The sequence below is a fragment of the Chlorocebus sabaeus genome, chromosome 25, assembly GCF_047675955.1.
Source record: "Chlorocebus sabaeus isolate Y175 chromosome 25, mChlSab1.0.hap1, whole genome shotgun sequence".
Taxonomy (NCBI): Eukaryota; Metazoa; Chordata; class Mammalia; order Primates; family Cercopithecidae; genus Chlorocebus; species Chlorocebus sabaeus.
The window spans coordinates 73,956,669-74,100,847 of NC_132928.1; the positions used below are offsets into that span (position 1 = coordinate 73,956,669).

The following is a 144,179-nucleotide window of genomic DNA, read 5'->3' on the forward strand; positions in this document are numbered from 1 at the left end:
CCTCAGCCTCGCAGATTCAAACAATCCTCCCACCTCAGCCTCCTGAGTATCTGTGACGACAGGTGTGTGCCACCATGCCCAGCTAATTTTTTTTTTTTTTTTTTTTTTTTTTTGATGTTTTGTAGAGATGGAGTCTCCCTGTATTGCCCAAACTGGTCTCAAACTCCTGGCCTCAAGTGATCCACCCACCTTGGCCTCCCAAAGTGTTGGGATTACACGTGTGAGACACTGCACCCAGCCTACTCATTTTAAAGTAAATTACAACCCTTAAGTTTTTTTGTGGTTGAGAAACATACTAGCTCTCATAATACTGAGATAAGAGTTTCTGGGTTCCACAGGTTTTGCAGATTATTAAGTGGTTGTCTGTCTGTCTATCGTGAATCAGCCTCCCAACATTAAATATCTTCATTCAAAAAAGATAGAGGAAGATTTTCTTTTTAACAAAAAAAATTTATTTTCCACACTATTTATACAGCTGTAAACTCAAGGAATCTTCCAATACTTGTACAAATCTGGGAGAACAGTTAATAAGCACCTTTAGTGGTTTCCACAGTTTAAGAATTTACCATTTAAAAATTTTAGAATAAATCTAATAAAATGAATAAAATAGTTATAAAAATCATATAAAATCATGATGAACATTTGATATAGAGGGTTTAATATGAAACGATAAATACAAAAAGAAAGTGAGACTGATTTATGGAGTTGGGCTATGTGTAAAAGACCTACATGGTCCTTGAATCTTGTGATTCTTGGGGCTACACTTGCCTCTCAAGATAAACTCCAATTATTCAAGGGAAGACTTTATTTCAATTCAGGTTCCAATGTACTGCAGAAGCAAGTGAGGACAAAGTCAGGAGAAGGTGGGGTGGAGAGGCTGAGGGTACCAGGGTTTGAGGAAAAGAGGAGAGACTCTCTTCCCCAAAGAGAGGATCAGGCAAATTCTTCCATGTTCTCAAGTATAAGTGGTCTTTGGCAAAATGTACCATTTTCTTTCTGGAGTTACTTAAGAGTTTTACTTATTGCTGTTCTTAAATTCCTTCCCCTCCCACTTCCTCTTGGGCTTTTTTATTTCTCTTGTTGATCAAAATCTTTTTTGTGATACTTTTCATTGAATCTTCTTGACTTCTTTATCCCATCCTTTACTCACTCAAACTCCTTATGCTGAATTTTTCAATCCAAAATTTCTATTGTTTTAGGACTCTGGGAAGCAGTTGATAAAAAGATAACACCAGCTACTGATATGGTCAGGAGATGTTTTCTAAACAAATTGTAGAAATATAAATATGAAATGTGGCAATGATCCTTTTAATTAGATCATTGAGCAATAAAGGATATGAACCACTAGTATAAATATTCAATTCAGTCTTTCCGGATTGTGGTGTTAGATGAGAATACATCCAACAATGGCCACAGATCGAGGGAGAAACCAAGGAGGGGTGAGGTCATTGTTGAGTGTAAATTGGTTCTCTAGTGTGGAGGCCAGAGGTGAGGGACTGTGGTGGGAAATCATCTGGTGCCAGCCCCATCCTGTGCCTCAAATAGGTCTCCACGAAAAGGAGGGACATTGGTGCCAGCAGTGGGGCTGAAGACCAACACAGCAACAGAGACTGGAACCTTGGATGCAAGTATTTTGGGCAAAGAGGAATAATTAGTAATCTTTGGTATAATTTAAGGCACATCAAAACAATCCCCTATTCTCAAATATCTGACTACACCTTGAAATTCCTACCATTGGACATTCTTTTGATTTAAGCCTTTAACTAACAAATGCCAATATCCTACTGCTCAAATATTGACATTCCATCTGGGAGGGACTCTTCATTATCATCCACCAAATGCCCATATATCTCTAGGACAGGGTAGGTTTTGATCAAAAAGCAGAGTGTGAACATTATAATGGGGGTCTTAGATAAGATGATGATGGTGAGGAACTGAGGAGTAAAAATATAGGACTGTAATAAAGAAGAAATTCAGAGCACCAAAACAAAATATTAAGGAATGCTAATTCCCTCCTTAACTCCCAACTTTTCCTAGTCAGGCCCTGGCTCATATGTCAAGGAGCTGACAGGATGGTGGGTACCTCAAAGCGAGGCTGAGCTCATAAGGCCACAGGGAAGGGTGCAACTCAAATTTGGGACGTTCTGTTCACCACTGGGGGCTAGTATTGGGAAAAGGTCCTAGGACACTGAGATGGGCATGTAATCCTCACTCAGGGATGTATAAGTCTGTCTGAGAGTTGGGGGAGGGGTGGAAGGTTCTGTCCTTGTGTAGGGGTGGAGACTTTTCTATTAGAGAAGTCCAGGGTGCATGTTTTGGGGAACAATGAGGGAAAAGTTGTTGGGGCTCAGGCTGGGCTGGGTCTGGGCCTAGAGGCCACCCAGCCAGAGGACACTTTTCAATCTGGACCAAGTTGCTTCAAGTAGAGTGTTGCTGTGAAATACTTGGAAAGGAAATAAGGCACTCTTGTCTTCATTTCCGTTCGATACAGTCAACTCCCAGGGTGTTGTCAGGGCAACGGCAGGTCCTGCTCCCTGGGGTGGCCAAGCAGAGGTGGGTGCAGCCGCCATTATTCACTGAGCAGTAGTTATGGCCTGGAAAAGGCAGAAATCAGTTCAGTAGCCCTCTCTCTGACCTGACTCCATAGCCAGTTAAGACAGTGGGCTCCTTCTTGTGTGTGATCCCAATTTTGGTTTCCTTGAAGCCATGCTAGGAAGACTTCAGGAGATTGGGGACACTGTGCTAGGCAATCAGCTGAGCTGATCCATTGTTTGTTTTATCAGTATTAAACCAGACAGACACAAACACTGATTCCCAACTTGGGGGTTATGCAGATTTTCTACTAAGGCTATTAAACAGATCTCAGGGGAAGTTCTCCAGCTCTGATTATAACATGGAGTTGGAATTTTAAAGTGAGAAGTTCTTTTTATGTAGCTTGCACTCCCAGCTTCACACTGACAGGAGAAGATGAGGGAAGCTAAGAAGGAAAGTGGGTGAGGGGAGAGGCCTTCAAGAGGCAGCATAGCACAGACTCCAGGGCCAGGCTGCCTGGACTCACCTCTGTGAGCTGCATGACTTGGAGCAAGTTGCTTCAGTTTGCTTATTTATGAAATGAACATAATAATAGTACCTACCTCATAGGGTTGCTATGAGGATTACATGAACTAATGAATACAAAATATTTAGAACTCTAAGTGAATTGGTATACGTGAAGTTCATAGCTCACAGTAAGTGCCGCACATATGTTTGCAATTCTTATTATTAATTATTGTTATTGCTGTTAGGCCAAATGGATGGACTTTTAAAGCAGCAGAGATCCTAACATTGTAATATCCTAACCTGACTATTTGGAACCTGAAGACCCTATACTTTTATATCCAGCCCAAAACTCAATGCTTTTCCTCATCCTGACAACTTCATGACCTAATATTTTCTGTTTATTTAACTGGTCCACCTTCTAATGAAGACCCTGGATGCAAAGGACTGGATCTCTCTTACGGCATAAACAAGGCTACTAGTGGCCATACGGGTAGCAGCCAGAGTGTGGGCTCTGAGCCTCCAGGTGCCCCCAGTACCCCAACAGTAACGGCACAGGAGAGTTACCTTGGGGACACTGAGACAGGGCCGTGGTGATGCCATACAGCCGGGTCTGCTTGTGGGGTTGGAAAGCATCCGTCTCCTTGGAAATTGCAAGATCGAGAGCAACCACGGAATTCCTACAAAGTACCAAAGGGCAGAAGGTGAAAACACATCTGATGGCTTGCACTTGTATCTACAAGGCAGCCTCTTGTCATTTTAAGGATAAACTGGAGGCCATAAACAGACACGATGGGCTTGCTTCCTAGACATCCCTTCCTTCTCCTGGGGTGGCCCAAGCCTGCATTTCTCTGGCTTTTTACAAAAGGATAAAGACCAGCTAGGTCTTCCCTCCACTCTAAATCCCAGGCAGGAAATGAGCTTTCTAGACAGACGCCTCTGGCCAGTTGTCTTCTTAGTTGAATCCCTCCTTTGGCAGGAAGGGGTAGTCAAGAAGAGGCCGTGGGAATACTGCAGTTTGACAACTATAATGAAGGGGGGACATGAAGTGGACATGGAGCGCACTGGCCATGTGACCCTGGGCCAGCTCCTGGGGAAAGAGCAGGCGTGCTGAGGAAGTCCAGGTTTAAAGATTTGAAACCACACTGTCAGGAGCATCTGGATGATAAATGGCACCTCCTGTACCCTAGGGCCTTGTCCTCCCTCCTTCTTCACGCTCCTCTCTTGGCTCCTCACAACCAGAAGGATGAGGGAGAGGAGACATCTCTAGAGGGGACATTTCTGAAGGCTCAAAAGTCAAGCCAAGAGGCCAGATGGGAAGGGCTTGGCCTCCCAGAGACAGTGGGTGGAGGGGCAGGCCCACGCAGCCCCCACGGCTACAGCTGACGTACATCTTCCAGTCTGTGTAATACAGATTTTTCCCGTAGCTCGTCACAGCGAAAGGATACTGGAGCCCCTCGAGAACCTTGCGACTGCTGGGCTGACTGGGGTTCAGGCATTCCGCCCGATTGGTGCCTGTGTGGAGTGGAAACAAGTCATTCATTGTTCACGCAAGAAATGGCCCCTTTGTGCCGAAAAAACAAGAATAATAAGGGCAAGAGTGGGAGAAATTAAGCATTACAATGACAAATCCCAGAGAACACATGGGGCTTGCTCTTAAAAACTGGCAAGTTGTGTCTTCCTCCTGCGTTGCTTCTGCTGGGGAGGCACGAGCCAGGGCAGAATAATGTAAGTCGCGAATTGCTTATCAGTATCAGGGTGACTCCAGGCTCTGTGCAGTGCCACTTACAACATGAGGGTGGCCAACTTTTTCTCAAAGCACCAGATAGTAAATTATTTCAGGTTTTGCAGGCCAAGAGGGAAAACCAAGGACAGTTCACAGGTATCTATACAATTTTGTACCAGTATACATTTAATGTACCAGTTCAAAATGTAAAACCCATTCATAGCTTCTGGGTTATATAAAAACAGGTGGCTGGTTAGACTTGGCCTCAGAGCCCTAGTTTGCCCACCCCTGACAGGAGATTGAGACCCGCCCTGGACAGTGTCCAGCTTTCCATCACCTGCATCCACCCAGCAGAGCTGAGATGAGAACACATCGAAGGTCAGTCCATTGGGCAAGCCCAGGTCATCCTGCACCAGGATCCTCCGGTTCGTGCCATCCATGTAGGAAGTTTCAATCTTGGGGTTATCTCTGTTCCAGTCTGTCCAGTAAAGGTTCCTGGAGGAGGAAAAGCAGGGGAAAGAGGAAAAGAAATAATAAGGATGCATGAGAAAAAGTTTATGAAAAGCACTTGAAAAGAATTACAATGAAGTGATTGGCAGACATGAAAACAGAACGCCTGAAAGGATCGAGAGGTGATAAAACACATTTTCTTTTGCAAGGACACTTGGATTTGGTTCCTCACTTCAGTTTGGTGATTCTGTCAGTAACAAATTTGGTTCCCTTTAACGTAACTGACATATTATATTTCAATGAAGCTGTCAGCAAAAGAAAACAAAGTAAAAGGTTACAGCTGGCATACATACATGGAATTCCCTGTATGGGGCCCACATGGAGGAGAGCACAGCAGACCCAGGGGACCAGACTAGGGCATGAAGCAGATGTTGGCAGGGGCTGTGGTCAGAGCACCTGCCTTCAAGGAGGTGGCTGAGTGGCCACAGAATAAGAGATGTGGTCTCAAAGGGAAAGAATCAGTGTCGAGGAGCTAAGAGCCTGTTGTGTAACAGGTAGACCTTGCAATAAGTAGGAAGAGAAAGCATGGATGTGCCGAAGAAACCCACAGGAAGGGGTCTCCAGGGTGTTCAGGCTGGGTCTGCCCCAGGAAGCAGCCTCAGGGGTCCATCTATGCCGCCCTGCTACTCTTCTGGAGTTGATATAACCTGAGTGTTGATCCACATTGAAGCCATATGGAAAATATCCAATTTCTGAGCATGCCAACTTATAAAGTCTCTTAGCAAAAGATTTGAAAGTGGGACATGGTATCAAGTCCACACTGTAATACATGTTCTGGCATTGTACCATGGATATCTACAAGTCACCAACCGTAGACTCTTTCGTCCTGTACTCATTGATTTCAGGAGAGCAACGCTGGAGTTAAAGCCTCACATCTGAGAATCTCTAAAGGGGCAGATGCAAATCAAAGAGATGCACACACATATTTACACAAAGATACCCTCTCACGGAATCCGTTACAATGCCTCTGGGATTCACCAGGTCGGTCTCAAAGAGTACCCGGCGCTGCGTGCCATCCAGCTTCGCCACTTCTATTCGATCCAGGTTAGAGTCTGTCCAGAAGATGTTGCGGCCAAGGTGATCAACAGCAATGCCTTCTGGACTTCCAAGATCTAGAAGTAAACACAGAGCTCCTCTAATTTTTGTTTTGTTTTGTTTTCTAAGCAGGTGAGATAAGGTTTTTCTGAATACTCAATGTTACTTCACGTGGTGTCCAATCCCTGCACTTTGAGAAACCAAATGAGAATGTGAAATGCTTGTTGTTTATAAGATAAACAACACTCAAAGTGACAAATTCAAAAATGCCATTTACTCACTCTGTGGATATCCATCACGCAGCACACTGGGAACCAGGACAGTAACAATGACCAAGCCGAGGCCCAGTTTTCCATAAGCCCACAGCCAACCACAGTTGAGACTGAGTTCCAGGTCCCGTGGGAGCCTGGAGGAGGAACCCCAGCCTGGGGAGACCAGGGAGGGGTTCCTAGGGGAGGTGACATTGCTGGAAGCTGGCACCTGAAGGGCCAATAGCAGTTGGTCAGACAAAGATCCTGGATGAGAGCTTTTTAGGCAGCCGGACTGGCACATAGGTATAAAGGAAGGCTGGACGGTGGCTTGAAGTGAACAGGATGTCATTATATGTGGTTGGAGACCATGAGGGTGGGGGAGCGGTCAGAGATGAAGGTAGGATGACATGTTAATGAACTTAGAGCTTAGGCAGAGGGGAGGCAGTGGAAGATCTTAAGATGGGGAATGGAAAAATAGTTCTATCTTGTTCATTAATTATGGGAGATAAAGGTCATTTCACAGAAATAATACTTTCAAGAAACCATAACTGTTATTACTTTCATACAAGTATGAGGGATACAAAGAAGGGCTGTCAGTGATTACAAATAACACCCCAGTCTTCACTGGGTTATAGCAACTGATTTTCAAGCCAGGAGTTGCCACCGGGTAACATGAACCTTCCCTGCAAACCCTCAGCACCCATCTAACTTTACTGGAAGCTCAAGATTGCATTGGTGTTTTATTATACAGTTTATAAAAATTAATAATAGCAATTTGTGCTTTATTGATATCACTTAGGATATCTTTCCCTTCTACTGATTGAAGGAGTGAAGGTCACTTAGTATGACTGGAGTATAAGCAGGAAGGAGAAGGGGCTACCCTACCTGAGGGATCTGGGCTATGAGGAAACCATTCCAATACTGTGTTCTTTTTTTGTTTTGTTTTGTTTTGTTTTGAGACAGAGTCTCATTCTGTTGCCCAAGCTGAAGTGCAGTGGCACGATCTCGGCTCACTGCAAACCTCTACCTCCCGGGTTCAAATGATTCTTCTACCTCAGCCTCCCGAGTAGCCGGGATTACAGGTGCGCACCACCATGCCCGGCTAATTTTTGTATTTTTAGTAGAGATAGGGTTTCACCATGTTGGCCAGGCTGGTCTCAAACTCCTGACCTCAAGTGATCCACCGCCTCGGCCTCCCAAAGTGTTGGGATTACAGGTGTGAGCCACCGCGCCTGGCTCCAATACTGGGTTCTTTTGTCAATATACAAGCAATGCAGACCCTCAGCCCCCTTTGCATTAGCCTTCGCCAGAGCCCTAATATGATGGTGACCTTGGATGCTGAACACATCAGAGCCCCCAGAAAGAAAGCCCACCAGAGGAAGTTTATTAAAAATTAGAAAACCCACTTAAACAAAGTCTTTATTATCTAAATCCAAAGTAGAGATTTATAAAGTACTAAAATATTTCCCATGTCCCTAGACGAACAGGGACAGTGACACTGACCTCCAAAGGTCCCTTCTGGCTTTCAGATAGAACCAGAATAAGTTATTCTGGAGTATATTTGGAATGAGAACATCCTGTGTGAGAGACAAGAGCCACTCAGATATACGCAAAGAAAACAGGCTGCTCTGTGAGAGTATCTCTGCCAGGCACCTGGAGGAAGTTCCATGCATATCATCTCCTTAGAACCAGCCCTGGTCCCAATCTTAAACCCAAAAGCAACCAATCCCCCTTTCCCTCAACTCAAAATACTTCTTTATGAGCTGCTCTTTCAAGGGAAAGGTCTGGAAAATCTTATCCTTCAATGTGCAGTCTGAGGAAGTATTCCTTACTGCTTACCTCAAAGATATGATACTTTTTAAAGATACTTGGTTAGGACTACAACTTAAGGAAAGAAATAAAAACCTGGGATCCAGGCTGTTATGAAATAAGGAAGAAAAGAAAATGATACCTAACTGTCATTCTTACTCACTAGGGAAGCACCAACCTGTACCATGCTAAGGAGGTAACTGGAAGCTTCTTTCTCTCTTAAAAAAAAAAAGAAAATTATTCCCAGTGATCTTTCTTCTACAAAGATCACTTTTGGTTGAATTCTGTGTTTTCACAGTAAGTAGGCTTTTGCTTGGAATGTTTCTTACTGTGCTTACAGCGTTCTTGGATGACTATGAGCTCCAAAAGCAACAGGAAATAGCAAACAATGACCTATTCCCCTCTTCCACTGGGTTTTCAAATGAAATCGTAGAGAATAACAAAAACATGTTTAACACAGGGAGATAGGCTTTTTCAAACTGTTTTTCACTAAACCAAAGTGTGAAAACTAGAAGATATGATTTAAATAGCCTGTTGGCTTCCAGAAAAGGATTCAGGGCCTATGTCCAAAGCCAGACATAGTTAATTCAACCTCAGCTTCATTCCTGCTGCATCATCTCTACTGAAGGCAACAAAGAAGGGAAAAAAATGCTTCAGGAGTTATTCCACGGGCACAGGAAATCGTCTAGAATATCAATTGTTAGGGAAACATTCCATTGAAAATAGAAAAAACTACATTCAGTGCCAAGTAAAAAGAAATACAAAATGAGGCTGCTCTATTTTAAAGATGTATCTTTGATGTGAATATTTTGCAGAGAATGCAAGATGACTCCACAGAACAAATATCATCAGCATGACAATGTCATATGAGCAAAACTATTCCCAAGTCAGTTGATGAGTCACTGAATCAAGCAATGTGTAATACTTGGCCATTTCAGCACAGTGGAATTTTTAGAGGTCCTTGGGTTTTTGTCGTAATGGTCGTTGAACTAGATAAATCATACCCATGTAAAATAGTCTTGATTTGTTGAATGTAGGCATGAAAAACAATGCACAGAGTCGTTGGTTGAAATTGGCATCCTTAATGAGGAATTTGCTCAGTTGAGGAATTGAGGTTGAACACTGAAAAGCAGGTTGTGCCTAAACTTTATGTACTTTATCACAGTAATGCAACAACAGACTGAGAAATGTTTGTGAAAGTTCAGCTTCATTTGCTGTTCTTCTCTGGCATACGTGGCCACTGGGCTGCTAGAAGTAAAACCAAAAAGGAAAAATGATGTTTGCTTGCTTACCTTGCCTAACGATGGTGGTTGGCTCTCCGCCATGCAGACTGGCTCTCCCGATGGAAGGCTCAGTGATGTCCGTCCAGTAAACCATCTTGTCCACACAGTCAAAGGCCAGTCCAATGATGACTTTAGCCTGGAAGTGAAGACCAGTGGTTAGAATGGTCCATCTACAAGCATCTGATAGTGAGAATGTTTTTGCATGCCTACAGGCATTTGGATAGCTTTTGTTATGAAGTGCCAACTGTTTTTATCATTGAGTTGTAGGAGTTGTTCATGTATTTCAGATAAAACTCTTGTCATATACATATATGCACATCTATATGTGTAGGAATTTGTGTGTGTGTGTGTGTGTGTGTACATGCATAAATATGTATTCTTTGAGACAGGGTCTCTGTTGCCCAGGCTGGAGTGTAGTGGCGTGATTACTGCTCACTGCAGCCTCAACCTCCTGAACTCAAGTGATCCTCGCCCTCAGTCTCTCCAGTAGCTGGGACTACAGGCATGTGCCACCATGCCTCGCTAATTTCTTAAATTTTTTTGTAGAAACAGAGTCTCGCTGTCTTGTCCACTCTGGTCTCAAACTCCTGGCTCAAGCAAGCCATCTGACTCAGCCTCCCAAAGTACTGGGATCACCGGCACCAGCCACTGCACCCACCTATTATTTCTTCTCAGTATGTAGCTTGCTCTTTCATTTTCGTAATAGTGTTTGGAAGAGCAAAAGTTTTTAATGTTTAGTAAGTCTAATTTATTATTTTTTCCTTTTATGGCTAATGCTTTTTGAATACTAAGAAATCTTTGCCTACTTGAAGGTGACAAAGAAAAAGAAATAAAGGCATACATATTAAAGGAGTAAAATTACTCTATTCTAAGATAATATGGTTATTTATGTAGAAAGTCATGCGGAATCTAAAAAACTACTATAACCAACAAGTGAATCTAGCAAGGGTGCAAGATACAAAGTCGATACAAAATTGTTTTTCTATATAGTAGCAAAATATAGAAAATGAACCTTAATAATTGTGACAGCATCAAAAAAACAGAAAATATGTAAGGATAAACATTTTTAAATAGGCAAGATTCCACACTGAATACTATACAATATTGCAGCATGAAACTATAAAAGATCCAAATAAATGAAGGGATAGATAAGGTTAAATGTAAACAATTTACATTTAAATTTTAGCTGGGACTACAGACATGTGCCACCACACCTAGTTAATTTTTCTATTTTTTGTAGAGAAAAGGTCTCACTATGTTGCCCAGGCTGGTCTCGAACTCCTGAGCTCAACTGATCCACCCGCCTGGGCCTCCCAAAGTCCTGAGATTACAGACGTAGGCCAGTGTGCCCAGACAATGCTGTGCACTTTTAAGATATTCACTCTCTTAAACCATCGCAACCAAATGCTCAGGCCCCAACTATGGGTACCTCCTTCACAGCATCCCAGGCCCATCAACTTCTCTGGCCCTCCGTGGTACTAAGGAAAGAGAACATTTCCTTCAGCAAACATGCTCATCAACTTCTCTGGCCCTCCACAGCATTAAGTAAAGAAAACATTTCCTTCAGCAAACATGCCCAGAGTCCTTTTCCACACATTGGTTCTTACAAAAGTGAGACAGAAAAGGACCAGAGGAAGTGAAGTTGAGTAACGTTTTACATGTGATTTGAGTTTCATGAAAACCTACTGGGCTATATTTTGGTTTGAAAAGCCACTGACAGTTAGCTCTGAGTAAGCCAGCCTCTCCTCAGAAGAGGCAAATCAGTTACCTGCCAGTAACTCATTAACGAGTATTTATTAGGTGCTCATTATGTATGAAGAACTATGGTGATATTTAGACAAGATTCCAACCTAGAAAGAACACTGAGTTACTTAAATTATTTAAAACAAGTCATCTGCCTATAGGTTGATTTGGCAAAGCCTTGTCGAGATCTTTTGCAAATTAAAATATTTTAAAACCATAGGCATTCATACTTCTGTAAAATTTAGCCATTGGGCGAAACCAGGTGAAAGGTACATAGGACCTCTCTGTATACCTTTCCAACTTCCTGTGGCTCTGATTACTTCAAAATAAAAACTCAAAAACAAAACAGAAGCACAAACTTTTCCCTTGATCAGACAGTGAGGAGTTCCTTTCTTTGGATGCTGCCCATGAGAGGCTCAGGAAGAAGCTGCCAGGCTGTATGATCTCAGCATGTGGTGAGGTTTGATTCTGTCAATAGCCTGGAAACACTGAATTGTTCAGTTACAAGAAACACTGGGAGTGAGTGCTTGGTTGTGGTCACAATACTAGGCATTATGAAGCCAGGGAAGGACTCAGCAGGGAAGGTCTCAGGAACAAGAAAGTGGTGGACCAGGATGATCTTTTACTGGGAAAATCAGGAGGATGAGCACTTACTTTCTCCTCAAGGGATCAAGTCAAAAAGGACAGTGACCCTTACCTCACACCACATACAAAAATTAACTCAAAATGAATCAAAGACCTAAATGTAAGAGCAAACTTATAAAACTCTTAGACGAAAACCAGGGGGAAAGCCTCATGACATTGGATTTGGCAATAATTTCTTGGATATGATACCAAAAGCACAGGCAACAAAAGAAAAAATAGGTAAATTGGACTACATCAAAATTAAAAATTTCTGTGCATCATAGGACACAATCAAGACACTGAAAAGACAACCATGGATTGTGAGAAAATATTGCAAATCATGTATCTTTTAAAGAGTTAATATCCAGAATATATAAAGAATTCCCACAACTCAACAACAACAAAAGAACAAATCAAAAAACAGACAAAAGGACTTAAGTAGACATTTCTCCAAAGAAAATATACAACTGGCCATTAAGTACGTGAAAAGATGTGCAATGTTATAAATTATTAGGAAAATGCAAATCAAAACCACTTCACACCCGTTACAACGGCTATCATTAAAAAACAAAAACAGCCAACAAGTTTTGGTAAGGATATGGAGGAATTTAAACCCTTGTGCTCTGCTGGTGGGTATGTTAAATGGTACAACCACTGTGGAAAACAGTATGGTGGTTCCTCAAAATATTAAATATAGAATTACCGTATGATCCAGCAATTCCACTTTGGTATATATATCGAAAAGAAGTTAAAGCAGGGACTTGAACAGATATTTGTATACCTGTGTTCATAGCAGCATTATTTGCAAAAGTCAGAAGGTGGAAGCAACTGCTGATAGATGAATAAATAAACAAAATATGGCATCCATACAATGCGATGTTTTTCAGTCTTAAAAAAGAAAGAAATTCTGACACATGCTACGGTATGGATGAACCTGAGGACATCGTGCTAAGTGAAATATGCCAGACACAAATGACAAATACTGTATGATTCTGCTTCTAGAAGGTACTCAGAAAAGTCAAATGTATAGGGATAGTAAGTAGAATGGTGGCTGCCAGGGGCTAGGACATGGGTGGAGGGAGAATGGGAGGTATTGTTTAATAGCTTCAGTTTGGGATGATGAGAACGTTCTGCAGATGAATGGAGGTGATAGTTGCATAACATTGTTTATATACTTAATACCACTTTAAACAGTTTTCCAAAAGATGGTGAATGTTTATCCTGTTATTTCAGCATTCCCCCTTCCACCTATCCCACTTAAATAATTATCTGGGTGTTTTTTTTGTTTTTTTTTTTTTGGAGACAAGAATCTCATTCTGTCGCCCAGGATCTCAGCTCACTGCAACCTCTGCCTCCCAGGTTCAAGCAATTCTTTTGCCTCAGCCTCCCAAGTAGCTGGAATTACAGGCATGCACCACCATGCCCAGGTAATTTTTGTATTTTTAGTAGAGATGGGGTTTCTCCCTGTTGCCCAGGCTGTAAATTATCTGCTTTTTATTGCCTCACATGACATTTAGCCTCTCCCCTTGGTCTTGGGAAAGAATGTCTTTCACAGGGAATTTAACCCATTCCTATTACCTGAGAGCATATGCTGGAGATGGAAACGACACAGATGATCTTCAAGGGGTTTACATGTTCAGCAAGGCAATAGATGAATACAATGATCATGTATGCATTTGTTTGGCAAATATTTTTTTGAGTGCTTCCTATATGCCAAGCACAGTTTTGAGTCTAGAAATACTACATGAAACCAACACCTCCATGAAAGAAATGAACAGTTCCTCTCCTGTGGTGCTGATATTTTAATAGAAAGATACATGTCATATACACAACACAAATATGGGTATTTAATGCATCACATAATGCCAAGAGCTCTGATGAAACACAAAGCAGCATAAAGAGCTAGAGAGCAGTGGTGGCTGCTGTGTGGACAGGGGAATCAGGACAGGCCTCTCTGAGAGATGATGCTTTGGCACAAATTTGCATGAAGTAAGGCAGTGAACTGTGCAATTGTCAGGCAGGGGGAACTGCAAGTGCAAAGGCCCTGAGACAGAAATGTGCCTGGTGTGTTCAAAGACCAGCCAGAGGGCCAGAGGGTTGAAGTCGGTGAGTGAGGTGAGAGTGGTAGGGAACAGGGTGGGAGAGAGAGCAAGAGGCCAGATCCTATACGGCTTTGAGGGTCATGCAAAGGACTGGATTTTATTCTGAGTGAAGAGGGAACCCATCTGAGGGCTTTGTGCAGGAAAAGGACATGAATCTCATAAAGACTTCTTTGCAAGAGGCTTTTGAAAAGTATTTTTATTTTGGATACTTTTTTGCTGATGTTTCCTCCCTGGTCCCAAAGAAGGGATATGGCTATGTGTGGCATCTATGAAATGGAGATCAATTCAGGAAGAGTAAATAGAAAAAGAAGAAAACACAATGGGTAGAGAAAGGAGGAAGAGAAGAAAAACTGGAAGCTGGGCCTGTGGCAGACAAGATGGCCCAAGTAGCATCTTTACCAAGAATTTTCAAGCAGACTTTGTGCCCCCAGTGAGGAATGATAGGGCTTTCTGCTGGACTTTCTTTTATAAGCGCCAATGATCTCAGACCCTCCCTCTCCTTCACTCCTCATGGGACCCTCATAGCCCCTCCCACTGCTCCAGCAACTCTGACTCAGCCTTGTAGTGGAAGCCTGCAGGTCTCAGGTTGGGTTTCTTGGCAGGAGTCAGGATCAGATAAAACAGAATGACTTTTCTGAATTGCCCAACCTCTATCTAATGGGAAAAGAAGTCCCTAAATCACAAAATGCATCCTGAAGCTTTGAAAGCCTCTAAAAACTCCAATGCTTGTTGCTACCTCAGGACAGACATGAGGCTCCCGAATTGAGCAGCTGCTGAAAGATGAATCACCATGAATTTGGCAGGAATGGAAAGATCAAGCCAGCAGATGCACACGAACAAGGTATGAAATTAGCATGAAGCCACCATCAAGGGGTAACTCTGGAAGGCCTTCCCACATCTGTGCCCATCTTACTGTGAGCCTCATGGGCAGCTCAGCAACACAGTGGCCCCATCTAGAGATGGTCACCTGGGCCGACATGGAATGAGCACCTGTGGTACCAGGGGTTGAGCCTGGGGTTCTGGTCTGACCTCGTCCTGCTTGTTTCTCCAGGTCACTGAAGCAGGAGCTGTTACCAGATGCAATCAGCCAGCACTCACCGGGACATGAAGGAATGCCTTTGCTTCTGTCTTCCTCATGGTATTTCCCTCCAGGGGCAGGCGCTCAATCTTCCCGGTCTGGGCAAAGAGTAAATGGGTCCCGGGGGGCAAGGGGATCACAGCGGTAGGCACTGCGGGTCCTTGGTGAATCGGGGGAGCCACTGTACTCAGGCCTGCATGGCAGAGGGGGTCAGTGAGCGAGGCCCGTGTGCACCAGAAACCCACAAATGCACACACACCCCCACACATATGCAGCATGCACACACATACACACACCCACACATCAGGTCATATCACCTTCATGGCACCACAAACTGCCACAGCCACACATTGCCCATTTTATAGCTGAAAGCACCAGAAGAAAGCCCTCAGTCAAAGGGCACTGATGAAGAAGATAACACAAAGCGTTAAAGGTCATGTGAAAAAAAAGGCTTGGCCTCCCTCTTTTTTTTTTTTTTTTTTTTTTGAGATGGAGTCTTGCTCTGTCACTCAGGCTGGAGTGCAGTGGTGCGATCTCAGCTCACTGCAACCTCTGCCTGCCTGATTCAAGCGATTCTTGTGCCTCAGCCTCCTGAGTAGCTGGGATTACAGCCACGCACCACCATACCCAGTTAATTTTTGTGTTTTTAGTGGAGACAGGGTTTCACCATGTTGGCCAGGCTGGTCTCAAACTCCTGACCTCAAGTGATCTGCCCACCTAGGTCTCCCAAAGTGCTGGGATCACAGGTGTGAGCCACCGTGCCCGGCTAGCCTCCCTCGTAATAGAAAAGCTTAGCTACTTATGCTCTGCTTTGGGCACTGGTGCTAGAGGAGTGAAGCAAGTAAGAGCAGCACCAGCAGCACGGGCAGCACCAGTGATAGCACAACAGCAACAACAGCATCCCTGAACTCCCTGCCCACAGGGAGCCATGCTCTAGTGCAAGCTATTGAGCTTTTTCATGCTGGAGGAGCCTATCAGAATGAGCTTGCCCCATGCAGTACACTCTGTCCCGGTGCCACAGGGATGGACAGACTGGGGCCTGACAAGCAAGAGCATGACGTTTATGGGCTTTCAAGAACAAAATCACGGCCAGGGGCTCCTTTTCCCTCAGAGTCAGGCTTGCCTTTTCATCTGCTGACCTCAAACCCTGGCTGGCTCCTTGATTCACTTGATAAGACAATGTCCCAGGAAGGACACACAGCTGTGCTGCAGAGTAAGGAGGGCTAAGAGGGCTGATCGGGTGTCTGGAGACCTGAGCCCTATCCTGGCCCTGCCCACTCACTCGCTGTGTGCACAGGGCATGCATCTTCCAGGGCCTGGTCTCCTGCTCTCTATAGTGAGAGCTGGACAAGGTTGTCCCCAAGGTCACTTTCTCTTGTCTGTCTTGCCTATTGCACCCAATCGGTGACATAAACCAATCTGGTTGACCTCTTTATTATCTCTGAAATCCATCCGTTTCTCACCTGGATTCATCATTAGTGCAACAGCCTTCACCTCCCCGCTGCCAGGGACTGTCATGCCTGCCTCTCAGCTTCTACCCCCAGCCAGTGATATTCTAAACCTAAACCCTGCTTCACATGGGCACCTGCTCCAAACCCATCCCAGGCTCCTCGTTGCCCTCATGACCAATACGCAGGCTTAGAAACATGGCTCACGTGGTGTTGCTTCTGGAAAGCCTCACCCATGAGCCCATTGCCCCACACAAGCCAGGATTCCTCCTCAGCTCCCTGGTCGCTGTCTGTTGTCTCCTAAAGCTCATCTCTCTACACTCTTTCTGTTTATTTACCATCCTGTCCGCTTCCTGGGGGCCCAGCACCGTGACTTTCCTCTGGATATCCTAGCACCCACCACAGCACTGCCCCTCAGTGAATGTTGGCTGCATGAATGAGTGAAGTTTCTGAGTAATTGTTTTACTGTTTCTTAGCAGCTTTGGGGAAATATTTGATAGGAGATCAATCTATGATTTTTAGCTAAATTGTGAGTGGAGATTCAAAGATTCATTATATTGGCTTTTGGTAATTTGCGACAATAACCAGTTTCTACATTTGCAACAGAAGCAGAATTTTAGAGCTGGGAATCACTCTCAGGGTTTATCTGCCTCATGTCTTAGGTTGAGACTGAGGACGCTGAGGCTGGGGAAGGTGTCTGTCTAGAGTCACACAGCCACCAGGCTGGGCCTCACACAGGGCCCCTGGCCCCTAGGACAGCAACTTCCCACTGCCTCCAGTGATGGTCTTAAAACCAGCTCACGCAGAAAGTTTTGTGGCTGTTTGCTCCTTGGATTGAAAAATCAACCCAAGTAACTAAAGGCCCTAGGGCACGATTGAAGGAGGCAAGGGTTGCAAGGGTCTGAAACAGGTCCCACTGCCTAGGACACAGAGCCCTGGGGAAGGGTTCAGGTTGGTCCCCACCCTCCCTGCCATATCCCAGAGCAGGAACATTCCACCTCCAGCCACCCTCGGCAGAGAGTTCTTCTGGGAGGCCCGGAGCACACACAGCCGCTCAGCTACCATTAAGGGTACTGCTGTGGCAGGCCCCACTGGGTATTTACACCCTACACATGTGTGTGTGTTGGATGGGGAAAGAGAAAGAAGAGGGTAAGAGGACAGAGAGGGTGAGGAGGAGAGGAAGCATGGGGAGGAACGGGGTGAGAGGGAAGAGGGGTGCAGAGGGAGGGGGTGGGGCTGGAGTCAGTGGAACAGTTCAAGCTTTAGCGCAGCAGAAGAGCCAAGTGCGTGTTCAGCAATTCCGGTCCCCGAGGTCCTTCTCAGGCACACGCCCAAGCACGGCCTGCACCCACTTACACGGGGGCGTCATCCCGGGCCTGGTCCTGGTGCCCTCCACCTCGCGGCCGTCGCGATCCACGCACCAGCAGTAGCCGGTGCTGCCGTGGCACTGGGTGGGCGCGTAGTGCCCGTGCGCATCGCACTCAGGAACGAACAGCCCAGGAGGAATGGGTCGCTGTGGGTCCGCTGCCCCCGCTGCCCCGAGAATGTGTTCTCGCTCATGCTGGCACCGGGTTTTCTCCACCTCTATCAGAGAAACAGACAGGAAAGCTGTCAGGTGCGTCATCCGTCAGTGCTCCCTGGCGGGGCTGCAGGAGTCCCCGCAGCTCGCTCAGAACCACGAGGGCTGCCTGTGTATCACTGGGTTTTGTTTCATCAGTTTTTCAAAATGCAAAAACATCATTATTATTGAATAGGTTTAACTGTCAACAAAATTATATTTACATCTCCTTACTCCTAGGTAGTTCCTTTTAAAACATTTTTTTTTAACTGAGGCAAAAAGAATAGAAGCAAATTGATAGAACATAAAGTGAACCTTTTTTTGTCTTTTTGAGATGGAGTTTCTCTCCTGTTACCCAGGCTGGAGTGCAGCGGCACGATCTCTGCTCACTCAAACCTCCACCTCCCAGGTTCAAGTGATTATCCTGCCTCAGCCTCCTGAGTAGCTGGGATTACAGGCCCCTGCCACCACGTCCAGCTAATTTTGTATTATTAGTAGAGACAGGGTTTCACCATGTTGCCAGGCTGGTCTTGAACTCCTGGCCTCAGGTGATCCGCCCGCCTTGGCCTCCCAAAATGTTGGGATTACAGGCATGAGCCACTGCACCCTGCTGAGTAAACCATTTTTAAGTAAACAATTCAATGGTATTTAGTGCATTCACCATGCTGAGTAACCACCAACCTCTACCTAGTTCTGAAACATTTTCATCACCCCAAAAGGAAGCCGATATGCATTAAGCAGTTGATCCCCGTTTCCCCCTTCTTCCCAGCCCCTGGCAACCATCAATCTACAGTCTGTCTCTGCAGATTTACCTATCCTGGGTATTTCGTATACACAGAATCATACAATATGTGACATTTGTGTCTGGCGTCTTTCACTTAGCAGAATGTTCTCAAGCTTTATCCAAGTGGTAGCATGTATTAGAACCTGCTTCATATTCATGGCTGAATAATATTGCATTGTAGGGACAGATCATATTTTGCTTACCCAGTGATGAATATCACTGGGTTTTATTTTAAGAAATTTTTTTGTTCTGTTTTTTCTAAATGTGTCATTTTTATCATCTCGTTTCTTTTTTTTTTTTTTTTGAGATGGAGTCTCGCTCTGTTGCCCAGGCTGGAGTGCAGTGGCGTGATCTCGACTCACTGCAACCTATGCCTCACAGGTTCAAGCGATTGCCCTGCCCTAGGCTCCTGCATAGCTGGGATTACAGGCAAGCGCCACCACAGCTGGCTGATTTTTATATTTTTAGTAGAGACGGGGTTTCACCATGTTGGCCATGCTGGCATCTCAAGCTTCTTGATAACTGACAAGTCAAGGCCAAAGATTTCAGGGACCAGATACCACCAAGTGCGTTTACCAACACTTGTATGCTTTCCTTTATTTATGTCCTGCTTTTTGGCATGAAAATTGACCTCTAAACTGTACAACTCAGGAAACACAGTGAATACTCCATATCCATGGGTTCCACATTTGTGGATTCAACCAACCACAGATTGAAAATATTTGGAAAAATAAAAAGGATGGTTGCATTTGTACTGAACATGAACAGATTTCTTTTTTGTCATCATTTCCTAAACAATACAATATAACAACTTCTTACATGGCATTCACATTGTATTAGGAATTATAAATAATCTAGAGATGATTTAAAGTATATGGGAGGGTGTGCATAGGTTATATGCAAATACTATACCATTTTATATCAGGGACTTGAGTACCTGTGGATTTGTATCTTCAGGAACCAATGCCCAATGGATACTGAGGGACAGCTGTACTTCTGAAGCTGTGGAATTGCTAATAAGCAGCTGTGGCCTGGAATAAACAACTTCCAAGTCATAATGCGTTCCACACTGATTAGAGTTCAGTCACCAGTCCAGAGTTGTAACCTCTGCAGTATTGACCACACAAAGCAACGTCCAGACACTGGCAGGAGGTACCCATTCTCCACATCACTGACTGCTAAGAGCTATACTTCATCCATGTCTTGTTGCCTCTCCCTCCCAGGCCTTTCCACGTGATATTCTTTTTGTGACTCTCCTTCTCCCTGTCTGGTTAATCCTTCAGAAATCAGCTTAGGCACTTAACTCCCTTCAGGAAGCCTGTTCAACTCCCCAAGGCTGAGTCCAGTCCCCTCTATGACCTCCCAGGGTGATCGGGGCTTCCCCGCACCATACCTGTATCTCACTGACTCTAAAGAGCTGTTCCTTGTCTATCTCCCTCACAAAAATCTCCTTAACATTTAGTCAAGAAGCATCTACTCTGTCAGGCACAGTGGCTCACACCTGTAATTCTAGCACTTTTGGAGGCCAAGGAGAGAGGACCACTTGAGCCCAGGAGTTCAAGACTAGCCTGGGCAACACAGCAAGACCCATCTCTACAAAAAATAAAAAAACTTATCTGGGTGTGGTGGCATGCACCTGTGGTCCCAGCTACCTGGGAGGGTGAGGCAGGAGGATCTGTAGAGCCCAGGAGTTTGAGGCTGCAATGAGCCATGTTCATGCCACTACACTCCAGCCTGGGTGACAGAGCAAGACCCTGTCTCCCAAAAAACAAAAACCCAAAAAACCAAGAAGTACCTACTTGACTGTGCTGGGGGAATGCACACAGGAATAACCCATAGCGCCTGCCTTCAAGGAGCTCACAGTCTGGAGGGAAGTCAACAACTGAACACACATTTGCAATTCAATGAGTGGCTGCCTTGACAGAGGAGACCAGGAGACAGCAGACACACAGAAGAGATCGTCCACAAGGCATGGAGAGCCAAGGAATGCCCAGGTGCTTTTTCTTTAAATATATAATTTGTATTTCTCCTTTTAATTCTGTCCATTTTCACTGCACGGTTTTTTTGTTTTGTTTTGTTTTTTGTTTTTTTTTTTTTCTTTTTTGAGACAGGATTTCACTCTGTCACCCAGGCTGGAGTGTGGTAGTGTAATCTCAGCTTATTGCAACCTTCACCTCCCAGGCTCAAGCAATCCTCCCACCTCAGCCTCCCGAGTAGGTGGAACTACAGGCATGTATCACCACACTTGGCTAATTTTTTGTAATTTTAGTAGAGATGGGGTCTCACTAGGTTGCCCAGACTGGTCTCGAACTACTGAGCTCAAGTGATCCACCCATCTTGACGTCCCAAAGTGCTGGGATTACAGGTGTGAGCCACCACGCCTGGCCACTTTATGTATTTTTTTAAGTGGCAGGGTCTTGCTATGTTGCCCAGGCTGGCCTCCAACTCCTGGACTCAAGTCATCTTCCTGTCTCAGTCTTCTGTGCTTTTTTTTTTTTTTTTTTTTGAGATGGAGTTTTGCTCTTGTTGCCCAAGCTACAGTGTAGTGGCGCGATCTCAGCTCACTGCAACCTCTGCTTCCTGGGTTCAAGCAATTCTCCTACCTCAGCCTCCTGAGTAGCTGAGATTACAGAAGCTTGCCACCATGCCCAGCTAATTTTGTATTTTTAGTAGAGAAGGGGTTTCACCATGTTGGTCAGGCTGGTCTTGAACTCCTGACCTCAGGTGATCTGCCCGCCTCAGCCTCCCAAAGTGCTGGGACTACAGGCATTAGCCACCATGCCTACCCTCCTCTGTACTTTTTTTGATGGGTAGAAGATAGTGGTTGAGTAGGTCTAGGGTAGGGCTCAACTGACTTTTCCTGTTAAGAGGAAGAATAAATATTTTTGGCTTTGTGGTCCATGAGGTCTCTGTCACAACTAGGCAACTCTGTGGTTGTAGCATGAAAGCAATCATGTCTCATACGTCAATGAATGAGTGTGGCTTTCCCAATAAAACTTTATTTACAAAACAAACAGTGGGCCAGATTTGGCCTATGGGGACTGTAGTTGCCAACCCCTGCTCTAGGGCATTACTAGTTATGTTAAGGGGAAATATGTACTTATTTGTATATATGTTTATGTATGTATGCATTAATTAATATATGCTAAAATGTTAATTAATAATAAAAACATGCTGTAATCACATAGACTAGAATATTATATATTTCTCAGAATTTTGCACCTGGGAATGTTTTTGATCCTCAGTTCCATTACTTTTTTTTTTTTTTTTTAAAGTTACAGTCTCGCTCTGTCTTATACAGGCTGGAGTGAAATGCTCACTGCAACCTTTGCCTCCTGGGCTCAAGAGCTTCTCCTGTTTCAGTCTCCCGAATAACTGAGACTACAGGTGCCCACCACCACATCCAGCTAATTTTGTATTTTTCTGGTAGAGACGGGGTCTCACTATGTTGGCCAGGCTGGTCTAGAACTCCTGACCTCAGATGATCCACCCACCTCGGCCTCCCAAAGTGCTGGGATTACAGGTATGAGCCACCACACCTGACCTCAGTTCCATGACTTCTGGTGTCACCTTGCACGTGTCAATGATACAGATTAAGCTGTGCTTCCTGCAGCTGGGGAACAGGGATGGCAGTAATAACAGATCGCACAGGACTGTTTGAGGAGTCAGTGGGAGGTGACAAGACAGGTGCACAGAGATATTTCGAGCTCTGCACCCAGATGTTCATTTGCGACTGGATCCCCGAAAGGCAGACACGGTGACATTCCACGTGTGCGTTGCCAGCGAATGTGTGAAGGACCTTTGTGTGTGTTGCCAGTTCTCATGTTGGCTTGCTTATTGTGGTTGCTCCCATGGTGACAAGCAGTTAGCATGCCAGGAAAGTATTTGTTGAACCCGGCAAGAGAAAACCATGCAAGCTTTTCTTTTGTCCCAGAGGCTAATTAATATAAAAAACAAAACAAAACATTTGATGTAGGAAGCACCAAACAAAGATAGAAGCAAGCCATCTGGTTGGAATAAAACATGTCTGGCCAGGTGTGGTAGCTCACGCCTGCAGTCCCAGCACTTTGGGAGGCTGAGGAAGGTGGATCACCTGAGGTCAGGAGTTTGAGACCAGCCTGGCCAACATGGAGAAACCCCTTCTGTACTAAAAATACAAATATTAGCTGGGTGTGGTGGTGGCTGCCTGTAATCCCAGCTACTCCAGAGGCTGAGGCTGGAGAATCCCTTGAACCCGGGAGGCAGAGGTTGCAGTGAGCCGAGATCTTGCCATTGTACTCTAGTCTGGGTGACAAGAGCAAAACTCTGTCCCAAAAAAAAAAAAAAAAAAAAGACTTCTGGTTCTGTTCACTCTTGAATGTAAAAGGTGTTTACTTGCACAAAATTTTATGTTGGCATAGGGTTTTAGAGTTTTCATATAAGCTGTTTCCATTCACAGATATATTTCATTTGATTCTCATAGTAATCCTACGTGATAAGCAACTGCAGTTTTTACACCAAATGAGAAAACTGAAACTCAGAGAAGTTGAGACTCCTTCAGGCCACAGCACTGGTTGGTGGCTCAGTTCTAACAAGAACCTAGGTCTCTGGGTTTCTGGTCTAGCCCCCGCCATTCTGGTCTGGCATCTGGCGTCCACATTGCCAGTGCTCAGGACAGCTCCCACACACTGAACCTGTTACAAGAACAACGATGTATGCACATTACCTTAGCACATTCACCAAAATTATCCGTGTAGCCACAGACCCATTTTCCTACCAATCACATCTGCATATGGTGGTGCTTTTCCAGTTGGAAAACAAAACTGGTATTCCGTAGGCTGTCAACCAAACAAACCTTTTCAGGCAGTAAGGGTTGTTCCACTTTATGTGGCCGACAGAGTTGTGCTAACAAAGTATTTGGCCAGCATACAAAATCTCAAGGGATCTAGAATTTACAGTGGAACTTCGAAGTACTGTATCTTGAACTTGTAAAAAGGAGGGGGAACCTTGACTGTACTCAGGAAATAGAATCTCAAGTGTGTTTATAAAAAGCTGTGATCTCGGTGGACTTCCTGGGCCAGCAGACAGTGGGAGCAGCCCAGGGCCTCTAGGGAGAGCCCCCTGCTGAGTCTCCCAGGCCCCCATGGGAAACTTTCCATGAAAGGCCTGGTAGATGGGGTGGGGGTAGTGGGGATGCCAAAGACGCATTTCCTGAGCTTGTTTCTGGTTGATAAATTGATGACTCAGACAAGCTGCTTCTTACTCATCTAGTTCGAGCTGCTAGGGAAGAAAACATTCAAGACCTGATACTTATCTGCGGAATGGCAGGAAGTCTGGGGTGACTTTTCTCAAGGTGGGGGGACAAAGAGAATGACAGGAAAATGAAATAGAGTGTAAACCAAAACTAAAATTCCAAATCCCCCAACCATCTGAATGGACCCCTCCTCTCAGCCAAGGGCATCCCAAAGTAAACCTATGAAACTACTTCAGGCCATGAGAGGAGGGGGAGGGTTGGCCATGTCTCATTACCATTAACGTCAACATGGACCTTAAGACTGAAAGAACAGGCCAGACGCAGTGGCTCTCGCCTGTAATCCCAGCACTTTGGGAGGCCAAGGTGGGTGGATCACTTGAGGTCAGGAGTTCGAGACCAGCCTGGCCAACATGGTGAGACCCCATCTCTACTAAAAATACAAAAATTAGCTGGGCATGGTGACGGGCGCCTGTAATCCTAGCTACTTGGGAGGCTGAGGCATGAGAATCGCTTGAACCCAGAGGGTGGAGTTTGCAGTGAGTAGAGATTGCGCCACTGCACTCTAGCCTGGGTGACAGAGCAAGACTCTGTCTCAATAAAAAAAAATAATAATAATAAAAACCCTGACAGAACAGACTCTTTAAGTCTGATAAGAAACATCTACAATCTGTTCTGTCTGAAGCCAGCTACCTGGAGGCCTCATCTGCATGATTAAACCTTGGTCTCCACAAGCCCTTATCATGACCCAGACATTCCTTTCTATTGGTTCCAGGTTTTTAGATAACAACTCAACCAATTGCCAATCAGAAAATCTTTGAATCTGCCTATGACCTGGAAGCTCTCCACCCTATGCTCGGCTCCCAGTTGTCCCACCTTTCTGGACCAAACCAATATACATCTTACCGTATTGATTGATGTCTTATGTCTCCCTGAGATCTATAAAACCAAGCTGTAGCCTGACCACCTTGGGCACGTGACATCAGGACCTCCTGAGGCTGTGTCACAGGCATGTCCTTAACTTGGGCAAAATAAATTGTTAAATTGATTGAAATCTGTCTCAGATACTTTTTGGTTTACAAGGAGAACTAAGAAGCAGCTACATTCTTGACCTTGGATTTGCATTCCATTCCCTTGCTTGATTAAATTGATTTCTCTCTGTTCATTCAAATAAATGACCATTGTAGCCGCTCATATACTCAATAGAGTGGAGGGAGGGGAGGTGCTCACAGATGTCAAGACTCTCTGGGAAGAGATGACATGTAACCACGGGAGAACCCATGGGCTACTGAGAATGGAACTTGTTAGGGAAGGTGCTGTTTATTCAGCATCTTCCTGCACAGAGTCTATGCCCCGCTGCAGGGGCAGCTACTCCCAGGGCCTGCACAGACTCTGAGCATGCACTTCGGGGACACACATCACTGGACAAGGTCACTCAGGTGCAGTGAACAGTCCCTGGTCTCTGCGGCTTTGAGTTTTTTGTTTTTCTGTTTTTTTTTTTTTTTTGAGACAGAATCTCACTGTCGCCCAGCCTGGAGTGAAGTGGTGCAATCTCGGCTCACTGCAACCTCCACCTCCTGGGTTCAAGCGATTCTCCTGCCTCAGCCTCCCAAATAGCTGGGATTACAGGTGCCTGCCACTGTGCCCAGCTAATTTTCTGTATTTTTAGTAAAGACAGGGTTTCACCATGTTGGCCAGGCTGGTCTCGAACTCCTGATTCACCTGCCTTGGCCTCCCAAAGTGCTGGGATTACAAGTATGAGCCATCACACCCAGCCTGACTTTGAGATTTTGCTGGCTTATAGCCCCATCTCATTCGCTGCCCAATAGATACTTGTTATTCCAAGCAAGACTGCCAAATTTCCAAGAAAGGGAATTTACAAGTCAAGGCGGCAATGTCCATCTGACATGGTCTTCATCCTCATGTTCCTAGGGCTACTGAGAACAACACTACTAATAATAGTGATAGCAATAACAATAATGATGATGACAGCCTTCTTTACTTATGAACTCTCTTCATGTCCCTTCTCAACATTTACCCCCATTCTCACCGGGCTGGAGAGGAAGACGAATGGCCAGGGGGGCACTGAACTCACAGTTAGGAAAAGGCAAACAAAGAAGGGAAAACAGAAAGGTCGTAAACCAGCACCAGAAGAGAACTCGCACTGCTCCTCTGTGTGCAGTCTCTTCTGTCGTGGTGTAAAACTGCATTGTTGAGTTTTGTCACACCTGTTCCTGGAGTAGCTCTTGGCTCCCGGCTGCCTCCCTCTCCTGAAATTCTACCACTGCAGGCTTTTAAAATCACTGTAGTCATCATACTCTTCAGGTCAAGAGTCCCATGGACATGTGAAGCACTTACTCACTAGTGTTATAAGCATTTAGTGAAAGCCGCCATCAGCCAGGCGCCCTGCAAGGGCTACTTAGGAGAGTCCTTGACTGTACAGGCTAGGGCGAAAGATGAGGGCCCTGGTCAGTGGCACAGTGAGAGAAGTGGCTGGCCGTGGTCTGGACAGGCTGCTATGTGACAGAGAGGAAGAGCACCACACCTGCCTTGGTTAAGGGCTTGGCTGACATTAAAGACGGTAGATCAGGCTGGGCGCAGTGGTTCATGCCTGTAATCCCAGCACTCTGGGAAGCTGAGGCAGGCAGATCACCTGAGGCAGGGCATTCGAGAACAGCCTGGCTAACATGGTGAGACCCTGTATCTACTAAAAATACAAAAATCAGCTGGGCGCAGTGGCATGTGCCTGTAGTCCCAGCTACTTGGGAGGCTGAGGCGGGAGAATCACTTGAACCCGGGAGGCGTAGGTTGCAGTGAGCTGAGATGGTACCACTGCACTCCAGTCTGAGCGACAGAGTGAGGCTCTAAAAAAACAAACAACAACAAAAAAAACAAGGCAATACATCTGCAGTGTCTCCAATACACCCAGTCACAGCAGCCTATGCACAGTGGCTGAACTGACTTAAGGCAAGAGCTTTGCAGCCTGAGAGTGCAGAGGGATAAGAAGTCAAGAAATTCCAGGCATTAGTGAGGACGGTTGACTTCATGCTCCCTGGGGTTAGGTTAGAGAGGACTTCAAGAAAAAGAAAGGATGGAGGAACCACAGACTCAACGATGACTCCGTGGATTTGGAAATGAGACCATGTGAGACTCACAAGGGAATGAGGTGGCGGTCAGACATGGCCACAGGCATCAAGACTGGGAGCTTTTCAAGCCTTTGGGTGGCCTGGTTTGGACCCTCCTCAACCTCAACTCCCGCATTTGCCTGACTGCCCCTCCTCCTCATTATTCCTCCCTGCCTCCTATTCAAATCTCACCCGCCGAAAAGGCTGAGTGGGAATCCTCCCTCTCTCCCTTTCCGCAGCTTTTCTAGCTCACCTGCATCTCTGCTTCCCGCTGCTAGTTGTCACTCCTAGTGATAACTACTAGTTATTCACTACTAATTTCAAGTATTCCCTTTTCCTGCCCAGTTACGGTGCAGGTTCGTCCAGGGTGGAGACATTTTACTGTTCACGTGTCAAGTGCAGTGACAAGCACACAAGAGATGCTTAAGAAACATTTAACTATTGGTCCTGACTATGCTGCTAGTTAGTTGGATGCCTTGGACAAATTATCTAGTCTCTCTAACCCACATATCTTCATGCATTCGATGGGGCTAATCGTACCAGCAGTGATATGCACCAGCCGGAAATGCAGAAAACCCCGAGGTGTGTTGTCCTGGATACCAAATGAAGAAAGTGTTTCAGGAAGGAGGGTGAGACCAACTGTGCCAAGCGCTATCAATAAATGAGGCCTCAGGCCAGACACGATGGCTCACACCTATAATCCCAGAACTTTGGGAGGCAGAGGCGGGCAGATCACTTAAGGCCAGGATTTCGAGACAAGCCTGGCCAACATGGTGAAACTCCACCTCTACTAAAGATACAAAAATTAGCCTGGCATGGTGGCAAGCACCTGTAATCCCAGCTACTCAGGAGGCTGAGGCAGGAGGATTGCTTGAACCTGGGAGGTAGAGGCTGCAGTGAGCTGAGATGGCGCCACTGCACTCCAGCCTGGGCAACAGGGTGAGATCCTGTCTCAAAAAACAACGACAAAAATAGCCAAGTGTGGTGGTACACACCTGTAATCCCAGCCACTCAGGAGACTGAGGCACAAGAATCCAGGAGGCAGATGTTGCAGTGAGCAGAGATCGCACCACTGCACTCCATCCTGAATGACAGTGAGATTCTGTCCAAAAAAAAAAGAAAGAAAAAGAAAAAAGAAAAAGAAATGAGGCCTCAGATCTAACAGAGGGAGGGTTGTTGCTGACTTTTACGAGAGCAGTCTGGGTGCTGTGGTGGGGAAGGAAGCCGACTGCAGCGGTAAGAGAGGGAATGAGAGACTCTGGAAGAATGCGGGAGCCTACTGTTTACAGTCCAGTTCCAGATGGATTAACTAGATAACAAAATCCATAGCCCATGGGTGACATTTGCAAAGCAACACAGTGATAAGGAAGGGTGAAGGGACACACCACCAACCGTTATCTTTGTGTGGAAGACAGCAGAGGAAAGCGGCAAGCATCTCACGGTGTGGGAACAGGCAAGCCCCAGCGCTAACAGGCACTCTAGAAGGCACTGCAGGCCAATGTAAAAACAGCAGCAAAACTGGGAGGGTTTTTCTTACTTTAAGTTAAAGACCAGGCCAGGTGTGGTGGTTCGCCCCTGCAATCCCAGCACTTTGGGAGGCCAAGGCCGGTGGATCACAAGGTCAGGAGATCCAGACCATCCTGGCTAACACGGTGAAACCTCGTCTCTACTAAAAATACAAAAAATTAGCTGGGCGTGGTGGTGGGCACCTATAGTCCCAGCTACACGGGAGACTGAGGCCAGGAGAATGGCGTGAACCTAGGAGGTGGAGCTTGCAGTGGGCCGAGATCATGCCATTGCACTCCAGCCTTGGTGACAGAGCAAGACTCTGTCTCAAAAAAAAAAAAAAAAAAAGGTAAAGACTAAAGGTGCTGGAAGAGCTAGGCCCTAGGAAATTGACCGGGCTGTCAGGGCATCACGCTGGGAAGACAGTGCTGAGAGTGGGATCAAACATAAGAAGAATGGAGCCGGGCACGGTGGCTCACGCCTGTAATCCCAGCACTTTGGGAGGCTGAGGTGGGCAAATCAGTGAGGTTGGGAGTTTGAGACCAGCCTGGCCAACATGGTGAAACCCCATGTCTATGAAAAATACAAAATTGTGGTTCATGCCTGTAATCCCAGCACTTTGGGAGGCTGAGGTGGGCGGATCACAAGGTCAGGAGATCGAGACCATGGTGAAACCCTGTCTCTACTAAAAATACAAAAAACTAGCCGGGCGCGGGGGCGGGCGCTTGTAGTCCCAGCTACTCAGGAGGCTGAGGCAGGAGAATGGCGTGAACCCACGAGGCGGAGGTTGCAGTGAGCTGAGATCATGCCACTGCACTCCAGCCTGGGGGACAGAGCAAGACTCCAACTCAAAAAAAAAAAAAAATACAAAATTAGCTGGGCGTGGTGGCGTGCGCCTATAGTCTCAGCTACTCGGGAGGCTGGGGCAGGAGAATTGTTTGAACCTGGGAGGCGGAGGTTGCAGTGAGCCGAGATCGCACCACTGCACTCCAGCCTGGGTGACAGAGACAGACTCCATCTCAAAAAAACAACAAACAAACAAACAAACAAACATACATAAGCAGAGACCAGGGAAGAGAAGGCCCAGGCATAGGCGGGGGATGGGGAGAGAGCTGGGAAATCTCAAAAGCAAATTGTAATGCTGTTGGAAAGCATAAACAACACACGATCATAATTTTGTAAGATACAATTCTCAAGATATTTGAACCAATTGTCTGTTTTTTCTGATTGCAAAATGATCCATATGCCATACACTTTGACATAAAATCTCATTTACTAAAAAGATTTCTTCTAATTTACCTTACATTTTGCTATTTTTAAAACAATACTGGGCAAAAATTATGTGCTATATAAGTATTAGCTAGTATTATTCCTTCCACTAGATAAAAATTTCACTTTTTGAAACTATTGTTTGATGTTGGAGATATCTATTCATATTATTTTAGGGAGGCATTCTTTAATGAAGACACGTCAGAAAGGAAAAGTGGTAAAGAAACAGCTTACCTGAATTTTAAAATGAACAAAAATCCATAAACATCAACTAACTTCCATATAGAGCACAGTAGCTAATTATCCAGCCTGTGTTTTCTAATAGTAATAACATCATCGTAAGTGTACACAGTGCCCTCACTGGCCAAAGTTCTTTAACTAAAGTAACAGGAACCACTCTCACTTAACCTAAACCCAAAGGAGGAATTTATTATGAAAATATAGTTCTGTCATATGAATCAAAAAAGGGACTGGAACCAGAAATAGACAACTGTCAGGAACCAAGAGCTCCTCTCTCCTTGTCATGCACTTGCTTTACTTTTCTCTTGGGAGACTGACTGTCCTCTGCTTCTCCACCCATATGCTGAATAAAGTTAGCTCTCAGTTCCCAAATTACAAATACAGTTTTAGTTGTTATTTTGTTGCAATGAATAGAATTAGACATCACCATTTTGCTCCCTCCATTAGAAATGAGTGGACCCAGGAAATGAGCATGAATTTCAACTAATAAATGAGAAAGTAATGATGAAATTTGAATATCATCGTTTGTCACTCCCTAGAAATTAATGGATGTAGGCAGTAATCATCAATAGCTCCTAACATCACAAAAAGTGAGACAAGCAGACATGCACTCCTGATGAAAGATCACACCACTACCTATTGTCTTGCTGAAAGGAGTGAACCTAAGTCTGATCCAGCCTCTGACAATATGCAGGCAATTTAGAGGACAAAGGAGCTTGTTGTGCTGTACAATGAGTGTGCAATCAGCAAGCTCCGGACTGTGGGAAGCTACAGATCAAAAGGCATGGGCTCTTCAACAGACCAAATGCAAGGAAAAGAAAGGGGTGGCGAAAAAAACTACAGATAGAAAAATGAGCGGCACTAAACCTACAACGTCTAGGAATACACTCAAGTGAGATAAAACTATTAGAAACGCAAGGAAGAGATTACTACAAATGTCAGGTTAGTGGTTGCTTTTGAGGAGAGACAGGAGGCTATGATCGGGGCAGGTGGGGCTCCTGGGGCTGCTGGTAAATCTCTATTTCAAGATCTGAGTGGTAGTGACAATCAGACTCACCTTAGAGTAACTCCTTGAACTACCTGTTGCTTTCTTCGACGTTCTGCATCTGTTTTATTTTTACAATATAAAGATAGGACAAAAATGGAAGATGAGAGAAGAGGAAGTGGAGGCAGCAATTCCAGACGACCTTGATGAGGAGTTAAAATACAAAGGGAGGAGGGAGAGGGGATGGCAGTGAGAGACGGATGCAGGGTTGAGGGAAAGCTTCATTTTGTTTATTATTTTTAAATTTTTTTGGAGAAAGGGTCTAGCTCTGTCACCCCAGGCTGGAGTGCAGGGGCACAATCATAGCTCACTGCAGCCTTGAACTCCCAGGCTCAAGTGAGGCTCTTGCCTCAGCCTCGTGAACAGCTGGAACTACAGGTGTGTGCTAATTTCTAAATGCCATGCCTAGCTAATTTTTAATTTTTTGTAACAATTAGCTAATACTGTGCCCAGCTAAGTTTTAAATTTTTTGATAGAGATGGGTTCTTGCTATGTTGTCCAGGGTGTTCTTAAACTCCTGGCCTCAAGCCATAGGATTACAGGCATGAGCCACCACATCTGTCCATTTTTATTTGTCTTTTAGGTGAGAACGATCACAACTTCTTCATAGGCTGACTGGAATTACCCAGTAGAGACAGAAAGAATGCCCATCCAGGGTCGGGGAGCCAACAGCAGGAATGGCAATTTCATCTCAAACAACAATCAGCACATTAAACTAATGTTGATTTGGAAATTTATGATTTATAACTGTTTTATTTAATTTGCAAATCTGTTTTGACCTTATAGTTAGGAAAAAAGTTGATACCTAGATTTATCTATAATAAAAGTAATGTAAGCCAACAGTGGAGGCCTTAGGAATTGTTTTCATTTAAAATGGATAAGGTTTGGATTTTTGTCCCCTCTACATCTCATGTTCAATTGTAATCCCTAACGTTGGAGGTGGGGCCTGGTGGAATATGATTGCATTGCAGGGCCTGGTGAAATATGATTGGATCATGGGGGTGGTTTTTTCATGAATGGTTTAGCACCATTCCATTGGTGCCATCCTCAGCATAGTGAGTAAGTTCCCATAAGATCTGGCTGTTGAAAAGTTTGTAGTACCTCCCCCTTCACTTGCTCCTGCTCCTGCCACGTGAAACGCCTGCTCCCCCTTTACCTTCTGCCATGATTGTAAGCTTCCTGAGGCCTCCCAGGAAGCCGGTGCAGGCTCTGCTTCCTGTACAACCTGCAGAACTGTGAGCCAATTAAACCTCTTTTCTTTATAAATTACCCAGCCTCAGGTATTTCTTTATAGCAACTCGAGAACAGACTAACACAAAGATACGTATATGTATATAAAGAATTTGGCTGGGCACAGTGGCTCACGCCTATAATCCCATCACTTTGGGAGGCCAAAGTGGGAGGATCACTTGAGGCCAGGAGTTCAAGATCAGCCTGGGCATAGTGAGACCCTGTGTCTAGAAAAAATAAAAAGAAGTTAGCTGGGCATGGTGGTGCACACCTGTAGTTCCAGATACTCAGGAGGCTGAGGTGGGAGGATCACTTGAGCCCAGGAGGTCAAGGCTGCAGTGAGCTATGACTGCACTGCACCTGGGTGACAGAGCAAGGTCCTGTCCCTTAAAAAAAAAAAGAAGATTCAAGAAACCTTTTTTTGTAAACTAAGAAATTATTCAGGCCTCATGTTCCTTATTTGTAAAACAAATAGGATAAATGACACATTTTCTAGTGTCCCTTCCAGCTCTAATTAGGAAATTCTAGTTCTTTCACACTGGGTTTGCTTGAAACATGTGTAAACTATAATATAAACAACAGAAGCCACATTACGTTGTTCCTCAGCTTTCTGTCCTTTGAGCTGTACCATCCTACATGTTTTCATCTTTCCTTGTAGCCCTGCTTCCTGAAATCTCATTTTCTCCCTGCCTCAGATGTGTGGCGCCAGATCTAGATGCAGAATGCTGGTGCTAAGGGTATAGCAAAGTGACCCAACATCTCCAGGCTTGGTATTTGCCCTTAAGGACCAGGTTTTACATTTCTAGCCCAAGACATTGTATGCCTTTCTTTGGTCCTCTAATAAACTCCCTTATGTTACAAAAACCTAGCCAGTTACATTCTCTCAGATGTTGTCCAGGCAAGGTCAGGGTCAGTGGCTACGGTGGCCGACCTCCAAGATGGCCCTCATTCTCCCCACTGCCTGGTCTTCCATACTTGGGCAGACCCCTGTCACACTGCAAGAGGGATGGCCCGAGACTGATGGTATCAACAGAAGCGATACTTGTCACTTCCAAGATTTGTTCATAAAAGACTGTGGCTTCCATCTTGGTCAGTCTCTCTTTTTCTCTCTCTCTCTCTCCTTTGACTTGCTCTGGAGGGAGCCAGCTGCTAGGTCTTGAAGACACTTAGCCATCCCTGCAGAAAGACCCATGTTGCGAGGAACCAAGGCCTGCCGACAACCACGCGGGCCCTTCAGCGGGGTTCCTTCTTTGCCGTCACAGAAGACCACAGCCCCGACTGATGTCTCAGCAACAACCTCATGAGAGTCCCTGGGTCCAGGGACCACCCAGGAAAGCTGTTCCTGAACTCCTGACCCACAGAAACTGTGAGAAAATAAATGTTTATTGTTTTAAGTGGCTAGCTTTGGGGATGATTTGTTATGCAACAATAGAGAACTAATATGGTGACTTTCTAACTTTCTAACCATGATCCACAGAAAGAAATACATTTTACTCAGCATCCCAGTACACCAGCCCATGCACACTTAGACATGCATACACATGTGCACGCACACACGCACACCTGCTGGCATGCACTACCCATGCACATACACAAATATACATACAAGCATTGCTTCATGGAGCAATACTTATTGCTACTACATGTATTCTCAATCTGATATTTTCTAGATTATTGTTTGCTATTTCAACATTCCATTTAAAAGAAAGTGAGAACAGCAAGCCACTAAACTAACTTTATAATCCATACACAGGATGTGGAGCAGCGTGCAGAAGACAAAGAGGAACAAATCACCATTTCTTGTAGTTTGTCTGTTATCAGTTGACGTTACAGTAGCCATTATCTTAACTGGCTCACCTTCAAAGCCAGTTTAGTTTTCTTTTGGAAACTAGCCCCTTCTGTGTACAGTAAGTACCAAATAAGTGCTGTATGATCCCTGTCCTTCACTATGATGGGCACCAGGAGACCAGATGACACTATGCATTATTTTTCTCCCTGTAATGTTTCATAAAGTATTTATTTATTTATTTATTTATTATTTAGAGATGGAGTCTTTCTCTGTCACCCATACTGGAGTGCACTGGTGCAATCTTGGTTTACTGCGTCCTCCGCCTCCTATGCTCAAGTTATTCTCCTGCCTCAACCTCCTGATTAGCTAGGATTACAGGCACGTGCCACCACACCCAGCTAATTTTTTTTTTTTTTTTTTGAGAAGGAGTTTCACTCTTGTTGCCCAGGCTGGAGTGCAATGGTGTGATCTCGACTCACCGCAACCTCTGCCACCCGGGTTCAGGTGATTCTCCTGCCTCAGGCTCCCGAGTAGCTGGGATTACAGGCATGCACCACCACGCCCGACTAATTTTGTATTTTCAGTAGAGATGGGGTTTCTCCATGTTGGTCAGGCTGGTCTTGAACTCTCAACCTCAGGTGATCCGCCCACCTTGGCCTCCCAAAATGCTAGGATTACAGGCATGAGCCACCACACCTGGCCTAATTTTTGTATTTTTAATAGAGACAGGGTTTCACCATGTTGGCCAGGGTGGTCTTGAACTCCTGACCTCAGGTGATCCACCCTCCTTGGTCTCCCAAAGTGCTGGGATTACAGGCATGAGCCACTTTGTCCAGCCTTCATCAAGTATTTTAGTCATACGCAATTTAGAATAATATGATGAAAATATCTGTATTCATATTCTGACTGAAAAATAAAACTTTAGAAACACAAATGCAGCTCTGGTGCTGCAGTCTGAATGTTTACGTTGCCTCCCACATTCATATACTGAAATCCTAACTCCCAAGGTAATGGCATTGGGGGTGAGGCCACCAGGAGGTGACTAGATCATGACAGGGGGGCCCTCATGAATGGCCTTAGTGGTGCCCTTATAATAGCGTTCCCAAAGAGACCCCTTGCTCTTTCTACCATATAAGGACATTGCAGAAAGATGTCTAGCTGTCTGTGAACTAGGAAGTGGGCCTTCGCCAGACACACAACTTGTCAGCACATCGATCTCGGACTTTCCGGCCTTCAGAACTATGAGAAACAAGTTTCTGCTGTTTATAAACCCCCGGTCTATGGTATTTTGCCAGAGCAGCCCCAAACAGACTAAGACACACCACGTATCCCTCCCCAATCCCAATTCCCTCTCTCCCATCACAGAGGTAACCTCTATCCCGAACTTTTCATTCCTCATTCACTGTGCATGTTGTAGCTTTCTTATGTATGTACATAACATAATACGTGTAGGTATATTTTCACATAGGCTTATGTTTTATACACATGGGGCCATGCTATACATATCCTTTTATAAATTCTTTTGCTCAACATTATGTTTTTGAGACTTACCCCTGAACTCTAGTTCATTCATTTTAACTGCTATATGTTATTTCATTGTATGGATTATACCAAAAGTCATCTGTTTGTTCCTTTTGTTTGCAGTCATTTAGATTTTTTTCTATTACAAACAATACTCAATGAACACTCTTACACATTTCTAATGCACACTCTCTCTAGTATATAACCAAATGTTAAACTTCTTAAGGGAACAAGATCCAATATATAAACGATCCTGGCAAGCAGCCCTTATTGATTTTATCTTTGTCCCATCTTTAGATCCCAGCCTACACGTCTGGATCTGTTTCTGTTTAGTCAACAGAGTTTTCAAGAGGGGACAAAAAGTCAGGTTAAAAAAACAAACAAAATTGGAAACATCTGCTTCTCTTTAAACTGGAGATGTGAAGCAAGCCTAAGGAAATAATGAATATTAGTCACTTTTTTTTTTGAGACGGAGTCTCGCTCTGTCGCCCAGGCTGGGGTGCAGTGGCGTGATTTCGGCTCACTGCAAGCTCCGCCTCCCGGGTTCATGCCATTCTCCTGCCTCAGCCTCCTGAGTAGCTGGGACTACAGGCACCTGCCACCACGCCTGGCTAATTTTTTTTGTGTTTTAGTAGAGATGGGGTTTCCGTGTTAGCCAGGATGGTCTCGATCCCCTGACCTCGTGATCTGCCTGTCTCGGCCTCCCAAAGTGCTGGGATTACAGGTGTGAGCCACCGCGCTTGGCCAATGAATATTAGTCATTTTTAATAGTGGCTGGAATGTCTTGACTCAAATGATCATAAACTCTTCTCTATGTAACCCACCCATTAAAATCTATGAGTAGTGGTATTTGTTCCCATAATTTCAGGAACAAAAGGTTGCCTTGCCTGGGTTTACTGAAGCCAGGAGTCAGCAAACTTTTTCTGTCAAGAGCCCACATAGTAGGCTATTTATACTTTTTTTTTTTTTTTTTTTTTTTGAGACAGGATCTCACTCTGTCACCCAGGCTGGGGTGTAGTGTGATCTTGGCTCACTGCAGCTTCAGTCTCCCTGGCTCAATCTTCCCACCTCAGCCCCCTGAGGAGCCAGGACTATAGGTGTGCCACACCACGCCCAGCTAATTTTTGTATTTTTTGTAGAAACAGGGTCTCGCTATGTTGCCCAGGCTGGTCTCTCAAACTCCTAGACTCAAGTAATCTGTTCAACTCGACCTCCCAAAATGCTAGGATTACAGGTGAGAGCCATGGCACCCGGCCTATTTATGTTTTTTAGGCTTTGCAGAGCTTATAGTCTCTGTCACAACTACTGAACTCGGCCTTTGTAACATGAAAGCAGCCATAGACTATACATAAGCATGGCTGTGTTCCAATAAAACTTTATTTACAAAAACAGCCAGCCAGATTTGGCCCGTGGGCCATAGTTTGCTAACCCCCATTTTAAGCAGAAGAAAATAATTTAGACTAACAATTTGTGCTACTATACATCAAAATTTAAATCTTAATCTGATATTTTCTCTTTTTTGATAGACAGTTACTCTAAAAACTAGTCTTACTGAGAGTGAAGATAAACAAAGATTTCCAAATGCTTTTGGAGGAATGGAGCTGGTTCATTCATTTATTCCTTCAACAGCTATAAACAGCCGTGAGCCCCACCATGTACCAAATACTCCACTGGGTGCTGGAAACATACAAAAAAATAAAGTATAGCTGCACCACCCTCAATGCGCTCACAGGTCCTCAATGAGCTCACAGGTCCCAATGCGCTCACAGACTAGTGAAGGGGATGGTTATTTAAACAGTTTTTAACTGCTTAAAAAGCGATGAGATGAACATGTTTACTTATCTCTAATTGAAAACATTTATAGTGGCATGAACATACCTGACCAACAGCAGCAGCAGTAATTAAAAATAAATAATAAACAATTGGTTAACTCCAGTCTAAGGTGTCAAATATATTCTTTTTTTCTTTTTTTTTTTTTTTTTTTTGAGGCAGTCTCACTCTGTCACCCAGGATGGACTACAGTGGCTCAATTGCAGCTCACTGCAACCTCTGCCTCCCAGGTCCAAGCGATTCTCATGCCTCAGCCTCCGGAGTAGCTGGGATTATAGGCACGTGCCTCCACGCTTGACTAATTTTTGTAATTTTAGTTGAGAGGGGGTTTTGCCATGTTGGCCAGGCTGATCTCGAACTCCTGACCTCAAGTGATCCACCCACCTTGGCCTCCTAAAGTACTGGGATTACAGGCAATGTTCCCATCTGATGTTCTACCATTTCAAAGAATGCTCTGTGTTGCAGTCCATGCTCTGATCTCCCACCTCAACAACTCTTAGAACTCTCCATGGAGCCTCCTACTTTCCCACCTCACCTTCTCTCCCAGGGCCATGAGCTCTGGATTTATGGATAGGGCAATGGGCTACCAACTCCAGATGTCCCACCACCTTACCTCCGGGCACGCAGCGGAAGCCGTCTCCCTGATAACCGGGTTTGCACTGGCACGTGAAAGAGCCTGGAGTGTTGTAGCAGAAGGCGTCAGGGTGACATCGGCTTGGCTGGCATTCATCCACATCTGTAAAACAGCCACCAGGCCCAGGGACAATGAGATTTCTTCTGGAATTCGGAGTTTATCCAATAATTTAAGCCACTTACTCAAATCTATGGGAACCTGCTTCTGATCTGGGAACAGTATTTCAAAACTCACTAAACATTAACTATCAAGTCACTGACTCCCCAGTTTCTATCTGTTGCACTTACAAATGTGTTTCACTTTGGCAACAAAGGTGGAGGTTGCAGTGAGCTGAGATGGCGCCACTGCACTCCAGTTTGGGCAACAAGAGCAAAACTCCATCTCAAAAAAAAAGAAAGAAAGAAAAGAATGCTGGTATCAACCTTACAACAGGGAAAAGATAGGATCTATTTCCGTTATAAAATTATCCCTCCTGTCATAAATGAGAGCTTCAAAACTGTCTGAGTGTTGACCAACAGATTATTAACTACTTGACAGAAAGTGAGAAAACATCCACATGTTCAGTAATAAAGAGAAAGTATCTCAGAAATTCTATCTTAGCTGGGACTTTTTAGAAATACTCTATGGTATAATATCAAGTGATTGTGCAAACCAAGAGACTCAGGGTACTCTATTCATGGGTTATCTTACCTAAAATTACCTGTAAGAGCACCCTGGCAGCCAAGAAGCTCAAGTCTGAAGGAATTACATTGAGTCATTTACTCTTTGACCTGCAGTCATTTATTCAATCAGATAACTTTGCTTTTTTGAAGGAGAAGGTTAGAACAAGCCAGTTGAATGACTATATATTAATACATCTTATTCAATAAAGGGATGGACTTTAAGCTCCATGCATGTCCTCCAGGTAAAAGGAGAGTTTGTCTCTTTGTGAAAGACAGAAAATATCCCCAGTTCCTTGCAGAGAGCAGGTGTCTAATTGTCACCTGAATGAACTAGTCACCTAGAACAAAACAGTCACCAATGAGAACAGCCCCCGAAAGAAAATGCATAGTTCAAACTACTAGAGAGATATGAAAAGCAACTCATTAACTCAATGGAGATGACAGAAGAACTCTTTCTTTTATTTGGGAGTGAGTTGGTGATTGGCACATGCCAGGTACCACCTAGGAAACTTCCTCAGGTTACACACAGGGGAAAATCAGAGCAACCACATACCTTGGCAGGCTTGGCCATCCCCAGAAAAGCCTGGCAAACAGGAACAGGTGTAGGAGGACCCTCCTGTGTAGATACACCGGGCCCGCTGGGGTATGTCACAGTTATGCAGGCCAGTTGCACAGTAGTTGATGGGGCGCTGGTCCACGACAGCTTCAGAACAAAAGGTTGATGCACAGTCTTAGGAAGAAAGTCGTCTGAGCAGGCCACGTGCCCCTCCCAGCTCTATAAAGAGGGACCATACCTGGACCCTAGACCTCTAGGCATGTCCACAGCTTCATCCCCACCCCACTCCTCACTGGGCTGGTACCACTGCCTTCACTGTTTCCTCCCACCTGGGTTCTGCCTCCGATGGGTCTTGACTGACTAACACCGCGGTTGGTCATTCCGCCTGGCTTGACCTCAGTTTCACTCTGCGGGTCTGTCTCAGGCCACTCTCCAAACCAGATCCCCATCACGGGTCCCCAGGACCCAACTTTCCCTTCATCTGGATATGGGGGTGGGACATCTGCTGATGCCACACTTCTGATGGCAACTCTGTCGAGACCACTTGGAGGGCAGGAGCTGAGACTTCCACATGGTGTCTTCAGCCTTGGCCCAACCTGGACAGGTGGAACATTCACTACAAATGCCCAAGTCAGTCACCCACTTGCCACCAAGGAAGGACAAATAAATGTTTCCAAGCCAAGGAGATGGGTATGGTTATGGTTAGAAGACTGTGAGCCTTTGGAGTAGGCAGCCTTGGTATATATCAGGTACCACGGGTCAACCACACAGCCTTAGACAAATTGTGTAATTCTCAGAGGTTTATGTTCTTCCCCCCACTCCCAACTCTCTCTCTCTCTCTCTCTCTCTCTCTCTCTCTCTCTCTCTCTTTCTCTGTCTGTCTGCACTTAAGGCAGGACAAACTGAAATCAATCTTAGGAAGACTCATGGAGGAGAAACATGAGTCCTCCTTCATCTGGGATAATCCAGCTACCCAAGACCTGCTGGGAGGGAAAGATGTGTGTTCTGACATCGGGAGGATGGGGCTTTGTCCTGGCTCTGAATGCTTTTAGAAAATCAGAAGCAAAATGCAATGGTGCCTTAGGAACCCCAGAGTAACTGAACCAGCCGTTGAAAATCACCCTGTAGACCTCAACCCTTGCCTTCCACCTTGAGGCAGCAGCACAAGATGGGGCATTGTCACCTAGCCTCTGTGACACTCACCTACTCCTCAGCCCTCCTTCCATGAGTTCTATCATCAGGACTCTTAAGAGAATCACAGTCCCATCTACGGGCCTCTCTGCGCTTGGCATACTGGAAGTTAACTGCTGCAGCTTTTTGCCTAAGCCTGGCCCTGTTCTTGCCTCGAGAGAAGAGCTGATGCATGCCATCGCGCCCTGCACCAAGATGCCCAGGGCAGGTGAAGTAGTACCTCAAGTTCACCACACTCTATATGCCAGCCCAGTGTCACAGGGCTATGTCCATTCAGAGGGGTGTCTACATCTTCACATCAAGGTGACTTACAGGCAAGCTGAGGCCCATCTTTCCTTCACAAAAACATGTTTTGCACATTTCAATTAACCGCAAAGTTGGTACCCAGGGGCAAAGAGAGTCATGAGTTTACAGAAAATGCCAAAGATGGAAGTCCACAAACATCCCTTCCCCGATAATGGATACCAGTCCTCATGAAAAGATAACTCCCCTTGGCCAGCCCACAACCCTGCCTGAGCCGCCAGCCCCTCACAGTTGGCAGAGCACACCTTGCCCTGTCTATTTCTTCATCTTGCCCTTTTCTGACCTGCAGGGTAACCTTCCCAGTGCTGGCTTCCAACCTACAACACTGTTTTAACAAGGAATTCTAAGAGAGATAGAATGAGCACTCAATTACTCAGTCACAAGCCAGAGTTATTTCTTTGAATGCATGTAGGCAGACTTGGTTCTACAGTGAGCCTTCTCTCTGCACAGTGAGTCTCAAAGGAGCCAATTAAAAGGGGTGAAGATGTTCTCCCTCAAATATATAGGCCGGGCATGATGACTCACACCTGTAATCCCAGCACTTTGGGAGGCTGAGGCAGGCAGATCACCTGAGGTCAGGAGTTCAAGACCAGCCTGGCCAACATGGTGAAACCCCATCTCTACTAAAAATACAAAATTAGCTGGGCGTGGTGGTGCATGCCTGTAATTCCAGCTACTCGGGAGGCTGAGGCAGGAGAATTGCTTGAACCCTGGAGGCAGAGGTTGCAGTGAGCGAAGATCGCACCATTGCACTCCAGCCTGGGTGACAAGAGCAAAACTCCATCTCAAAAAAAAAAAAAAAAGGAGGCTAGAGATCAGGGAAGAGGATGACAGCCTGCCCGCAGCTGGCCTATGTCCTCCTTGACAGCTCTAGAGGCACCTTCAAGAGCTCCATGGGTCACAGGAAACCAATGACCCAGTCTAATCACCTCATTTTACAGACGAGGAACTGAGCCCCAGAGAGGGTGCCTTCCTCAGAAGTAAATGTCTGAAGCAGACATTTGCCCAGCACCTGTCTTGCACCCCACCCTGCCCCTTCAGTGAGTGTGGACATCAGGAATGACTGGATCCAGAAACCTAGGTCACCATGCTCCACACAGGTGTCCCAGGATAGATCTCAGTTACTGTGCACATCAGTGCACACCCAAGGGATAAAGTATCCACTGCCCAAGCTTGAGCTGAAGTGTAATGTAAACGGTATGGTCATTAAAACTAAACTTTTGAATCTCCTTAGCCTCAAGCAGCAGAGAAAGAAATCATGCCAAATACACAGAAACTGATGTTCTTTACTGAGGAAAAAAAAAAGCAGCAGCAGTAACTTTAGCAGAGTGAAAATCTCAACTGTGCAGAGGGGACTGGCCTCCCTGAGCTCACAGATGTTTGGGTCACACTCAAAATATGAGAACTGCCTGTTCCCTCCCACCCTCAAGACACCACCTCACCCCAGGACCTTGGCAGCCTTACCCAAGCTTTGAGACAGAGCAAAAAGAAAATATTCTAGGGTTTGGTGAACAGTGAGGGAAAGGCAAGAAGATGGTTTGCTGACATGGTACAGGAGGAATCTGTTATAAACTGGGGAGACATGTTGAGTTCAGATGCCCGTTTGACATGTCACCCTCCAGACCTGGGAACATGCTGGCCTTGGTCGTTCAAGAATCTTGAATGACCAGGTCAAAGTGCAGCAGGAGGAAAAAGAGGAAGAATTTAAACAATCTGGCTGTTTGTGGCTGGCCCATCCTCATCACCACCAAAATCATCATTCAGCAAGTGCATAATTAGCCTAATTAAGAGCTGCAACTTACTTCAATAAGGCTAAGAAATTATGCTGCTGCTCGTGGTTGGTAAAATTAAAATCCATAAACAGAATGACCTCAATTGGAATTGTAGATGTAACTCAGGTAGAATTCAATCTAAGATAGGTAATGATACAAAAGTGCCTATAAGGTGGTTCCTCAATATGAATCCCAAGGCTACTGATTACTGGAAGAAACATGTCTAATAGCTTTATAGTTATTCAAAGCATAATAAAAATGATTAAAAGAAGTTTATAAGAGGCAAATGTAATGCAAAAGCTGGCAACAGGAGAGGTGATGGTATTACTAGTGTAGGCAATAACGCTGCTTACTCACTGTACTTGTGACTCTCCAGATAGTTGGAGGGCAGGGGCTAAGTCTGATTCATCTTTGTAAATTACCCTTCCCAGCTCCTTCCAACTTGACCAGACTCATTTTTACCTGGAACCAGACCTTTTGCACAAGAGCTAATGCACACCATGTGAATAATGTTTTGAGAAGTTACCTGGAGAACTTACCCACACACGTTCCCTCATCTGAAAACTGGTAGCCCTCCACACACTCGCAGCGGAAGGTTCCTGGGTGATTATTGCAGACTGCGTGGCTCCCACACACTGAAGGTTGTTCTGAACATTCATCAATATCTGCAGCACATTTTTTTTTAATGCAGGCTTTTTTTAAACCTCTTCAAACATTACTGACTATAATAAAATAGCATTTTTACCTAACAATAGATCAATTTTAAAACAAATGTTTCTTTTTTTTTTTCCCCAAGGTGGAGTCTTGCTGCGTTGCCCAGTGCTGGAGTGCAATGGTGCGATCTCGGTTCACTGCGACCTCTGCCTCCAGGGTTCAAACGATTCTCCTGCCTCAGCCTCCCCAGTAGCTGGGATTACATGTGCGCACCACCACGCCTGGCCAATTTTTGTATTTTTAGTAGAGACGAGATTTTAACATGTTGGCCAGGCTGGTCTCAAACTCCTGACCTCGTGATCTACCCGGCTCGGCCTCCCAAAGTGCTGGGATTACAGGTGTGAGCCGCTGCCCCAGCCTAAAACAAATTTTCTATATACCAAAAGTAGTGTTAAATACAATTTTTGTGCATAACTGGAGAGAGTGATCCCTACACCCTTCTCCCAAGGAAACGTGTGCTTCCCCCACCTCTCCTGCAGTTAATTGCTGAGCCTGGGACCCCTGAACATGAGTCTCTCCCATTAGATTGCCAAATACATGTTACAAGGACACAGAGACACATCTCTGGACTCTGAATACTGAGAGTCTTTGAATATTAAATATATTCTCAAGTCCTAAACTTGAGAATTTCAAGTCTGATATTTAAGTCATAAACTTGAGAGTATATTTAAATATGCTGTTATTCAAAAACATTACTTTCTCCATTACTGTTACAAAGGAAAGTTGAACAATTTACAGCTTAATTGTGAATTTTTGGATATTATCTAGGGCTTAATGGATTAAAAGAGAAGTCATTCACTCATAAGACTGTAAATGAACTAAGAGAGTGATGTCCTTTTCTATGACAATACCACAGCCACCATCATGGGGTAACGTGGAGTAAACAAACATAGGCTTTGGAGCTGGACCTAGCTAGGTTCAAATCCTGCTTCCTTTAGCTACTAACTTGTATGGTCTTGGGCAAGTTATCCAACTACTCAGCCTCAGTTCCCCCTTTGGTAAATAAGTATAATACTACTTATCTTGAGGGTTCTTCTGCAGATTACAGAAAATAGGTGGAGGCCCCAGCAATGCTCCAGACACCCAGCTATGATTATACTAACCAGGCATTCATCCAACACCCCAGCCATGGTGATGAATTCGGCTGACTCTGGGAACACGGCCCTCAGATGGCTGCCAGGCTTTGGGTGCCAGGCTGTGGCTACCACTCATGTAAGGCTGGTGAGCCCAGGCAAGAAACTAAGCTAACCTGTCATCCCCCTGGTTACGTGGCCACTGAGGGGGGTTGAAATGAACAGTTACACAAGGTTCTTCCCACATCAACCTCATACTCAGAGTGTAGACAGTTACTTCTGGCATTTCTAAAACCCTGAGATGTGCATGAGGAGGGCCTCCCAAAGTGCTGGGATTACAGGCGTGAGCCACAGCTCTTAGTCTAAAACAAATTTAGACATGTTTTAGACCTAAAACAAATAAGACATGTTTCTCATAATGGCTAAGACCACACAACTCTTCCACCACTCATAAATCTCTTCCCCAATGCTTTCATTTGAATCTTTGACACGTGGGAGTCAAAGCCTCCTATGTCCACCTTCAATGGCCAGTCTAGCCAGGTCTTTGTTGGTGAGAGAAATGTCCTGCTGGCCTATTGGTCAACATTGCACAAGACAAGCATTCTTGCCACATCAGCCCCATAGTTTGTCCTGTACCCAGGCAAATACCCAAACCAAATGCTATTCAACTTTTAGAGATTATACTGATATGTGTGTGTTCTGTGACGTGTTTAAGACACAAGGTCTCAGTACTGAACCAGGCACAGCCAGAAGGTTCTGGAACAAAGCCCCTCCCAAAGCAGGCTCTTATGCAAGCTGAAGCTGGGGATGGCCGTGGGGGAGGAGCGCACCCAGCACGTGTGGACTTCACAGCTCCATCCATCAGCTGCCGCTCTAACATGGGAGAAAAAAGGGGCTTCCTGTGTCCACTGCCTCTGTGCTGCAACTCTCAGAGGACACTCCCAGCACAGATGTCTGGAAACATTGCACACATTGCAGGGCTCAGTGACTTAGACTCTATTGCCAAAGCACGAGAGCACAGAGCAGCAGTTTTCAATCAAGAAGACAGAGCAAAATCACAGGGGATCTTCTTCAAGCTCTGTTCCTGACTGGGAACATTTATGCAAGGGGAAGCTGTGTTTTGAAGAAAGCTTCCATGTTGACCAGGCTCTTCTCTCTCACCGTACCTGAAAAGCTATTGACAAATAAGACCTCAGGGCTGCTGGGATGATGGAGGCGATGGTTCCCTAACACAATCTCCTCCTCCATGCAGGCTTACACATACATGCTGGACTAGATAACACCCTTTCTTAAGGGACAAGACCCTAGCAATTCAATTTCCCAGCTCATGGTCTTCGTAGTTTGGAAATTAGTTCATGGTCTTCGTAGTTTGGAAATTCTTCCTAATTTAAATCTTCTCTTCTAGGGCCAGGCGAGGTGGCTTATACCTGTAATCCCATCACTCTGGGAGGCCGAAGCAGACAGATCACCTGAGGTCAGGAGTTCAAGACCAGCCTAATCAACATGGTGAAACCCCACCTCCACTAAAAATACAAACATTAGTCGGGCATGGTGGCATGTGCCTGTAATCCCAGCTACCTGGGAGGCTGAGGCAGGAGAATCACTTGAACCAAGGGGGTGGAAGTTGCAGTGAGCCGAGATTGTATCATTGCACTCCTGCCTGGGTGACAGAGCAAGATTCTGTCTCAAAAAAAAAAAAAAAAAAAAAAATCTTCTTTTCTATAAATTGAAACCAGGTCCTTAACCCTTTCTTCAGTGGAAATTGTAAAGTGTCAAAAACTGTCTCTCATAACATACCACAGTATCTGCTGGAAAATGATGATTCCTATTATTTAGCATCTGGTCAACCTCTTCTCTGGAAAGAGATTTCCTTTCACAGGATAACTTTCTAACTCAATAGGAAAATCCTGGATCCTTCTTGTCATTGCTGCCTCCTTTTTGACTTTTTTCAGAGTGGCTACTTTTCACGTATTTTCAACAACTGTAAGTTTCTCCAATTTTTCCCTTTCATAAAGGCCAGGCTCTTACAGGAGAAGAGTCTCATTACCAATTTGCTAAATGCCTTCTACATACTCAACGATTACTCAATGAGAGATGAGCCAAAACTGTCTCTACAGGCTCTAAATTGAGAAACAGTGGGAGCCATCCTGCCATGGACCAGAGTGAACCACAGAGCTCTGTGAAATCTTCTCCAAATTACTGTAGAGGTTCACTGTGCGACGTCTCACCAAAACCACCCTTGTTTGGGGTGTCATATACCATTATATCAGCACTGCACACTGAATCACAAAGGCTCATCCTCATTCTCCTCTAACGCACTTCCTAGGTCAAAATAACACATGCAGTGATCTGCTTAATGCAATTTCCTATTTTAAGCCTCATGTCTCGATGCATTAACACTTCAAGGCATGTTCTAGTGACCCAGAACAATAAGTGTCCTGACTGGGAATACGCTCGCATTCCACGGAGGTAATAAGTCAGAACACTCACTCACCACGGGACAAAAGCAAGTCTACATGCAACCACCTGTCTTCCTGGACAAGGATATTCGAGGATTTTCTAGGATGGTGCAGATTACATAAGGGATGGCTGGTTGTGCCTTCTGAAGTGAAGCACTCCCACTGTGGCAAGCTCAAGCACCAAGGGCAGAATTAGCCAGGAGGTCACAGTTCAACAGCAGCAGACCGGGTTACTTCCACACTTTACTATCCAGGAGGCTTACGAAGTTGAAGCACGGCTGCGTAACGAGGAGGCGTGGATTGGTGAAGGAGCCCCACCCCTGCACACCAGTCGTCTTCGCAAGCTGGGAGGGCCGCCGTTCACACACAGACACACACACACACACACCACGGCATCATGCTGCTTTGAACTGGCCAGAACCAATTCAGCCATTCAAGGCTGTCAGGCTCTTTGCAGGATATACTGGGAAACTGACGATTGTAGGTGAGTAGGCACTATGTCCCCTCCCTAGCAATACATTACCAGGAAGGTGAGTCTCAGACTGAATTCTACCACTTACAAAGCTATCAGCAAGCTGGCCAAACATACAGCCTGTACTATGTGCACAAGTTCCTGCCCTCCAGTATTTCAGACATCCTGACGGGCACCTTGCATGGTAGGTTCACTATGAAGCAAACACCGCAAGGCCCTGACAGCAGGATCTTCTAACCTTCATGTTACATCAGCACACCAAATCTGCCATTAGCTGCGGCTGCTAGATTCCAGACCTCAGGCATGATTCCCAAATTCTGAGACTGCTGGGTTTGCCAGATTCTTATACCTCGGTCAAGCAGGGGTAGAGGGAACTGTTCATTTTTCTGGCCAACCATATGTGAACACACTATTCATCTCACTAGGGAAGCTTCCTTCTAGCGTTCCTTATGCTCATTAGTGAGCCCTGTCACTAATTGCAGGCTTAAATAGCACTGCTTGAAGCACTTGGCATGCTTGCCCTTGGTAGTGAACTGACTTCCCCTGTGCAGTAGATTAAAATTTAGTAACAAACAAATATCAAGCTGCCTACGTAAAAGTATTTGAACCTAAGTTATAAATAATAAAATAACTGCAACTAGAAGATGGAGTAATACAGATGCTTGAGTCAGAGACTTGTGTTCAAATACTATTTGTCACAGCTCACTTGAATGAGCCTCAGTTTTCTCGTCTACAAGAAAAGAGTGTTGGGAGGCCAAGGCAAGTGGATCGATTGAACCCAGGAGTTTGAGACCAGCCTGGGCAACATGGAGAAACCCCATCTCTACAAAAAATACAAAATTAGCCAGGCGTGGTGGCACACCTGTAGTCCCAGCTTATTCGGGAGACTGAGGTGGGAGGATCACCTGAGCCCAGGAGGTTGAGGCTGGAGTGAGCCAAGATCGTGCCACTGCACTTCAGCCTGGGCAACAGAGTGAGACCCTGTCTCAAAAACAATAAAAATAAAATAAATAAATAAATAAATAAATAGAATGAAACTCACACCCATTAGGATGGCCCCTATTTTTTTTTTTTTTTTTTTTTTCTGGAGACGGAGTCTCACTATCACCCAGGCTGCAGTGCAGTGGTGTGATCTCGGCTCACTGAAATCTCTGCCTCCTGGGCTCAAGCAATTCTCCTGCCTCAGCCTCCCAAGTAGCTGGGACTGCAGACACTCACTACTACGCCTGGCTAATTTTTGCATTTTAGTAGAGACGGGGTTTCACCATCTTGGCCAGGTTGGTCTCGAACTCCTGACCTCATCATCCGTACGCCTCGGCCACCCAAAGTGCTGGGACTACAGGCGTGAGCCACTGCGCCTGGCCTCCTATTTTAAAAAGCACAGAAAACAAGCGTTTTCAAGGAGATGGAGAAATGGAAACACTTGTGCACTGTAGGTGGGAACATAAAATGTTGCAGCCACTATGGAAAACGTTGTGGTGGTTCCTCAAAAAATTAAAGATGGAAAGGCTAGGCATGGCAGCTCACGCCTGTAATCCCAGCACTTTGGGAGGCTGAGGAGGGCGGATCACTTGAGGTCAGGAGTTCGAGACCAGCCTGGCCAACATGGTGAAACCCCGAATCTACTAAAAATACAAAAATTAGCCAGGCATGGTGGCGAGCACTTGTAGTCCCAGCTACTCGGGAGGCTGAGGCAGGAGAATCACTTGAGCCTGGGAGGCAGGGGCTGCAGTGAGCCAAGATCACGCCACTGCACTCCAGCCTGAGCGACAGAGCAAGACTCCATCTCAAAAAAAAAAAAAATTAAAGATAGAATTACCACATGATTCAGCAATCCCACTTTTGAATGTATACCCAAAAGAACGGAAAGCAGGAACTTCAACAGACATTTGCACGCCCACGTTCATAACAACATTATTTGCAATAGCCGGAAGGCGGAAGCAACCCACGCGCCCACTGATGGATGGCTAAACAAAACGTGATACCTACATGCAATGGAATATTATCTAATCTTAAAAAGGAAAAAAATTCTGACACATGTGACAACATAGGTGAGGCTTGAGGACATTATGCTATGTGAAATAAGCCAGTCACAGAAGAACAAATACAATATGATTCCACATATGCAATCGTTAGAATAATCAAATGCATAGAGACAGGAAGTAGAATGGTGATTGCCAAGGACTAAAGGAAGGGGGAAATGCGAGTTGTTGTTTAATGGGTACAGAGTTCGTTTTGCAAGATGGAGAGTTCTGGAGATGGACAGTGGTGATGGTTACACAGTAAAACGAATGCATGTAATGCTACTGAACTGTACACTTAAAAAGTGTTAAAATGGTATATTTTATGTTACGTATATTTTACCACAATCAAACAATTTTTTTTTAAATAAAGGAACAAAAAATCAATTTCATTAGAGTTGTTGAAGAATTAAATGAGATGATGTTTGTGAAGCACTTAGTTCAAACAGCGCCTGGGTAAATTATAGCTATCGTTATATTACTGATGTTATCATTAACAGCTGACTTACAACTTCCTTTAAAACTGTGCATTCTTAAGATGGAGTGGAGTGCCGGGCGCGGTGGCTCACGCCTGTAATCCCAGCACTTTGGGAGGCCGAGGCTGGCAGCTCACGAGGTCAGGAGATCGAGACCATCCTGGCTAACACAATGAAACCCCATCTCTACTAAAAATACAAAAAAATTAGCCGGGCGTGGTGGTGGGCGCCTGTAGTCCCAGCTACTCGGGAGGCTGAGGCAGGAGAATGGCGTGAACCCGGGAGGCGGAGCTTGCAGTGAGCCGAGATCGCGAGGTCGCAACACCGCACTCCAGCCTGGGCGGCAGAGCGAGACTCCGTCTCAAAAAAAAAAAAAAAAAAAAAAAAAGATGGAGTGGAGTGTGGCCTTAGGAATTCTACTCTGCTGCTTAGATCAGATGAAAGAATGGGCCAGTACTCCTGAGTCTACCCACGAGAACAGTGAATGTGAAGCATAAATGATTCAGACCTGGCATATCCACCAGTATTTATCTCATCCGTGCTTCCTCGCTGCACCCAGTTCTCTGGCTTACTGAATCTGGATGCCTCCTCCTCGCCTCATTTCCCAGCCCCAACAAGTCAGAATCAAAGGCTGTACCGTAGCAGGTCCGCCCGTCTCCTCGGAATCCGATGGAGCACTCGCAGGTGAACTGTGTCCTGGGACCAGGGCGACAGGCCGCGTTGGTGTCACACCCATGAGTGCCGATGTAGCAGGGATTCTGAAGAGCATCAGGGGAGCCTTCTGTGAGGGCACAGACATTGGAACCAAGTGAGTCTTCAGGAGCTCTTGCAGGTTTCCTTCTTCCACAGAAAGTCAACCACAACTGGGGAGCAAGAAGGTGATCACAGAAGAGCAGAGTGGAATGGGACACCAGCCAATTCCTGTGTTGCCCTGGGGCAGGACCAGCATGGCCCACGCCCTGTTTTTGTAAATAAAGTTTTATTAGCAACCAGCCACGTCCATTTGTTAATGTATGGTCTATGGCTGCATTTGTGCTACCATGGCAGAGCTGACATGTCGTGATAGAGACCGTATAGCCAGCAAAACCCAAAATATCTACTATCTGGTCCTTCACCAAAAATGCACCGACTCCTGATGCCTGGAGCCACAGTTGCTACAGGAGGGAGAACGCCTACCTTCTTTCTGCTTCATAAAGTTAAAGCGAGGACAAATTAATTAGCTGGAGAAATGATTTGGATATGGAGGAAGAATCAAAGACAACTGAAAAAAAGGAAAGATTTTAAGGCCCAGACCAGACCCAATTACACAGGACCCCCCAGGTTAAAGATATGGACAAATGTGAAGTCTGACACTGGTATGTCACAAAAGCTCACTAAACCTCAGCTCCTTCCCGACAGCCGGGAACGCGCAGAGACCAGACCAGGGCGCCAGCCGGGAACGCCCAGAGACCGGACCACGGCGCCAGCCGGGAAGGCACAAAGAACGGACCACGGCGCCAGCTGGGAACGCCCAGACACGGGACCACGGCGCCAGCCGGGAACGCCCAGAGACCGGACCAGGGCGCCAGCCGGGAACGCGCAGAGACCGGACCAGGGCGCCAGCCGGGAAGGCCCACAGACCGGACCAGGGCGCCAGCCGGGAACGCCCAGAGACCGCACCACGGCGCCAGCCCGAAACGCCCAGAGACCGGACCATGGCGCCAGCCGGGAAGGCCCACAGACCGGACCACGGCGCCAGTGGTGTGAGTCACAGGGCAAGCGTTTGTTTTAGGCTCCCTCCCTAATTTTATTTAATTTCCTCGGGCACTAACCACACAATTCAGTTGCTTTTTTTTTTTTTTTTTTGAGACAGCCCCACTCTGTTGCCCAGGCTGGAGTGCAGTGGTGTGATCTTGGTTCACTGCAACCTTCGCCTCCCAGGTTCAAGCGATTTTCCCGCCTCAGCCTCCCCGAGTAGCTGGGATTACAGCCACACACTACCACGCCCGGCTGAATTTTGTGTTTTTAGTAGAGATAGGGTTTCTCCATGTTGGCCAGGCTGGTCTCAAAGTCCCGGCCTCAGGTGATCCATCCAGCTTGGCCTCCCAAAGTGCTGGGATTACAGGCGTGAGCCACCACGCTCGGCCCTACAATTTCTTTGTGCTATTGCACCTGGCCCTATAATTTCTTTTTTTCTTTTTCTTTTTCTTTTCTTTTCTTTTTTTTTTTTTTTTTTTTGAGCCACAGTCTCACTCCATCGCCCAGGCTGGAGTGCAGTGGCACAATCTCAGCTGACTGCAACCTCTGCCTCCCAGGTTCAAGCGATTCTCCTGCCTCAGCCTCCCACGTAGCTGGGATTACAGGCACGTGCCACCATGCCTGGCTAATTTTTGTATTTTTAGTAGATACAGGGTTTCACCATGTTGGCCATGCTGGTCTCGAACTCCTGACCTCAAGTGATCCACCCACCTCAGCCTCCCAAAGTGCTGGGAAGACAGGCGTGAGCCACTGCATCTGGCCTACAATTTCTTTCAAGGTTGAATATTAAAGGGTTTTAAAAGCCCTGCCAATGCCAGCAGTAGCCTTAAGAGGGTCCACTCTGTAAGGCACCTCAACAGGTTAGCATTCTGCACTTTACTCTAAATAGAATCATGAATAGGCCTTTGGTTGGAAGAGCAGACAGGCAGCTTTTCAAAGAATCACAAACAACAAGACATTATTTTTTTCCTGCCAGAAGATATTTTAGCATAATTTTCTTCTATAGACTGCGAGTAAGAGACCAAAAATAATGTCAAAGAGTGGGGTTTTAAAAAATGCATGAGCACCTGTGCCCAGCATGAGCTGTGTCCCCTTACCCCTCACAGGCCCGATGGAGTTGCTGAGAGCATAGCGCAGGATCTTCTCCTCCTGGTTGTACAGGACGAACACGCTGTCCACCGAGAGCTGCTGGGTGCTGGGCAGGGCTGGCCGGGAGTCATCGTGGACGCATTCCTGGAAGGTGATTGTCTGGCGCCACTGGTAAGTGTAGACGCGGGAAGGAGCTGCCCCCTCTCGCTCCGGCTCAGTCACTGTGTACTCCCGAGTGGAGGAGGAAGTGATCACTGCAGAGTGGGAAGGAGGGAGGGGACAAGGCAGGAAGACAAAGGGAAGATGGTTAAGGATACAAGAAGCTGAATCAAGGGCTTTGAAAGCACCAATGGTATTCCCTGCCCATAAGGCTACCAGATGACAGATCAGACAGAACAGCTTAAATAAGACCATTTGCTTGTACTCGGTCTCAGTCTATGAAATACCTGGATTTCCCAAATGATCATTGGCATCATTCATATTATGTATATTTGTTGCTTTTCTCATCAATTGGTTCTCAGTAAGTTTTGATAACTCCCAGAACTAGAGATGAAGGTCAGGTGGAGAGGACACACACTTGGAAAGAGATGCTCCTGAATTCACACTTAGTACCACTCACAAGCTGTGTGGCCACTGGCTGGTGACTCAACATCTTTGATCTCAATTTCTAATACAAAATAGGTCAAGGTGAGGATCAGACCAGGTAATGTATGTAAAATTTCTGGAATCAAGCAGACTAATAGTGTTAATAAGATAAGCTACCATTTACTGAGCATTTACTCTGTCACGACGTGCTAACTGCTTTAGATAGGCTATCTCAATTATGTTTCAATAAATGGTGATTTCTTTGTCTTATTTTATTTTATTTTATTTTTTGACACAGAGTCTTGCCTTGTCACCCAGGCTGGAGTGCAATGGCACAATCGTGGCTCACTGCAACCTCTGCCCCCTGGGTTCAAGCGATTCTCCCACCTCAGCCTCCTGAGTAGCTGGGAGTACAGGCATGTGCTATCACGCTTAGCTCATTTTTTTGTATTTTAAGTAGAGACGGGGTTCCACCATGTTGGCCAGGCTGGTCTTGAACTCCTGACCTCAAGTGATCTGCCTGCCTTGGCCTTCCAAAGTACTGGGATTACAGGTGTGAGGTACCACGTCTGGCCAATAAATGGTGATTTCTACGTACTGCTCTAGACCAAGCCGTTCTGCAATACCAAAAAAATGAGATATTAAATGAGTTTCAGTAGCCAGGTTTGGAAAAATTACTAAAGCACAGTGAGCAAGCCTGAACAGAGGAGAGGAGAGACAGTCGTCCCCACTCAGAAGAGGGCCTGCTATGGCCCATATGACAAAACCCTCAACTTCCTGTTTTTTTAAAAAAAAAAGAAGCATAAAAGACTCTTTATATTTTTGTGCTCTGCTGCAGTTTTCTCCATAATAGAAGGATAAAAGCCAGAGGATAAATAAAAGATCAGTGTAAGCTGCCTCCTATCCAGCTCCCACACACCAGAAAGGCCATTCAGCTGCAAGCCAGTTGCGACTGTGGTCCTGTTGCTCGTTCCTCCTCTTCTTCACTGTCTCCCAGCTCCCTAGGAGAACTCAACCAAACCACAAAACTCCAGTAATTGCTTCAACCTTTCTGAACAGCAATTTAATGAGAGCCTTTAAAAAGGTGGCCAGGCACGATGGCTCATGCCTGTAATCACAGCACTTTGGGAGGCCGAGGCGGGAGGATCACTGGAGGTCAGCAGTTCGAGACCAGCCTGGGCAACATGGAGAAACTCTGTCTCTACTAAAAATACAAAAAGTTAGCCATGCCTGGTGGTGGGCTCCTGTAATCCCAGCTATTTCAGAGGCGGAGGCAGGACAATCACTTGAACCTGGGAAGCGGAGGTTGCAGTGAGCTGAGATCACACCACTGCACCACAACCTGGGTGACAGAGCAAGACCCTGTCTCAAAACAACAGCAACCAAAACAAAAACAAAACAAAACAAAAAACAAAGGTGTTCTTAACCTGGTATTCAATGACCCCCGTAGGAGTTCACATTCATGAACATTCAGTGGGTCTCTGTGAGCAAGACACTGTCTCAAAAATAAAATAAAATAAAAAAATTAAAAACTCCTGTTGTTTGACTCAGCACTTCTATTTCTAGGAATTGAGTCTTAGAAAGAATCAGAAATTTGGCCAAGATTTATGATTAAGATGATCATTTCAACTCATAATAAGAGGGGAAAATGGAAGCAACCCAAGCTTTAGAAAGTAGAAGAATGGTTTGAATTAACAGCCATCCAGTAGAATCATACAGATTCCTTAAAAAGTATTTCAAAGACTGCTTAATGAGACTATTAAACATTCATGATGTGACATTAACTGAAAAGGTGAAGATACAACAGTGTGGTATGATTGCAATTTTATTTAAATCAAAACTATAAGCCTGGGTAACATGGCGAAACCCCATCTGTACAAAAAATTTAAAAATTAGCCAGGCGTGGTGGTGTGCCTGTAGTCCCAGCTACTCAGGAGGCTGAGGTAGGAGGATCACTTGAGCCCAGGAGGTTAAGGCTGCACTCCAGCTTGGGTGACAGGGTGAAAGCTTGTCTCAATACAAACAAACAACAACAAAAAACTATACATATCACTATGTATCCGTGTTAAATTTCTCAATTTTGGTAACTGTACTGTGGCCTTCTAAAAGAATGTCCTTGTTCTTAGGAAAAACAAATGAAGTGTTTAAAGAATGATCTATCATAATATAACAACTTATTCTCAAATGGTCAGTAAACATATATACACACACACACGCATATATATACACAGAGAGAGAAAGAAAGAAAAGAGAAAGGTAAAGTAAATATGGCAAAATGTTAACAATTGGTGAAGCTAGATAAATAGTACGTGAACATTTTTTTGGGTTATTTTCAAAAAAACTTACATGTAAGTTTGAAATTATTTAAAACCAGGCACCAAATGGAGAATAAATGTAGTTTTTAAAAGTACATATAGATGTGGCTGGGCGCAGTGGCACATGCCTGTAATCCCAGCACTTAGGGAGGCCGAGGCAGGTGGATCACTTGAGGTCAGGAGTTCCAGGCCAGCCTGGCCAACATAGTGAGAGCCCATCTCTGCTAAAAATGCAAAAGTTAGCCAGGCATAGTGGCATGTGCCTGTAGGCCCAGCTACTCGGGAAGCTGAGGCAGAAGGATTGCTCGAGCCCAGGAGGCAGAGGTTGTAGTGCGCTGAGATTGCGCCACTGAACTCCAGCCTGGGCTGGAAACCTGTCTCAAAAAAAAAAAGTACATATAGATGTATAATAAAATTACTTACTTTAGCTTGAAATTATGTGTTGGGATATTTGATATACATGTAAATAGATAGATGCTAGAGAAAAGGCTGAAAGGAAATACACGTAAATGTCATAATAATTATGTCCAGGTTTTATAATTCTAACTTATGCATATTGTCTTTTTTGCACAAAATTCTCTATAAGGAGTGCGTCCTACATCTATAATTGGGGGAAGATGACTGTAAGGCCCAGTGTATTTCCCTCTCCAGATCCCAGAGACAGCCCCAGCTCACGGCTGCTGTGGTGGGTCAAGAGCACGAGGCTGGTGGCTAGTCCAGGGCTGGCCAAGGGACACGGCTGGGGCTCACCTGAGGTGGAGTAGTGGTACAGCTCCGTGTAGGGCTCAATGTGCACGGAGGAGCCGAAAGGAATCTGCGGCACGTGGCCCTCCAGCTCCGTGTCGATGGTCAGGTGCCCATGCTCATCAATGCCGCTGAACCGCTGCTTAATGACCAGCTTGCCCGGGTGCCCCACGAAGGTCACCTCAGCCTGGCGAGTGAACTCACCCCCTGAAAAACAAGATGAGACTGTCACTTTGCTGACTGGGGAGTGCGCCCTTCTGCCCGCCCCAGGCTCACAGTGTGGAGTGGGGTTGGTGCGAACCGTCTGCAGGTGCTTTGGTTTGGCTGGTAGAACACAGAGCTGGTGACACTGAAGACAGAACTCAGACATCCCTGTGGCCCAACTGAGCCACGCACAGAGGAGAGAAGAGGCTTCCCAGCCACAGCCCAGCATCTGTTGGGTTGGCTCAAGGGTTGTGCTGGAAATAGTGGAAGACAGGGGTTTGACTCCCAGCTATGCTAGGCTCTGTCTGGGTGAACCTGAGTAAGCTACTTAACTCCTGTGAGCCTCCATTTCCTGATGATTAAAAGAAAGGATACAATCTATGTTGTAAAGGATACAATTTATGTTCTGCAAATTGTCAATTGCTCCATAATGCCAGTTACAGTGATGAATATTGAAATAGCTACTTCCTGGTCGGATGGGTGAGTTGCTCAGGGCAAACCATTTCCAGTACCAGAAACCATTCTAGGATCACCTGCTACCATGACGGCTTAGGAACTCATCTTGGTCTGTGCAAGGCGGCAGCCCCAGACAGGCAGGAAAAGTACTTCTCCCTTTTCCACAGTGACCTGCCCCATGACAGCAGGAGTTGACAAACTGTGGCCTCAGGGCTAAATCTTGCCAGCTGCCTATTTTTCTACATTTTCTACAAATGTAAAGAAAGGTCTTTACATTTTTTAATGGTTAAAAAAAAAATTAAAAGAAGAATAGTATTTCATGGTATGTGAAAATTATATAAAATTTAAATTTCAGTGCCCATTCAAAAAGTTGTATTGGAACACAGCCATGCTCATTCATTTATATATTGTCTGTGGTTGCTTTTCACTCTACAGTGATAGAGTTGAGCTGTTGCAACAGAGACCATATGGTCTAAAATAATTAGGCATAACTTAAAATATTTACTATCTGGCCCTTTGCCGAAGAAGTTTGACAACCTCAGCTTTATAGTTAAACAAGTTCCAGGCAAATATCTCACTGATAACACAGGACCAGGAGAAATTCAGAAGGATCATTGTAGTAAAGAGATTTGCTGCTGTTGGGAATTTGCAAAGACTCCCTCTTCCTCAGCCCAGCTGAAGTCCATGTATATTACAAAACAGCACCAATATAAATTAACTCATATTAAAAAAAAAAAAAAGTGTGAAGAGCTGTGCAGGGAGGGAGTGGGGTCTGTGAGTTTGGCTGCAGCTCAATTATATTTGCAAAGAAAAGGGCATCTGGTTTGCATGAGGGCATCAATATGGTTATAATACTCAGAATATATATGCCTGTGGATTAGGGAGAAAAAAACATTAGGCCAAAAAGTAGCAAATCTTTTGAGCAGGTTCAATCCTTTTCTTTCTTTCTTTCTTTCTTTTTTTTTTTTTTTTTAAATACAGAGTCTCGCTCTGTTGCCCAGGTTGGAGTGCAGTGGCACGATTTCGGGTCTCTGCAAACTCTGCCTCCTGGGTTCAAGCGATTCTCCTGCCTTAGCCTCTTGAATAGCTAGGACTACAGGTGCCTGCCACCACACCTGGCTAATTTTTTTGTATTTTTCATAGAGATGGGGTTTCACTGTGTTAGCCAGAATGATCTCAATCTCCTGACCTTGTGATCCACGTGCCTTGGCCTCCCAAAGTCCTGGGATTATAGGTATGAGCCACTGCGCCCGGCCTCACTCCTTTTCTAATACATAGCCTCTCCTTTTCTTAAGACGGCCACACTTTATGTATTTATATGCCATAACTTTTGGAGGGGTTACCAGCATGCAGCCTGGATGGAGACCCTGCTCCCAGCAGTGTGTCCTCTAATAAAGCCTTGGCTAAGGCTCCAGTTTGGCTCAGGCAGTCAGGGAGAAGGCAGATCTAGGGCGTCAGAGGCAGTGGCTAGGTACCTGTGCCCAGGCACAACAAGCTCCAGGTCCTGGAAGTGACCAGTGATGAAGGACACAGACTCCTCCTACCCAGCTGTTCCCGGGAATGGGTCTCCAGCACTCAAAGGTTGGGCTGGACTTGGCAGAGCAAGGAGAAGGCCACCACACCAAGGAAACATCCCTCAAGCCATCTGCCCATGCGTCCAATAAAGACTGAACTTCCTCAATAGGGCACAGTCTCTAGAAAACTCCAAGGATATTTGGGCTTCCTAAGACTTCTTAGGATTATGTTTATGCGGCTTAAGTAACTAGCTGGAAATGGCAGGTTCCTTCTCTCTGAGCAGATCCTGAAGAAATATCGAAGATCAGTTTCAGGTTGGTTTGGAATCCAGAGGCAGGCTTGAGAACAGTTTCATGTTGCTTTGGAATTCAGAGGCAGGCTTGATAGAATGAGGCAAACTGTGAGCCCTGCAGTTTTGGTTGTGCGGTTCTACAAGCTGATATTACTTGTTCTGCCAGAAACGCCTAAATCTCCACATTAAATTGCTCCTCAATCAAAAGCCAATTCTAGGCAGTCTCAGTTGCTATATATTAATGATAATATTACATATTCATTTTACCTCATCATTTTATTTCCAGGACAGAACTACAGGATGCCCTGTCTACAGACAAAAAGGAGCAACAACATGCTTCTAAGTTGTCTGCAGACTTGGAGTTCTCCTTCCATCCATTCCCAGGCCTCCCCCTAGGCACTACTGTATGTCCCATTAATTTTAATATGGGATGTAAATTACCGGTGATGCTGAACCCATTCTTGAATCCGTCCTGCTCCACTGCAAACATCCATCCAATGATGCCTCCAACTGGGGCCAGCGGAAGCAGAGAATATCCAACGGTCTCGGGAATGGTGCTGATGGCCGTGTAGGAGCGCCCGTGGTTCATTACTACGTAAGAGTGGAGGTCAGTGTTCTCAAAGACAATGGGGATCTGGCTGCTCCCCACAAAGATCCTTCCTTTCACCTTGCCATTGACTCGCTGGGGAGAACCTGAGCAAGAAAACAAAGAAAGAATATAGAGATCACTTCCAAGCCAGCCTTTCAAACACAAGTAATATGTAGGACCTGTACCTTTTGATGAAGAAAGCAAAGAAACAAAATAGCACTGGGGTAAATGGCTTTGGGTAAGCAAAAGTCGTTGTTCTTCCTGAGACTATCCACAACAGTATGCTGTGAGCCTTCAAAATTCCAATGCCCCTGCCTCTCCTCCTGTGACTGAAAATGGATAGCACAAAAGGTGGCTCCATGGACAGCCATCGAGGAACTGCAGGAACAAAAAATAGAATTTCAGAAGAAGAACAATATCGGGTGATCTAGAACTAAGGGGACCATAGAATTTATCACATTTGAGAGTAAAAGGAGGCTGGGCACGGTGGCTCATGCCTGTAATCCCAGCACTTTGGGAGGCGGAGGCAGGCGGATCACCTGAGGTCAGGAGTTCAAGACCAGCCTGGCCATCATGGTGAAACCCCATCTCTACTAAAAATACAAAAAATTATCTAGGCATGGTGGTGGGCACCTATAATCCCAGCTACTCGGGAGGCTGAAGCAGGAGAATTGCTTGAACCCAGGAGGCAGAAGTTACCGTGAGCTGAGATTGCACCATTGCACTCCACCCTGGGCAATAAGAGCGAAACTCCATCTCGAAAAAGATAAAGAAAGAAAAGAAAAAGAAAAAGGCATAAAATACTGATACAGGCTAAAACATGCATGAATATTGAAATCATCATGCTAAGGGGAAGAAGTCAGACACAAAAGGTCATGTATTGTACAATTCTATGTGTATGAAACATCCGAAATAGGAACACCTATAAAGACAGAAAGTAGGCGAGGGCTTGGCAAGGGCTGGGGGGATTTTGAGAAATCAAAAGTGACTGCTAATGGATACAGTGTTTCTTTTGGGGATGATGAAAATGTTCTAGAATTAGATAGAGATAATAGTTGGACAACTTAGTGAACATCTTAAAACCCACCAAATTGTATACTGTAAAAAGGTATGTGAATTATATCTCAGAAAAACAAAAACTGAAGGAGGAGGGAAAACGGAAGTTACATTGCATTGTTCAGGTTTGATGTGGTATTGCTTTCAGTTATTGATTGTACATATCTTATTTCTGTTCCTAGATTATGACCATCATAGGGTCAGGATTTTCACTCCCAGCCCCTCACAGGTGGTCGGTAGGGTTTTCTTTATGTAGTAAGTTCTCAGTGAATGTTGTTAAATATCCCTAGGCAGGGGCTGGCACCTGGGGATCAGCTGCATTCCAATGACCTTTCGTTGGGTTCCATATGCCCAAACGGCTCAACAGGTTCTCTGATCAGCCAGGGCATATCCAACAGAGTCATTCTGCACACATGTTGTCTCATTACACTGGGGAATGCTGTGAAGTTAGCTGGCCAACAGCGCAAAAAGGCATCCCAAGAACAATTAGGAAAACAAGCAAGAAAGCCAAGTTAAGAAACCAAACAAAATTTTTTCCACCAAACTTTGAGCTAGAAACTTTTTTTTTTCTTAAGTAGCAGGAATCCAACAAATATTTAAACCACAAATCTATTTCAGAGTATGTATATAATGTCAAAATATGTGGCTGAACAGTTTGTTATATCTGAGCTTGCTGCCAAACACAAACTGTTCAGCATTTCAAGCTCTGATATTTGGGGTAGAAAAGGCTAAGGGGTTGCTCTTTAAGAATAAGCTCTTATTGTGGATTTTGGAAGCTTCTCCTGGGGTGGGGAAGGTACAAAAGCCAAGCTGAAACAAAGAAGCAAAGGCACACCACCCCTGGGGTGATGGGATTTAGAAGAAAATCAAAAACAGTTTAGAAGTTAAAAACATCCCCTAAAATTAATAAGTAAAGCATACTCAATTTTCTTTCATCACTGAAGGTAGTATTTTTTTAAAACCTCACTTTATCTAATGGGGACACAGAAGGAAATGATTTTTTGTTTTTAGCAACTTAAAATGATAACGAATTTAACTGTAACTGGCAGGCAGGGGGTCTGAAGAACAGAAACCATTCTTCCAGCTGAGTTTTACTTAGTCAAATTTTGCAAAGCAATTGAAGTTCCACATTAAACACACAAGGAAAATGACCCCTGACAAATGAGATAATTTGCTGGCATCTCTACGGCTTAAATGTCCCCTCTAAAAGTCATACTGAAACTTAATCCCCAATGTGATAGCATTTAGAAATGGGGCCTTTCAGAGCTGATTGGGTCATGAGGGCTCTGCCCTGAAGAATGAATTAATCCAGTTGTGGATTAATGGATGAATGGGTTATCACAGGAATGGGACTGATGGCTTTACAGGAAGAGGAAGAGAGACCTGAGCTAGGATGCTCAGCTCTCTGTGCCACCTCTGCAGAGAGCCCCACCAGAAACAAGGCCATCACCAAATGTAGCTCCCTGATCTTGGACTTCTCAGCCTCCATCACTGTAAGAAATAAATTCTTTTTCTTTATAAATTACTCAGTTTCAGGTATTCTATTAGAAGCATCAGAAAAGTGACTAAGACGGCATCTGAAGGGATGAGCGTTTAACATGGTGGGGGTTTTGCCATTTTTGTGTTAATTCTGGAATTAAAACCAATTCCGGCCTCCCAGATGGTGCACTGAGTGAATGTTACCAGGATCCCCAGATTTGCACAGAAAGGATTCTCGTGACCATCTGCAAGCATCCAAACCAGTTGATCCTTTTGAGGGCAGAGTTTAGAACGGACATTGGCCTGTAGCCGAATCCATTTGGCCACACAATGGGATTGGCACCCCAGCATTAACCATGGTGCATCTCTGATGCTCAATCATAACCACGCTATGACTTTGGGAGCACCAGGAAAGAGGGACAGGAGGGAGAGGATGATGGAATAAACTTTACCTGCCACAGACTTTGGTCTAAACCAGCCTTCTGTGGCCCTGCTGGGGCTTAACAACCATTAAGATAGGTCTAGCCTGGCGCGGTGGCTCACGCCTGTAATCCCAACATTTTGGAAGGTCGAGGCAGGCAGATCATTTGAGGTCAGGAGTTCGAGACCAGTCTAGCCAACATGGAGAAACCCCGTCTCTACGAAAAATACAAAAATTAGCTGGGTGTGGTGGTGCACACCTGTAATTCCAGCTACTCAGGAGGCTGAGGCAGGAGAATCACTTGAACCCAGGAGATGAAGGCTGCCGTGAGCCAAGGTTGCGCCACTGCACTCCAGCCTGGGTGACAGAGTGAGGTGAGACTCTGTCTCAAGAAAAAAAAAAGATGGTTCTGTGAGCAACACCACATAAAATTAGAGAGACTCTAAGAGAAAAAGACATGAAAGAGGTTTCAAAGAAATGGAGGAAAATGAGGGGTATAAACAATTCTTTGTCCAGGCTGCATAATTTTAACACCACGGCCTTTGTGGCCACGCGCCAGGCGGTTGTGAAGATGGGCCCCCAGTGGCTATCCCCTGAGATGGAAAAATAACACAGGAAAGAAAGACTTTGCCATATTTGAAAAATGGGCATTCCTGGGGGATGCCTGTAGAGAATATGTGAGAAAATGAGGAAAGAGAGACCACGTATGGCTGCCCTAAGAAAAACACTACACACCTCCGGAGACGTGGGTAAAGGCAACATGGAAAACGAGCACCAAAACAAAAACTCCACTCCGCCTTCTCCCGCATGAAGTGAACATAGAAAAGCAAATTACCTTCTGCGACACATTGCCTGCCATTGCCTGTATAGCCAGCGACACAGCTGCAGCAGAAGCCCGTGGCGTAGTCCCTGCACTCTGCGTGCACCGAGCACTGGTGTCTGTTGTTGGCACACGTCTGGCGGGAATCTGTGTTGTAGCTGAAAACTGGTCCAAGAAAACAATTGCACACCTGTAAGCATTGCACACAGCTCTAGCCCCGTGGGCTCTCTCATCCAGACACCCTGAAGCACTGCAGGGACTCACACCTGCATGGGCAATTCAAGGGACCAGGCTCACTACAGAAGATTACAATCCCCTACATGTAGCCATTTAAATAGTTATGTGAGCCTGGGCAACATGGTGAAACCCCATCTCCACAAAAAAATACAAAAATTAGCAGAGCACTGTAGCATGCACCTGTAGTCCCAGCTACTGGAGGAGGCTGAGGTGGGAGGATCACTTGAGCCTAGGAGTTTGGGGCTGCAGTAAGCCATGATTGCACCACTGCACTCCAGCCTGGGCAACAGAGCCAGACCCTGCCTCAAAAAGGATAATAATAATAATAATAATAATAATGTGGCTCCCCAACTCACATCACTGAGGCAAACAGGTCTAAAAGGAGTTGAGAAATCACAAGGTGATTATTAATTATTGAAAACTGCTAGAATCTAGTGTACTTGGCATCAATATTAGATTAGTGCTATCCAATAGCAATCTTAGGACAGTGTCCATCTAAACTAGTGAGAAGAATGAGCTTCATGTTTGGGGGGGACTCTTAAAATATATATATAAAAAAACATATATATTATCTAGGTTATATAGGACATGTGTAACACAAATATATTACATAGATGTAATATATTAAATATAAATATATAACATAAATTATATTATAAATATGTACATATATGTAAATGTATATACTATATATTATATAATCTATAATATAAAATTACATATAATATTTCATTATACATTATATACAATATATTACATTATATTACATTATAACAAAATATATTTATATATTATATAATAGTATTATAATAGAATATATACTACATATAATTATATGATATAATTTTTTTACTTTTTTATTGTGGTAAAATATATATAACATAAAATTTGCAATTTTAACAACCTTAAAATATATACATATATTTTATCCTCCTTCCTCAACCTCCCAAGTGGCAGGGACTGCAGGCAGGTGCCATCATGCCTGGCTTATATTCTTTTTAATTTTCAATCACCCCCCATCCCCCCCAACTTACACTTTTGCCTGAGGCGTAATCTGGAAGCACTTATGCTCAAAAGCTGAACAAAAATAATGCCCTAGTCACACCTGGGCTAAAAAGCCTTTGACCTAAGAAACAAAAAGAATGTCTCCCTATTTTAAATTTCCACATTCCACGTTCATTTTATTAGAATCATGAACTAGCTCATTATTTTTAATAATCCAGAGCAAATTAATTTGGAATGAAATTCAAAAGCACAAGAGGGGTAAACTTTTAGAGAGGATAATGATCCCATTCATAATTGACTGTTATGAGTGAAGAGAAAAGCAGAGTTTAAACCCAGGTAGACTCTGTGAGTCCTACATACTCCAAAGGGAATTTCTGGCTTTATAAAGACAGCGTTTGGAGCCGAGCACACTTGAGCCCCGAACTGAACACGTGATGCTACTGATTACTTAAACTCCAGCTGTGAGCAGAGCTCTCAGGGGTCATTATGGCCTGCGTGTATGTGAACTATTCAAATAACACCAGGAATGCACTACCGGCCACAGAAGACTGACCTTTCTCATAAACATAGGGAAATAACTAGGGTAGAGGGACAGGAAAACATCTGTTTTAGACACAATCTGTGTTCAAATCTAGGCTTTCTTCAGTCTTAAGTAATACACTGCCCCAAGTTGTTGGGCTAGATATGGTCTCATTCAAATGTGATGACTTCACAAATGAGAATTTCAGAGATACCTAGAAAGGGTGGGACTCAAAACCCAACATCTGCAAGGAAACACACCCAACACATCTAGGGGAGATGACTCCAAAACCCATGGCAGAGTGGCATGTGCTGAGCAATGTGAGCATCACCCCGGGAACCCAGGGTGCAGTAGAAGAACCCTAAGACATGAGCCCCTGTCCTTGTCCTGCCACCAAACGGCAGCTTCTCCATTTCTGGGCCTCAGAAGTAAGTGAGCACGCCAGCCAGCAAGCACCCCATCCCATCCACGGTTTGAGATACTCGTGAGAACCAGATTGTATGGCTACTGCTGTTAGATAAATCAGAACAAGTAAGGGCAAATGAAAATTAGGGAACAGTGTGGAATGGGCCAGGCTTTTCTAAGGGTTTTGTGATCATTCCTTAGTAGAAAAGCAGTAGAGAGTCGCAATAAGCTTATCTAAAGGCTTGGACTATCCCATTTATATGACTCTTAGTGGATTTTGTATCAAACTAATGTGAAAAAAAATAATGAGGACAGTTTAATTGGAAAATCTGTTTTTTTGTTTTTTGTTTTTTGTTTTTTTGAGACAGAGTCTCGCCCTTGTCAACCAGGCTGGAGTGCAATGGCACCATCTTGGCTCACTGCAACCTCCACCTCCCAGGTTCAAGCGATTCTCTGGCCTCAGCCTCCAGATTGGCTGGGATTAAAGGCGTGTGCCACCATGCCCGGCTAATGTTTTGTATTTTTAGTAGAGGCAGGGTTTTACCATGTTGTCCAGGCTGGTCTCCAACTCCTGACCAAGGTGATCCACCCACCTTAGCCTCCCAAAGTGCTGGGATTACAGGCATGAGCCACCGTGCCCAGCTGGAACATCTTTTATAAGACAAATGAAAGCATCCAGGAGTTCTATTTTCCCTCAAAATGTAGCAAAAATCTGATATAACATAGTTGACCAGAAAATGTACTGTGAAACTTTTTTTTTTTTTTTTTGAAACAAGAGTCTCATTCTGTTGCCAGGCTGGAGTGCAGTGGCACGATCTCGACTCACCGCAACCTCTGCCTCTTGGGTTCAAGTAATTCTCCTGCCTCAGCCTCCCAAGTAGCTGAGACTACAGGTGTGCGCCACCACGCCCAGCTAATTTTTGTATTTTTAGTAGAGATGGGGTTTCACCATGTTTGCCAGGATGGTCTCAATCTCTTGACCTTGTGATCTGCCTGTCTCAGCCTCCCAAAGTGCTGGGATTACAGGCGTGAGCCACTGCACCCAGCCCTATTTTTTTTTTAAAGACTATCTTCTTTTTTTTTTTTTTTTTTTTTTTTAAATCTTCACAAACCAACTCTGAAACTGACGGGACCTGGGAAGAAAAATAATCAACAATTCTAATTCCAAAACCAAGAGGAAATAAATGTCAAAGATAAGCTTCATAAACAGCCAAAAGAACTTCTAAAATGTTTTTCCAGGTGGATGAATACATTTCTGATCTGAGAAATCACAAGAAAATCTGACTTTCAAAATAATTCTAATGGACGTTTTCTCTTTAAAACAGACGGAATGGAATACTAGGAAACTTGAAAGAAGACACACTCAACAGTCTCCAAAACCATGGTCCTAATCCCAAAAGATCACTGAGCATCTCTGAAGCCACTGGGCATATAACACCAAGGCTCCACGGCTGTGAGAGTTCAGCCTGTACTTTCCCAAGCTCTTATCCTTACAAACCACCACGTAATGCTCACAACTGACATCTCCCCAGCAGTATGCCTGTCTGGAAGTCCACACATGCAAGACCTTACCGACTGCAACCTAAATGGTCTTACCAACTCCTGTTTCCTCAACTTCATCCACATCTATGACCTGAGGGTGCTGCTGGTGAAAAGTCTCCACTGCCAACTGGAAAGACCTGGTTCTCTCTGTGGGAGGTCCAAGGGGCCTTTCAGTAGCTGCCCGGCGCGGTGAGAGGACGCTGGGCACACTGTATGTGTCAGCACCTCCCCTTCTCAGAGCCTTGTAGGAGAAGGGTGTGGTGCCCACATCCACCAGGCCCAGACGAGTCGTCACCAGGTCATAATCTTCATCCTCATCATCATACTCTGCCCCATCTTCAGTTCCAAGGATCACGTCCGCAGGCACCACGCCATTGGTGGTGGCTGGACTCCCGATCTCAAACACCCAGACACCCTGCTGCCCAGAGTTGCTACTCCTAGGAGGAAGGACAGGCTTCTTAGAAACAGGCCAGCAACCCACAAAGAGCCACCACTACCCAAGCAGAGGGAGCCCTGGGGATCTGTGTTGGTCTGCAAGCTATCACCTGCAGCTAGGACTGGAGAGTGGAAGGGCACTGGCCGTCACGTCTGGGCGTCATGTGGCTGAGACAGTCTAGGGCTGACTGGTGAGACTGTGTCCAAATGGGCACAATACTAGCACAAGCTCAGTCCCAGCCATTCCAGAGGTGTGCTCCAGGGACATTGTCAGGACTTAAAATTCAACTTACTCATCCTAATTGCTGGTTACATGCTCTACGTTATGAGCTAAGGTGGCTCATAGGACTGACAGTGGCTTTACGACTGAAGTCATTCATGCTCTCTACTGTCTCTTTCCATGGCACGGTATGATACAATTGAAAATACATATTTGGTCTCTGTCCTCACATTCTGAAACAAGAGCTCCTACAGCCTTTGGAATTTCTGGAGCGATAAGAGTGTACTTTGTAGGCTACTGAGTCGACTGATGGCTGGGAGCTCCTAGACAGTTTCAGGATGGGGGCTGGTGGCCAGAAAGACCAAGGCATGATTAAAGGGTTGGAATGTCCAGCTCTCCCCACTGCCTCCAGGGAGGGGAGATGGGCTGGAGACTGAGTCAGTCACCAATGATCAGTGATTTAATCAACCATGCCTATGCAAACCACCATAAAAACCCTAAAATGATGAGGTTCAGAGAGCTTCTGGGTTGAATACATCAAGGTGCTGGAAGGGTGGTATACTCAGAGAGGGCATGGAAACCCTGACCCCTTCCCCATACCTCGTCCTATGCCTGTCTTCCATTTGGTCGTTCCCAAATTGTATCCTTTAGAATTAACTGGTAATAGTAAAGCATTTTTCTGTGTTACATGAGCCATTCTAGCAAATTATCGAATCTGAGGAGCATGTCATGAAAACCCTCCATTTATAGCTGGTTGGTCAGAAGTACAGGTGGAAACACAGGACTTGGGACTGGCACCTGAAGTGGGGGCAGTCCTGTGGGACTGAGCCCTTAACCTTTGGGGTCTGCACTATCGCCAGTGCTAGAATTGAACTGAAGTGTAGGACACCCAGCTGGTGTGCAGAGAATTGGTTGGTGTGGGGGAAAAAACCCACCCATTTGGTGTCAGAAGTGTGAATGAAAACATTGCAGACATGGTTTTTTAGAAATCCCAACTCCAGGGCTGGACACCGTGGCTCAAGCCTGAAATCCCAGCACTTTGGGAGGCCGAGGCAGGTGAGTCACGAGGTCAGGAGATCAAGACCATCCTGGCTAACATGGTGAAACCCCATCTCTACTAAAAATACAAAAAATTAGCCGGGCATGGTAGCGGGCACTTGTAGTCCCAGCTACTCAGGAGGCTGAGGCAGGAGAATGGCGTGAACCCAGGAGGCAGAGCTTGCAGTGAGCTGAGATCACGCCACTGCACTCCAGCCTGGGGGACAGAGCGAGACTCCATCTCAAAACAAAAAGAACAAAAACAACAAAAAAAATCCCATCTCCATTGGCTGTGGGATCTTGGACTAGTCTCAGTTTACCTTTGGTGCTTAAAGGAAGTAGTGAAAAGCAAATGAGATACAAAATCCAAAAGCATTTTATAATTATAAAATATAGCAGAATATCCCTAATCTCTACTTCTTCCTCCACCATTTTTACCATTCTTCTGTGTCTGTGATTGGAAGTGCTCCTATCAGAAATCACATTAAATGATTATATTATACAATGGACAGAGGGGACATACATTACTCAGTGGAAAATACTGAGCAAAACAATGAGGTGGGGTGGGGATGAGAAATCACCAAAGTCCTGCATAACTAGGACGTCTAATCAATTTATCTGCCTAGGATTCAAGTAAAGACAGTGGTGTGTGGGAGCTTATTTGTACTAACTTGTGAGAGCTGGCTGTTAAAATTTTAGGAATCTTGCAAGCCAGTTATTAAACACAGCCATTCTAAACAATTAAATTATATGAACCTCCAATTAAACAATTTATATTTTTTAAAAGGAAAAAATATTCAAAACTCATCATATTCTAATTCTTATACTGCTATCCATGCTCTTGAAATTATATATATTAAGCCTATTGTATCTTTATGGTAAGAATATATATAATGGTGCATGTTTTCTGAACTCTTCATTGAGTGACATGATGTTAATAACTTGAAATTGACCATAGTAGGAGTATTTACATCACAGAAATAGGCAAATGCTATAAATCAGGGCTCTCCCTGCCCTCATAAAACCAGTTGTTAAGCATTTACCAGCACACCACTAAGTGAAGGGCAGAGGAATTCAAGCTAGATTTGATGCTATAAAGTTAAAAGGTGGTTTTAGGGGATTCACTCTTGGTTTTTAAAGAATAAAGGGAGAGGAAAGGTTTTAATTTTCAAAAAACAATTTGGGCTTTTCCCCCTTTTGTCAAATTCTACAACATAACCTGAGAGCACTATTTCTGTTGTAAGAATTTTCCCCGTAGTCAATGTGAAGGAAAAGGTTTTCTCAGCCTTGAGGTCAAAGAAGGAGATAGGTTTGAATAACCCTTATTTCTAACTGTATTTACAGACAAAATGGTAAAAACTCTTAAGGCTGGGCACGGTGCCTCATGCCTGTAATCCCAGCACTTTGGGAGGCTGAGGCAGGCAGATCACCTGAGGGCAGGAGTTTGAGACCAGCCTGGCCAACACGGTGAAACCCTGTCTCTACTAAAAATACAAAAATTAGCTGGGCATGGTGGCATGCACCTGTAATCCCAGCTACTTGGGAAACTGAGGCAAGAGAATCACTTGAACCTGGGAGGTAGAGGTTGCAGTGAGTCGAGATCGCGCCATTGCACTCCAGCTTGGGCAACAGAGTAAGGCTCTGTCTCAAAAAAAAAAAACAAAACTATTTTAAATGAGGATGATATCTAAAAAATAGGATATCTGTTCATTCTAAAAATATATTTCCTTAAGTTCATCAGAAAAAGAGTATTTCATAATATAAAAACTATATGCAAAACTTATGTGTAAAACTTAAATCCATAGGAACATTTTTAGGTAATGATCTATAATACACATTACATTATCCACATTAAAAAATATTATTAAGAGGAGAATCTACTGAAGAACAAAGAAAGCATACTTGGCCAAATTTTCAATTGATTCTCTGTCATTAGCAAATATATTAAAAGCTCCATTGCTCTTCCATAAGAATCCCACTGAACCTTGACTGAATGCAACCATGGCAGGAACTTGGTTGTTTTCCTTCTTTGAGAATGTCGTATGGAACTGCAGACCATCTTCAGGATAAAGGAAAATGGCATAGGAGCTGGAATCAGAGGAGGCTAGGACAGCCTGGAACGTGTTTCTCTGTGAAGATGAGTTAAAATTCAGTTACTCGGAAAAATATCTATAGATCTTAAAATGTGTTATTTGCCAGACTATCTATAAAGTGTACAGTGCTTTAAAGAGATGGCAATATTTTCACCTTATTCTAAAAGAAGAACTTTTGTAGCAAGAACCAAAGATTCCGGGATAGTTCCACTGAAATATCCCTAAGACTAGGTCAACATGACATTTTCTGATTAATTCATAAATATCTTCTGCATAACTGTGGCCCTAAGGTTAACGAAAAATTATACAGATGGTACCTCCAGATGGTGGCCTAAAATCTCATGCAATTTAGGAAATTTTTACCCACAGAATTTGTTTCCATGGCTGTTAACATATTCAACCACATTCATCATTTAACAAACATTTATTGAACCCAAGCACCATACAGTAGGAAAAAAAAGAAAAACATGAGATTTGGGAGAAAACAGACTTGGGTCCAAATCTTTGCTCTACTCATTATTATGTGACCTTGGGCATGATACTTGAGTTCCCTAAGCCTCGATGTTTGCATCTGTAAAATGGAGATAAAACCACCTCCTTCCCAGAAATGAGGAAGACTGCATGAGGTCACGTATGAAGGAGCAGGCACATGCTGGTAGCTCATGCACGCCTGTAATCTCAGCACTTTGGGAGGCCAAGGCGGGCGGATCATGAGGTCAGGAGTTCAAGACCAGCCTGGCCAACATGGTGAAACCCCATCTCTACGAAAGATACAAAAAATTAACCGGGCGTGGTGGCGCATGCCTGTAATCCCAGCTACTTGGCAGGCTGAGGCAGAAGAATCGCTTGAACCCGGGAGGCGGAGGTTGTGGTGAGCTGAGGTCTTGCCATTGTACTCCAGCCTAGGCAACAAGAGTGAAACTTCATCTCAAAAAAAGAATAAGAAAGAAAGATCAGACACAGAGAGAGTATTCTTTAAATATTAGTACCTTTCCAACATGCCAGGCATCGTCCTGAGCTCTGTGGATGTGAAGAAAAAAATATGTGGTCCCTGCACTCAAGAATCTATGGTCTAGATGGGAAGGCTGGCATGTGAACAAAACATTGTAAAACCTGAGGTTGCAGTCTGTAATCGAAATATTTGCAAAGCGCTGCAGGAGCTGTAAGAGGAAGCGTCCCATGCCAGGAGGGGTGGGAGTGCGTCCCATGCCAGGAGGCTGTGGTTGGTCAAGGCCTCACGGGAGGGCCCAGTCTGAATGAACAAGCAGGAGGAAGCTGCCACTTGTAGGGGGGTCAGAGAGGGGATGTCCCAAGCAGAGAGGACAGCCTGTGCAAGATACTGTGGATTAAAAAAAAAGAGCGAGGGCAAGGTCAGGAAATTACATGTAATCTGGTACAGCGGCTACAAAGGGTATGTGGAGGTGGAACAGATTAGGCCCAAGAGGCAGGCAAGGGCTCCATACCAAGGGGCTGGGCGTTTATGCCCAAGTGAAAGGGAGGCAGTTGAGACATTTAACATTTAAGCTGTTTTGAAATTTGGCACTCAGACAGATAACAGTTGGCAAGCAAAATGTGTCATGCAGGCACATAACAGACTTTCCCAAAGTGTGCTCTGTGGGATGTAATGCAACCTTTATGGAGCGGGGGAAGGGAAGAGGTATGGTCACAGGTTTGGAGACTGCTCAGTTAAACAGTATTCAGCAAGGCCGAAATGGTGGCTCATGCCCTTAGTCCCAGCTACTTGGGAGGCTGAGGCAGGAGAATCGCTTGAATCCAGGAGATGGAGATTGCAGTGAGCCAAGATGGCACCACTGCACTCCAGCCTGGGTGACAGAGCAAGACTCTGTCTCAAAAAAAAAAAAAAAACAACATCAGGCAAGTTGCAAGTTTCCTGACTGCAGGACTTTTCAGGGTGAATCACCAAGAGGGAGATACAGTTTTAGCATTTCCCAAACTAGAAGGCCTTTTCCTTAAGGACTATCTTGTAGGACTGGTGTTTTGCAGTAGACACTTTAGGAACCACCAGCCGGAAATACCTCCCATTTATATGAAGTGCTCTGGGACCCATTAGGTTTCTCTCTTCCTCATTATCCTATAAAAGTGAAGTTATGAGAGAAATTATTTTTCCAAGGGAAAATCGAGGCCTGCCCTAAAAAGTCACTTCAGGTCTAGCAATGAGTTCCCAACCTACTAAAAGGCCCTGCTTCCTTCAAGGGCAAGCCGGTGCTCTACAGCCTGGTCCTTCAAGCCCTCCCTGATGACTGTGCCCACGGAGGTGCCAACCCTGGGTTATGATAATACTTGGGTTTTGAACCACTCACATGGTCCAAATGATCCTTATCTCCCCAACTAGAGTCTGGGCTTTACCTTTCTATCTTTGCATACCTCAGGAGTACTTTGCTATTTGCACCTAATATTTCATATTAATAATTTCTCTAATCAGAAACTATCCTTCTATCCAGGCTCTGTGGCTCACACCTATAATCCCAGCACTTTGGGAGGCCAAGGTGGGTGGATCATTTGAGGTCAGCAGTTCAAGACCAGCCTGGCCAATGTGGTGAAACCCCATCTCTACTAAAAGTACAAAAATTAGCCAGTGTGGTGGCGCGTGCCTGTAACCCCAGCTACTAGGGAGGCTGAGGCACAAGAATTGCTTGAACCTGGGAGGTGGAGGCTGCAGTGAGCTGAGATCATGTCACTGCACTCCAGCCTGGGCAACAGAGCAAAACTCCATCTCAAAGAAAAAAAAAAAAAAAGGCCAGGTGTAGTGGCTCATGCCTGTAATCCCAGCACTTTGGGAGGCCAAGACGGGCGGATCATGAGGTCAGGAGATTCAGACCATCTGGCTAACATGGTGAAACACCGTCTCTACTAAAAATACAAAAAATCAACTGGGCATGGTGGTGCGCGCCTGTAGTCCCAGCTACTCGGGAGGCTGAGGCAGGAGAATGGCGTGAACCCGGGAGACAGAGCTTGCAGTGAGCCGAGATCGTGCCACTGCACTCCAGCCTGGGCAACAGACAGAGACTCCATCTCAAAAAAAAAAAAAAAAAAAGAAAGAGAGAAGAGAAGGAGGAACGGAGGGAGGGAAGGGAGGGAGGGAGGGGAAAGAAACAAAGGAAGGAGAAAGAAAGAGAAGAGAAGGAGGGAGTGAGGGAGGGAAGGAGAGAGAGAGAAAGAAAGAAAGGAAAGAAAGAGAAAGAAAAAGAGAAAGAAAGAAAAACAAACAAACAAACTGTCCTTCCACTGTCTGCCACCTGAGGTAAGAGCAGCCAGGGGATGCCATTTATCAACCCCATTTTTGCCACATAGCTGTCTTACCAGGAACTGGCTTTATGTCTACTTGACATTGAAACATAGTTATACAACCTTGCAGATAAGCTTTTGGAGGTTTAGGACCTGCGGTAACCAGCCTACTAGATTTCGCTTTGGATTTCCTGTCTTTATCAATGGTGTATAATGTATGTCCAAGCAGCACAAACCGTGAAACCAAAGTGTATGAAGCCAGTGTGTCTGCTTACCTGCATTTGGACCTGGAGGAGTGCTTACCTTGCCTTCCTGGTCCGGCTCCCTGCTGGGCCCTTGCCCTTGGTAGGGGGCCACGGATTCCCAAGTGACAACCACCGCGCTACTAGGTTGGAAAGAGATCTCCGGGAACCCTCTGTGGACACACTCTGCTGCCCGCTGAGTGATGGAGGTGGATAAGTCTTCTCGATAATAAACCTTCCCCAGGCCATCCGTCGTGTCCAAGTCTGCCAGGAAAGGGCCGATTGCACCGAATGTTGGTGGGAAGAGCCCGGGATGGGATTCTTTGGCCGGGGGTTCACTCGTAGCAATGATGCCATTTGTGGTGACCTGTACAAAACCAAGTGTGGTTAAAAGGAATATGCAGAAACGGGTCCTTTCTCAGTAAGACTGAGTGCCCACTCCCAGAATACTGTCACCAGTACCCATGCTATGTAAAATACAACAGAATTGGAGAGAGATAACGAGCCTGAACTGCAGACTCCAGCATTCTTTTCTAGGCAAAATGGGCTGTGTGGAAAGAGAACAAGAGTCATTATTCAAATCCCAGTGAATTTACTCGAAAAAGGGAGTAATCACTGCCTGCCAGGACTGCTAATTGGTGTGCGTACAAAAATGGTTAGGAGCCTGGGCATCAAAGTGAGATCCCATCTCTACACAAAAATACCAAAAATTAACCAGGCTTGGTAGCACGGGCCTGCAGTCCCAGCTACTTGGGAGGCTGAGCTGGGAGGATCGCTTAAGCCCTGGGTGATCAAGGCTGCAGTGAACTATGATCATGCCACTGCACTCCAGCCTGGGTGACAGAGTGAACCCTTGTCTCAAAAAAAAGAAAGAAAAAAATGGTTAAGGTCCAGCCCCCGCCTTTTAAGAAACCCACAATCCAGAAGGATAAGGGAAAAGACTGACACAAAGAGATGACGATACAATATAGTGTCAAGAAGCAAATCTGTATGGGGCATTACGGTATCACTAATTATTTTGAATACTTTAATGTGTCAGGATAATAGCTATTTACTGAATACCCACCATGTTCCAGGCGTTTTATTAATATCTAATGCTCAGAAGAACTTAAGACTAGGTACTACTGGCCGGGCATGGTGGCTCACGCCTGTAATCCCAGCACTTTGGGAGGCTGAGGTGGGCAGATCACGAGGTCAGGAGTTTAAGACCAGCCTGGCCAACATGGTGAAACACCGTCTCTACTAAAAATTCAAAAATTAGCCGGGTGTGGTGGCAGGCACCTGTAATCCCAGCTACTCGGTAGGCTGAGGCAGGAGAATCACTTGAACCCAGAAGGCAGAGGTTGCAGTGAGCCGCGATCGTGCCACTGCATTCCAGCTTGGGCAACAGAGCAAGACTCCATCTCAGGAAAAAAAAAAAAAAAAGACTAAGAACTACTAATATCCATATTTTTCTGATGGGGAAAGTTAGGCAAATTCATCAATGTGTCCAAAGTTACCAAGTAATAAGTGGCAACACTGGGATTTGAACCCACGAAGTCTGACTGCAAAATTGGTCCTTTTCCAAAATCGGTCCTTTTAATTACTTCATGAACTGCCTTCTTGAAATCAGTTATAACTGCCTATTAAAAGATATCACTGGCTGGGTGTGGTGGCTCATGCCTGTAATCCCAGCACTTTGGGAGGCCGAGGCAGGTGGATCACCTGAGGTCAGGAGATCGAGACCAGCCTGACCAACATGGTGAAACCCCGTCTCTAATAAAATACAAAATTAGCTAGGCATGGTGGCACATGCCTGTAATCCCAGGTACTCGGGAGACTGAGGCAAGAGAATCGCTTGAGCCTGGGAGGTGGGGGTTGCAGTGAGCCGAGATTGCACCATTGCACTCCAGCCTGGGCAACAAGAGAGAAATTTCATTTCAAAAAAAAGAAAACACGATATTACTGTTCATACTCAGCTAAAACCCGTGCTCCTTGGGAAAATGGGAAAAGGGCCCCTGAGGTATTATGGCAAACCGCCCCTTGGTGTGGGGGCACTCAGGCTCACCAACGAGGTCTAACACCCCCTCACTTTCTTGTTAGTACACAATCCACTGATGACATGGAAGACCAAGCCAGTGATAGTTTTCCTTAGATAATCTGTGAACTAAAAGAAAAAATCCCCTAGCTGGGCACTGTGGCTCACACCTGTAATCCCAACACTTTGGGAAGTGGAGACGGGTGGATCACCTGAGGGCAGGAGTTCGAGACCAGCCTGGCCAACATGGCAAAACCCTGTCTCTATTAAAAATACAAAAAAAAATAATTGGCTGGGTGTGGTGGCAAGCGCCTGCAGTCACAGCTACTTGGGAGACTGAGGCAGGAGAATCACTTGAGGCAGAGGCTGCAGTGATCCGAGATCGCACGGATGCACTCCAGCCTGGGCAACAGAGCAAGACTGTCTCAAAAAAAAAAAAAGAAAAGAAAGAAGGAAAAGAAGGAAAGAAAGGAAAGGAAGGAAAGGAAGGAAAGGAAGGGAAGGAAGGGAAGGAAGGAAGGAAGGAAGGAAGGAAGGAAGGAAGGAAGGAAGGAAGGAAGGAAGGAAGGAAGGAGAAAGAAAAGAGAAAGCAAAAGATTCCCTAATCAAAAGGGAGAGATTTTGCAAATGGCACTTTATTTTACTCTTTAAGAGCTACAGATTGGGAAAACACGAGTCCAGAATAGCAACCCTCAGTTGTTAGAAGGCCAGTGGATTTTCCAGGCCACTTGTTTCCCTCCCCCTCCCCCTCCCCCTCCCTTTCCTCCTCCTCCTCCCAGAGTCTTATCCCTCAGTCTCTTCACACCTCATTACTAGAGGAGAGGGCAGGGGCAGAAAAAGAGAGAGGAACTAAAGACCAAACTCTCAATATGCCAAAAACTTGTTATTAATAAAAAGGTTCAATGTACAGAACCGAGTGGCTCCCAGGTGAGGATTGGAACCAGAGCTCTGAGAGTGAAATGCAGACTTAACAAAACCTTCTCTTTTAACCACATGTTATGGGCTATTAACTCTTTGGGTGACATATTTTCCATCATCACCAGGCACCAGCAAAGCTTTTCTAGAAGATACTGGCAGGCTGCGGAGAGGGGAGTCAGAAAAGGGGCTTCTCCCAGCCAGTCCCTCTGTCTCCCTTCCAGGGACCCAAACATCTCCCAGCACAAGCATCCCAGGGAGCTGCCATGTGGGAGCGTGGGAAACGGCTCACTCTCTTGAGCCGCCAGAAGTTGGCAGTGAGCAGCTGCTGGTGGGAAGTGATCACAGGGAGGCCACATCCAGACAATTTAGTTTTACAAAGCTGTTTTCCAGTGAAATTTAAATCAGTCTAGGCCGGTCGCGGTGGCCCATGCCTGCAATCCAAGCACTTTGGGAAACCGAGGTGGGCAGATCACAAGGTCAGGAGATCGAGACCGTCCTGGCTAACACGGTGAAACACCATCGAGACCGTCCTGGCTAACACGGTGAAACACCATCTCTACTAAAAATATAAAAAATTAGCTGGGCGTGGTGGTGGGCACCTGTAGTCCCAGCTACTCGGGAGGCTGAGGCAGGAAAATGGCGTGAACCCGGGAGGTAGAGCTTGCAGTGAGCTGAGATTGCGCCACTGCACTCCAGCCTGGGTGACAGAGCGAAGCTCCATCTCAAAAAAAAAAAAAAAAAAAAAGAAATTTAAATCAGTCCAATAATTTTGAAAACACTCTCAGTGTCTTCTAGGCATGGGAATATTTCTGTTTTCACAAGGAGTGTTTTAAGAGTCAGGTTTTCAGACAAGTGTCATGCAGCACTGCAAATGCTTTGGACAACGGTCATGTAACCCTCATTAGTATTTGCATTGGAAAATTATTTTTCAGCTGGTTTTACTGAACATTCAGCTCAATCGTCTGTGATAATGAAGAAAGATGACTTCAAAGATAAATATAATGTGCAGAACGTCCAGAAGTTTCACTGAATTCTTAGCTTTAAACTTCTACCCTGTAAACTTCTTTTTCCTGGAAGTAACAGTTAATAGCAAAGTTGATGAACAATATTCCCGTCTACTTGGGTGCAAGTCTCATTTTGCAAAGTCTGTCAAACGCGTGATGCTCCTGTCAACCTTGTTCCTTTTCTCCATCTTTTGAAAGTAACATTGGGCAACTCAACAGCAGAAGGGCAGGGAGCAAAAAGGGAAGGGACACAGGCACTCAGGCGGAAGGAGGCACAGATTCAGGCACCATCCCCAAGGGGACTGGGCTGGGGAGTCCTCGGGCCCATGCGGCCACTGATGCCCAGGCCATCACCAGCATTCGCTCAGTTGGTGAAGCCAGGGAACCTGGAAGTGGGTCCTGGTTCCTTCTGCTTTCTCACCACCCACGCCGCATGTCCTATCTCCAACTACAGCAGGTCCTCAAATAACTTCATTGCATTCAACGTTGTTTTGTCATAACATTGATGAGAAAAAAAAAAAAAATCTATTCCCGGCTGGAGCCACCATCTGTGTGTCCGTGTTCGCCCCATGTCTGCGTAGGTTTTCTCTGGGTACTCTGGCTTCCTTCCCCATCCCAAAGCTATGCCAAAGTTGGGTGAACTGGCGTGTCTACACTGTCCGATGGTGAGTGAGTGTGGGTGGGTGGGAGCCCTCTTGCGATAGGACAGCATCCTGTCCAGGGTGGCTCCTGCCTGGCACACTGAGCTGCTGGGATGGGCTCCGGCCACCCTCCACTCTGAACTGGAATAAGCAGCTGGAAAATGAATGAATGAATACAAATTATCACAGAATGAAAATGCATCAAGTACGAATAATCACCCAAATGCACACCAATAAATTATGCTGTACAAAAGCACTCAGCAAGCTGTCGGATTTGTGATTGTTTGTTTTTGAACTTCGTGGATCAGAAGTGCTGATAATGTTGCTTTGCAAACATTTCTTCCTTGACTGAACCCACTACCACCATGACCTCCATTATTCACTGATTCATCAAAAATTGGGTAAATAATATCTTGGTTGTTTTTATTTGTCTTAAATGTATGTATAGTTCACATTTATTTATTTCAGTGTTTAATACTAGAAGTGTTTTGGGCTTTATGGGAACTTTGGTGATGTGTTCCTGACCAGAAATAAGCCATAGGAACTTAAATGTTGTTTCTGTCAATTACCCTACAGTCAAATCAGTTTAGTTATGCATTTCTAGCTTAAAGCCACAGTATCCAAGAACCTGTCCACAGTGGTAAGTGAGAAGTTACTGTATATGGCACTTTCTCCATCTCAGCTACCACCAGCATGCCCCCGTCCAACCCCACCACCTCCTTAGTCACATGACTGGCCCTTCTTATCCTTATTCCTCAGCTGAAATAGTGCCTTCTCAGAGCTTCCTGGCATCCCCTCCAGTGGAAGCTCCTTCCACTCACTCCTTTCTCCCTTCCCTCACACACCCAGCCCCTGATATGTCTTCTTCCTGCCTATTTGTAGGTTCCGGCTGTTCTCCCCACTATGTGGTCATTTCTTCAGGGTCAGGGACTCTATTTGTCTTGGTCACCACGGTAGTTCCAGAGCTTACACATGGTCTGATACATACGAGTCTCCCCACTTCTTGACTTCCTCCAACATACGGGACAGGTAGGTTCAAAGCAGGATAAGACCTGTGCACCCAGGTTATTTTAGAAATAAGGCCTGAGGGTGAGCTCAGTTGTAGGTGATATGAAGGGTCAGAGAACTATGCATTACTGCCATTCTTGCCACTGGAGTAAAATGCCAATTACTAAAATTAAAAGTGCATAACTTGAATGCAGTCATGTCTCCAGATCTAAATGCCAGTTTACAGGAAATACAGGAGACAGAAGAATATGCTAATGGACACAATGGGATGCAATCAGCAAAATCCAGAATATAAAGCACTAAAATGGAGAAATACCTAGTTTCTTGAAAAATAAATTTTAAAGAAAAAAAAAAAAAAGCTGGGGATTGGGGGAGGACCTGTAGGTTTTAAAAGTTCTAAGAGACAGCTAGGCAAGGTGACTTGCTCCTATAATCCCAGTATTTTGGGAGGTGAAGGCGGGCAGATCACCTGTGGTCAGGAGTTGGAGAGCAGCCTGGCCAACATGGTGAAACCCCATCTCTACTAAAAATACAAAAATTAGCTGGGCATGGTAGCAGGTACCTGTAATCCCAGCTACTTCGGAAGCTGAGGCAGGAGAATCACTTGAACCTGGGAGGCGGAGGTTGTAGTGAGCCAAGACCATGTCATTGCACTCCAGTCTGGGCTACAGGAGCAAAACCCCATCTCAAAACAAAAGTCCTAAGAGACACATCTACCAAATGCAATGTGTAGGCTTTGTCTGGGCCCTGATTTAAACCAGTCAACTGAAAAGCAAAATAAAACATTTCATGAAACCATTTGCACATTAGACAATATTAAGGAATTATTATCATTTCTTAAAGTATGATCATGATTTTACTATTTTGTTTTTTTAAATAATCTTTTTTTTTTTTTTGAGACAATCTCACTCTGTCACCCAGGCTGGAGTGCAGTGGTGCAGTCTCGGCTCACTGCAACCTCCACCTCCTAGGTTCAAGCGATTCTTCTGCCTCAGCCTCCCAAGTAGCTGGGATTACAGGTGTGTGTCACCACACCTGGCTAATTTGTGTATTTTTAGTGGAGACAGGGTTTCACCATGTTGGCCAGGCTAGTCTGGAACTCCTGAGCTCAAGCGATCCACCCACCTTGGCCTCCCAAAGTGCTGGGATTATAGGTATGAACCACTGGGCTCGGCCTAAAGAGTCTTTTCTTTTGAGGTACATTCTGAAACATTTACAAAAAGATAAAATATTTGGGATTTGCTTAAAAATAATTCAGTTTGGGATGGGGAGGGAACATTAGGAATAAGTGAGGACATCAATGAAAGAAGATTAGTCTCAAATTGCTACTTGTTGGAGCTGGTAATGAATACAGGGGAGTTCATTATATTTTTTAGTATATTTGAAATTTTTCATAATAAAAGTTTATTTTTAAAAAACATATAACAGGCCTGGTGCGGTGGCTAACCACACCTGTAATTCTAGCTACTGGGAAGGCTGAGGCATGAGAATCACTTGAATTCAGGGGGTGGAGGTTGCAATGAGTCAAATCACGCCACTGCACTCCAGCCTGGGTAACAGAGTGAGACTCCATCTCAAAAAACAAAAATAGAGTAAAAAATAAAAAAATAAAAACATATAACAAACCTGATTGATCTGAATTTCAGCAAAGAAGGACAAATGGTTCTAATAGATAAGCCAAGACTAACATTCTCTGTCAGTAGGGCCTGTGGCTCATTGTCCTTGTTTTTGTTTGGTTTTGTTTTTCCAGGTTTATTGAAGTATAACTGACAAACAAACGTGTATAAGTTTAGGGTGTACAACGTGATTTGATACAGGTATATGTTGTGAAATGAATACCACAATCAAGTTGGCTAGCAAAGCTATCACAGATAGCCGTGATAGATCAGCGGGACAGAACTGAGAGCCCAGAGGTGAACCCACATATTTGCAGTCAACTAGCATTTGACAAGGTCACCAAGAACACACAATGAGAAAAGGCAGTCTCTCCAATAAACAGTGCTGGGAAAATTGGATATCCTCCTGCAAAAGAATGAAAATGGACCCCTATTTTATAACACTCACAGAAATTAACCCACAATGGATTGGAGAATTGAATGTAAGACCTGAAACTATAAACTCCTGGAAGAAAACATTAAGGAAAAAGCCCCTTGATATTGATCTTGACAATAACATTTTGGACATGACACCAAAAGCACAAGCAACAAAGCTAAAATGAAGAAGCGGACTCCTTCACTGTCCTTTTTGTGTCGGTGAAGATCCACTTTATTATTTTATTTGTACTGATGCATCATATTTGTACATATTTATGGGGTGCATGTAGAGTATATATTTTGATACATGCATATAATGTGTAATGATCAAATCAGGATAATTAAGAAATTCACCACCTGAAACATTTATCATTTCTTTACATTGGGAACATTTCAAATCTTCCTTTCTAGCCATTTTGAAATATACAATATTTGTTAACTATAGTCACTCTACTATGCTATCAAACACTAGAACTTACCCCTTCTATTGAACTGGATGTTTGTACCCATTAACCAACCTCTTTTCATCCCTACCCTACCCTTCCCAGCCTCTGGTAACCATCATTCCACTCTCTACCTCCATCCCTCATGGTCTTTGAATTTTTTCCTTCCCCAGACTTTCCTACCACTGCCACTCCCCTCCCAGGGACACAGGAGTATTAGTTGCACTGGGCACATTAGACCACATTAATGAGCAGAAGATGGTGCTGGTAAAAGCAGATTTTGTCATTAAAACTAATCAAAAGTTACAGAGCCTGAGGGACCCCATACAGTGCCCTGAGTCCAGAAAAAAAGAAATTATGAAACTTCAGTATTACACAGCAGTCACCAGTATTACTTTCTGTTCACTACGTTTGTACTAGTTTAAAAAGTACACCGGGCCGGGCACGGTGGCTCATGCCTATAATCCCAGCACTTTGGGAGGCTAAGGCAGGTGGATCACCTGAGGTCAGGAGTTTGAGACCAGCCTGACCAATATAGTGAAATCCCATCTCTACTAAAAATACAAAAATTAGCCAGGCGTGGTGGTGGGCACCTGTAATCTCAGCTACTCAGGAGGCTGAGGCAGGAGAATCGCTTGAACCCGGGAGGCGGAGGTTGCAGTGAGCTGAGATTGTACCACTGCCCTCCAGTCTGGGTGACAGAGAGAGACTCCATCTCAAAAAAGTACATGGATTATGAGACCACGATTTAGTTTTTATGAATGTTGGTGAGTAAAAGGCTAGAGGAGAAGTGTACCAGAAAAAAAATTTTAGATTGCTTTTGATTCTCCAAACTCTCCATGGTGTCTCTCCTAGTTAACACTACATGCTTTTGGATCTATGATTCCCTCCTTCTTGAAAACCTCCTCAGCTGAGTGTGGTGGCTCACACCTGTAATCCCAGCACTTTGGGAGGCCGAGGTGGGCGGATCACTTGAGGTCGGGAGTTTGACCCCAGCCTGACCAACATGGTGAAACCCTGTCTCTACTAAAAATACAAAAATTAGCCGTGCGTGATCATGCACACCAGTAATCCCAGCTACTCGGGAGGCTGAGGGTGCAATGAGCCGAAATCTCGCCACTGCACTCCAGCCTGGGCAACAGAGTAAGACAGAAGGAAAGAAAGAAAGGAAAGAAGGAAAGAAGGAAAGAAAGGGGAGGGGAGGGAAGGGGAGTGGAAGGGAGGGAAGGAAAGGGAAGGGAACAGAAGGGAAGGAAAGTGAAGGGAAGAGAAGGGAAGGGAAGGGAAGAGAAGGGAAGGAAAGTGAAGGGAAGAGAAGGGAAGGGAAGGGAAAGGAAGGGAAGGGAAGGGAAAACCTCGAAAAGCCTTCTTGATAATCCTCAGCTCATGTGCTTGGCAAAGTCACATTTTTCCTTGTGAAGGCTTTCTGACCTCCCTACCAGGGTTTATCACATGTTTCTTTCTGTCTGCCTCTCTCTCTAAGTTTGCACTTGGCATCTTAGACCCCTGACCCCCAATGGCAGCAGCACATTCCTTGCTATATTGATCATATTGCAAAACCCTCATGGGGTGAATGCATTTCTGAGAAGACCCGTCTGAATCACTGAGAGTGCTGCTGATAATAATAATGTAACACTATCATCTTAAGGTAACTTAAGGTAACCAAATATTGCCGAGGTGAGGCTCTTTGTGAATTTGCATTAAGGAGTAAAAACTTCTTTACTGAAAAGCAGCTATTTCCAGCATGTTGAGCAATGTAAACATTTCCCTGAAATACTGCTTACAATATCAGTTCACACTGGGAAAAAGTTCCTTTAGCAAAGTTAAACTTCAGCTCACTCTGCAGCTAGTAAAACGAATGCCCCTTTACAGAACCGTGTCTTCCCACTCACCCCAAGAAACACAGAAAACAATACGACTTTTCATCCAGCTGCCCTAGGGCAGAGCATGTCAATTAGATCACAAAAAACCCAGGGTGAAAATGCCAAGCACCACGTGGGTAACAGCTGGAACCACTTATGTACAACTGTTTCAACCCAACTGACAAGAAGGGGATGGACAGAGCACCTAACTTATAATGGGAGGGCGTTTGCCATCTTAGAAAGCATTTCCTGTCTCATTTCTTCTTTCACGTGAACTTTCAGACAGTAAGAATCACTGGAGAAAGTCTATGTGCAGATGCTCAAAAAATTTATAATTTATGTTAGATTTCTTTTGTCCAAATACACCCTGAAAAAGTGAAACAACAGCCATTTTGGGGAGGCTTAAATGAGCCTAGTAACAGTCCCCAGGGCAGAAAGCGGCCTGCAATAGTTTGCGGGGAGCCTTCTCCAAAACGTGTGTTTAGAGAATACTTGAGGTAGAAACAAATAAGAAAAAAACAGCGTCCTTTTACAAATGCAAATTGCTGTACTGAGAAGACAGTGAAACTTGCAAAAGCAAACTCCATGGGTGGGAGGCAACGGGAACTTAAAATAATTTAACATAAAGAGTGGAAAGGCAGGCCGGGCGCGGTGGCTCAAGCTTGTAAACCCAGCACTTTGGGAGGCCGAGACGGGCGGATCACGAGGTCAGGCGATCGAGACCATCCTGGCTAACACAGTGAAACCCCGTCTCTACTAAAAAAATACAAAAATCTAGCCGGGCGAGGTGGCGGGCGCCTGTAGTCCCAGCTACTCGGGAGGCTGAGGCAGGAGAATGGTGGGAACCCGGGAGGCGGAGCTTGCAGTGAGCTGAGATCCGGCCACTGCACTCCAGCCTGGGTGACAGAGCGAGACTCTGTCTCAAAAAAAAAAAAAAGAGTGGAAAGGCAGCAAACATTGGCTGTCACCTAATGTTGAGGTCCTTTACTAAGGCTCTTTTTATCTTTTAAATATCATACAACAGGCATTTAGTACAACCATCCCTGTTTTCACATACTTGAAACAGACAAGGAAATGACAAGAGATTTTAATTTAGCTTTAATGTCACACAGCCAGCAAGTGATGGAACCAAGATCTGAACCCACATCTGCTGGAGTCCATAACCCATGTTCTTTCTGTTACACTTGGCTGCCTAGTTTAGACACACTGGGGGCAAAAGTCATGCAAGTTGCAATGTTTTTTGGGATGGCTTCAAAGTTAGTGACTGGGCAGCTACAAAAAGCTGGAAAACAAAATGAATCCAAAAAAAAAGTAAAACACAAAAAGGAAGTCCAGAAAATAGGCAAATCCGGGACACAATCAAAGTGGAGACTGATTAATTTCAGCCTAGAGCCCACAAGTGGACCTGAAGCCTAATCCATTTGCAAGGCATTTTACAGTTTACAAAGCATTTTTACTGTAGTTATCTCATTAAACCTAGTAAAGATTAATATCATTTTCACTGTTTGAGAAAAAGTGAGTTTCAGTTTATGTAACTTGCCTAAGATCAAACACTGTAAGTGCCAGAACAAAATTCCAAGTACAAATTGCAAGTGATTCCCATTAACTCCACAGAAGAAATGACTCTGGCATGAAATAGAAATAGAAGCAAAAGGACTAGTAAATAAAGCTGAGGAACAATCTAAGGGTTACCAGAAAGGGGTCCCGATCCAGACCCTCAGAAAGGGTTCTTGGATCTTACACAAGAAAGAATTCAGGGCAAGTCCATAAAGTGAAAGCAAGTTTATTAAGAAAGTAAAGGAATAAAGAACAGCAGCTGGGTGCCATGGCTCACGCCTGTAATCCCAGCACTCTGGGAGGCCGAGGCGAGCGGATCACAAGGCCCAAGAGATCGAGACCATCCTGGCCAACATGGTGAAACCCCGTCTCTACTAAAAATACAAAAATTAGCTAGGCGAGGTGGTGGGCGCCTGTAGTCCCAGCTACTCAGGAGGCTGAGGTAGGAGAATGGTGTGAACCTGGGAGGTGGAGGTTGCAGAGAGCTGAGATCGTCCCACTGCACTCCAGTCTGGGCGACAGAGTGAGACTCAGTCTCAAAAAAAGAAAAAGAATTGTTACGCCATAGACAGAGCGGCCCCACGGGCTGCTAGTAGCCCGTTTTTATGGCTATTTCTTGATGATATGCTAAACAAGGGGTGGATTATTCATACCTCCCTTTTTAGACCATATAGGGTAGCTTCCTGATATTGCCACGGCATTTGTAAACTGTCATGACGCTGGTGGGAGTGTAGCAGTGAGGACGACCAGAGGTCACTCTCATCGCCATCTTGGTTTTGATAGATTTTGGCGGCTGCTTTACTGCAACCTGTTTTATCAGAAAGGTCTTCATGACCTGTATCTTGTGATGACCTCCTGCCTCATCCTGTGACTTAGAATGCCTTCACCATCAGGGAACGCAGTCCAGTAGGTCTCAGCCTCATTTTACCCAGCCCCTGTTCAAGATGGAGTTGCTCTTGTTCACATGCCTCTGACATAAGAGTAATAGAGATGAGTCAACATTTTCAACTTAATCCAGTGAATGTCCAAGTGACTTTGGATCAGTTACCCCTCTCTTCTGCAGAAAATTTCTACCTGAGATTACTTTCCAACATTTAAAAATGATTGGGGCTTGTCCGATGGTAGTGGGTTATCAGAACTCATTAGCATTAGTATCCTTAAAGTTGATATACAACCCCCCAGGCTAAATTTGACTGGAAAAAAAAATGGTTGGGTTCTTTAAATTTTAACTACTAGTGTGTCTATCAAAGAAGTAGCCCTTGAGGATGCCACACCAAGGGCCTTGGGGTGTGAGACCCCCAATCTCTGGGGAGACACGTTTCTCCTTAACAACCTGAATATAGATATCAGAAGTTTACCTGTGGCAATTGGAGCCTAGTACTGTATTACACAAATTCCTTAACTTAAACATAAAAAATTACAGGAAAAGAGTTAAGTATTTATCTGTCTTTCCAGAAGGAACAGTATATCAGTGTTACCCAAAAGTCACGGTTGATGAGGAAAACCTCTTTACAGAATATGCCAGCTAATAAATGCAGAAAGAATGACAGAAACAAACAAGCAACCAGCAACACAAAATAAAACAGCATCCTGCAACCTTTAATTTAATTACTGTTTCAGGCAAAGATCATCAGTGGATGCTAAAACTATTAGGTGAAAGGTTGGTAGGCAAGGAAATAGATGATAAGGCCAAAGTGAGTGTCACCCCATAACTCAGTTGCTGCTCACGTGGGGAAAAATATAACTTGACAGGCATGATCTGGCTGTAATCTCCTTAACACCAGGTATTAATCTTAGCATGGCAAGTCAAGCAATAATCAGACATCACTTGACTGCTGTTATCCAATGTGAAAAATACAGCTTCATTTATGAAGGATTCTTCTCTCTCTCTCTCTCTCTCTCTCTCTTTTTCTTTTTCTTTTTTTTTTTTTTTTTTTTTTTTTTTTGAGACAGATTCTCGGTCTCACTCTGTCACCCAGGCTGGAGTGCAGTGGCATGATCTCAGCTCACTGCAACCTCTGCCTCCCAGGTTCAAGAGATTCTCCTGCCTCAGCCTCCTGAGTAGCTGAGGTTACAGGTGCATGGCACCATACCTAGCTGATTTTTGTATTTTTAGTAGAGATGGGGTTCTACCCTGTTGACCAGGCTGGTCTCATTTATGAAGTATTTTTGTTGAAAGATGCCCTACTCAACCATTAATAAAAAAAAATAACATTTTTAAATGACCAAAGGATTTGAACAGGCATTTCTCCAAAGAAGATACACAAATGGCCAATGAGTGCATGAAAAGATTCTCGACATCATTAGCCATCAGAGAAATGCAAATCAGATTCACAACACAGCACTTCACACCCGCTGGGATGGCTATAAATCAAAAAGTCAGAAATAAGAAATGTTGGTGAGGATGTCGAGAAATCAGAACCCTCATATATTTTTGGTGGGAATATCAGATGGTGCTGTCACTTTGGAAAACACTTTGACGGTTCCTTAAAATATTAAACATAGAGTTACCATATGACCCAGGAATTCCAGTCCTAGGTATATACCCAAGAGAAACGACATCTACACATTTGCATGTATACCTCTTCTGGAAATGCAGTTTGTCTCAAAGATACCTTTTTATGGCCGATTTGTCTTAATCAGACTGAAACAAAGTCCTCACTTGCAGTTGGTCAACAAGTCTCTGAAGTCTCCTTTAACCCACACCAGGTCTCCCTCCTTTTTCCCCACCAGGCCATTTATTTGTTGAAGAAAATGTTGAAGAAAATGATAATCTTTTAAAGTTAAATCGTGTCAGCCATCTACTTAGAAATCTCTAATGGCCGGGCACGGTGGCTCATGCCTGTAATTCCAACACTGGAAGGCCGAGGTGGGCGGATCACTTGAGGTCAGGAGTTCAAGGCCAGCCTGACCAACATGCCCTGTCTCTACTAAAAATACAAAATTAGTCGGGCGTGGTGATACATGCTTGTAATCACAGCTACTCAGGAGGCTGAGGCAGGAGAATCTCTTCTTGAACCTGGGAGGCGGAGGTTGTGGTGAGCTGAGATCGCACCATCGCACTCCAGCCTGGGCAAGAAGAGCGAAACGCCATCTCAGAAAAAAAAAAAAAAAAGAAAGAAAGAAATCTCTAATGGCTCCTCATTGGTTCATAGAATAAAATTCTTAAAATCCTAACAGGCTTTCATTCATTCATTCATTCAACAGATCATAACAGAGCCCTCACTATGTTCCACAGGCACGATCCTTAGTACCCAGCAGATGGTGGTGAACATGGTGGGCATGCACTCATGGGGCTCAGACTCTAACGGGGGAGACCGGCAACAAACAAATGAAATTGTAAAGAATCAGCCAGGCTGAGGTGGGAGGATCACTTGGGCCCAGAAGTTTGAGACCAGCCTGGGTAACATAGTGAGGCTCTATCTCAAAAACACAAAAAGCAAACGAACTAATGTTAGGTGATTAGACATGCTATGAGGGGAAGGAGACAGCGAGGGGGTGGATGGGGAAGGGCACCCTGAAGAGGCTGCATGTGAGCAGAAGCCTGACCACAGGAGGGCGCAGCCCCAGGGAGCTGGGGGCAGGTGTCCCCGGCAGAAAGGAGAGGAGAGGTGCCCTGACCTGGATGGGATGAGCTGGCCATGGCCAAGGAAGAGAAAGAAGGTCAGGGTGGCTGCAGCCTGGCACATGAGGCGGACATGGGAAGCCATGTGGGCGGAGTGACCAGCGAGGCTGGGCCACTTGAGGCTTTGCGGACCATGCAGCGTGAGGAGTTTGGATTTCATTAAGCACAAAGGAAACCCTTAGAGGGCTTTAGGCTGGGAGTGGCAAGGTCTGAGTTACCAGGCGCTGCGGGATCCACCCCTATTGAGCTCTCTAAGTTCATCTGACGCCACTGCCTTGCGCTCCCATCCACTTTTCCATTCCTAGGACACACCAAGCTCCTGTTCCTTTCAAGGGACAGGGTCTCACATGCGGTCATGCTTCCTCCTCCTCGGAACCACCCTTCTGCCTCCTCCCATCTCCACATAGTGAAACTCCACTCACCCCCTGATCTCAGCCCTCCTGGGGGAGGCTCACCTATCTCTTCAATCAGTTCAGCTTTCACCCCAATATATCCCCGCCCTGAACTCATCACAATGTAGGCGTAATTATTGATTTAATGTCTATCTTCCTCACTAGACCTTACACTCTATGAGGGCAGTGGCAACACTGGTGGTGTTTTCAATCTCTATCCCCAAAGCCTAGCACTGTTAGGCAAGAAGGTGAACATCTGTGGAATGAATATATGACAGATGTTAACACTGCACTGCAATTTACAAAAAATAATACCCAATGTCCTGAAAAAATTAATGTACTCAGTCAATCAAAAAAATATTAGAGACCAGGCTCGGTGGCTCATGCCTGTAATCCCAGCACTTTGGGAGGCCAAGGCAGGCAGATCACCTGGGGTCAGAAGTTCGAGACCAGCCTGGCCAACTTGGCAAAACCCCATCCCTACTAAAAACACAAAAATTAGGGTGTGGTGGCAGACGCCTGTAGCCCCAGTTACTCAGGAGGCTGAGGCAGGAGAATCGCTTGAACCTGAGAGGCGGAGGTTGCTGTGAGCAGAGATTGCGCCACTGCACTCCAGCCCGTGCAACAGAGTGAGACTCCATCTCAAATAAAATAAAATATTAGAGATCCAAGATAAATTGGACTTTAGAGATGAGGATATTGAGCACTTGGAATGCAGTTAGTGTGACTGAAAGACTGAAATCTTCATAGTATTTAATTGTAATAAATACAAATTTAGATACCTACATAGGGCTAGTGGCTACCATATTAGCCAAAATGGGCTTGGAGGATGAAAGACCTGTGGAGCAGAACAAAATCATCTCAAATACCCCATCAAGGTCACCCTAGATCAGCCCACTGCCAGCTGATTGCAGACATGTGAGCAATAGATGCTTATTATTACATGCCACAGGTTTTTGAGGTTGGTTTCTTTTTAATTTTTTTTCATAGAGACAGGGTCTCACTATGTCACCCAGGCTGGTCTGGAACTCCTGGGCTCAAGCAATCCTCCCACCTTGGCCTCCCAAAGTCTGGGATTATAGGCGTGAGCCACTATGCCCAGCCAAGATTGTTTGTTACACAGCAAAAGCTAACTGATGCATTCTATCTTTTGATACCCACATGCCTGTCCAGACAGAAACCTCCTATTCCAATAGAACTACCTGCTTTCATCAGATGATACTCATCATTTTCCCAAACTTCTTCCCATCCTCATGCATTTACTCCTGCAGTACATCTGGAATGGCCTCTCCATTTCCTGTCCACCTACTGCAATTGGACCTGTCTTCGAAATCTTAAATGTCACCTCCTCTGTGAAGTCTTCTCTTACTACTCTTGCTCACAGCAATCCCTCACATCCATTGCTACATGTTTTAGGCTTAATGCTTGAAAGTACTATGAGTCAGACACAGACTTGGGTTAGCATTCAAGCTTTGGCATTTGACTGGTCACATGCCCTTGGGCATATCACTAATTATTGATATTATTGTTGTTTCTTCATCTGAAGAAAGGGAGGAATGTTTTGAGGATTAAATCATATAAAACTAGCAAGTCTCTCTAACATACAGAGATATACCCAACCAATAACTGTTTTCTTTCTTAGTGGGTGTCTCTTACATTTTCCTAATGCCTGGAATGGTGAAGACCATCCTTTCGTGCCTACAATTCCTATCAATTCACCTACTTCCATCAATATGCAAAGAGTATCTGCACAGCTGTAGATAGGGGTGGACACTGCAGTGTGTCACCAGATCCCCCTTCAGCTCCTGGAAATGTAGCCCTCCACTGTCAGCTTTGAGGGTTACTTCCAGGGAGAAACCTGCCTCACCCCCGGGTGTATCTCCATCCAGGACAGCTCTTATCTAGTGATTCACTGACTCACGGATCCATGCAAGGGCACAGGGGCCCAGTCCCCTCAAGGCTTGAGACAACTCTGCAAGGCCATCCCAGCTCCAGAGCTCCCCCAGTTGCTGGCGGAGACCTTCGCTGGGACTGCCCTGCAGTTGGGCTTCTCCTCTGCTCAATCCTTCCTCATTTCCCACCCTTCCACAGGTGTGGACCCAAGGAGCACCCTAATGAAATAATCTGCCTCCCAATCTCCAGCGTAGTCAAAGTCAGCTTCCTGGGAACCCAACCTACAGGACAGATAGAAGATGCAAAGAGACCTCTGGGATCCTTTCTCATGGAAGTGCAGATCAAACCCAAATAGACAGGAAAGTTTTTGACAGGAATTGTTTTGTAAGAATAGATTTTCTAGGCCAGGCGTGGTGGCTCACGCCTGTAATCCTAGCACTTCAGGAGGCCGAGGTGGGTGGATCATGAGGTCAGGCAATCGAGACTATCCTGGCTAACACGATGAAACCCCGTCTCTACTAAAAATACAAAAAAATTAGCTGGGCCTGGTGGCAGGTGCCTGTAGTCCCAGCTACTCGGGAGGCTGAGGCAGGAGAATGGCATGAACCTGGGAGGCGGAGCTTGCAGTGAGCTGAGATGGCGCCACTGCACTCCAGCCTGGGCGACAGGGTGAGACTCCATCTCAAAAAAATAAAAATAAAAATAGATTTTCTAGACCTTTAGAATTTAGTGCGGTTAGTCTGATGTCACAAGTAAAGGAAGACAGCAGGTCCCAATTTAACAAAAGGGTTCTTAAGCGGGCCTGTAATCCTAGCACTTTGGGAGGCCAAGGCGGGTGGATCACCTGGGGTCAGGAGTTCAAGACCAACCTGGCTACAGATGATGAAACCCCATCCCTACTAAAAATACAAAAATTAGCCGGGTGTGGTGGCTAGCATCTGTAATCCCAGCTACTCGGGAGACTGAGGCACAAGAATCGCTTGAACCCGGGAATCAAAGTTTGCAGTGAGCCACGATCAAGCCACTGTACTCTATCCTGGGTGACAGAGTAAGACTGTGTCTCAAAAGAAAACAAAAAAAGAGGTTCTTACTCAGTGGGTCTCTACATGAGAAAAACCATAAACTGGCCGGCACGGTGGCTCATGCCTATAATCCCAGTACTTTAGGAGGCCAAGGTGGGCAGATCACCTGAGGTCAGGAGTTAAAGACTTAGCCTGGCCAACATGGTGAAATCCCATCTCTACTAACAATACAAAAATTAGCCAGGCATGGTGGTGAGTGCCTGTAATCCCAGCTATCAGGAGGCTGAGGCAGGACAATCTCTTGAAACCAGGAGGTGCAAGTTGCAGTGAGCCAAGATTGAGCCACTGCACTCCAGTCTGGGCAACAGAGTGAGACTCTGTCTCAAAAAAAAAACAAAACCAAAAAACAAAAAACTGGTATTTAGCATTTCCTTTAATTATGAATGCAGGCAACAAAGCAGTCACTAATAGAAGTCACAGATCTTTTCGTATCATATCATAGTTGCTGCATGTGTCTTGGAATATTGCTATTGATCTTCAAAGTTCAGTCGTTACCTGAACTGCCCTTGGATCCACTGCTATACCTTGTTATTTAATGTTGTTAAAAGTAAGCATATAGGCCAGGCGTGGTGGCTCACACCTGTAATCCCAGCACTTGGGGAGGCAGAGGTGGGTGGATCATGAGGTCAGGAGTTCAAGACCAGCCTAGCCAACATGGTGAAACCCCATCTATACTAAAAATACAACAATTAGCCAGGCATGGTGGTGCGTACCTGTAGTCCCAGCTACTCAGGAGGCTAAGCCAAGAGAATCACTTGAACCTGGGAGGTGGAGGTTACAATGAGCTGAGATCTCACACTGCACTCCAGCTTGGGCAACAGAGTGAGACTTCGTCTCAAAAAAAAAAAAAAAAAAAACAAAGGTAAGCATATATTGGGCCAGGAATGGTGGCTCACACCTGTAATCCCAGCACTTTGGGAGGCTGAGGCAGGCAGATCATCTGAGGTCAGGAGTTCAAGACTAGCCTGGCCCACATGGTGAAACCATGTCTCTACTTAAAATACAAAAATTAGCCAAGTGTGGTGGCAGGCACCTGTAATCCCAGCTACTCAGGAGGCTGAGGCAGGAGAATCACTTGAACCCAGGAGATGGAGGGTGCAGTGAGCTGAGACTGTGCCACTGAACTACTCCAGCCTGGGCGATAAAGAGAGATTCTGTCTCAAAAAAAAAAAAAGTATGCATATAAGCATATATAGTACATAAGAACATAAGATGTGTGTTTTTTAATATTTTGATCTGTATTTCAACATAAGTGCCTCCCTTGGTCATCTTGTGGATTTTATTTTATGCATTTAAAACTTTATACTGCCCAGCGTGGTGGCACTCACCTGTGGTCCCAGCTCCTCAGGAGACTGAGACCAGAGGACAGCTTGAGCCAAGGAGTTGGAGGCTGCAGTGACCCAAGATGGCGCCATTGCACCCAGCCTGGGCAACAGAGCAAGACCTCGTCTCTCTAAAAACTAAAATAAAAGCGTTATACTGAAAAGGGATCTACAGCCTTCACCGGTGTCCAAAGAGGCCAGGGCAGTCAACCAACAAGGGTGAGGGCTCTTTGTGGATCCAGACTTGAAGGGCTCATTCGTTTTAGGCAAAGCCTACAAGTTCCACGTGAGTGTTGTCTAAGGCGCAGTGTGCCCAGGCCAGACCGGGAGCACAGCTATTTCACGGGCAGGACAGGCTGCAGCCGCCGCGTTTGCAGTTCCAACCCCCTTCCCCCCCCCCCCCCCACCAACCCCCCACACTTCTGGAATGCACACAAGCCTTATATGAAATCCACATGGTGCGCAGCGGAGGAAGGCAGCGGCACGAAAGGACTTCAACAAGTTGACAGCGCCCCCAGGCCCGGCCAGTCCCGGGGAGGCTCCAGGGAGCTGTAGGTCATCTGGCCCCGCTCCTCGTTTGGGGCCTCCGTGGTGACAATGCCTGGCCACAGGAAATTGGATCACTGGGAGCCCTGTGTTTCCCGCTCTGGACTCTGGACTCTGAAACGAGCCCAACTGGAAAGCAGCATCACTGCCAAGACACATCCGGAGTCCGCACACAAACACAGGAGGCTGCCGGCGAAACTCTCCCGCAGCCACAAGAGTCCCGGGGCCCGCGCGCCGGCTGCGACCCAGCTCCGGCTCTTGCCCTGCAGAGGCTCCGCGCGAGAACCTGGCTCTACCCGGGACCGGCCGAGTCCTAGCCCCGAAGGCACTGGACAACCGAGGGTCGTGGACTGACCTCCCTGCGGCGATGCAGCCCACAGCCGCCGGGGAGGAAGCTCCGCGGGGTCCGGAGGTGCCGGGGTCACGGCCGGGGGCGCGTGGAGCTACCCAGACCCCCGCGACCCGCTCTTCGGGTGACAGGGACCGGGTCGGGGAGACCTTCGTGGACCCTGCAGAGGCGGGAGACCCTGCGCCGTGCCCGGTGCCCTGGTGGCCAGTGGGTCCCGGTCCCCGCCTGCGACGCCCACGTCCGTCCGGCTCCACGGGCGCCCCCTGCCAGCCGCGCCCTGCAGCCCCTCGCCCGCCCTCCCGGGGCTCACTCACGTAGACTGAGTCGATGTCGGATCTGTCGTAGAAGCGGAGTGCCCCACTCAGCTCCAGGGCAGGGGAGACGAGGTCGTCCCCGTCCTCCAACTCCAGGTCCCCGTGTCCGGGGCCGAAGGGGAAGAGCTCTTGGCGGCTCAGGCAGCCCCCAGGCCCCGCCAGCAGCAGCGGCAGCAGCAGCGCCCGCGTCCACGCAGCCCGGATCCGGCTGCTCGAGGCCAACATGTTCCCGAACTGCGGTCCCGCAAACCCGGTCCCGCGGCCAGAGCAGAGGAAGGCGGGGATGTAACCGGACGCCCCTAGCAGCCCCCTCGCCTCCCGCCTCCCGGCGTTCCCACCCCGGGAAATAGGGGAGGGGAGGGGAGCGGAGAGGAGCGGAGGGGAAAGGGGAGGGCTCCGCCCCGTCCAGCGGGCGCGCCGCGGGGCAGCCCAATGGCCACGAGGGGGAGGGCGAGGGGCGAAGCCTAACCTCCCGCGGTGGGCGCCGGTGCCTGCGATTCTCGAAAGCAGCCCGGCTTCTCCCGAACGGCGCCTCCGGGAGGGGGAGCAGAGCGCGGGACCCGCACCATGGTCCTCTGATTAGGGTTGGGTCGTGGAGAGCCCGCGACGTGGAAACGCTCCGGATTCAGGAACGGCGCCCACCCCATTGCCGCTCGGCTGCGTCCGGGTTCCAATTCGCTTGACCCTGGTATGAAGACCGGGTGGGAGCTGGGAATGAGCCTAAGGACCGAGCCACCAGCACGTTCATGGGCTCATCCACCGATTCATTGAGCGATTTTTGAGTGCCTGATCCTGTGCCCCCTACTGTGGAGGTTCGCCAGGAAACGGGGTCCCGCCGTCCGAGGCAAAGTCACCAGTGTACAACACAAGCCAGTGTCAGGAGAGGGCCGCAAGTCATCAAGGACATTAGGGCTGGAAAAACTGGCAGGGAAAGCTGCAGGTGGGACGGCAGGAATCAACCCAGGTCCTCTGGAAGAAATGGGATGTCATCAGGAGGCAGAGAAGGGAGCGGGAGGACTGAGCCGGGTGGATTCAGGGCACCATCCCCCAGCAGAGGATCTGGGGAGGAACCGGTTGAAGTACAGCCTTGAATCACAACTCTAGGAATTTGAATTCGCTCTATCACTCGGAGAAGAAACTATTGAAAGTTCTTGACAAAGGGAGATAAGCGATTTAAGTGGTATCCTGAATAATCGGTTAATCGTTAATTAGGCACTAGGGTGAAGGTAGAGACAGGTAAGTTATTGGAGGACCAAGTCTAAAACATTGAAATGAAAGAAGGAGCAAAACCTGATTATAAGATTGGCATTGCAGAGGAGAAGAAACGAAGTTAAAATTGAGTTCAAGGTTTTGCACTCAGAGGACTGGAAAACCAGTACTGCCTTTTGACGTCAGGGAAGAGGATCTGGGACAGCTGGAGCTGGATATGTTTGATGTCACACCTATTAATTTGGAGGGGTCAACAGGACATCCCTGTTTCCTGTCAGCAGCTAAAATTAACGACCTTGAACCTAGTTTATAATATTCTTCAGAAAACAGCAAATTCTGTTTAAAATTTAGGGGGGGTGAGTTCTGAACCAGCAGACAGGAAGAAAAGGCAAAGGAAACATGCCTTCTAAGCAAAACGCTTTTGATCTCATGAGATCTTGTCTTTTTCTTTTGAATTCATTAGCCATCAGAGATAACATTTATTACCCATCAGAGACAAGGTGCGTTCTACAAATATTCATTCATTTTGCACTCACAGTAACCCTAGGAAACAGTAACCCTAGGAAACAGACCTGCCTTGTTTTACAGAGAAGGGGCATAGAGGCCCAGAGAGGTTAAGTCATATTGCTAAGGTCACACAGCTGGGAGCTGGTAAGTGACCCTAGGTGTCCCAGCTGCAAGGACCCCACTTATAGCCACTGCATTAAGTGCCATCTGTTTACTACCTTTTACTCCTGTTGTTGAAGAGTTACAAATGCAGCCTGCAGTCTGTTGTCAAATACGGTGCTTTTCCTTCAGTTCCCTCCTAACAATACAGCACCTGTGAGTCCCCAGTCTGCTCCCCAGAAGCACTTCTGACTCTACTCTATGCCATCTGTGGTTCTGACTGTTTCTGGGCTTCTGGGCCCCAGCACTGCCTGTTCCAGCTGCTGCAAGAGCTCTGTATGGAGATTCTTCTCTATGTTCACCCGCACGTGCCACCGGCCCCACGACTTCCCCATGCCCTGTGGTTGAGGGAAACCCTAAGCTCTGTCAGCCTTTTTTGGTCTGTGCCTCCAACACTCCTCCTTCGAAAACCCCCACCCCAGCCTCTGTCACACATCAGAGCTGTCTCTGAAGCTGTGGTCTGTGCCTGGAATGCTCTTACCCTTCTCACGAATTCTCTCCCTTTTTGGTACTCAGGCAGCTTCTGAAACTCCTATTGGTCCATCCGTGGGACTTTCCTAGGGGAATACAGGAGGAGAGCAGTTCTCTGCTTTGCTGGTTCAGCACAGCCTCCCAAGTCCAGCCTGGCTGAGGTCAGGGCTCCCCATTTACTAGCTGTATAAGCGTGGGCAGGTTTCTAAGCTTTAATATCCTTGTCGCTTGTATGGGATGTTCATAGTTAAAATCAAAGGATTGTCATGAGGATTAGATAAGGTGATTCATTAAATGCTCCTAGCTGGGCACAAAGTAAATATTCAGTTAATATCAAACCATCCTTATTACCTAAGGATGGTTCGCCAGGAAACAGGGTCCCACACTCTGAGGCAAAGTCACCAGTGTACAACACAAGCCCGTGTCAGGTGAGGGCCCCAAGTCATCAAGGGATTTCTATACTAGAAATTCAAAATGCCAAGACCATTAAGGCACAATCCCTTCTTTGAGAAACTCACAATCTATTGGGGACACAAACACAGCAATAACACAGCGCAATGCTTTAAGAAATACACAAACCAACAAGAGATATTGCTTGTTGAATCCTGCTTCTGCTAGATGCTTCATGTAGCATTCAATTTAATACTAATAACTGCACAAGCTAGTAGCCCTATATGGGCAAAACAAGGTTTGCAGCGATGAGATAACTTGCCCAGTTTCACACAGGTAGTGAAAGACCTAGGATTTGAATCCCAGTTTGTCTGACACCAAAGCTATTATTCTTTCTGCCGCACAATCCTGCCCTTCTATGGAAGGAAAGGTTTCTCCCTTTATTTCCACCCATAAGATCTATTTGCTCCATTGTTTATACATAATGCCCATGATCTATTTGTGCATGCTTGTGCTCCTTTATTTCATCAGTATCTCTTGGCCTGAGTAAGTCCAGTATATACGGTAAATTCTCTGTCATTTACTATTTATAGCCCTGCAATCGCCTCACATTGCCCAGTCCTCGTAGGACGTGATCCTGATGCTGTGTCTCCTAGTAGGACAGTGTGTCCCTGTCACTCCTTTAGAATTTGTAGTTCCAAACACATTCGTCATAGAATACTTACTTTTATATTGTGCTCTGGACATTTTCTAAGTGCATATAATAATTTGGTCTTTTTTTTCTAGTCATTTCATATGTTTTTCAGGGATAAAAGCTCTTTGGGGGCAAGGCCCATGTGCTTTATTTGTTCTCCTGACTTCACAGAGCCTAGCCCAACGCTGCATACACATGAATAAAATGTGCATGGTTCTTAACCATTTAAGAACTCAGTGACATGTTGAAGAATCATCTGATATCTGCATTACCAACGGCACCCATCATTCTGTAATACGCCAGTTTAAAAAAAAATGAAACCTTGCTCTTTCGAGACTTACACTCTTTTCTTGATGGCTGTCATCCTGATGAGGCAGAAACACAAAATTTGAGAAGCAGGTCTCAGGCTGTGTGTCTATAAGAAGCCACAGTAACTTTTACTTTTTTGTTCGTTTGATTTTTGAGATGGAGTCTTGCTCTGTCACCCAGGCTGGGTGTAGTGGCGTGATCTTGGCTCACTGCAACCTCCACCTCCCAGTTGCAAGTGATTCTCCTGCCTCAGCCTCCTGAGTAGCTGGGATTACAGGCATGCCACCACATCTGACTAATTTTTATATTTTTATTAGAGACAGGATTTCATCATTTTGGCCAGGCTGGTCTCAGACTCCTGACCTCAGGTGATCCTCCTGCCTCAGCCTCCCAAAGAGCTGGGATTACAGTTGTGAGCCACCACGCCTGGCCCCAAGGTAACTTTTCTCTCTGATGATTCAGACAAAAGTCCAGGCAGCCCAGTGGGAAAAGAGTTCAATTGGCTATTGCACTGAAGGAGGCATTTGTTCTAATCTCACTCTCCTGTGAGGATTGGAAACTGACCATGTATCCATGGAGCTTTCCTTTATTTTCCAGATACCATGTAGATGTAAATGTATTAGTGTTCCAATTCCAGGGAATTCACCTAATTCAGGAATATTTTAAACAACCCACACTCAATTGTGATCTCAGATAAAAATGACACCTTTGGCCAGGCACGGTGGCTCACACCTGTAATCCCAGCACTTTGGGAGGCTGAGGTGGGTAGATTACAAGGTCAGGAGATCAAGACCATCCTGGCTAACACGGTGAAACCTCATCTCTACTAAAAATACAAAAAATTAGCCAGGCGTGGTGGCAGGCGCCTGTAGTCCCAGCTACTCGGGAGGCTGAGGCAGGAGAATGGCTTGAACCTGGGAGGCAGAGCTTGCAGTGAACAGAGACTGTGCCGCTGCACTCCAGCCTGGGCGACAGAGCGAGACTCTGTCTCAAAAAAAAAAAAAAAAAAAAAAAAAGACACCCTGACAAAGGATGAGAATGAAGCAGGATTTGGTGCTCACTTTATTCTGTTTTCAAAGGAGATTCGGATAAAAAGTACTTTGGGAAAACACAATTATGTCCACCTATGTGTTTGGGAAGATGCCAAGCTTTTCAGGGTAAAGTTTAATTCCTATAGTTCTACATCCTGTTTTCCCATGAATGTTTTCCTGGTTCATTATCATCAGTCCTCCAGCATTCACTGCCGGGGTTTCACTTGCCTTTTGTTGTTATTTTAATTTTTAATCTTGATTTATGTAATTTTCAGCCTTACCTAAAAATTACAAAAATAATACAAAAAAAGTTCCATATACCCTTATATCCCCATATCTCATTTACTCAGATTTTCCTTAATAGCAACATTTTGCCATGTTTACTTTCTCTCTCTCACTCTCTGTCTCTGTCTCTCTGTCTCTTCATACACTCACACATGCATGCACACACACACACAGACACATCGATACATATATACATATATATTTTTATCTGGACCATTGAGGGTAAGTTGCAAACATGACACCTCTTTACCTCTGAATGCTTAAGTATATTCTTTAAAACTAGAACATTCTCTCACCTAACCATAACACAATTGCCAAAATAAGAAAATTAACATTGATGTCATACTATAATCTAATTGACAGCTCTTATTCAGAGTTCACCGATGTCAAAATAATGTCCTGTAATAGCAAAAGAAAATACCAGATTACAAATTGCATTCAATTGTCATGTGCTTTCAGTCTTCTTCAACTTGAAAGAATTCCTCAGTCATTCTTTACCTTTCATGACCTTAACTTTTTTTTTTTCCCTAAGAGATGAGCTCTAGCTATGCCCAGGCTGGAGTACAGTGGCTATTCACAGTGTGATCACAGTATGCTATAGCCTCAAACTCCTGGCCTCAAGCGATCCTCTCACCATAGCCTCTCTAGTAGCTGGGACTACAGGGACAAGTTACTGAGCCTGGCCCTTGACATTTCTCAAGAGGACAGACCAGTTATTTTGTAGGCTGTCCCTCAGTTTGGGTTTGTCTAGTGTGTCTTTCATAATTAGATCAGATTTTGCATACATTTTGGCAGCAGTAACATAGAAGTGATATTGTGTCCTTCTTAGTGCAACATATCAGAAGGAACATGTCCATTTGTCCTAATGCTGATAGTGTTTACTTTCATCACTTGGTACATTTATACCTCCTAATTTCTCCACTGTAAAATTACTAGGTTTTGTTTTCTAATTAATAAATATATTGGAAACAGATAATTTGACACTATATAAATATTCTGTCTTTCATTAAACTTTTACCATCTAATTTAACCCCATTAATGACTCTTACCAGAATCCATTGTTATTGTAATGGTTGCAAATATTTTTCTCTCTTCAGTTATTAAAAAAGATTTTATTTGGTAAACTACACATACATAATAGCTCCCATCTTAACCATTTTTAAGTGTAGAGTTCAATAGTATTACATTCAATGTATTAAATGGTAGTACATTCACAGTGTTGTGCAGCCATCACCATCATCCATCTCTAGGACTCTTTTCATCTCACAAAACTGAAACTCTGCACCCATTAAACAATACTTCCCATCCTTCCTTCCCTCGGCCTCTGGCAATCACCGTTCTACTTTCCATCTCTAAGAATTTGACTACTCTAGATGTCATATTAAGGGAATAATATACTATTTGTCTTTTTGTGACTGGCTTATTTCACTTTGCATAATGTCTTCGAGGTTCATCCATATTGTAGCATGTGTCAGAATTTCCTCCCTTTTTAAGGCTGAATAATGTTTCATTGCACAGGCTGGGTGTTGTGGCTGACACCTGTAATCTCAGCATTTTGGCAGGCCAAGGCAAGTGGAACCTAGGAGTTCGAGACCAGCCTGGGCAACATGGTGAAACCCCATCTGTACAAAAAATACAAAAATTACAAAATACAAAAATTAGCCAGGCATGGTGGTGTGCACCTGTAGTCTCAGCTACTGGGGAGGCTGAAGTGGGGTGATCACTTGAGCCTAGAAGGTCAAGGCTGCAGTGAGCTGTGATCATGCCACTGCACTCCAGTCTGGGTAACAGAGCGAGATCCTGTCTCAAAAGAAAAAAAAAAAAAATTGTATGTATATAGTACCACATTTTGCTTATCCATTAATCTGTGTGTGGAAATATCTGTTGCTTTCATGTTTGGCTATTGTGAATAATGCTGCTTTGAACATGTATGGACAAATATTTCTTCAAGACTCTCTTTGCAATTCCTTTGGGTGTATACCCAGAAAGGGAATTGCTAGATCATATGGTAATTCTGTTTTAATTTTTTGAGGAAATGCCATACTGTTTTCCATGGCAGCTATACCATTTTACATTCCTACCACCAGTGTACAAGCATTCTAGTTTCTCTATATACTTTGACAACACTTACTATTTTATATTTTTTAATAGTAGCCATCTAATGGGTATGAAGTGATATCTTATTGTGGTTTTGATTTGCATCTCTTTAATGACTGGGGATGTTAGCATCTTTTCACGGGCTTATTGGCCATTCATACATCGTGTTTGGAGATACGTCTTTTCATGTCTTTGCTGATTTTGAATCAGGTTGTTCGGTGTTTTTGGCGATAATGGTCATTTTTAAAGTTTTTAATTTGAAAAATTTCAGGCTGGCACAGTGGCTGACGCCTGTAATCCCAGCACTTTGGGAGGCCGAGGACAGGTCACCTGAAGTCAGGAGTTTGAGACCAGGCTGGCCAACATGGCAAAACCCCATCTTTACTTAAATACAAAAAATTAGTCAGGCGTGGTGGCATGCGTCTGTAATCCCAGCTACTTGGGAGGCTGAGGCGGGAGGATCACTTGAACCCAGGAGGCAGAGGTTGCAGTGAGCCAAGATAGCGACTGCACCACAGCCTGGGTGATAGTCCCGTCTCAAAAAAAAAAAAAAGACAAGACCAGGCGCGGTGGCTCACACCTGTAATCCCAGCATTTTGGGAGGCCGAGGTGAGCGGATCACAAGGTCAGAAGTTCAAGACCAGTCTGGTCAGCATAGTGAAACCCCGCCTCTACAAAAAATACAAAAAAAATAGCCAGGCATGTTGGGAGGCACCTGTAGTCCCAGCTACTTGGGAGGCTGAGGCAGGAGAATCGCTTGAACCCGGGAGGTGGTGGTTGCAGTGAGCTGAGACCGCGCCACTGCACTCCAGCCTGGGTGACACAGTGAGACTCTGTCTCAAAAAGACAGAGAGAGAGAGAGAAGGAAGAAAGGAAAGAAGGAAGGAAAATTTCAAACCCTCAGGAAATTTGGTAAAAAAAACAAAAATACATCCAAATGCACCAATTACTGGACATAGAGGTTCGGGCCTATAATCCCAGCATTTTGGGAGGCAGAGGCAGGAGGATCACTTGAGGTCAAGAGTTCAAGGCCAGCTTGGACAACATAGTGGGACCTGTCTCTACAAAAAAAAAAAAAAAATGGTTTTAATTAGCCGTGGGTGGTGGCATGTGCCTTGAGTCCCAGCTACTTGGGAGGCTGAGGTAGGAGATCACTTGGGCCCAGGAGTTTGAGGTTGCAGTGAGCTCTGATTGTGCTACTGCACTTTAGCCTGGGCATGACAGTGAGATCCTGTCTCAAAAACCAAATGCAAACCAAATGCACCAATTGTTAACATTTTGCCATGTTTGCTTTACCTCTTTGAACGTCTCTTTTATGCTCTTATTGTTGTTTGCGTAACCATTTGAGAGTCAGTTGCAGACATCATGACCCTTCATGCCTAAATACTTGTGTGTAGGTCTCCTAAGAACAAAGACTTTCTCTTTGTAACCACGGTACACTAATTGTACCTAGGAAACACAATTGTATTGTCCAAATATACAATCCGTATCCTAATTTTACCAAGTGTCCCTATAATGTTCTTTGTAATAACCTTTTTAAAAAATGATCATCTAACCCAAGATCATGCATTGCATTTTGGTGTTCTTTCTTTCTTTTTTATTTATTTTTTTCTGAGATGGAGTCTTGCTCTGTCTCCCAGGCTGGAGTGCAATGGTGTGATCTTAGCTCACTGCAATGTCCACCTCCCAAGTTCAAGTGATTCTCCTGCCTCAGCCTCCCAAGTAGCTGGGATTACAGGTACGCAACACCATGCCCGGCTAATTTTTGTATTTTTAGTAGAAACGGGGTTTTGCCATGTTGGCCAGGATGGTCTCGAACTCCTGACCATGTGATCTGCCTGCCTCAGCCTCCCAAAGTGCTGGGATTACAGGCGTGAGCCACTGCACCTGGCCTGTCCTGTCTTTTTAGTCTTCATTAAACTGGAACACTTTCTTGGCCTTTCTTTCTTGTTCATGTTATTTACAGTTGTTAAAAGAACAGGCCAGTTGTTTTGTGGGTCTTTCAATTCAGGTGTGTCTAATCGTTCTCTTGTGATTAGATTAGGGTTATGCATTCTGGCAGGAATGCTACAAAACTCACGGGGTGTCCTCAGAGCATCTCATCAAGAGATCCATGATGCCACTGTGTCCCGTTACTGCTGAAGTTAATGTTGATTGATTGATTCAAGTGGTATCTGCCAGATTTCTTTACGTGACTCTTTAAGAAAGTAAATTTACTTAGTAATATTTCCTTAAACTCCAGAATTATTACTATTATTAACAACAAAGACACTATCTTTCATATTCTTAAAGCATCTACATATTATTTAATTTCATTTTGGAATAATGGAATGTTTAATTCTGTTGATATCAAATTTTAAGTTGATATCAGTTTTCTTCTAAATATTTTCTCTCCAAAATCATTTTTGAAACAGCATTTTTATAACTATGCTATATCCCAAGACAATATTATGAGAAGGTATTGGGAGGTTAATCTTTTTGTTTGTTTTGAGACGGAGTTTTGCTCTTGTTTCCCAGGCTGGAGTGCAGTGGCATGATCTCAGCTCACCACAACCTCCACGATTCAAGTTCTGTGGTTGAACTCCCAGGTTCAAGCAATTCTCCTGCCTCAGCCTCCCGAGTAACTGGAATTACAGACATGCGCCACCATGCTCAGCTAATTTTGTATTTTTTGTAGAGACGAGTTTCTCCATGTTGGTCAGGCTGGTCTTGAACTCCTGACCTCTTGTGATCCTCCCGCCTCGGCCTCCCAAAGTGCTGGGATTATAGACGTGAGCCACCTCCCCTGGCCAGGAGGTTAATCTTAAAAGGATATATGTATGACTTCTCAGTTTCTGTTGTTAATTGTCTTATTCTAACAATGGACTTCCATATGTTAATTTGATCAATCTTAATAACCCATACCAATCATTTATTCATCAATTAATATTTATTGAGCCCTTACTATGTACCTGGCACAGTGCTAGACATTAAAGGCACACCTAAGAACAAAATATGGTCACTGTTCTCTTGAAGATTACATTCTAATGGGGAAAGATGTATCCCCATTAGATACAACTTTCCCCATGAATAAGCAATTATATAATGTGTCAGATGGAGATAAAGAAAAGTGCTGTAAATAAAAATGAATTTACATAAGAACTTACAGAGTGGAGGCTGGGCGTGGTGGCTCACGCCTGTAATCCCAGCACTTTGGGAGGCCAAGGAGGGCAGATTACCTGAGGTCAGGAGTTCGAGACCAGCCTGGCCAACATGGCGAAACCCAGTCTCTATTAAAAATACAAAAATTAGCCAGGTGTGGTGGCAAAAGCCTGTAATCCCAGCTACCTGAAGGCTGAGACAGGAGAATCGCTGGAACCCAGGAGGCGGAGGTTGCATGAGCCGAGTTCGCGCTATTGCACTCCAGCCTGGGTGACATAATAAGACTCTGTCTCAAAAAAAAAAAAAAAAAAAAAAAGCTTACGTGAGAGGTGCAATTTTATTTTGGTATATCAGGAAAGTTCTCTATAATCTCTTCAATACCTTTGGGGCAGAGTCCTGGGAAGTGAGGGAGTGAGCCAAGTGGGTAGGTTAAAGGAAGAGCCCAGGCCGCATTTGTTCTTGAGCATAAGGTGAGCATAAGGTGCAAAGTTCTTGAGCATAAGTGAGCTTCCAAAGGCTGGCAAGGGAGCCAGGTAGGTGGAGCAGGGGGAGTGAGGGGTAGACCCCTTGGCCCCACAGGCCACAGTAAGGACTTTGGACAGCATCTGAAAATAGTTCAATGGGCAATACTCCCAGACACAGAAAGAGTCAACCAAATAAGTATTTTCGTGAGTTAGTTAAATTGCTACCTTTGGTTAGGGAAAACATTGAAGATAGTACAAACCTAGCAAAGGACAGCCAAGAAAGAATTCCAGTACAAGACTAAATGAGATATTATCATTGGAAAGGTAGAAATAAAAATCGCAAAATGCTATTGCCTTCTCACTGAACTTAAGTGCAGTAACCTATAATCTAATGCTTGTTCTGAAAATGCAGACTTGTTCCACCTGGATGACATACAGGCATACCTCAGAGATATTGCGGACTCGGTTTCAGACCAGTGCAATAAAGCAAATATAACGATCAAGTGAAATTACATGAATGTTTTGGTTTCCTAGTGCATATCGAAGTTACGTTTAGCTGTAAAAACCCTGGAAGAAAACCTAAGTAATACCATCCTGAATATAGGAGCAAGCAAAGATTTAAGACAAAGATAGCAAAAGCAATCACAACAAAAGCAAAAATTGACAAATGGGAAATAATTAAACTTAAGAGCTTCTGCACAGCAAAAGAAACTATCAGCAGAGTAAACAGACAACCTATGGAATGGGAGAAAATATTGGCAAACTGCACATCTGACAAAGGTCTAATATCTAGTATCTATAAGAAACTGAAACAAATTTACAAGACAGGTCAGCACGGTGGCTCATGCCTGTAAGCTCAGCACTCTGGGAAACTGAGGTGGCCAGATCACCTGAGGTCAGGAGTTCAAGACCAGCCTGCCAACATGGAGAAACCCCATCTCTACTAAAAATACAAACATTAGCCAGGTGCAGTGGCATGTGCCTGTAATCCCCACTACTCAGGAGGCTGAGGCAGGAGAATCACTTGAACCCGGGAGGCAGAGGTTGCAGTGAGCCATGATTGTGTCACTGCATTCAAGCCTGGGGCACAGAGCGAAACCCCATTTCAAAGCATACACACACAAACACACACACACACATTTATAAGACAAAAACAAACTACCCCATTAAAAAGTGGGCAAAGAATATGAAAAGACACTTTTCAAAAGAAGACATACAGGCTGGGCACGGTGGTTCACACCTGTAATCCCAGAACTTTGGGAGGCCAAAGTGGGTGGATCACCTAAGGCTGGAGTTCAAGACCAGCCTGACCAACATGGAGAAACCCACCTCTACTAAAAATACAAAAATTAGCCGGGCATGGTGGCACATGCCTGTAATCCCAGCTACTCGGGAGGCTGAGGCAGGAGAATCGCCTGAACCCAGGAGGCGGAGACTGCAGTGAGCCGAGATCGTGTCATTGTTCTCCAGTCTGGGCAACAAGAATGAAACTCCATCTCAAAAAACAGAAAAAGAAGGAAAAAAAAAAAAAAAAAAGAAATACATGTGGCCAAGAATCATAAGGAAAAAAATCTCAATATCACTGATCATTACAGAAATGGAAATCAAAACCACAATGAGATACCATCTCACGCCAGTCAGAATGGCCATTATTAAAAAGTCAAAAAATAACAGATGCTGGCAAGGTTGAAGAGAAAAGGGAACATTTATACTCTGTTGGTGGGAATCTCAATTAGTTCAACCATTGTGGAAAGCAGTATGGTGATTCCTCAAAGAGCTAAAAGCAGAACTACCATTCAACCCAGCAATGCCGTTACTGGGAATATACCCAGGGGAATATAAATATCATCCTACCATAAAGACGCATGCACGTGAACGTTCACAGCAGCATGATTCGCAATAGCAAACACATGGAATCAACCTAAATGCCCATCAATGACAGATTGGATAAAGATGTGGTACATATACACCAAGGAATACTATACAGCCACAAAAAAGAACAAGATCATGTCTCTTTTGCAGGAACATAGATGGAGCTGGAGACTATTCTCCTTAGCAAACTAACACAGGAACAGAAAACCAAATACTGCATGTTCTCACTTGTAAGTGGGAGCTAAATGATGAGAACTCATGAACACAAACAGGGGAACAACAGACACAGGGGCCTACTTGAGGGTGGAGGGTGGGAGGAGGGATAGGAGCGGAAAAAATAACTATTGGGTACTGGGCTAAGTATGTAAGTGATGAAATAATCTGTACAACCACCCCCCATGACACGAGTTTACCTGTATAACAAACCTGCACATGTACTCCTAAACCTAAAATAAATTTTTTTTTTAAAGTTATATTTAGGCCACGCACGGTGGCTCAAGCTTGCAATCCCAACACTTTGGGAGGCCGAGGCAGGTGGATCACCTGAGGTCAGGAGCTGGAAACCAGCCTGGCCAACAGGCCAAAACCCTGTCTCTATTAAAAATACAAAAATTAGCTGGGTGTGGTAGCGCATGCCTGTAGTCCCAGCTTCTTGGGAAGCTGAGGCAGGAGAATTACTTGAACCCGAGAGGCGGAGGTTGCAGTGAGCCGAGATTGAGCCACTGCACCCCAGCCCGGGTGACAGAGCAAGACCCTGTCTCAAACAAACAAAACAAAAAAAATGTTATGTTTAGCTGGGCCTGGTGGGTCACACCTGTAATCCCAGTACTTGGTGGGAACTAAGGTGAGAGGCTAGCTTGAGGCCAGGAGTTTGAGGCCAGCCTGGGCAACAAACTAGGATCCTATCTTTACAAAAGAAAAAAAAAGTCATGTTTATGCTATACTGTAGTCTATTAAGTGCAATAGCATTATGTCTGAAAAAAATGCACACACCAAAAATACTTCATTGTCAAAAAATGCTGGCGCAGAAACATGAAGTGTGCGCACACTGTTGGAAAAATGGCACCAATAGAGTTGCTCAATGCAGGGATATCACAAGCCTTCAATTTGTAAAATAGGCTACATCTGTGCAGTGCTATAAAGTGAATCTTAATAAAACAAGGTGTACCTGTATCAGGGAATAATTTGCATAATATGAATGTCGCACTTGCTCATGTGAGATTTTGTCTTTGAAAAACACTAGATGAAGAAACAGAGAATACTGCACACGGGTGAACTGAGCTCCATTGGAGTGCACAAAGTGATCCGTGCACCACCCTGGCCAGGACAGTGAGCCACCCCCACCCCCACCTGGGGTCCCAACTTTCCACACTGAATTTCAGATGCTGCTCCTTCCACCCCTTCACAGTTACTCACAAGCAGCCACCCTTCCAAAGGCCACTGGGCCGTGTGGTCACCTTCTCTTTAATTTCCCCCTCTTCCTTCTCAGCCTACTTTGCGTATTTCCTCTCTGTTCTCTGTCTTTCCCTCCCCTTTTTTTCCTCTCTGTTTTGCTCTCTTCCTCTTTTACACAGGTGGTGGGCCTGGGAGCCAGCCGGTGAGTGGGGAGGAGTGTAGGTGAACACCCTGCATGGGAACTTCAGGTCTTTTGCAAGCTGACTCCCTATCGTTGCTGTACTGTATATGCATTTCTTAATCATGGAACATGTATGAAACTGTGTTGCCATTGTTATTAGGTTCCTAGGTTGTTAATGTCACTAATGAAGTTTTTGATTATTCTACTCCTAACCCTGTTGTCCTGGTGAGCCCTGTGGTTTTATTGTTGCAGTGATTTTTAGGAACACATCTGTTGCCTCCCTGCAGAAAGCCAGGGATGCCCCTGCCAGGCCCTTCTCAAAGCATCGCTTGCTGCACATCTCCTGAGCTGCCACTTGCTCCCAGGAGCCCTTGGCTTCTTGCACACTAAAAACCCCACACCGTCATCCATTTAGGTGGCAAAAGTTACCTTCTGACAGCAAATGTTGAGCCAGCAGGTTAACTGGAAGGCCACATATGGAAACGAGGAAGTCAGGTTGCACAGGTTCATTTGGGCAGATTCAACAGAGCACTGAACATCCAGAGGAATTTAAGTTTGGGGATGGAGTCTTGCTACATTGCCCAGGCCAGTCTTGAACTCCTGGCCTCAAGCCATCCCCCTGCCTCAGCTTCCCAAAGTACTGGGATTACAGATGTGAGTCACTGCACCCAAAGTGAGGGTTTTGACACAGAAATCATATACAAGTTAGAGGTGACCAAAATAAACACAAAAGAGACCTTTCTAGAAGCAGCTGACTGAGGAATATGCTGTGAGCCTGACTTCCCAAATCTCCCACGCGCCTTGTGGGAAGACAGTTGTTCTGCCTGTGCAGGGAAGTGTGTGGGTCTCAGAAAACTTGGAGTGGGGTCTTAGCAAGCTGCTTCTACCCTAACCTCATTTTCTGAAACTCCTGTGGGTTGCAAAAGCCATCCAGGTTCCCTGGACACAAAATTCAGGTCCTGAGTGTAATTTCTCACCACACAACCAGAAGCAGCTTCCTATGTTTTTCACGATTAAATAAATAGTTACATGAGCAGTCCCAATGTACGATGTAGGTCCGCAGACAGGGACAATCAGGCTAAGACGTAGAGGAGGCTGGGAGAACAGGCCTGGCCCCACCCTGTCACACTAGTTTGGAGAGACAGGCTGGATTCTTAGACAATGAGAAGCCAATGAGTGTTCGGTGGCATCAGGTGAGCTGTACTCTGCGGTGACTACTCTGTCAGCACAATTTGGGAGGAATTAGAAAATAAATGGCGGGAACATGGAAGTATGCAGGAGAAAGTTGAAGACTCCAATACATGACAGGGGCAGACTCAGAAAGGTTGGGGAACTGAGGAGGTGACGGGTAAGGAAGAGGAGAACATGCTGGCCCTAAGTGTACTCCATTCAGCTCTAAGGCACAAAGCATGCCTGACAAACAGCCCTAGCTGCTGGCCTCTGGGGCCATCGCTGCATCACGCTGAGGTCCCATGTCCCTGAGCCCGGTGGGGGTGCTGGAGCAAGCCCATTCCTGTAGGATGCCTGCTCCTCTCTCCAGCGATCTGCTAAGCAGGCCTCAATGGCCCAGCCCAGTCTTTCACAGATCCACACTGCAGGCTGTGGGTCCTCCCACCAATGTTCCTGCCCTGTTCTCCTTCCCCAAGGCTGAAGGATCTCCCTGCCTCTTGGCCTGCTCCTTCCCCTTTATCCTTCATAGGTCTAAGAACAGGGATGAGGTTTGGGGACTGGCTGACTCACTGCCCTGCAGGTGAGGGGGAGGGTTACATCTATACCATCTACAGTGTGTGACGCATAGACGGTCTCATCTAATCACTACAGCGGCCCTGTGGGCTACCTCCCACAAACTCTGCTTCACCAGTGAGGAAACCGAGGCTGGGGGTATTTAAATAGTCTCCCAAGGTCTCACAGCTAATAAATGGCACAGCTAAGACTAGTATGCAGTCTTCTTTTTTTTTTCTTTCTTTCTGAGATGGAATCTGGCTCTGTCACTGGGGCTTGAGGGCAATGGCATGATCTCGGCTCACCACAGTCTCTGCCTCTTGGGTTCAAACGATTCTCCTGCCTCAGTCTCCTGAGTAGCTGGCATTGCAGGTGCCTGCCACCACACCCAGCTAATTTTTGTATATTTAGTAGAGACGGGGTTTTATCATGTTGGCCAGGCTAGTCTCAAACTCCTGACCTCAGGTGATCCACCCACCTCGGCCTCCCAAAGTGCTGGGATTACAGGTGTGAGCCACCGTGCCTGGTCTAGCATGCAGTCTTCTAACTTCAAATACAACACTGTTTCCACCAGTGTAATGATATTCAAGGGTTTGTTGGTAATTTATTTTATTTTATTTTATTTTTGAGATGGAGTTTCACTCTTGTTGCCCAGGCTGGAGTGCAATGGCGTGATCTCAGCTCACCACAACCTCCAGCTCCCAGGTTTAAGTGATTCTCCTGCCTTAGTCTCCCAAGTAGCTGGGATGACAGGCATGTGCCACCACACTCGACTAATTTGGTATTTTTAGTAGAGATGGGGTTTCTCCATGTTGGTCAGGCTGGTCTCAAACTCCCGACCTCAGGTGATCTGCCTGCCTTGGCCTCCCAAAGTGCTGGGATTACAGGTGTGAGCCACCTCACCTGGCCCCCTGTTTGGAAATTTTTATACCAACTTAAGACTATTACCCCAATACTGCTTTTTTCTTTTTATCATTCTAATCAATTATAATATGCAAATATTCTAGACAGGGTTGCCATTACAATATATAGACATCACTTTGCCTTCACTTTTTCTTTCTATTAGCCTGGTACTGTAATAACCTCCACGTTGCAGCATAGTTTCATACTTAATATTTTGTTTACATTCCATTTATTGGTGCACACCTAATCTAACCATTTGTCTACTACTAATGTTTAGGTTGGTTCCAGTTTTTTTTTTTTTTTTTTTTGCTATTTTATTTATTCTATTTATTTTATATTTTATTTTTTTTTTTTTTTGAGACAGAGTTTCACTCTTGTTGCCCAGGCTGGAGTGCAGTGGCATGATCTTGGCTCACTGCAACCTCCGCCTCCTAGGTGCAAGCGATTCTCCTGCCTCAGCCTCCCGAGTAGCTGTGATTACAGGCGCCCACCACCACGCCCAGCTAATTTTTTTTGTATTTTTAGTAGAGATGAGGTTTCACCATGTTGGCCAGGCTGGTCTCGAACTCCTGACTTCAGGTGATCCACCCACCTCGGCCTCCCAAAGTGCTGGGATTACAGGTGTGAGCCACCATGCCCAACCTTCTTTGGCTATTTTTAAAAAGCATTGGTAGTGAGTATTGCTCTTTCTCTGTAGGGCTTCTTTCCTCAAATCCTCTTCCCCAAAGTGGGATTGCTGGGTGAAAGGCTGTGGACATTTTGATGGCCTTTGATTGTATTGCTATTGTTGGGAATGTGGGCAAGGGGAGTCCTGAGAGGCAGGACATGAGCAAATCACCACCAGCACCAGAGATACAAGAGGCATGCCTTTCCACCTTCCCACGGGTCCAGCTCCAAACCCCCCTTGCAAAAATCTGTCTCCTATCCACGCCCCCCATACAATTAATCTCTCCCTTGCCTTCACCCTATTATACCAATGGTTGTAACAATGCCTCACCTAGTCCGCAAACTCTTTAGTGTACAACGTATCTCTACAACCTCATGTAATCTGCAGGAGTGTCTTTTTTTTTTTTTTTTTTTTTTTTAGACGGAGTCTCGCTGTGTCGCCCAGGCTGGAGTGCAGTGGCGCGATCTCGGCTCACTGCAAGCTCCGCCTCCCGGGTTCACGCCATTCTCCCGCCTCAGCCTCCGAGTAGCTGGGACTACAGGCGCCCGCCACCACGCCCAGCTAGTTTTTTGTATTTTTAGTAGAGACGGGGTTTCACCATGTTAGCCAGGATGGTCTCGATCTCCTGACCTCGTGATCCACCCGCCTCGGCCTCCCAAAGTGCTGGGACTACAGGCTTGAGCCACCGCGCCCGGCCATCTGCAGGAGTGTCTTTATCTCTCATTTTACAGATGAGGACACTGAGAATCGGAGTGATTGCCTTGCTCAAGGACACTCAGTAAGCAAGAGGCAAGGCCAGCTCTTCAAATACAGAGTTCTTTCCATTGCAGAGCTGTAAAACAGTGACTCAAATCCACAGTGAACTTTCTGTCTTTGACTGAAGAGTTTCCTGCACCCAGAGTTGGAGATACTTGCATTTGAGATAATACTGACGTCTCCTCCTGGCCAGGCAGCATCTTCAGCTTTCAAAAAACTCTAGCAGGGCAAGCGACGTGCTTTCTTCCATAGCAGTCATTCTCAGCAGAGTAGACTGAACGGTGGGGAGACAGGGAGGAGGAGGGAGGGGAGAATGGTGAATCAGAATTACTTTTTGCAAATTCTGATAAGCCTGAGCATGTGTCAGGGTCTAAGGAGGGGTGAGGAGGGAAAGGAAGGTTGAAACTTGAAAGAGAATCTGATAAGCACCCTAGATGGAGAATCTTTGATCGAAGCTGCAGATTTGCTGGAGGTCAGCATCGGGCTTTGTATCCTGGTTCCTGGCAGGACAATTCCCGTCACAATGCGATTTCCTAGATACAGCCCATTTAATTCTGATTACAAAGTGGCCATTCCTGATGCAGGAACAAAGGTATGAGGATAAACAAAATGTAAACCCAGACAGTGCACCCACTCTTCATTCTAATGCTGGGAAGAAATTTGTACAGCACCTTGTCACGTGTCCTACTAATAATGGCTGAATGGCCAAGTGGGAAAAGATTTGGTGTAGAAACCATGCCAACAAATTTGAAAACCATCAGATGCTGTGACATGAACAGTTTGTTAAAAGATGCACCTGGAGTATCCTCTGTATTTACCTAGTGAGGGACTTCTGGGAAATCCTCCTTCTTTTCTTCATCTGCTGCCTGGGATGCAGATGTGGTAACTGGAACTCCAGCAGCCAACTTGAACCATGAGGCACACTTAGGAAGGGTGCTGCAGTGATCTGCAGGGGTCCCCAAGGACAGCGTGGAGCCGTCCTCACTGCCCAAGCTGCTGACTTCTGGACTCTTATTCCCTGAGACAAGGATCATAGTAAAGGACCAAGCTTAACACCTTCACAGGACAAATCACAGAAAGGGAGTCCCTTCTAAAAGTATAGGAAAAAACGTGGCCAGGTGCCATGGCTCATGCTTGTAATCCCAGCACTTTAGGAAGCTAAGGTGGGAGGATCACTTGAATCCAGGAGTTCAAGACAAGCCTGGGCAACAAAGCGAGACCCCATCTCTATAAAAAATAAAAGTAAATAAAAATCAGCAAGGCAGGCATGGTGGCATGGGCCTGTAATCCCAGTGACCCAGGAGGCTGAGGTGGGAGGATGCTCGAGCCCAGGCATCCAAGGCTGCAGTGAGCCATGATCATGCACTGCACTCTAGCCTGGGCAACAAGTCAGACCCTGCTCTACAAAAAAAAAAAAAAAAAAATTATTTATCAGGGACAGTGGCATGTGCCTGTCGATCCAATGACTTAGGAGGCTGAGGCAGGAGGATACTCAAGCCTAGGGGTTTGAGGCTGCAGTGAGCTGTGATCACACCACTGCACTCTAGCCTGGGCAACAAGCAAGATCCCATCTGTAATAATAATAATAATAATAATACAAAACCAAACACAATCAACCTCTCGTAGCTGATGGCACAAGCCTCCCTTGCAGGGCACATGCTGATTCTCCACTTCTCCAATGCTTGAGCGTTAACAGAAGATAAACATAGTAAGTAAATGTTATGATCTATAAAAAAAACTGAGTGCTCTGGGGAAAATAGAGAGGCGTGGGGGGTTGGGAGTGTGGGGAGAGGCAGGAAATGTGAAATTTTAAATAAAGGGGTCAGAGAAAACCTCACTGAGAAGGTGGCAACTAAGCAAAGTCTAAAAGGAAGTGAAGGAATGAGCCATGAAGCTATGCAGGGGAAGAGTGTTCCAGGCAGAGGGAAGTCAGTGCAAAGGCCCTGGGGCAGCAGCAGGGCTGGTATGTAGTGGGCAGGGAGGCTAGAGCCAGAGTCAGAGGGGAGGAGTAGTAGGCGAGGTCAGTGTGTGTGTGCGTGTATGTGGTGTGTGTGCTCATGTGAGCATAAGTGTGTGTGGTGCATATGTGTACACGTGTCTGGTGTGTGCGTATGTGTGTTCTGTGTGCATGTGGAGGGTGCATGTATATGGTGTGTGTGTGCTGCATGTATGTGTAAATGGTGTGTCTATATATGTGGTGTGCATGTGCATGTGTGGGTGTCTGGGTGTGTGGTGTGTGTATGTGTGTGTGTATGGTGTATGTATATGAATGTGTATGTGAGTATAAGTGGTATATGTATATGTACATGTGTATATATATGTGAATGATGTGCGCGTGTGTGTGGTATAGATAGGTAAATATGTATGTGTACATGTGAGTGGTGTATGTATGTGTGTATTATGCCTGTGTGCCTGTGTGGTGTGTGCTTGCGGTGTGCATGCTTTGTGTGTGTGTGTGTTTACTTGGTGTTTGGGGAGTGGGGAGGGGAGTGGCTATTGGAAGGGCATATTCCTGGCATCTTCTGGTCTCTGAACTCTCCCATTTCCAAGCCTGATTCCTTCCTGTTCCTCCCTCTTAAGAAAGAATCTGGTATCAGCCGCTGTTAAGGTCATTCTGATTCTCGCAGGTCTGTACCATGACTTAACCTAGGCCGGTCAGTGCTCCTGGCCCATGCAGAAAAGCCAGAGGTAGGAATACAAACCAGTCAGTGGGGTCTCGGTTTTCAGGAAGAGTGTAAAGCTCCATTGGATCATTCAGGCAACCTCTCTGATTTGAAATAAGAGCGGAGGAAATGAAGGATTTCTAATTCAAAATTAAAGGTTCTGGCTTTAAAAGAACCAAGTGGGAGAGGGTTGGGTGCTTTAGGTGATGGTTTTTCAGTACTGGAAGTACTGGAGGAAGGAGAATTAACAATTTCTTGAAAAAGAAAAGACGTCTCCAACCCCTGCCAATCAACATCGATCAACAGGAAGAGGACGCGGGGGCTCCTCTCTGAGGGCATCCCAGGTGCTGTTTCCAGGCTGGCTGTGACCCGGCTTGCCTGAATTCAGGCATAAGAGGATGATTTCTATGCTGAAATACAGACAGAAAGGGACGTAGGGAGCTGGGCCCCTATTCATTCGTGTCATGGCCCTCAGTTGTCTCCAGTCTGCCCATCCCCACCCGACCTCCATACCACCGTTGAGGGAGTTTCTGGAAATGAAAATCTGGTCAATTATCCTATTTCAGTGAATCCCACAGTTTTGGACTCCCTGGGCCTCTGAAAGTTTCAATGGAAACTGAAGTCACTGACAATGCCTAGCTTTTTATTGTCACCATCATTTGATTAATGACCAGATGTTTAAACATCAAAATACAGGGATAGCAAAGTGTCAGAATCAAAGAGAGTCCTTTCAATTGAATATAGTTCATGCTATGAAAAATTTGCTTTAGATAAATTATACACATCTGTATAACTATAGCTATAATGTATGATTATAGGTATATGTAATTATGTTATATAATCATATATCATTATAATATATGTAATCTTTAACAATTTTACCACAGACTGATGAAAATTTTGTCATAGACAACAGCTGTTCTGGGCAGAGGGACGTCGCAGACAACAGCTGGCCCCAGGACTGTGCTTACAAGGGGCTCCTGGCCCATGGAGCAATCCTAGGCTCCCACATGGGGTAAGAGGGACCCTTGCCAGCCCCTCACTCCCCACCTCATACTCCTGCCCCACTCACAGGTTCCTGAGCCTTGCGCTGTCTCATGCCTCCCAGTCCCAGTCGGTCCGTTCTGCCTGGATGCCCTTCTCTTCCTCTTAGCCTTTATGTAATCTCCTACTCAACTCTCAAAATTCTGCTTAGTTAATACCTTCTCTCTTGAGTTTCCTTTGTTTTTCTTCTGCACCTAAGAAGACAGAATTGCTCACTCACGCCTTAGAATGGTGTCTTAGTCTGTTGTGTTGCTACAACAGAATACCTGAGACTGGGTAATATATAAACAACAGAAATGTATTTTTCACCATTCTGGAGACTGGGAAGTCCCAGGTCAAAGCACTGGCATCTGGAGTGGGGCTTCTTGCTGTGTCCTCACATGGCAGTAGGTGGAAGGACAAGAGAGGGTGAACGCTTTGTCTTCACATGGAGAAAGAGCAGAAGAGAGAAAGCCCATTCCCACAAGCACCCCCCTCCTTTTTTTAAATTTATTTTTATTTTTATTTTTTTTTAAGCAGAGTTTCACTCTATTGCCCAGGCTGGAGTCCAGTGGCATGATCTCAGCTCACTGCAATCTCTGCCTCTCGGTGCAAGTGATTCTCCTGCCTCAGCCTCCAGATTAGCTGGGCTTACAGGTGCCCACCACCATGCCTGGCTAATTTTTGTACTTTTAGTAGAGACAGGTTTTGGCGATGTTGGCCAGGTGTGTCTCAAACTCCTGGCCTCAAGTGATCCACCTGCCTCAGCCTCCCAGAATACTAGGATTACAGGCGTGAGCCACCACACCTGGCCACAAGCCCTTTTTATGGTGGTATTAATCCATTCATGAGGGCAGAGCCCTCATGGCTTAAACACCTCTGCTAGGAACCACCTCCCCACGTTATTGCATTGGGGATTACATTTTCAACATATGGATTTGGGGGGACACATTCAGACCACAGAAATGGTATCACTTTCCCTTCCCCCCATCCCTTGCAATTTTAATCATTTTGATGAACTCTTCTCTGTTTTCCCTCTCTGGTTTCAGGCATCTTTGCAACCTAGACCTTGGTGCACAGCCCAGAATCCCAGTGCTCCTGGTGCGCCATTGCCAATAGTAACCACAGAAGCTAGGGCGTGGAATGCAGTAAGTCTACAGTCCTGGCGCGCAGAGCCCGGGTGGAACTCAGGGTGGGCTGGGAACGGCCAGACAAACAACTTCTCTCCTGGATGCTGGGGCCGTGGCTGGAGGGGAGTGGGCGTCCATCGTGGAGTCCTCAGGCTCTGCTTCTGCCCTGAGCTTTGTGCACCACACTACTACTGCCCCTCAGAAAACCCGGGGAATGCAAATGGTATCGCTTTTTTTTTTTTTTTTTTTTTTTGAGACGGAGTCTCGCTCTGTCGCCTGGGCTGGAGGGCAGTGGCCGGATCTCAGCTCACTGCAAGCTCCGCCTCCCGGGTTCCCGCCATTCTCCTGCCTCAGCCTCCCGAGTAGCTGGGACTACAGGCGCCCGCCACAGCGCCCGGCTAGTTTTTTGTATTTTTAGTAGAGACGGGGTTTCACCGTGTTAGCCTCCCATAAGTGCTGGGAGTATCACTTTTCTATCTTTGTCATTGTGTTGATTTTTAAATATCCGATTCTTTCTCCGCTAGACTCTGAGTTCCTTGTTTACTGTAGGTCCCCTCACAAAAGTAAGCACATAGTAGATGCCCATTAAATGCGTACCAGGCCAGGCGCGGTGGCTCACGCCTGTAACCCCAGCACTTCGTGAGGCCGAGGTGGGTGGATCACCTAAGGTCAGGAGTTCGAGACCAGTCTGGCCAACATGACGAAACCCTGTCTCTACTAAAAATACAAAAACATTAGCCGGGCGTGGTGGTGGGCGCCTGTAATCCCAGCTACTCAGGAGGCTGAGGCAGGAGAATCTCTTGAATCCAGGAGGCGGAGGTTGCAGTGAGCCCAGATCGCGCCACTGGCACTCCAGCCTGGGCAACAAGAGCGAAACTCCATCTCAAAAGAAAAAAAAAAGAAAAGAAATGCTTACCAAACTGAACTGATGTTGAGCAGAAACCACCCTGTTCAAAGCAAAGTTTGCTTCATGAAAATGACTCATACATGAGCCAAGTAGTTAACAAAACAATTTCCCTGTGCAGTTCACATCATGTACTTGAGGGGGGGCCAAGTCATTCGTGTCAGTGTTCAGACAGGTCCTGAAAGATACATTCTGTAGAGATGTGTTTAAAACAAAGATCATTTCAGGAGGCTGAGGTGTGAGGATCTCCTGAGCCTGGGAATTCGAGGCTGCAGTGAGCCTTGGTCGCACCACTGCATTCCAGCCTGGATGACACTGTGAGACTGTATCTTTAAAAAAAAAACAAAAACAAAAACAAATGAGTAGAACAATGATTGTAATGCCTGTACTAACACATCATTTTTAAAAAGGTAATAATTGTATCGTGGGTGGGCTTTTCTTTTCGTTTGTTTAACCTAAAACTTGTTCAGATCAGATCTCATTACTATTATTGTTGTTATTATTATTATTATTACTATTATTTTGAGACAGAGTCTTGCTGTGTGACCCAGGCTGGAGTGCAGTGACACAGTCTTGGCTCACTGCAACCTCCGCCTCCCAGGTTCAAGCAATTCTTGTGCTTCAGCCTCCTGAGTAGCTAGGATTACAGGCACCTGCCACCACGTGTGGCTAATTTTTATATTTGCAGTAGAAACGAGGTTTCACCATGTTGGCCAGGCTGGCCTAGAACTCCTGACCTCAGGTGATCCACCCACCTCAGCCTCCCAAAGTGCTGGGACTACAGGCATGAGCCACCGCATCTGGCTCAGATCTTATTTTCTTGAAGTAGTCTAGCTGAAGTGCAAAATACCCTTTGTCCCTTTACACTTAAGACATGCCAGCTCACAGTTAGCCAGGCGTGGTAGCAGGCACCTATAATCCCAGCTACTTAGGAGGCTGAGGCAGGAGAACTGCTTGAACTTGGGAGGCAGCGGTTGCAGGGAACTGAGATTGCACCATTGAACTCCAGCCTGGTCGACAGAGTGAGACTCCATTTCAAAAAAAAAAAAAAAAAAACACCAAAACCAAAACAAAAAAAACACCAAAACCGAAACAACCACACATGCTCAGGGCTCGAATACAGTTCCGTGTCATGCATACGTCTTCCTTCTCAACTATGAAGCTTTGCAGGTTCAGAAGTGGGCAGAAACCCTTGAGATCATGTATTCTTGTAGATGGTAACTGTATGGACCAAATGTCCTTTGTCCCAGTTAAAAGATCTGAAACTAAAACAATCAGCAGTCCACTCATTTCGGACCAAATATGGTATGTTTTGGCTCAGAACACATACTCCATGGAGCTGTCATCCACAGGAAGGTTTAGGAGAGACAAGTACTTATCTTCTTCCAGGAACTAGAGTGCTAAATATTTATAAATGTAAGAGAGGCTGTGTGCCTGAGACCCTCTCAAGGGATGAGTGGTTGACTGAGGTTTTTTTTTCCTCTTTCTGGGTTTACACTGAAGATATATTATTACAAAACAAATGATGAAAAATGAGAAATGTGTTCAACTGGTTGTTTGTGGAACATGACATCAACTGGCTAGCATGGTCCATCTGCGAAGCACTTTTTTGTTTTTGTTTTTGAGACGGAGTCTTGCTGTATTGCCCAGGCTGGAGTGCAGTGGCGCAATCTCGGCTCACTGCAACCTCCGCCTCCCAGGTTCAAGCAGTCCTGCTGCCTCAGCCTCCAGAGTAGCTGGGATTACAGGCACCCGCCACCATGCCAAGGTAATTTTTGTCTTTTTAGTAGACATGGGGTTTCACCATGTTGGTCAGGCTGGTCTCGAATTCCTAACCTCGTGATCCGCCCACCCTGGCCTTCCAAAGTGCTGGGATTACAGGCATAAGCCACCATGCCTGGCCCTGCAAAGCATTTTTAGTTCTATTCTGCTCTGCTCCACCCTTCACTCTGTCTCGTTAGAGAATCAGGCTCACTATGGAACAGCTCTCGTCTCTGAGAGGCCAGGTGAACAACTAGGCCTGAGAAGGGAATTTTTTAAGTTTTGTGTGTGTATATATACATATATATGTACATGTATCTATCCATCTATTATATATATATATGATTTTTTTTTTTTTTCTTTTTGAGACAGAGTTTTGCTCTTGTCGCCCAGGCTGGAATGCAATGGCTCGATCTTGGTTCACTGCAACCTCCACCACCCAGGTTCAAGCAATTCTCCTGCCTCAGCCACCCGAGTAGCTGGGATTACAGGTGTGCACCATCACACCCAGTTAATTTTTGTATTTTTAGTAGAGATGGGGTTTCACTATGTTGGCCAGGCTGGTCTCAAACTCCTGACCTCAGGTAATCCACCAGCCTCAGTCTCCCAAAGTGCTGGGATTGCAGGCATGAGCCACCACGCCCAACCTCAGTTATATTTTAAACTAAGGTTACCTCTCCCTATTACATTTATTTTCCAGTAAAATAGCTTGACTTTTATAGTTTTTCCATTTTTAAAACTATAGAAGTAATGCACGACTTTTATAAAAAATTCAAACATTCAGAGAAGTATAATGTAAAAAAGAATTTATTCTCTCCCTTGCCTACATTGCATACTCCAGATGTCATTTTGGATCTGTACCTCCAGAATGGTTTTCTATGCATGCCATGGTTAGGAACACAGACCTAACCCAGTCAGACTACCTGAGTGCATGCCCCAGCTCTGCTGCTCCTCCTAGCAGTGTGACCTTTCATGATACTTGACCTCCTTGTGTCTCAGTTTTCTCATCTGTAAAATGGGCACAATTATGGTACTCACCTCCCAGGGTTGTTGTGGGGTTTAAGCAAGTTATTTATGTAAAGTGCCTAGAACAGTGCTTGGCACATAATAAGCACTAGATGTCGGTAAACTATCATTATTAGCAAAGGTAATACCATAAAGGTGCATTGTATTACTTACTACATGGGATTTGCAGCTGTTAACAGTCCCCAGACTACAGTAACTCAAACCAGATAAAAGTGAATTTCTCTTTCTAGAAGCTGTTAGAGGAGTGGGACAAGGCAGGGAGTTGCTCTGTTGCATGAAGATTCGTCCTGTAGCAGGGGCCCCTTGTCTACATCAAAGCATTATCTCCAGGGTGTCACTGCAGAAAGGGGACAGAGGATGTGAACAACAACTAGCTTCCTTTTGAAGGATATGACCCCTTCATTGCATATATCACTTCTGCTCACATCCTGTGGCCAGAATTTAGACCTTTTGACAAAGCTGGCTAAAAGGGAGGTGACGACTACTCACTTATATGTAGAATTCAGCCACATTGCCCTAGAACCTTGACACCCACCCAAGCCAACCACTTAAAACGGGGCTGGAGGGGGCCGGATTTCTTTTACTAAATGAAATAAAGGATACTGGGGAACAGCTGGCAGTCTCTGCCATACACTGTTTTTCTTTAGTGGGATTATTTTGTATGTGCTGCTGTCCACATGGGTTTCTCATCGAGCAATGTGTTGGGTGCTGTTCCCTAAGTTCCTGTACACAGATCTGGTTTATGTTGTCCATCAGCTCTCTTGTATTCCAGGAAATGGAAATTTTTTTTTTTCTTTTGAGATGGAGTCTCACTCTGTCACCCAGGCTGGAGTGCAGTGGCACAATCTTGGCCCGCTCAACGTCTGCCTATGGGGTTCAAGCGATTTTCTAGCCTCAGCCTCTCGAGTAGCTGGGATTACAGGCATGTGCCATGACTCCCGGCTAATTTTTGTATTTTTAGTAGGGTCGGGGTGTTGCCATGTTGGCCAGGCTGGTCTCGAACTCCTGACCTCACATGATCCACCCGCCACAGCCTCCCAAAGTGCTGGGATTACAGGCATGAGTCACTGCGCTTGGCCAGGAAATGGAAATCTCTTAATTCACATAGCCAAGCCTTACTGATGGATGGACATTGAGGTTGTCTCCAAGTTTTGCTATTGCAAAGAAAGCAGCAATGTACTTTTTTTTTTTTTTTTTTTTTTTTTGAGTCAGACTCTCATTCTGTTGCCCAGGCTGGAGTACAGTGGCATGATCTCAGCTCACTGCAACCTCCATCTCCTGGGTTCAAGTGATTCTCCTGCCTCAGCCTCCTGAGTAGCTGGGACTACAGGCGCACACCCCCATGCCCAGCTAATTTTTATATTTTTGGTAGAGACAGGGTTTTACCATATTGGCCAGGCTGGTCTCGAACTCTTGACCTCAGGCGATATGCCCGCCTCGGCCTCCCAAAGTGCTGGGGTTACTGGCTTGAGCCACTGCACCCGGCCAAAACAGCAATGTACGTCCTTGTACACATTTTTTGCACTTTTTTTTTTTTTTTTTTTTTTGCCAGCCTTTCTATCACATAGGTTTACAGAAGCAGAAAGGATTTGCACATTTAACATTTTGACACATATGACAGTCTTCACATCTAGAGATCGCCCCTTTAGAGAGACATGATTCCTATCTGAAGACCTCAGGGGAAAGGTCACCAGTCCCCACCCATCAATGACAGTCTTGATTTATAGCTGGCTCAGACTAACAGTCTGGAAGAAAGAAAGGAAAGGAGACAGAAACTTGACACTTACTGAGAGCTAATGATTATTATCCTTATAAGTATGGAAATACAGGCATGGAACAGTTACATAATCTGTCCAGTTCACAGAGCTGGTATGACTTTCCTTTTCGTTCTTTTTTTTTTTTTTTTTTTTTGAGATGGAGTCTTGCTCTGTTGCCCATGCTGGAGTGCAATGGTGTGAACTCGGTTCATTGCAACCTCTGCCTCCTGGGTTCAAGCGATTCTCCTGCCTTAGCCTCCCAAGTAGCTGGGACTACAGGCTGCACCACCACGCCCGGCTAATTTTTTTGTATTTTTAGTAGAGACAGGAGTTCACCATTTTGACCAGGCTGGTCTCGAACTCTTGACCTCAGGTGATCCACCAGCCTTGGTCTCCCAAAGTGCTGGGATTACAGGCATGAGCCACCATGCCCAGCCTTCATTCTTTTCTTAAATCAGCTTTATGGAGGTACAATTTACATATAATAAAATTTGCCAATCTTTAGTATGTAATTTGCTACATTTTAACAAATGTGGACAGTTTTGTAGCCAGCACTAGAATCACGATATGAAACATTTTCATCACCCCTAAAAGATCCCTCATTTACAGTCAATCCCTGTTTTCCACCCCAGCCCTGCCAGCCGCAGATCCGCTTTCTGTGGCTATCATTTTGTTTCTAGAATTTCATATGAATGGAATCTTACAGTATGTGATCTTTTGTGTCTGACTTCTTTCACTTAGAATACTATTTTTGTTGTTGTTGTTGTTGTTGTTGTTGTTGTTTTGAGACGGAGTCTCGCTCTGTCGCCCAGGCTGGAGTGCAGTGGCCGGATCTCAGCTCACTGCAAGCTCCGCCTCCCGGGTTCATGCCATTCTCCTGCCTCAGTCTCCCGAGTAGCTGGGACTACAGGCACCCGCCACCTCGCCCGGCTAGTTTTTTGTATTTTTTAGTAGAGACGGGGTTTCACTGTGTTAGCTAAGATGGTCTTGATCTCCTGACCTCGTGATCCACCCGTCTCGGCCTCCCAAAGTGCTGGGATTACAGGGTTGAGCCACCGCGCCCGGCCAGAATACTGTTTTTAAGACTCACTCGTGTTGTTCCGTATATGTGTAGTTGATTCTTGTTTTTAATTGCTGATGAGCATTTTATGGATATACAAACATTTGGTTATTCATTCTCAAGTCGATGGACATTTGGGTTATTTCCAGTTTTTAACTATCACAAATAAAGCTGCTATGAATGTCCCTGTACAAGTTTATGTGAATACATGTTTTCATTTCTCTTGGATAAACATTTAGGTGTAGGATGGCTGGGCTGTATCGGTGGTGTATATTGAAATATATGAGAAATTGCAAAACTGTTTTCCAAAGTGAGTGTATCATTGTGCATTCCCAACAGCTATCTATGGGAGTTCCAGTGGCTCCACATCCTTGCCAACACTATCAATCTTTTTCATTTTAGCCATTTTAGTGGATATGTAGACATATTTCATTGTGATTTCAAATTGCATTTTCTTTTTAATTTTTTTTTTTTTTTTTTTTTGAGACTGGGTCTTGCCCTGTCTCCCAGCCTAGAATGCAGTGATGTGATCACAGCTCACTGATGATGCCTCAACCTCCTGGGCTCAAGCTATCCTCCTACCTCAGCCTACCATGCAGTTGGCACTACAGATGTGTGCACACCACCATGCCCAGCTAATTTATTTGATTTTTGTTTGTTTATTTGTTTTAGTAAAGACAAGGTCTCATTATGTTGCCCAGGCTAGTCTTGAACTCCTGGACTCAAGCGATCCTCCCACCTTGGTCTCCCAAAGTGCTAGAATTACAGGCATGAGCCACTGCATGCAACCTGATTTTCTTTTTTCTTTCTTTTTTTTTTTTTTTTGAGACGAAGTCTCACTGTGTCGCCCAGGCTGGAGTGCAGTGGCACTATCTCGGCTCACTGCAACCTCCGCCTCCCAGGTTCAAATAATTCTCTTGTCTCAGCCTGCCGAGTAGCTGGAATTACAGGTACACACCACCACGCCCAGATAATTTTTGGTAGAGATGGGATTTCTCCATATTGCCCAGGCTGATCTCGAACTCCTGACCTCAGGTGATCTGCCTGCCTCAGCTTCCCAAAGTGCTGGGATTATAGGTGTGAGCCACCATGCCTGGCCATGATTTGTATTTTGTTAATGATGAATGATGTTGATTTCCTTAACCATTTGTATATTTGCTTTGGTGAAATGTCTATTCAAATATTTCACCTCCTCCCCAACACTTTTAAAGTGTTTTAAATTTTTTTAAATTAGTTCGTTTAGCTTCTTATAACAGACTTGTAATAGTTCTTCATACATTCAGAATACAACTCCTTTAACAGATACATATTTTGCAAATATTTTCTCCCATTCTATGGCTTGCTTTTTTGTTTTCTTAACAGTGTAGTTTTATTTTGAAACAAAGTCGCACCCTGTTGCCCAGGCTGGAGTGCAGTGGCATGATCATAGCTCACTGCAGCCTCAAATTCCTGGGCTCAAGCCATCCTCCCACCTTAGCCTCCCAAGTAGCTACGACTACAGGTACATGCTACCTTGCCCAGCTATTTTTTTTCCATAGAGATTGGGGTCTTTTTATATTGCCCAGGCTGGCTGGAACTCCTGGGCTCAAGTGGCCCGCCTGCCTCAGTCTCCCAAAGTGTTGGAATTACGGGCATGAGCCACTGTGCCCAGCCAACAATGTACTTTGAGGAGCAAACGTTTTCAATTTTGATGATGACCCATTTATTGATTGCTTTTTATGAATTGTGCTTTTAAAGTCATTTGTACTAACTACATTTTCTTATTTTTGGTATTGTTGATGCTCTGACATCTGAGACCTTACTAAGCCAAAAGAGGCTACCCCTCCCAGGCAGGGTAAGCTAATTCCCAGAGATAGCAAAGGACATGCTTCCCTTAGTGGGTTCCCACACTCTGCGCCATTATCTACCTGCCCTAGTCACCCCAGAACCTGGTGCCAGAGAGCTAGGGACAGTCCCTGTGGCCCAGAGCCACCAAATCGTTCAAACTGCCCAATACTAACCCTGACTAGCCTGCTTATCTTGCATCATCTATTTCTTCCTGTGAAAACCATGATACAGGCTCCCACCCCCAGTTCGCATCAGCACGGCCTGCTGTCTTGCCTGAGTACTTCTCCCTGTGGCCCTGCCCGGGGTACCATGCCTCCTGCTTCTAGGGACTGTGAGTATAACAAAAATATTTTCCTTCATAACAATTATTTTCATATTTGCATGTCTTACCATACCCAATTAAAACAAATCTCAAATACCATTAAAACTCACTTCTGAGAAATCTTTGCCTAGCCCAACCTCACCAAGAGTTTCTATATGTTTTCTTCTAGAACAGAGGTTACCAAGCTATGGCCTGCACGCCAGTGGCTTGTTTTTCTAAATAAGATTTTACTGGAACATGGCCATACCCTTCATTTTCACAATGTTTATGGCTGCTATTGTGCTATGACGGAGTTAAGTGGTCATGACAGAGACCACATGGCCCATAAGCCTAAACATCCGCTACCTCGCCCTTTAAGAAAAAGTATGATGACCTCTGTTTTAAAAATTTTATAGTTTTAGTTCTTACATTTAGGTCTGAGACCCTTTTTGAGTTAAATATTTTTATGATGTGAAGTGAAAGTTAAGGATATTTTTGTGTATGAACATCCGGTTGTTTCTTTTTCAAAAAAGACCATCCTTTCCAAGTTGAATTTTGTTGGTAGTCATCAAAAATTAATTGACCATGTAGCTGTTTCTCAACTTTTTATTCTGTTCCATTGATCTTCATGTCTGTTCTACCAACACCACCCCGTCACGTCTATTGTATCTTTCTAGTAAATCTTAAAATCAGGTAACATAAGCCCTCCATTTCCATTTTCCAGAAAAATTTGTGTAAAGTTTGTTGTAAATAAATTTTTGGTGCCACAAATGAAGTAGCACTTATACATAAATTTAATTTTCTCAGCAAGGTAATTTTACTTCTATAGAAGGGTGTGACTCGTGGATGGAACAATGGTGAGAGCACACCTGAACAAGGGAGGGTATAGAAGGGTGTGACTCACAGATGAAACAATGGCAAGAGCACACCTGAACAAGGGAGGGAAGGGGTTCTTATTCCTGACACAGGTAGCCCCTACTGCGGCGTTGTTCCCCTATTGGCTAGGGTTGGACCGCATAGTCTAAGCTAATTCCAACTGGCTACTTTAAAGAGAGCAGGGGTATGAACCAGAGTGGCGGGGTGAGTAGTTTGGTGGGAAGGGCAGTTACAGAACAGGTGACTCTGGATGATTCAGGTCAGAGCAGGTGACCAAGGGTGACTCAGGATGGAGCAGGTGACCAGGGGAACAGATGTGAACTACTCATTATAGCTGTTGGAAAAGGTTGTTTAGTGAGACTAGGGCTGAGGAGAATGAGGAAGTTCAACTTTAAAATGGAGAACAAAGCACTGAACATACTGACATACTGATTCTTTGAAGAGAAATTTAGAACTCACTGTATTCAACAAATTATTATTGTTGCTTTTAAATGTCTGTAGAATTCACCGGTGATCCACCTGTCTCAGCCTCCCAAAGTGCTGGGATTACAGGTGTGAGCCATCACGCCCAGCCAAGAACAGTCTTTCATTTCTACCTTGCCTATAGCCTCCCAAACCAAATACAGGTCTCAACCAGTTTCAAGGGCTTCCAACCTGGTCCTTGATCTCCTTGACTCCCCTTGGACCCAAGAAGTATGGTTTCTGTCCCCTTTCCTCTGGTGGATGACCCTGGACACAACCCACCTCACACTGACGGAGACAGAGGGGTAGTCCAAGGGAAGTGAGTGAGCAGTTACCTGCAGAAGAGGGAACTTTTTAGAGAAGGAACCAGGTAGCTGTGAGGCCCTTGAAAACAGAAGGCCGTCAAGGCAGACTTGAAGGGAGAATATATGTGAATTAGCAAGTGCAGGAGATAGAGAGAGCACTAAGTATTAGAAAGAAGTGAAAATAGGGCCAGGCACTATGGCTCACACTTGTAATCCCAGCACTTTGGGAGGCTGAGGCGAGTGTATCACTTGAGGTCAGGAGTTTGAGGCCAGACTGGCCAACATGGCGAAACCTCCCCACCATCTCTACTAAAAATACAAAAATTAGCTGGGTGTGGTGGTGTGCACATGTAATCCCAGCTACTTGGGAGGCTGAGGCAGGAGAATCTCTTGAACCCAGGAGGCGGAGGCTGCAGTCAGTCAAGATTGGACCACTGCACTCCAGCCTGGGTGACACAGTGAGACTCCATCAGGAAAGAAGGAAGGAAGGAAGGAAGGGAGGAAGGAAGGAAGGAAGGAAGGAAGGGAGGGAGGGAGGGAGGGAGGGAGGGAGGGAGGGGAAACTAGGAATAGGGATAGGATAAAGAGATTTTAATTTTTGAAAAAGCTATGTTAAGCTAATCAAGTCATATGAGATCATGCAGAGATGTGGCTACCATAGTATCTAAAGAAAAGGACTCTGAGGCAGGCAGGCCTCAGAATTTATCTGATCCCAAACCATTTTCACACCTACTCTGGGTTCGAATCCTTCCTCTCCCACTTATTCACTGCAATCTTGGGCAAGTTACCTAAACTCTGTCTCAGTTTCCTCATTTGTGATGGTTGTTGTAAGAATCAAGTTATTGCACGTGAAGTACTTAAAACAACTCCTGTCCCATTAAGCACAAGAGACCTGTTTTTGTTCTTGCACCATCTTCCTCCTCATCATTATGTACCTATACATTAACTAACCTGGATTTTACTGGCATTCCAAGATTTCCTTGCACAGTGCTAAAAGTCACTGTTCAAATTGTGCTCACAATCTGTGCACTCTTATCAGAATATGGGATGGGCAAGAGGTTGGACAGAGTTGCCTACTAGAGAAAGCGGATATATAGGGAGCATCTTTTACATATGTGCATTGGGGCGGTCTTTCATCACAATGGGAGCAGAATTTGACAGGCAGTAGGGCGGGTGAGGTACAGCTCCACACTAACCAGCTGAGCCATGTGAGCAAATATTGAGGGTTCCCATTCATCATCAGGCTCCTTCTTTTTTTTTTTTTTTTTTTTTTTTGAGACAGAGTCTCACTCTGTTGTCCAGGCTGGAGTGCAGTGGCACCATCTCAGCTCACTGCAATTTCTGCTTCCCAGGTTCAAGTGATTCTCGTGCCTCAGCCTTCCGAGTAGCTGGGACTACAGGCGCTCACCATCATGCCTGGCTAATGTTTTTTGTATTTTCAGTAGAGACAGGGTTTCATCACGTTGGACAGGCTGGTCTTGAACTCCTGACCTCTGGTAATCCGCCTGCCTTGGCCGCTTAAAGTGCTGGGATTACAGGCGTGAGCCACCAAGCCCAGCCATCAGGCTCCCTCTAACACGTGTTTACATTTAATCATTCGACTTGCATAAATCTAGCTTCTTGCCTGCCCTAGACATGTGTGGCTTTGTTGCAAAACCAGACATGCTTTAAAATTAATTTGAAATGCATGTATCTTTTGCTATCCCAAAGATGGTAATATAGCTGCATTGCATTCCTAGAGACCTCCAACACTTCCTTCCTTCCCAAACAGAGCATTTAACTCTCTTCTCAAACTACCGACTGTCTGGGGCGGTGTGCCATGATGCCCCCGGGGAAGCTCCGTGGATCCGGAAGGCAACTCGGGACATCTGCTCTGGCCAGCCCACCCACGTAATGCATTCAGCAGACCTGCCCCTACACGGAGGGCTGAGACTCTGAGCTCCCACAGGCTGTACCTTATAAGTAAAGACTGAAGATTCTTTGTTTGTAAGAAAGAGAGAAGAAAGAAAAGAAGCAATTAAACAGCATTGCAGGAGCTCCTAGAGTCTGTCAGTTTCTTGAGAGCCATGCCAGGGTCTCAGCTATCTTCGTAGGCTGCTCAGTGGAAGTGAGGCACCCAGTGGGTGCTGGCTGAGGTCTCCTCTCCCTCGGCAGGGTCCCTTCTGATGGCCTCCTTCCTCCATCTGCAACAATCTCCCGCACTCCGATGGGCTTCCTTCTTCCCGCCACCTCTACATGCTGGGTCCTCTGGGTTCTGTCTTCTTCCTATTGGGAGCTCCCTTTCCAAATGACCTCCTATCCTCTGCTGGCCCAGACCTCTGCTTATGTGCTGTGAATCTCCCATCTCCAACTCCAGCCTGATCTCTCTTCTCAATACCCAGTGACCACTTCCATCATGTCCCCCAGACATCCTAAATTCAGCACTTCCAAAACTGGAATTCACAGATTTTCCAAATGCACTTACACACCTGGGTTCCTCATGCAGCCCGGGACACTGCCTTTCCCGGACTCGCTCTAAAACCCGAGTCTTCTTTCACTTCTCCCTTCCCTCTTTCCCTGGTGCCTAACGATAGTAAAATAGTATCGCTGATATGTACTGAGTACACCCAGTGTGCTAGACAGCATACGAATCCCCAGCAGTTTCCTTTGATACACCCATTACACGAGGCAGGCACTATTATCAACAGCATTTTATGGACGAGGAAGTGGGGTGCAGAGAGCTGGCTGGAGGGGGCAGAGCTGATGGAGAGCCGGACTGAGACTGGATCTGTTTGATGCCACAGCTTGAGCCTTTTACACCACTCTGCCCCATCCTTGACGGCCACACGTCCTAAAAACAAAGCAAAACCCAAAACACTCCACCAATGAACAATTTTAGTGACCACTGGCCCACCTCTGGGAAAACACAGAAGTAGCTCCCAGGCCCATAATTCACCCTGTTTTTGGTTATAGAAACCTGGCAAAGCAGTCACACACCGGCCCAAGCCAATGACGCCACGCGGCCCAGCTTCCCACAGCCCCCGGCCCAAAGAGGCTGAAAGGAAGTCTGGAAGGCGGCGAGGTGGGAAGGGATGCTCCTCTTTCACTTGCTTCAGAGAAAGCCCTTGCGAGTCTCAGCATCAGCAGTCCACATGTGGCCTGCTCTTCAGTGGATCTCACCTGTAACCGCTTCGAAGATTTGGGGCAGAGACCGGGCCGCCCTGGGAAGCCTGAGGTGTGGAGGGGATTCAGGATGTGCCTCTGTTTGTGTGTGTGCAAGTGTGAGTATGAGTGTATGTGTGAATGTGGAGGTGGGTGAGTGTAAGAATGTGTATGTGTGAATTTGAGTGTCATGTGGGTGTCTTTGTATGCATGTGTGTGTGGGTGTTGTGTGTGTGTGTACATGTGCGCATATGTATGTAAATGTAATTCCATGGATGTGTGTGTGTATGTGTGAGAGTGTTATGTGGGTGTTTGTGGGTGTTGTGTGTGAATGTGGCAGTGTATGTGGGTATTATGTGGGTGTGAGTACGTGTATGCGTGGGTGAGTGTGGGTGAGTGTTGTGTGTGTGAGTGTGCATGAGTGTGTGAGTACTGAGTGTGTGAGTGTGAGAGTGTTATGTGGGTGTTTGTGGGTGTTGTGTGTGTAAATGTGGATGTGCATATGGGTGAGTGTTATGTGGGTGTATGTGTATGCGTGGGTGAGTGTTGTGTGAGTGTGAGTGTGCATGAGTGTGGGGCGTCAGTGTGTGGGTACAGAATTTATCTGATCCCAAACCATTTTCACATCTACTCTCCCATTCGGAGGCCCATTAAAGGCCCTCCAAGCACTCCCCTGTCCCTCTCGCCTATGGAAGGGACACTCCTCCTCTGAGGTCTCCTAGCACAGCCCATCTTGCACAGTGGCCATTTCCTGCTTGCATGGTAGTTATTTGTACCGTCGTCTCTGCTCCCTCTAACTGGACGCCTCATGAGGACAACACAGCAGCCAGTCTGTCATTGTCTTCCCGAAGCCACCAGCACACAGTAGGGGCTCAACAAATAGCTGGTGAAGGCCAAGCACGGTGGCTCACACCTGTAATCCCAGCACTTTGGGAGGCCAAGATACGAGGATCCTTTAAGCCCAGGAGTTAGAGACCAGCCCGGTCAACATAGCGAAACCCCATCTCTATTTAAAATGTATGTAACTGGCGAACTCGTACAACCCACCCCCAGCTCAGTGTTCTCCACAGGGTCTTGGGGGTGTTTTCTCTCCCCCACATTTCTGCTTTGAGCCCCAGGAACACCTGCCCCGACAGCCTGGGGTGGTTGGGTGGGAGAGTAGCTCCCTGCAGGCTTTGGTGAGGGTGACCCCACTCGAAACTGCACATAACGTCAACCTCCCTGTTCTGTAAGTCATCACAGAGAGGCTGAGAACCTGGCTGAGGTGCTGGAGGGGCCGTGCGCGGTGACGGGACGCGCTCAGCCTTCTAGGGGCCTCAGTTTCCCCTCTTGGCACTAGGAGCAGCACCGTCCCACCCACTTCACAGGCGGTTGCAAGATGATAGCGGTGGCAGTTTTGGAAAAGCTCTGAATGATATCAGACGACAAGTCACAGCACTGTAAAAACAGGTCTAGTGCTTCCGGTGTGAGAAAAGGTTATTTTTCAGTGTGCTGAAATACTATACAGCAAGTAAGTTGCTGAAGATGGATTCGAATGAACTAAAACTTAAACGTGGCAGAGAGAAAGCAGCCTGGGGCGTGGCTGACAGTGCTGTTTGGTGTGGAAATGAAGCCCAGCGGCCTGGGGCTCGGCTTTTGTAGATGAACCTCCGAAGTGAAGCTGGAATGAGCAAAGGCATCTGCCCCCATCACCGGGTGTCTGAGGCTCTGGCCCCACCCCACAAAGGGGAGACACTCTCCAGCAAAGCCACCGCTAAGCAGGGGCTCGGTGGCGACTGCAGCTGGTGCCTCTTTTCTTGCTTCCATTTTGCCGTGGTCACTTGATTTTTAGAAGTTGCTGGAGGTACCTGTCCACCCCTCCTCACACAAGGGGCTGCGTTGGTTTTGCAGGTAGAATCACTTTCCCTTTCTCTGGACTTGATTTTCAGGCCAGTGGACTTGCACAGCCTTTGTTTTGCCTGTTGTACCTTCTCTAGTCCTTGGCTATGTTCCTGAATATTAGCACCGTATTTGTAAGGGAGGGTGGGTTGGAGTAGAATGAAAATTAACTATTTTTGCCTGACAGCAGATTTCATAGAAGTTTTAGCAGAAGAGAAGTTAGCATTTAACTAATGATTCATTAAATATGTTTTCCATATTTCTTCTTATAAGAGATTTTCAACATCAATCATGTATCAAAGAACAGAATATACATACAATTTCCATTTTGTCAGTTTTATCCAATTCATCCACATCATGCAGAAACAGAAGTTTCCAGTAGACGGCGCCAAAGTCTGTCTTTTCTCCGCCTCACTGCGCGCTCTTCGTTATTTCAAGATCAGCACATCCGCCCTCAAGAAAATGACATTTCTTTACCAGCGCAGAGCAGCACGAAGTGCTCTTCACAGCAGAAAATCCCGGTAAGATGTCTGGCAAGAAAAATAGCCCCAAGAGTTGTAGCCCTGGGCAGTAAAACCAGAAGCCAGGAATCCTGGTTTCCAAATAGTTGATGGGTTTTGTGCCAGGTCAGTTTTGAAGAAATAGCCCTGCAATACTGCGGGTCAGAGCCGTCTCCCATCTGCTCCCTCTGTCCCTCCCGCTGGCCCCCATGGAAGCAGCTGCCCAGGCGTTTTGAGAAGGTGAGTGCCAGAACTCCAGGACAGGAAGAAGACGCTAAGCTTGGTCTTAAAAGACCACGAAGCATGAGATCCAACAGTCTGGGCAACATGGCGAGACCTTGTCTCTAAAACAAAATTTTAAATTAAAAAAAATTAGCCAGACATAGTGGTGTGCTTGAGCCCGAGAGGTCAAAGCTGCAGTGAGCTGTGATTATGCCACTGCATTCCAGCCTGGGTAATAGAGCAAGACCCTGTCTCAACAAACAAACAAAAGCCAAACAAACAAACAAAACCTCGCGAGATCCTAAGGTTCCCACGGCCTCTCTTCTTGCTTTGGGCCCGTGACTCTGCCTCAGGCTGTGACCGGGAGGTGAACGGAGAGGAAGGAAAGGGAAATGGTAAAGGGGACAGGATTGTCTCCAAGTACTTCACTAGGTCCAAGGGAAGAGGGCTGGCAGGTGAGGAAACCAGAGAGTGAGAAACCCAGGCTGGGCAATGATGTTGAGCCTAAATGCTGGCTGATGTATTGCCGTCTGTGTGCATTGGACAGTGAAAATTACAAAGAGATGTGGTTCCTGGCCTCCAGGACTTAACAATCAGGTGGAAAGAAAGTTCATTCCACCCAGGGATGCGTTGGAGCCCGCTGGCACCCGTGAGCTGATTGTGCAGGTCGCTATACAATGACGTCATCACGTTGCGTCGGTAGTTTCAAATCTGCCATGTAGGAGTATTCACACCAGAGAAATCAGCAAACTCCGCAAACCAGGGCTCCCTCCGCTCCCCGAGAGCTGAATGTTAAACATTTACCTGCACACTGGTGATTCTGCCTCACTATACCGCAAACTGCTTAAATAAAGGTGGGGCGGGACATTTTGTCATGGTCAGGAAGCAGCTGAAAGTGTCATGGGTTTGAGTCTAAGGTCAAGCTCTTCCACTGATTGACCATCTAACCGTGATTATCTCCGCCGCAGCCTCTGGCCTGTCTTTAATGAGACTGACGCTATCTACCCTAGTTAGTTACAGAGTGGCTGGGAGGCTCAAATGAGATCAGTCTGTGTGGATACTATGTAAATGATAATGGATTTTATCAAGGTAATAGAGGTAGCCTTAAAATTCATAAAATTATGAGAATGAGGCCCATCAAATCCCAGTTTTATAAGGATATATATGATAATGCATATTTGTTTGATTTCCCATTTATTTAATAACACTTATTGATGCTTCCCATATGCTAGGCACTGCTAGTTGGGCAGTCTTAAGAGAAGATGCAGAAACACTTTGTAGATTACAAAGCTTTTTTTTTTTTTTGAGATGGAGTCTCACTCTGTCCCCCAGGCTGGAATGCAGAGGCGTGATCTTGGCTCACTGCAACCTCCGCCTCCAGGGTTCAAGCGATTCTCCTGCCTCAGTCTCCCAAGTAGCTGGGACTACAGGCATGCGTTACCACACCCATCTAATTTTTGTATTTTTAGTAGAGATGGGGTTTCACCATGTTGGCCAGGCTGTTTCGAATTCCTGACCTCAAATGATCCGCGCGCCTCGGCCTCCCAAAGTTCTGGGATTACAGGTGTGAGCCACTGCACCCAGCTGATTACAAAGCTTTTATACAAGTCTTTTGTAAAGTAGAAGGCATCGTGCAAGGAAAAGTGTTGTTTTTCTCAACTTTCTTCATCTCTTCCAATCTGGAGACACTTGCATTTTCACTGCAACTAATATTATACCCTGATACTTTCATTTAGACCAAAATACCTGGCAGCGGTCACAAACAATGATGTGGAAAGGAAACCAAGACAGGAAAATATCCTTGCAATATTTCATTGACAACAAAAGGCCAAAACAAAATTTATACGATATTATTTCTATGTATATCTATATGAATAGGGAAGAATATACATTAAAATGTTCACAGTGGCTATCTCTAGGTGGTAAGATTATTTTAATTAGCCTTTCTTGCTCATATGCAATTTTTATTTTCTCTACAAGAATTGGCTATGAAATTTTGGAGATTAAAAACTGAGAAGTAAAAGACCTTCATGCAGCTATTTATTTTGTAGAATTACAAATATGGATTTGAAAGGAGCCTTACAGATCATCTGGTTTCATAAGATGGGGAAACTGAGGCCGAGGGAGATGGAGAGGAAATAACTGAAGACTTTGAGTTTTTCTCTGAATTTGCATTCTCCTTTTTCTCTCCAAATGTGTGTGTGGAGCTTTTAATAATTAATCTAAACCTGTACACTCCACAATTAGATTCTCATCTTTCGTTATCTTTCTGACTTTTTGATGTATCCTCTAGTCTGGTCACTTGTCTTTGCCTTGTTTCTAATTTTTTTTTTTTTTATGTTCAACTGACTGCTTGGTCTCTCTTTTCTTTGAAAGACTCTTGATGTAAATAAGCCTTCTATCCCAATCAGTGGCCTCTTTAATTGTATCTTCTCACGTTTGCTTTCTGGTCTTTACGGACTAATTTCTCAGAAATTTGCAAGGGTGAGTCACAATGCCTCCAAGCCATGATTCCCAGAATCAGAAAATTGCTTTTTAAATTTGAGGTAGACTGAAGCATTTTTCATCCACGTATACGATATGATCTAATACACCAGCCTTTGCTTTCTGGACCTCAGCGTTTACATCTGCCAGGTGGATGTTTTCCCAACTTGCATGATGACTGCTTCTTGTTGAAAGCATCTGGGAAAATCCGAAGCCCTTTCCACCTCAACAGCACAGGCTGGGCGGGTGTGGTGGGCTCACCCTGTAATTCCAGCTGTTTGGGAGACAGAGGCAGGAGGATTACTTGAGTCCAGGAGTTCAAGACCAGACTGGGCAACATAGTGAGACCCTATCTGTATTAAAAATAAATTTGTCAGGCATGGTGGCACATGGCTTTAATTTCAGCTACTTGTGAGGCAGGAAGATTGCTTGAGCCCAGAAGTTCGAAGCTGCAGTGAGCTATGATCAAGGCACTGCACTCCAGCCTGGGCAACAGAGTGAGACCCTGTCTCAAAACAAACAAAAACAGCATGAGGCTGGGTACAGCGGCTCATGCCTGTAATGCCAGCACTTTGGGAGGCCAAGGGGGGCAGATCACTTGAGGCCAGGAGTTCGAGACCAACCTGGCCAACATGGTGAAACCCTATCTCTACTAAAAAATACAAAAATTAGCCAGGTGTGGTGATACATGCCTGTAATCCCAGCTACTCGGGAGGCTGAGGCATGAGAATCACTTAAGCTTGGGAGGCAGAGGTTGCAGTGAGCCGAGATCACACCACTGCACTTTAGCCTGGGCAACAGAGCGAGACTCTGTCTCAAAAACAAACAAACAAACAAACAAACAAAAACAGCACTAGACACTTGACTGCTAGATTGCACATGAGCAAATGGATCTGAGGCTAGAGATTGCGAAAGAAGCCTAAGCCACCTTCCAAGATGTGAAGAATTGGGCTGCACGCAGGGAAAGTCCAGAGAGGCAGGGCAAAACGTCAGAACAAGTGACTTTGACTCCTCTTTTTGTTGAAGCCTCTCTGTGACACACAGTTATCCAGCTTGGAACATCTCTGGGTACAGTTTGGCTCCTTATCTGTGGCCTCTTCGAAAAGTGTCAATCATGAGGGTTGAAACACTCGCCTGCATACACACACACTTAGTGAATGAATTGACACAAGCCTCCAAATTCTTTTTTGAGAGTAGAATAGCACTCACTGTCCAAAAGAAATATGATGCAGGTCCCAAAGCTGAGCCATATATGCAATTTAAAGTTTTTAGCAGCTGCTTTTATTTATTTTTATTTATTTATTATTTATTTATTTATTTATTTATTTATTTATTTATTTATTTTGAGGTGGAGTTTTGCTCTGTCGCCCAAGCTGGCGTGCAGTGGCATGATCTCAGCCGATCTCAGTTCACTGCAACCTCTGCCTCTCATGCCTAAGCGAGTCTCCTGCCTGAACCTCCCAAGTAGCTGGAACAAGTGCGCACCACCACACCCCACTAATTTTTGTATTTTTAGTAGAGACGGGGTGTTGCCATGTTGGCCAGGCTGGTCTCGAACTCCTGAGCTCAGGTGATTACCCTGCCTTGGCTCCCAAAGTGCTGGGATTACAGGCATGAGCCACTGCATCCGGCCATTAGCAGCCTCATTTAAAAAGGTAAAAAGAAATATGACAATGATTATAATAATGTAATCAATATTAAAAACAATTGTTGGGGGCCGGGCGCAGTGGCTCACGCCTGTAATCCCAGCACTTTGGGAGGCTGAGGCGGACGGATACTGAGATCGGGAGTTCGAGACCAGCCTGACCAACATGGAGAAACCCCCATCTCTACTGAAAATGCAAAATTAGCCGGGGCCATGGTGGTGCATGCCTGTAATCCCAGCTACGCTGGAGGCTGAGGCAGGAGAATCGCTTGAACCTGGGAGACAGTGGTTGCGGTGAGCCGAGATTGTGCCATTGCACTCCAGCCTGGGCAACAAGAGCGGAAGTCCATTTCCAAAAAAAAAAAAACAAAGATTGTTTAAGTATTTTACATTCTTTTGCTCCTACTAAGTCTTCAAAACCCAGTATGCCTTTTACACTAAGGGTGTGTCTCCGTTCCAACTAGCCACAGCTGAAGTGGTCAGCAGCCACATGGGACTGGCGGCCTGTAGTCTGGACAGCACCAGTCCAGGTGTATCCAGCCAGTTGCTGAGGATGGCAGGATGGAAAGGAGGAGTATGAAATCGTGCTGGAATGTCCAAGCGGATTTAATCTTATTGATTAAAGATGTCCACTAGGTGGCGACATATGCAAGGAATGAAAATTTACTATGTGGCTGGCATTGTTAATATATGCAATTATTTGTAGATAAAATTCAGTATTTCCATCATCCCTGCAAGACGAGTAAGAGGATGTTCATTTTGCAGATGAGGAAAATGAACCTGAAGCAACCTAGGTGTCTGGTGAAAGGGTTTCCAGCCGGCAACCGGAGGAGGAGGCGGGAATCAAGCCCAGGTGTGTCTGGTGCCAGAGCCCAGAGGCTTCCCGGATCCGCACACTTCATGCTCACCCATCTGCCAGCCACACAGAGGTCCTGGATGTCTGGTGGGCAATGAGCAAGTGACAGAGAGTCCGGGCAATGAGGTTGCTCAGGCTGATGTGACAGCAGTGAGAAGAGGCGTCTCATCTCATCCCTAACCAGATGGGGTTAGGGATGGTGTCCTAGAGCAGCCAACCGGAGAGAGTGACATCACTGATAAGGAGGCAGATTCACACACCCTCATCTTTGTCAGTGCACAAAATGGCGCCCTACGGCCTACTGGTGACCCGACTGCAGAAAGCTCTGGGTGTGCGGCCTCAGTCCTGTGCCTCAGTCCTGTGCCAACGGGCCAAGATGGCGACGAGCTACTTTGAGGCCAACGAGTACATCCACTATGACCTGCTAGAGAAGAACATTAACATTGTTCGCAAACGACTGAACCGGCCTCTGATCCTCTTGGAGAAGATTGTGTATGGACACCTGGATGACCTGGCCAGCCAGGAAATTGAGCAGGGCAAGACATACCTGTGGCTGTGGCTGGACCGCGTGGCCATGCTGCAGTTCATCAGCAGTGGACTGCCCAAGGTGACCATGCCATCCACCATCCAGTGACCATCTGATAGAGGCCCAGCTTGGGGACGAGAAAGACCTGTGCCAGGCCAAGGACATCAACCAGGAAGTTTATAATTTCCTGGCAACTGCCTGTGTCAAATATGGTGTGGACTTCTGGAGCCTTGGATCTGGAATCATTCACTAGATTATTCTGGAAAACTATGCATACCTTAGGGTTCTTCTGATTGGCACTGACTCTCACATCCCCAATGATGGCAGCCTGGGGGGCATCTGCATTGGAGTTGGGGGTGCTGACGCTGTGGAGATCATGGCTGGGATCCCCTGGGAGCTGAAGTGCCCCAAGGTGATTGGCATGAAGCTAACGGGCTCCCTCTCCAGTTGGACCTCACCCAAAGATGTGATCCTGAAGGTGGCAGGCACCTTTCATGGTGAAAGGTGGCACAGGTGCAATCATGGAATACCACAGGCCTGGCGAAGACTCCGTCTCCTGTGCTGGCGTGGTGACAATCTGCAACATAGGTGCAGAAATTGGGGCCACCACTTCCGTGTTCCCTTACAACCACAGGATGAAGAAGTACCTAAGCAAGACCGGCCGGGCAGACATTGCCAATCTAGCTGATGACTCCAAGGATCACTGGGCACCTGACCCTGGCTGCCATTATGACCAACTAATTGAAATTAACCTCAGTGAGCTGAAGCTGCACATCCATGGGCCTTTCACCCCTGACCAGGCTTGCCCTATGGCTGAAGTGGGCAAGGTGGCAGAGAAGGAAGAATGACCTCTGGACCTCCAAGTGGGTCTGATTGGTAGCTGCAACAATTCAAGCTATGAAGATCTGGAGCGCTCAGCAGCTGTGGCCAAGCAGGCACTGGCGCATGACCTCAAGTGCAAGTCCCAGTTCACTGTCGTCCCAGCCAATGCTTGTGGCCCCTGCATTGGCCACTGGGACAGGAAGGATGTCCAGAAGGGGAAGAAGAACACAATTGTCACCTCCTACAACAGGAACTTCATGGGCCACAGTGATGCGAACCCCGAGACCCGTGCCCAGAGATTGTCACAGTCCTGGCCATTGCGGGAACCCTCAAGTTCAACCCAGTGACTGACTACCTGCTGGGCAAGGATGGGAAGAAGTTCAAGCTGGAGGCTCCGGATGCAGATGAGCTTCCCCAAGCGGAGTTTGACCCCGGGCAGGACACCTACCAGCACCCCCACAAGGACAGCAGCGGACAGCACGTGGATGTGAGCCTCACCAGCCAGCGCCTGCAGCTTCTGGAGCCTTTTGACAGGTGGGATGGCAAGGACCTGGAGGACCTGCAGATCCTCACCAAGGTCAAAGGGAAGTGTACTACTGACCACATGTCGCCTGCTGGCCCCGGTTCAAGTTTTGTGGGCACTTGGACAACATCTCCAACAACCTGCTCATTGGTGCCGTCAACACTGAAAACAGCCAGGCCAACTCCATGTGCAGTGCTGTCACCCAGGAGTTTGGTCCCGTCCCTGACACTGCCCGCTACTGCAAGAAACATGGCATCGGGTGAGTGGTGATCAGGGACAAGAACTATGGCGAGGGCCCGAACCGGGAGCATGCATGCAGCGCTAGAGCTTCACCACCTCTGGGGCCAGGCCATCATCACCAAGAGCTTTGCCAGGATCCACGAGAACAACCTGAAGAAGCAGGGGCAGCTGCCCCTGACCTTTGCTGACCCAGCCGACTAAACAAGGTTCACCCTGTGGACAAGCTGACCATTCAGGGCCTGAAGGACTTCACCCCTGGCAAGCCCCTGAAGTGCGTTATCAAGCACCCTGATGGGACCCAGGAGACCATCCTCCTGAACCACACCTTCGACGAGATGCAGATCAAGTGGTTCCATGCCGGCAGTGCCCTCAACAGAATGAAGGAGCTGCAGCAGTGAGGACGGCGCCTCCCACCACACCCGCAGCCCCACCCCCCAGCGCTAGCGTCTTGTTCAAGTTCAGTTCCATGTGCGCCATCAGCCAATCCAATCCATCCAGCCATGGGCTCTGATTCCAAGGCGGTGTGACCAGACATGCTTCCTGCTCCCCCGCTCAGCCCGCAGAGTGACTGTGGTTGGGGGGTTCTTAAAATAACTTTTTAGCCCCTGTCTTCCTATTTTTAGTGTTTGGTTCAGATCTTAAGCAGCTTCATGCAACTGTATTTATTTTTATTGACAAGACTCCCATCTAAAGTGTTTCTCCTGCCTGATCATTTCGTTGGTGGCTGAAGGATTCTAAAGAACCTTTTGTTCTTGCAAGGAAAACAAGAATCCAAAAAAAAAAAAAAAAAAAAAGGCAGATTCAGCAAGCTGCTGTGGGGAGGTGTTGAGGCAGCTCTTTGGGGGATCACACATAACACCAGGTGGCTAGAATAGGGTCCGGGGTATGCTGTGAGGTGAACGTGTGGGGTGAGAGCAGTAGAGATGTCAGCAGTGGGCACAGCACCGAGGCTATTCTACCTCCAGAGCAGCGGGATTTAAGCAGGCAATTGATATGAAGGGTTTTACTACCTAGAGGGCTCCACAGCCCAGATGCAGAGCGTTGAGCAAATGAGGCGCCAGGTCCAGGGATGATCCCACCTGCACACTGTCTTTGCAAATTTGAATGACAAGCTTAACCACACGCAGTTACCCTGCAGCGTAGGACCTGGCGTAGCCAACAGAACGGAGCAAGAGTTCTGGAAGGTGCTTGATGTTTGCACCATATGCTGTGGAGTCCCACACATCTAAATTCAAACTCTGGCTTTGCCATTCACTGGTACCATAACTTCCGGCAACCCTTAATTTCTGTATCATACAGTAGGAATAATGCTGGGATCAGTGGGTTAAGTTATGAGGATTAAATGAAGCATTGCTTGCAAAGTCATGTCACCAAAGCAGTCCCATAGTGGAGTGTTCAGGACCACGAGTGGATGGCGGCACCAGACTCTGAAATTCTCATCCAGTCCCCTCCTGTGTCGCCCGCATGTTAGCACGTGGCCAGGCGGGGATACCTGCCCCATGAGCCACGTATTCATTCAGGAACTATTCCGATCTTACACACCAGGCCCTGGGGAGGGAAAGATGCTGCCTTCATGGAGCTGATAGCCTGGTCGGGGAGATAGATGGTAGTTAAATGACACAATGAATATATAAATACAACCATAACAAGTGTTTCGGAGGGGAACCCCGTGTTCTAATTGGGGAGGTGGAGAAAGCCTTGCTTTGTGGGTTAGTTTTCCAGCACTGTCATGACAAAGTACCACAAACTGAGGGGCTTGAAACAACAGGATTTTATTCTCACAGTTCTGGAGGCTAGAAGATCGAGATTGAGGTTAGGCAGGGCCGTGCACCCTCTGGAGGCTCTGGGGGAGGCTCTTCCTGGCCCTCTCCCAGCATCTGGCATTGCTGGCAGACCTTGGGATTCCTTGGTGGTAGATGCATCACTCCAGTCTCTGCCTTTGCTGTCACATGAACTTCTCCCCTCTGTCTCTGTGTCCAGACATCTCTTTCCTTTATAAGAACTCCAGTCATTGGATGTAGGGTTCCTACTCCAACATGACCTCATCTTAACTAGATTATATCTGCAGAGACCCCATTTCCAAATAAGGTCAGTTTCACAGCTATGGTGGGGGCGGGGGCTGGGACTTCAGTATATCTTTTGGGGGAACACAAAAGATATATTGATGTATATATTCCTCCACATCGTTTGGGGAAGTGATATTTGAGCCAAGATCTGCAACTTGAGAAAGACGTATCCAGTCAAAGGGGTCAGGAAGTAGGTTCTGGGTAGGATGTGGCCTGTGCAAAGGCCCTGGGGCAGGAGGGAGCACAGCACCTACAAGGGACTGAAGGAGGGCAGAGAAAGGATGGGCTTTGGGCACTGATTATCTGTGGGAGTGAAAGAGGTGCTAGGTGTCACTATTGTTGTTTCTATAGAAACGATCACACAGGACAGGTCTTGGTGCCCCGTCCTGATAGGATTGTGCCATCCAAGCTGTGCAATCTGCTTTCCTGCTGTATGCCTTACAGCCAGTTCTTTCCACATCACGTGTCATTCAGAGCAACGTGAAACCACAGATGTTTCTAAACGGGACAACTTCAGCAGATGGCGTGGCAT

The 144,179-nt window shown here is 45.6% G+C and overlaps 1 protein-coding gene and 1 pseudogene across 1 annotated transcript; one reads left to right on the forward strand and one right to left on the reverse strand.

Moving 5' to 3' along the window:
* Positions 1-2,294: 2,294 nt before the first annotated feature.
* On the reverse strand, positions 2,295-95,746 carry NID1 (nidogen 1). Its single transcript, XM_007989874.3, has 20 exons — positions 95,397-95,746; positions 74,452-74,757; positions 70,712-70,938; positions 67,171-67,553; positions 63,423-63,572; positions 59,484-59,735; positions 56,582-56,782; positions 52,940-53,185; positions 50,743-50,886; positions 43,430-43,555; positions 39,622-39,771; positions 38,386-38,508; positions 18,002-18,229; positions 15,218-15,390; positions 9,660-9,786; positions 6,213-6,384; positions 5,100-5,257; positions 4,428-4,551; positions 3,604-3,716; positions 2,295-2,594 (listed from the first exon to the last, which is right to left on the reverse strand). The coding sequence occupies exons 1-20, from the start codon at positions 95,619-95,621 to the stop codon at positions 2,473-2,475; spliced, it is 3,750 nt and encodes a 1,249-aa protein (XP_007988065.1). The 5' UTR covers positions 95,622-95,746; the 3' UTR covers positions 2,295-2,472.
* Positions 95,747-139,476: 43,730 nt separating this feature from the next.
* LOC103230806 (aconitate hydratase, mitochondrial pseudogene) lies at positions 139,477-142,347 on the forward strand (annotated as a pseudogene).
* The last annotated feature ends 1,832 nt before the right edge of the window (positions 142,348-144,179 follow it).

What these genes read in the sequence shown, in the direction of transcription:
- NID1 (XM_007989874.3), bottom strand. Translation starts at nt 95,621, where the DNA reads ATGTTGGCCTCGAGCAGCCGGATCCGGGCTGCGTGGACGCGGGCGCTG. An exon ending in AGACGGGCGGACCTGCTACG is followed by an intron (nt 43,556 to 50,742) that starts GTACAGCCTTTG and finishes AATGTGCTGCAG; the next exon opens with ATATTGATGAATGTTCAGAA. An exon ending in GCTCTGCTGGGTGGATGCAG is followed by an intron (nt 4,552 to 5,099) that starts GTGATGGAAAGC and finishes CACTCCACACAG; the next exon opens with GCACCAATCGGGCGGAATGC.